At 36.2% G+C, this 138,666-nt stretch overlaps 18 protein-coding genes, 3 long non-coding RNA genes and 1 pseudogene across 36 annotated transcripts; 12 read left to right on the top strand and 10 right to left on the bottom strand.

Annotated features, from left to right (window-relative positions):
• Positions 1–357: 357 nt before the first annotated feature.
• LOC104750412 (ethylene receptor 1) lies at positions 358–4,163 on the bottom strand. The gene is made up of 7 exons (XM_010472204.3): positions 3,888–4,163; positions 2,568–3,514; positions 2,090–2,458; positions 1,743–1,997; positions 1,528–1,655; positions 1,236–1,433; positions 358–1,135 (listed from the first exon to the last, which is right to left on the bottom strand). The coding sequence occupies exons 2-7, from the start codon at positions 3,471–3,473 to the stop codon at positions 775–777; spliced, it is 2,217 nt and encodes a 738-aa protein (XP_010470506.1). The 5' UTR covers positions 3,474–3,514; positions 3,888–4,163; the 3' UTR covers positions 358–774.
• A 4,682-nt stretch (positions 4,164–8,845) lies between these two features.
• Positions 8,846–12,086, top strand: LOC104750411 (senescence-associated protein AAF, chloroplastic). Of its 4 annotated transcripts, none has more exons than XR_761613.3 (14): positions 8,846–9,104; positions 9,503–9,707; positions 9,783–9,929; positions 10,021–10,094; positions 10,175–10,251; positions 10,337–10,408; positions 10,523–10,591; positions 10,665–10,714; positions 10,807–10,918; positions 10,997–11,065; positions 11,149–11,252; positions 11,353–11,396; positions 11,570–11,645; positions 11,741–12,086. XR_761613.3 is itself a non-coding variant. In XM_087493446.1 (13 exons), exons 2-13 carry the CDS (start codon positions 9,514–9,516, stop codon positions 11,906–11,908), a joined length of 1,212 nt encoding a protein of 403 aa, XP_087349572.1. In that variant the 5' UTR covers positions 8,846–9,104; positions 9,503–9,513; the 3' UTR covers positions 11,909–12,086. The 4 variants fall into 4 exon arrangements, 2 of the variants coding, with proteins under 2 accessions (XP_087349572.1, XP_087349573.1); XR_015585413.1 differs by having other exon boundaries at positions 9,076–9,242; XM_087493446.1 differs by lacking the exon at positions 11,353–11,396.
• A 5,487-nt stretch (positions 12,087–17,573) lies between these two features.
• LOC104750410 (FBD-associated F-box protein At1g66310-like) lies at positions 17,574–19,603 on the top strand. Of its 2 annotated transcripts, XM_087490422.1 has the most exons (4): positions 17,615–17,920; positions 18,053–18,698; positions 18,804–18,944; positions 19,052–19,603. In XM_087490422.1, the coding sequence occupies exons 1-4, from the start codon at positions 17,625–17,627 to the stop codon at positions 19,322–19,324; spliced, it is 1,356 nt and encodes a 451-aa protein (XP_087346548.1). In that variant the 5' UTR covers positions 17,615–17,624; the 3' UTR covers positions 19,325–19,603. The 2 variants fall into 2 exon arrangements, with proteins under 2 accessions (XP_010470503.2, XP_087346548.1); XM_010472201.3 differs by having other exon boundaries at positions 17,574–18,698.
• A 22,523-nt stretch (positions 19,604–42,126) lies between these two features.
• On the top strand, positions 42,127–44,842 carry LOC104750409 (THO complex subunit 4C). Its single transcript, XM_010472200.3, has 7 exons — positions 42,127–42,366; positions 42,620–42,871; positions 43,629–43,778; positions 43,869–43,937; positions 44,026–44,216; positions 44,302–44,370; positions 44,457–44,842. The coding sequence occupies exons 2-7, from the start codon at positions 42,659–42,661 to the stop codon at positions 44,632–44,634; spliced, it is 870 nt and encodes a 289-aa protein (XP_010470502.2). The 5' UTR covers positions 42,127–42,366; positions 42,620–42,658; the 3' UTR covers positions 44,635–44,842.
• A 153-nt stretch (positions 44,843–44,995) lies between these two features.
• On the bottom strand, positions 44,996–48,137 carry LOC104750408 (glucan endo-1,3-beta-glucosidase 2). The gene is made up of 4 exons (XM_010472199.2): positions 47,425–48,137; positions 45,715–46,968; positions 45,592–45,613; positions 44,996–45,312 (listed from the first exon to the last, which is right to left on the bottom strand). The coding sequence occupies exons 1-4, from the start codon at positions 47,525–47,527 to the stop codon at positions 45,159–45,161; spliced, it is 1,533 nt and encodes a 510-aa protein (XP_010470501.2). The 5' UTR covers positions 47,528–48,137; the 3' UTR covers positions 44,996–45,158.
• A 2,293-nt stretch (positions 48,138–50,430) lies between these two features.
• Positions 50,431–51,382, bottom strand: LOC104750407 (uncharacterized). The gene has a single exon (XM_010472197.3). It carries the CDS (start codon positions 51,345–51,347, stop codon positions 50,481–50,483), a length of 867 nt encoding a protein of 288 aa, XP_010470499.2. The 5' UTR covers positions 51,348–51,382; the 3' UTR covers positions 50,431–50,480.
• A 1,991-nt stretch (positions 51,383–53,373) lies between these two features.
• On the bottom strand, positions 53,374–56,279 carry LOC104750406 (uncharacterized). Of its 2 annotated transcripts, XR_015585370.1 has the most exons (4): positions 55,905–56,266; positions 55,715–55,802; positions 55,026–55,567; positions 53,374–54,049 (listed from the first exon to the last, which is right to left on the bottom strand). It is a non-coding gene; the product is annotated as an uncharacterized LOC104750406 (long non-coding RNA). The 2 variants fall into 2 exon arrangements; XR_002035903.2 differs by lacking the exon at positions 53,374–54,049 and having other exon boundaries at positions 54,917–55,567; positions 55,905–56,279.
• Positions 56,280–60,565: 4,286 nt separating this feature from the next.
• On the top strand, positions 60,566–61,906 carry LOC104750405 (copper transport protein ATX1). The gene is made up of 3 exons (XM_010472196.3): positions 60,566–60,816; positions 61,277–61,352; positions 61,516–61,906. The coding sequence occupies exons 1-3, from the start codon at positions 60,808–60,810 to the stop codon at positions 61,659–61,661; spliced, it is 231 nt and encodes a 76-aa protein (XP_010470498.1). The 5' UTR covers positions 60,566–60,807; the 3' UTR covers positions 61,662–61,906.
• A 6,575-nt stretch (positions 61,907–68,481) lies between these two features.
• Positions 68,482–69,219, bottom strand: LOC104753604 (uncharacterized). The gene is made up of 2 exons (XM_010475833.2): positions 68,934–69,219; positions 68,482–68,708 (listed from the first exon to the last, which is right to left on the bottom strand). Exons 1-2 carry the CDS (start codon positions 69,217–69,219, stop codon positions 68,482–68,484), a joined length of 513 nt encoding a protein of 170 aa, XP_010474135.2.
• Positions 69,220–69,907: 688 nt separating this feature from the next.
• LOC109129598 (uncharacterized) lies at positions 69,908–73,970 on the bottom strand. 9 transcript variants are annotated; one of them, XM_087493442.1, is made up of 9 exons: positions 73,671–73,948; positions 73,115–73,233; positions 72,864–72,989; positions 72,711–72,782; positions 72,428–72,616; positions 72,162–72,341; positions 71,950–72,022; positions 71,801–71,864; positions 69,908–70,236 (listed from the first exon to the last, which is right to left on the bottom strand). In XM_087493442.1, exons 5-8 carry the CDS (start codon positions 72,444–72,446, stop codon positions 71,831–71,833), a joined length of 306 nt encoding a protein of 101 aa, XP_087349568.1. In that variant the 5' UTR covers positions 72,447–72,616; positions 72,711–72,782; positions 72,864–72,989; positions 73,115–73,233; positions 73,671–73,948; the 3' UTR covers positions 69,908–70,236; positions 71,801–71,830. The 9 variants fall into 9 exon arrangements, 7 of the variants coding, with proteins under 7 accessions (XP_087349568.1, XP_087349567.1, XP_019093587.2 ...); XR_015585412.1 differs by lacking the exon at positions 72,864–72,989 and having other exon boundaries at positions 72,531–72,616; positions 73,115–73,236; positions 73,671–73,970; XR_015585411.1 differs by lacking the exon at positions 72,864–72,989 and having other exon boundaries at positions 72,531–72,616; positions 73,671–73,970.
• Positions 73,971–76,743: 2,773 nt separating this feature from the next.
• Positions 76,744–78,187, top strand: LOC109129640 (uncharacterized). The gene is made up of 3 exons (XR_002035922.2): positions 76,744–76,889; positions 77,506–77,652; positions 78,002–78,187. It is a non-coding gene; the product is annotated as an uncharacterized LOC109129640 (long non-coding RNA).
• A 3,247-nt stretch (positions 78,188–81,434) lies between these two features.
• On the bottom strand, positions 81,435–82,816 carry LOC104750404 (transcription factor MYB20). The gene is made up of 2 exons (XM_010472195.3): positions 82,411–82,816; positions 81,435–82,327 (listed from the first exon to the last, which is right to left on the bottom strand). The coding sequence occupies exons 1-2, from the start codon at positions 82,671–82,673 to the stop codon at positions 81,718–81,720; spliced, it is 873 nt and encodes a 290-aa protein (XP_010470497.2). The 5' UTR covers positions 82,674–82,816; the 3' UTR covers positions 81,435–81,717.
• An 11,137-nt stretch (positions 82,817–93,953) lies between these two features.
• On the bottom strand, positions 93,954–96,968 carry LOC104753602 (subtilisin-like protease SBT3.17; annotated as a pseudogene).
• A 2,305-nt stretch (positions 96,969–99,273) lies between these two features.
• On the top strand, positions 99,274–102,696 carry LOC104750403 (subtilisin-like protease SBT3.16). The gene is made up of 8 exons (XM_010472193.2): positions 99,274–99,660; positions 99,766–99,857; positions 99,967–100,064; positions 100,167–100,984; positions 101,074–101,369; positions 101,457–101,571; positions 101,678–101,855; positions 101,950–102,696. Exons 1-8 carry the CDS (start codon positions 99,544–99,546, stop codon positions 102,516–102,518), a joined length of 2,283 nt encoding a protein of 760 aa, XP_010470495.2. The 5' UTR covers positions 99,274–99,543; the 3' UTR covers positions 102,519–102,696.
• Positions 102,697–111,056: 8,360 nt separating this feature from the next.
• Positions 111,057–113,614, top strand: LOC104750402 (glutamine synthetase cytosolic isozyme 1-2). 2 transcript variants are annotated; one of them, XM_010472191.3, is made up of 10 exons: positions 111,057–111,335; positions 111,500–111,539; positions 111,689–111,792; positions 111,887–111,935; positions 112,025–112,131; positions 112,211–112,427; positions 112,524–112,598; positions 112,693–112,784; positions 112,877–113,036; positions 113,132–113,614. In XM_010472191.3, the coding sequence occupies exons 1-10, from the start codon at positions 111,262–111,264 to the stop codon at positions 113,282–113,284; spliced, it is 1,071 nt and encodes a 356-aa protein (XP_010470493.2). In that variant the 5' UTR covers positions 111,057–111,261; the 3' UTR covers positions 113,285–113,614. The 2 variants fall into 2 exon arrangements, with proteins under 2 accessions (XP_010470493.2, XP_010470494.1); XM_010472192.3 differs by lacking the exon at positions 112,877–113,036 and having other exon boundaries at positions 111,079–111,335; positions 113,183–113,614.
• Positions 113,615–115,869: 2,255 nt separating this feature from the next.
• LOC104750401 (uncharacterized) lies at positions 115,870–117,086 on the top strand. Its single transcript, XM_010472190.3, has one exon. The coding sequence runs from the start codon at positions 116,071–116,073 to the stop codon at positions 116,881–116,883; it is 813 nt and encodes a 270-aa protein (XP_010470492.2). The 5' UTR covers positions 115,870–116,070; the 3' UTR covers positions 116,884–117,086.
• A 2,944-nt stretch (positions 117,087–120,030) lies between these two features.
• Positions 120,031–121,749, bottom strand: LOC104750400 (uncharacterized). 2 transcript variants are annotated; one of them, XR_015583722.1, is made up of 4 exons: positions 121,503–121,749; positions 121,230–121,402; positions 120,349–120,704; positions 120,031–120,285 (listed from the first exon to the last, which is right to left on the bottom strand). It is a non-coding gene; the product is annotated as an uncharacterized LOC104750400 (long non-coding RNA). The 2 variants fall into 2 exon arrangements; XR_015583723.1 differs by having other exon boundaries at positions 121,330–121,402.
• Positions 121,750–122,705: 956 nt separating this feature from the next.
• LOC147925542 (uncharacterized) lies at positions 122,706–124,985 on the top strand. The gene is made up of 5 exons (XM_087492665.1): positions 122,706–123,153; positions 123,244–123,530; positions 123,625–123,934; positions 124,081–124,577; positions 124,674–124,985. The coding sequence occupies exons 1-5, from the start codon at positions 122,706–122,708 to the stop codon at positions 124,983–124,985; spliced, it is 1,854 nt and encodes a 617-aa protein (XP_087348791.1).
• Positions 124,986–130,505: 5,520 nt separating this feature from the next.
• Positions 130,506–131,384, top strand: LOC104783413 (uncharacterized). The gene has a single exon (XM_087492664.1). It carries the CDS (start codon positions 130,506–130,508, stop codon positions 131,382–131,384), a length of 879 nt encoding a protein of 292 aa, XP_087348790.1.
• A 2-nt stretch (positions 131,385–131,386) lies between these two features.
• LOC147925541 (uncharacterized) lies at positions 131,387–132,232 on the top strand. The gene is made up of 2 exons (XM_087492663.1): positions 131,387–131,968; positions 132,074–132,232. The coding sequence occupies exons 1-2, from the start codon at positions 131,387–131,389 to the stop codon at positions 132,230–132,232; spliced, it is 741 nt and encodes a 246-aa protein (XP_087348789.1).
• Positions 132,233–132,328: 96 nt separating this feature from the next.
• LOC104709898 (uncharacterized) lies at positions 132,329–135,362 on the top strand. The gene is made up of 3 exons (XM_087492661.1): positions 132,329–133,159; positions 133,246–134,560; positions 134,608–135,362. The coding sequence occupies exons 1-3, from the start codon at positions 132,329–132,331 to the stop codon at positions 135,360–135,362; spliced, it is 2,901 nt and encodes a 966-aa protein (XP_087348787.1).
• A 721-nt stretch (positions 135,363–136,083) lies between these two features.
• Positions 136,084–138,435, bottom strand: LOC147925540 (uncharacterized). The gene is made up of 6 exons (XM_087492660.1): positions 138,210–138,435; positions 137,895–138,032; positions 137,107–137,781; positions 136,904–137,031; positions 136,627–136,827; positions 136,084–136,578 (listed from the first exon to the last, which is right to left on the bottom strand). Exons 1-6 carry the CDS (start codon positions 138,433–138,435, stop codon positions 136,084–136,086), a joined length of 1,863 nt encoding a protein of 620 aa, XP_087348786.1.
• Between the last annotated feature and the right edge of the window lie 231 nt (positions 138,436–138,666).

The raw sequence follows: 138,666 nt of genomic DNA, 5'->3' as shown, positions 1-138,666 counted from the left end.
CATAGCAAAAGTGTTATTTTTGAAAATGCTGCTTTGACGTTTATTTACACTTAACTTTTATTGCTATAAGAAAATTACTTCATTTAAATATATAATATATATCTGATTTAACCATACTCCATCTTTGAATTGTCGGTGGATTTGAGTCGCAACTTAACGATCGTTAACGGCAGTTACATATATACTTCAGCTGTTTTAGCATTTCGAGGAATCTTTTTCTTTTTCCTTTTTTTTTTCATTATAAATTGACGTTACAATTACATCGAAAATGTTTTTTTTTTTTTTTTTGGACAAATGGGTGTTTTCATTCAGTAGCGTAGACAGTAACATAGATAGGAGATAGGTTTGCATCGAAAATGTTAACATCAAATTTTATATCTTTAAAATATGCAAAGCTTGTCGCCATGATAGCACATCAATATCACACATGCACGCAACAAGCGTCCATGACTCAATCCGAATATTTTAATAAGAATGTAACTGATATATAAGGAGGATACAACAACATCAATCATATACTCATACATATGTAATATGGAATGGTATAATTTTACCATCAACGTCTAGTTCCTCTCTAACCGGAATCGCCAACGATACAGACCGGCCTAGAGTTTCTGTTTTAAGTTATTTCCTTTCTGGTTTTAGACATCATCCAAAACGATCCCACAGTCTCTGATATGTACACATTAAACCAGAGAACATCAGCTTCCGATGTTTTACGGGAGAAAAAGCCGGGAGCAGAATCACTCCTCTGGGTGGGGTGGGGCGATGCCTTTACATGCCCTCGTACAGAACCCGTCGTTCAAGAAGATCAGACAGAACGTCTCTCATGTTGTCGAGAGATACAGGTTTGAGTAACACACCGTCTAGACCAAAGCTCATGCACTTCTCCTTTGTGGATTTGTCGGTGTTACCAGTGAGTGCCACGAGCAGTGGCCGTTGGTGGCGTTGTTTTGTGAATTTCTCGTGTATACGGATGGCGATTTGGTAGTTTTCGACCCCGGGCATGCACACGTCCATGAAGACCACTTTGTGCTCCTGGGACACAACTCGGAGACACTCCTCGTTTGAACTCACCGTGGTCACTTCGCATCCAAGGTGTACAAGAAGTCCCTTCGTCACCATTCTACTTACCCTGCAACCAAAATAATCACTTCCAATAAGATTCAGGCTGTGTTCCTTCTACACGCCAATTTCTCCATGTACAGGGAGTAAGGTGAGAGGCTTATACTAACCCGTTCTCGTCCATGACAAGAACCTTAAGTCCACTGAAATTTGCATGCCGAGGAATGGCTGGAACCTTTGGTATGCCTGACTGTTTAGATTCGTTTGAACCCTCTGAAATCCCAAGTTTAACATCAAAGATAGCCGTGCATCCTTTTCCAAGACCATCGCTCTCAATCCAAATGTTACCCTCCATCAAATTCACAAACCTTGTCATATCAAACGCACATGAGCAAACTGTTAGCAATACCAAAAGAGAAGAAAAATTAGAAAGCATAGAAGTGTCTCTAAATAAGGCTCAACCTCTTGGAGATGGCGAGGCCAAGCCCACTACCTCCCGAACTTCTCGTCGCTAAAGATTGTGTTTGTGCAAATTTAGTAAATAGCTTAGGAATGTCTTGAGGATTTATTCCTGCTCCAGAGTCTTTTACCTATATTTGAATAATCGCCACGATTAAGACCTAAGAAATACGTTCAGGTATGGTTTAAGATACAAGCTGCTTGTGAAAGATACTAACCTTCACTCTCAAGTAGAAATGACTCCCAGTTGGCACGACAAAAAAGTCAGCAGCTCTAGTGTCTGACTTGGTGACAAGAGCGGCTACGGAGATACTACCTTGTTTGGAGAATTTCACAGCATTACCAACTATATTTAATATTATCTGCATTAGCCGTTTCTCATCCCCAACGACAAATTCTGGCAAATCAGGTGCAAGATTTAGTGTGATAGGTAATTTCTTAACAACTGCGATGGGCTTTATCAGACTGAGGATCTGCACCAAGATTCAAATGTAACAATTAAGTACACAAATAGTATAACTTCTGAAACATAGAGCTATTCAAACATTGACATATTAGTAGTTACCTCTCTAAATAAAGTATGAAGATTGAATGTCCCGAGTTCAAGTTGAAGGCTCCCATCTTCTAACCTTGAAAGATCCAAGACATCATTCATCAAAGTTGCCAAAAGGTTACTACTTTTAAGTATTGTTTCCACCATCAGCCTTTGTTCAGGGGTTAATTCCGTTTCTTGGAGTAAGGAAGAGAGTGCAATGATCGCGTGCATAGGAGTTCGCATCTCATGGTTCATAACTGCAAGGAAATCATTACGGGCACGGATTGCTGTTTCTGCTTCTCGTCTTGCTAGATCAAGAGCAACATTCTGCTCCATGAGAAGGTCCCTAGCTCGCATTGACTCTTCTAGGATCGCAGCATGTGAGAGAGCTACAGCCACCTGGAATAAGAGAAAAAAAGTTTAGAAAATAGTTAATACCAAACTTCAGACTGAACCAAACTATAAGAAACAAAAGAAAAAAACATGGGAAAGAGAAATTATGCTGAACCTGATCAGCAACAACTTCAACGAGTTCCAACTCATGGACATGCCATTGTCTTGCACTATCCGAAGGAAGCATCAAGACCATAAGAGCATATCTCTTTGTTGAAAGCTCAGGCCAGTTATTAATCTGAAAATTGGAAAGGTGGAGAAGTGGAACCCTCACAGCGACCACCTCCCCAAGCATATATTTCCCAGTGACAGGTCTCAACCTAGCCACAGGGGAATTAGGAGATATTTTAACAGCCCTACTAGTACCAAACACTTGGTTGATCACCGGTAATTGAATGGGAACCGTATACTCAACAGGATGTTGCTGACGAAGTGTATACGAAAGCTGTAGCTCTAACCCAGTCCTAGTAGGCATCCACAACGCACACTCCTCCAAAGCTAATGTCCTACCAAGCTCAACAAGTGTAGTCTTCAAAATAGTATGTCTATCTAACGTGCTTCTTATCTCATGAGTCAGCATTCTGACATGCCGTCCAGTTTCTTCCTGAGTTCGAATCAATCCCATTTCTCTATCAAGCTCAGCAGCTTTATTTTTCAAGAAGAGCTCCCTCGTCTTAACACTCAGCAGATCAGGAATAATATGAACAAGCATCAAAGCAGTAGCACAAGAGACAGCAGCGGTTAACCCTTTTGCGGTAGTCATCACAAGCGCTACGGTTCTCGAATGTGTAGTGAACGTCCATAAGTTTATAAGATGCGTCGCACCACAAAGAACGATAAAAGCACCAAACTGAACAAGCACCCATCTATAAGGGAAAACCGCAGATTTCTTCACAAAGTATATCAGCTCGAGAGGAATTGAGAAATATGCAATCGCAATGAAGAAATCTGAGATGTATTGATATTTCATTAACAATTCATCCGCCGGCCATTGCGGTTCAATACAATTGCAAACTTCCATTATGAAATGGTTCCTCTCTCAACAAACACACACACACACACCTGTGAAACAAACAACACATACAATCACTACATGCACCTAAGAAAAATCAAGAAATTAGGGTTTCTATATCACTGTGACCGACTTGATCACAACGATTACAAAAAAAAAAATTAGGTTCCAATTTCAGAATCGAAAACAGAATAATTCGAATCCAAATCTTTGAAATTAAAAATTAAATCAAAGGTCTCAGTTCCTAATACCGTTGCATTACATTAGAAAAAATACGAATTAGGTTTCTTAATCTCTTCGATTTGAGAGATCGAGAACAAAGAAAGAAAAAAAACTGTGAAAGTGAAGAACGTATGTGTATACAAGGAGAACTCAGGAAACAATTACGATTGGTGTGATAAGAGAATCGAAGAAGAAGCTTACTTGGGAAGAATTGAATCGGACAAGAGGAGGATTTGGGGGGGGGGGGGGGGGGGGGGAAGGGGAATTCGGACGCGGCGGAGAGCGACGGAGAAGGAGAGCGTTGAAGCTTTTTAATTTTTATCAAGTCAAAAATGGTTGGGTTTAACACTTCTTCTCTCTTTTACTTTTTTTTTTCTTTTTTTGACGTCATTTCTCCAACTATTTTATTATTTGTTTTTTTTTTTTGTAAAGATGAAATATATTGCTCGGGGTACGTTAATCTTTTCATTTAAATACGTTGTGACCAGAAGATATCGGGTGCTTTAACATTTTTTAAAAAATTAATATACTGATAAAAATTATTGTTATATATTTTTTTAAGTTATTTTATCCGAGAGAATATTTATTTTTAATTGTTCTGTAAATCTATAAGTCTTTTTGAATATTAATTATTTTAGAAGATTATAGTATTTTATATTTGACGTATATTATAGTTTTATATTGTTTATTTGTTGTATTTGCATCATTATTTTGTGAAATATGAAATAGTAATTTTAATATTATAATTGTCAACAAATAAAATTTATTAATTTATCATCTATATAAATTTAGTTTTACCAACCCGCCAATGTGGAAATTAAAACACACATTTTTTATAGATTGAGTAATATATCTTCGTTTTAAAAAATGTATTTTATGAAAATTCCAAACAATTTGTAAATAAAAGAAAATAAAGATGATAGGAGAATCATAATTTGAAATCTTAACAAAATCTTCAAAATTTAGTTATTAATTAACTAAGCTTAATTAAGTTTTTCTAAAGGCAACTGAATGTAATTTTTTACATATTTTAAGGTTAGTTTCATATTTGTACTTCCCAATTAATATAGTAGGATAATTAAAATTTCTTTAATTGTATAACGTAGATAGAGAGATTGAAATTAAAGATAGTAAGAAATTAGAGATGATGATTAGGGAAAAGAAATATTTTCATTTAGGCCATTGGGGGTTTAAGATTAGAATTTAAGGTTAATATTTTAGGTCATATGATTCAATTATATTATCATTTAGGCCTTATAATTGAATCATATGGCCTAAACACTCTAGAGAGCTTTCTCATTGTGTGCGACTTAGTTTCAGGGTTTGGTGTTTGTGTGATCAAGCTTCTTTGTTTGTTGGTGTGACGTGTGTGTGAAGATTGCTCCAGAGAGTTAGAGATCTGAAGTCTAGGCTCAGGAGGAGTTTAGCCCAAGATTAGGTTATCTTGGTAAAAATCTAGGCTTGATGTGAGTTTAGTTAATGGTAGAGATTTATCCTTAAGATTTCATGTTATAGAACAAAGCAGCAAATTAAGGGGGTTGTGCTTGATTTACGCGTTTACGAATATGTTGTATTTGCTTTCTTATTCTAGTCAAATCAAATATATTAGTATTGAGTTTCCATAATTGTCTCTTTTTCTCTCTGGCACAACCTCCGAGATCCGCTCTCCTGGCGGCGTCGAATCTGAGCGGCGTCGCTGGGCCTTGTTTTCGTCATCACCACGGTCTCCTCTTCCCCTGTAGTCTTTTAGTCTTTAGTTTCAGATCTATCGGCGGCATGACGAGACTCCGGATCTCGCCTCTGTCCTTGCGACAGCTTCATCCACCTTCTCCGACTCCGCATCTGGGTATCCCTCTCGGTGAATCCATCACATCGAGTTCCCACCCCCGTGTTCCTGCTCGAGAGACCAAACAGTGTTCCTCTAGGCCCGGTTCTCGTCTGCCCCACCACCCCATTAAGCCGTCATATTTAACACCTTACCGCTCCTTGGATCGAGATCCTCTCACCAAGTACTTTGCTTGGTTGCAGCTGGACGGAAGCTCTGTCTTGACGCCGGCACCGGTGAACCGTTTGACAAAGAAAACCGCCTCCTTGGAGACCTCTGCTTCTCTCTCGAGATCTCTTTGTCCCAGGTTATATCTCCACTCTTATTCTCAATCCCTGGAAGATAGTTTAGGTTGGATAAACTATAAGTCATCCCTGACATGGAAAAGCCTTAGACCCGCTAGCTTTAATCTCTTAGCAAACCCATATCGTGTACTATCCTTGTATCCTGCTTGGTCAAGACGAGTTACACTCGGTAGCAGATACCTAGATATCTCGTTTGTGTTTAAATCTTCCTTGCGTCAAGGCCATTTAAAGAGCTTATTTTGGAATCTTGCAATGTTGCTCGTTGAATTTGTTTATGACCTGCCAATCGGCTTATCCTTATTGGTTGTTCTCCCTGTTCCCCTAGCAAACTTGTTATCAATAGCTCCACTGCTTCAGTGTCAACTTATAACCAGGTCTAGTCTGATTTACACTCTTCCCCTATCTAGCCAATGGTTGTTTAGCTTAAGAAAACCACTAGTCCGAAGACTGCTAGTGAAACTTAACTTTCAATTGCTGCTAGTTTGGTCCAAGAGTTTCTTAAGAACCCTGGTACTTGAATCGACTAAGGATGACCTCCTAGAAGGAATTAGTTTGTTGAAGATTGGCATTATGATCCCAGCTCTATGGAGTGGGGGTTACCTTTGTTTCATCAACCTCTTCCTTTTCCCTTGCCTAATGATTATGAAATCCAACTGGTTTTGCATCAACTTTCTGAAGTCCCCTCAGCCAAGCCTGAAGATTAGCGGCATTATGACTCCTGCTCAAAGAGATAGTAGTTACCGCAACCTCCTCAAGCTACCCTTACCCAATCGCAGAATCACATCCACCTTTGTGGTGATCGTTTTGCAGATCAGCTCCAACCCGGCTCATCTCCTTGGCATAGCTCTTACGAGAGTTCTAGCTTTGGATGCTTCCTCGCCACTTAGTCTTTGTTTCAAGACGATGGCCACCTTCTCTTCCCTAGACCTGCTCTTGGAAGATGCATTGATATGCCTTGATCTCACAGGTTCCAGAATGCTATCAAGCCTTTGGTCCATAGCTCTCAAGCCATCAATATATATTGCCCCTATCTATCTTTATTGCTTTGATGTTTTAATTTCTGGGATGTCCCCTATGTTATCTCCTAAACTAGCCTATTGCCTTTGTATGTTACTCTTTCATTAATGAATGATAACATTTGTTTGACCAAAAAAAAAAAAAAAAAAAAAAAAAAAAATTCTAGTCAAATCAAAATTTGGACGTGGTCCCAATTTTCCGATTTTCCACTTATTACGCCATGATTTTTAACAACGTTAACGCAATCATAAACACCTTTACAATTACAATCTCATGGAGAAGTTTTATTTTTACCGTAGTTATAATCATAACGAATTCTTTCTCTTTAGATATCTTAACCTCATATTTAATCTACGTTTTCTCAACTTCAAACTTTTGTTATAACTAGAAATTTAGAAGAAAGAATAAAGAGCTAACAATGTTTTTGATAACGTTAACGTCGTTGAAAATCGTAACAATGAAATGTGGGAAATTGGAAAATCAGGATAGTTCATGTATTTTTAATCACCTATAAAATAGTTTGAGTATTTTTCTAGCAACGAAATAAATTCGTGTTTTTCTGTCAAATATTAAAGAAGTCATGTTTTTTTTTGGCATTTTTTGTTTTTTTATTTATTAATATGAATCAGAGTACACAATATTATCAATGCGATTACACATACAAAAGGTTTGTGTAACAAAAAAACGATAAAGCAAATTACGCTCCGCTTTCTTAATCAAAAACTTAATCGTCTTCGTCTTTTTCCGTTAATTTAGTGTGACTTTCTTGCTTCGTAATCATCTTCTTTTTACTGATGAAATACCAGTAATGCATTCGAAAATCATAAACAGTGATTTGTCTCTTACATTATAAAACCTTCCAATTGGTTGAAACTCATATGTAGATAGAGATGTCAATAAAGTGATTTTAGAGTGATTAGGACAATAAAGCCAAGTAAGTTTAGAATAACTCTAGATACAATTTATTTTTAAAATAAAAGAAATATTATCATTGAGGCAATTTATTGTCTATTTAGGTACAATTTATTTTTACTTTTTATCTACTTTTTTTCGATGTTGTGTACTGAAAATTTTGAATAAATGAGAGTATTTTATCATCAATCAAATAGTAGTATCTGTTTTTATTTTTAATGTTATGTACTCAAACAATAGCTGCAAATACATGAAACACTAATGAATATTTAATTGTTGGTCCTAAGGAAAGAACTAATTCAAGTTATTAAGCTATGATGAATCATCTAAGCTATACTTCAAAGAAGCTGGTTTTATTTTCATTGGATATTTAGTGACCAATCAATAATTAAATACAAGTAAGGTAAGACAATATGTTGAAGCATAAATGATAAAATAGGTAACAAGACATGATTTTAAAAATGATTCTAAATGTATTAATCATTAAAAACCACTTTTAGCCAAAATGAAATAGCAACAAATAGATGGTTGATCGAGCACTTGATGGATTGGTTTATCTTGGTCTTTTGATTACCACCATGGATGTTCAGGTTTCTTGATTCTTCCCATCGAATGGCCAGTTTCTTTATGGAAGTTGATTGGTCAATTACCATTAGAAATCTTGTGAAGTTTGTAGGTTTTAAAAAAATTATGGTGATGCATGCTAAGAGGTTTAAAAAAATGGATTTGGCTACATATATAACAAATATGTTTTTCAAATCCAAATACCTAACAATTTACTCAAAGTAGATGAAAACATTCAATGGCTCCACAATTATAAATACAAATGTAAAGATTTCATAAGAAAAGGGAAAAAAAACACAAAAAATAGCATAAACCAAAGATTTCCAAACATCTTTATTTGTAAAATAATTATTGAACATTAAAAGCAACTTTATTTTATATAAAAATGATCAGATTATTTAAAAAGCAACTAAACATTTTTAATATATTCTTAATAATATTTTATCATATTAATTTCATTTATTCATTACCTCTAACAGAAATTTCTTATAATTAGAAAAGATATAAAATTTTATTAAAAAAAACATCCAAAATTTATGCAACCGAAGTGTTGAACCAAATTGAGACTGATGATATTAAGGGAAGAGTGGTGCCCACTATTACAATGACCAGAGAATCGAAATAGAAAGGAAACGTACGGCATGGTTGGCTCACACTGGTCCACAAGTAACTCTTGTGGTTTACAATATTCACTTCCGTTCCCATAATTCTACTTGTTTGTCTCCTTCCTTCTCCTCTTAATATGCTTAATCCTTCTTTGGATATTACTCTTCTTCTTCATCTCTTCCCCACAAGGTTTGTCTCCTCTCTCTCTCTCTCTCTCTCTCTCTCTCTCTCTAACTAGACTCTGTGTTCATCACTGTTATATCTCTCCAATTCCCAATTTTTCCTAGATGGGTTTGTCTTAAAATTCAACAATTTGAGATTCAATTGGTAAATCTCTTCTTTGTAGAAAAATTATATCTTTATGTCATCCTAGAATCGAATTGATTCAAAGAACTGTTTCATCCCTCCAATTTTCCAGTTTTTTTCTTGATGGGTTTGTCTTAAAATTCAATAATTTGAGTTTGATTCAATTGTTACTTCTCTCCTCTGTGAGAAAAGTTGTATCTTTATGTCAAAGGTCCTTAGGATTTATATATTTGATGCCTTTATATGTGTATGTGAATCAATTTTGACTTTTTTTTATATAGGTTTGATCCCAATGGCTCTTAACGTGAGCAAAGTGGTACCAAACAGTCCAGGTTTAGGGAAGAGTGTTAATGCGTCAAGATCTCAAAGAGTTTTGTTGGCGTTTGTTCATCATCCTCTAGTTGCTAAAAAGGGTTTATTTGTTAGTCCTCGGAGATCTTCTACATTGTGCTTTGTTGGGAAATCACAAGACACGGAAACTACTAAGTAAGCCCTTTTTGGCTGTTTTTAGCTTTCATTTTGCAATGGTTGTGTTATTGATACTTATTGGTGATGTGTTAGTTCCCAAACTGTACAAAAAGAAGGTGAGAAGCAAGTGATGCCAAGGAGGAAAAGTAATAACTCAAGCCAAGTTTTAGTTGATTATGTGTCCAATGATGCTAAGTTTGTGAATGAGAGAGCTCGTAGTGACTTTGTTATTCTATCTCGGTATATTTTCTCTTATCCAAACGTTTTATATTTAGATATTACTTAAGGTCACTTATGTGTTGTTGAGATTTATGTTTTGATTCTTTTTCAGTGGCATTATGAGACTTGATGCTCGTGCGCGCCAGGATGTAGCGATTCTTGGGTCCGGGTTCCTTAAATTGGATGGTGAGATATGGTTCTCTTTCACACATACATATGATGTGTTTAACTGTATTTTAATCCTGTCTTGTTGGTTTATTATGCAGCTCGAGCAAGAGAAGATACAGAGAAGATAGATCGTAATGTCAAAAGAAAGGCTGAGCGTCTTCATCATATTGCTACTGTATGCTTATCCTCTCATTTATAGATGCATACTGTTCTTCAAGCTATGTTTTCTCTTACATTTCTTATTTGGTTTATGTCCATAGATATTTAAAAACATAGCTGAGTCTAAGTTGAAAAATGCTGCTGATAAGCATTGGAGTGATGGCGCCTTAGAGGTATAATCACTATGTGAGCAGATCTGAGTATTGACCTGATAACAGTAACTACTCAATGTACATATATTATTGGGTTTAAACTGGCAGTTTAGAGAATTACCCTGACTTTTCCAGGCTGATTTAAGGCGTGCAGATTACCGTGCTAAGCAACGGGCAATGGAGGATGCATTAATGGCTTTAGAGGTTAAAAACAAAGTCTTATATGTTTTGATTCATCTTCCCTTATTGACACTTAATGTGTCCTGTTTTGGTGCAGTTCATCAAGAACGTTCACGACATGATGGTGAACAAAATGGTTGACAGCTTGTAAGATAACGACCTTGACACTGTATGTTTTTTTTTTGGTGTGGTTTCTTGATGTCAAGATCTAACATTGGAGTTTTCTTTTAAATCTTAAGAGGGGTTACATCTGAAACTGGTACCACGGATCGTATATCACTTGAGAAGAATGGAAAAGCTCTAGAGTTTTTTCCAGGGGAAGTTTCATCTGATCGCATATCTGCTATTGAGGTCTGATCACACTTTTGAAAATGCTGTGTTCTTTAAGTGTTCTTCTCTCTGATGATTTCTTTTTTGATATTGAAACAGGAAGCTTACAAGAGTATGGCATCAGCACTCTCAGAAGCCGATGGAATTGACTACACTGACCCTGAAGAGGTCGGTCCAAAATTGTCATTCTTTTTCTTACTTCTGGTAATCAAACTTTTACATAAATGATCATAATATTTTGGTTTGAACAGCTCGAGTTGTTAGTCACAACTTTGATCGACCTTGATGCGATGGATGGTAAAAGTAGTGCATCTCTCTTGGCTGAATGCTCAATCTCTCCAGACGTCAATACAAGGTGAAAACCACTACTATGTTATCTGTTAACAAATCTCTTGTGTGAGTTCTTTGCTTTAGAAGAAACATAACATTCTTTTTACCTTCTTCTGGAAACATAGATAGTGTTACTGCTATGATGCTAAGTTCCTAACAATCTAATGCGGTACGGTTCTTCAACTACTGAATTGATACGGAAAAGGCAATACTGAATATATTAGCATTGGCCTAAATTTGATTACAAAAAGTTTTCCAATAGTACTATAGACATTATCTTCTGGTCTGTATATGTTTTGTATCAACTAATGTAATTCATACTTCGGACACATTTTGTTGTAGAAAAGCGTTGGCTAATGCCTTAGCAGCTGCACCATCCATGTGGACACTAGGAAATGCAGGCATGGGAGCATTACAGGTAAAAGATAAAATGCAAAATCTTGATGACTATTTTTGAAACTGGACTTTGAAGTTTAAACAATATTAAGTACCCATCGATGAACCTTTCTGTAGAGACTCGCTGAAGATAGTAACCCGGCGATTGCAGCAGCTGCTTCGAGAGCGATCATTGCACTGAAGAAGCAATGGGAAATAGAGGAAGGAGACTCACTTAGGTTTATGATGAACTTCGAGACACCAAATGATGACCACGATGGAGACAGTGACCATGATGACATCTGAAAATGATTTTATTCATGTAAACGAAGATGAAGTTTGTATAGATAATTTCAATGAAGGTAGTGTTACAGAGTCAAGACAATGTTACTAGGGAACTACGTTGGGGTCATGTAATTAAAAGAGGCCGATTTAGTATTTGTTGTTGGATATGGTCATATATATAACCCCTTTGTACTTTAAATTGTATGCAACTATAATGTGTTTTATTTTACCTTCCACATAATAATAACATGGGATAACACATAATAATAGTATGGGATAACAACGATTTGCTCCTTCATCGCTTTGTCACAAGCACTTTTAGGGGCTAAATGGTGATGGGAGGTAGAGGAATAGCATAAAACTTCTAAGTTGATTGGGGGAAACTACCTGGTATTGGGTTAAATGTTAAAGTATACTATATACTAAATGACTATGGATTCTCCTTCTTTCTTCTTTTTGTCAGAGGGGTAGCAAAATTATAAAGGTTTTGTCTTATTCTCCTTCTTTCTTCTTTTAATTAAAATCTCTCTTGTAATCTCCGCTCCGCAGTTGTGTGTTTTTTTAGAAAAAAATTAACGTGTCATTTTGTTTTCAACCACGCTACTTCCTCAAAATTACAATTGATAGCAAAAAGATCCCTCTCTTTAACATACTGCTTTCTTGTATTACATGTTTTTTTTATTAATACTAGGACTCAACCCCGCAATGTGGCAGGAAAAATATTTTAGAAAAAAGTAAACAAAATTTTAAATTTAAAAGTATACATTATAAAATCATTTTAATTTAATAGAATAGTTTGAATACATAAACATTAAATATAAACTGTTACTAAAACACAACCATCAAAATAAAAACTTATAACAAAAAATATTATGTAGTATAGACACAACTTTGCAAAAACCACTGTTTACAGTATAATAAATATACAAGATATTTTATAAAGAATTATGATAAAGAGCTACAATTAAAAATTATTATGACAAAGTGATCGTAACTAAGAATATTGAACTAATTGTTGTCATGAGTAAATATAATTTTCTATTAAATAATTATAATTAAAAATATATTTAATAGTGAGTGAAACTGTATCAACGAAATATTAAAATTAAAATACACAACTTTTAAAAACAAAATAAAATAAATGAAAATAGTTTTTAACGAAAGTTACGATAAATAGATGCAAATGTAAATTCTATATTAAATTTTATTAAATTCTAATTTGCAATAATCATTTCTAAAATTTGATTTAGATTATAGAATAACGTTGAATATTAGATATTAATATCCAAATTATTTATATTCAACATAAAACGGAAAATTTGTTTCAATGAACAGTTATTTGTTAGTTATTGCTGAAGAGACAAATATAAAAAAAAGTTCAAAAGACAAGACTATTTAAATAGATACACCTATTATAATGAAAAATTGTGATAAAAATATGAATAAAATGTAGTGAAAAGACAAAACTCTACAATGAACATATAAAACTGTTTCAATTTTTTTTTTCAAAAATAAAAATAAAAACAAAAATTTTACGAAAATGTACTACGAAAAATCGCAACTCTTGTTCTCCACTGGATTATATTTATACCTAATAACCCATATAAACTGCTTTTAATTAAAAGGCATCTTTATTACCATATTGAAAAGTCAAATTCAAAAACTCCACTATATAATCCATCTAACTCTTGGGAAAAAAAAACTCCATGTATTTTCATTATTTTTTTATATTTAAAATTAACTAAAAGTTGTAAATTAGATTTATCATTCCAAAAATCTTTTGTTAAATCAAAATTGGAGGAGTTTCTTTAAAATAATGAATGCTAGAGAATAATTTAGAAAGATGTAAAAACCGTTGAGATTGAAAGTTTATATTATTTTGTGTCATGACAAAAAAAATGAAAACAGTTCAAACAGACAGATATATATATATATATATATATATAGATTTTAAAAGATAGAATTATTCGAATAAACACAACTCTAAAATGAACAGTTACAACTTTACAAAAAAAAAACTGTTACAATGAACAATCGCAACTTTTTGTAAAACACACAATTTAATTTTTTTACAGATTTTTTCGGAAAATTATCCAAAAAGTACGATTGAAAAAAACACAACTTTTGGTGACATTTATTCGGATTGTTATGATATTCATCATTCCAAAAATCTTTTGTTAAATCAAAAATTAGATGAATTTCTTAACTTTTAAAAGAACGAATACTAGAAAGTAATTTAGAAAATTTTATAAACTGTTGAGATTGAAATTTTAGTTGATTTTGTGTCATGGCAAAAAAAAATGAATACAGTTCAAACAGACATATATATATATATATATTTCAAAAGATATGATTATTCCAATATCCAAAAAGTATGATTGAAAAAACACAACTGTTAGTCGCATTTTTCCGGATTGTTATTATATATAGATTATATGTAATCTCTTTCTGTCTTTCACAAACATAAGTTACAATGTTAAAAACACAATGTTTTTTCAAATAATACGTTGTTTCTTTCAACATAACATGATTTTTTTTGGTATTCAATCACATGTTTTTCAGAAATAACAATAAGCTATCTTTGTCTTTTGTTTGAGAGAATTTTTGAATTTTCATAGTCTTTGAAAAGTTATTTTCCAAAACATTATAACACATAGTTATTCTCTTAATTCGTTTTGGATCCATAGTCATTTAGTAATATTGCCCAATATGTTATTAGGCTAAAGTTCTAGATTTGGCTGAGTGTTTCTAGAACAAATGAATTAATTAATTAGATTCATAAATAATATTACAGTTAAAAAAAAAATTCATCGAAATAAATGATATAAACCACTATTATATACATGCCCCACCTTCAAGAAGACCACTAAATAAGCAATGGAATCCTCCACTCGAACATTGGTTAAAATGCAATTTTGATAGCGGATATATACAAGGAAGGACATATACAGGTTCAGGCTGGATAATTCGAGACAACAATAGTACTGTAATACGATCAGAATGTGCGAAACTACAACAATCACACTCCGCTCTCCAAAGCTGAAGCATTAGGATTTCTTAATGCACTACAAGTGGTTTGGGAACAAGGTTATAGATATGTGTGGTTTGAAGGAGACAATATAGAACTAACAAACATGATCAACAAGTGGCAAGATCATCAAAAGATGGGAACACTTCTATTTGACCTACGTCATTGGATGGCAAAGTTACCACATTCTTCGTTGGGACATGTTACTCGTGAAGAAAATACACCAGCCGGTAAGCTTTCTCATTTTGCTATATACAAAAATGATTCCATTATCACAAACTTTTGATGTAATACCTAGATGGTTAAGTGAATGCTTGTAAGATACATTTCAAATCAATAAAGTTAGATGTTAAAAAAAACAACTATTGTATTAAATAATATAGTTAGACATAAGATATAACATAATTTGGCGAAACAACTTGGAACTAGTAAAAGACTAAGGATGAATTTTGATGATATTTGAAGTTAATACATGTAGTACTTTTCAAACAAAATTAATAATTATGTAAAACATAAGCTATCAAAAATATTATTAAGTGTTTACATTTACTAAATATTTATTTTATATGTTAATTTACATATTTTTTTGCTAACAACTTGTAGTATTAAAATAAGACATTGATAGTTTTAACTATAATTTAGTTATACATTTTAGAGAGGATAATCATCCTTTCGGATAATTTTGTAAATAAAGAAAAAGCTACATCAAAATCAATCTAGCTTACACATATATTTTAATATAGTTCATCAATATAGGAGAAGATATTGTGTGTGTAATGATTTTATATATCCAAAAAAATATTGTAATCTATTTTGTAATAAAAAAATACATTCCAGATGTAATTTTTTTTTAATTTATAAATATTCACCCAATCCAGATATTCATTATTAGCTAATAGTAAATCCAACACTTATATATTTGTGTATCAATTGGTGTTGGGAGAATTGTTAATCTTAGCTAAATTCATCTGAATCTAGCAATATTTGTTTTTGTTGCTAAACGAATAGAAATATTTTATGCAAGTCTATGTAAGTTTCTATTTATTTTAATAAAAAGTGTATATTTCCAAAAATTACAATGTATAATAAATATCACACATATCATCCAAAATAAGTATTTAGATGACGCTCTTCCATCCTTGCTAAGGGTAACTATGGTTTGTCTTTTCCGAGGCAGTGATGATTACTAAAATTAATGGTTTAACTTGAAAAAGTAGCGATATAAGAAAAGGACATCATTCATTATTTTTAATTGAAAAATGTTTATTCTCAAAAGTTATTATTTGTAAAATGTATAATAAAGATCACATCTCACCAAAAATAAATATTTTGACGGCGCACGTGATTACGTTCTCACGTACATATGGTATGTCTTTTTCGAGGCACATATGATTAGAAAATAAAAAGTTAACTAAAATTAACGGTTTTACCTGAAAAGTCATGATAATATAATAAAAATACATAATCCATTTACTTTAATAGAAAATGTTTACTTCCAAAAGTTATTATTAAAAATTGTATAATAAAGATCACATCTCATCAAAAATAAAAATTTAGACGGAGCATGATGATTTTGTGCTACCGTACTTACGATTTATTTTCAAATTATTAGAAAAAACGTTAAAAAGTAACGGTTTAACAAGTCAACGTACGTACGTACCATTGATTTTTTTTTAAGTGTTGATTTCCAAAATAAATTGTAAAAAATGTATAATATATAGAATCACATCTCACTAAAAATAGATTTAGTTACTCTGACTTTTTGTTAATTTGCTAATGTATGTCATAATACTAAATTTCTATCAAATATTTTGAAATACATGAATTATTAAAGGATTCATATGAAGACCAATATAATGTCTCATGAAAAAATCAAAAGCCTATGTAATTACCATGTAACTTGGGTGCTTAAACAAGATGAGGACAATGAAATCCTTGGATTTTCCTAGCACTTAACAACATTTATGCAAGTTTCATGTACATTCTGCAATTCTGTTAAACTCTAAAAATCTGCTATTGCCACTTGTTATCTAAACCATTCCAACGTATTCAACTGATAAATGGATACGTTTGCTTAGATAAAAAATCAGATTAATTATAATGGAATATGAGTAGAGTGAAAAGATATTTGAGATATCAAAAGACAAAAGTTAAAACAACAATGTTTCTTGTGTTAAATAGGTCAGATAAAATTGGTCACATATGGATAATTCAAAAAAAAAAAAAACACACTATATGAGTTGGTAAGGACCATACCATACTCGTATTCTGATGTTCAAGTAACTACAAACTGTTGAATATATTGAAGAAATATTACCAAAAAAAGTTGAATTTTTATAGAAATATTAGTTTGAGAAATTTTAGATAATTTCGGTATGAAAACTTTTAAATAATTATGGTAATTTCATTGCTTAAGAATATAAAAAATTTTGTTCGGTTCGGTTTTAGAAGTACTATTTTTAAAATAAATTTATACTTTTACTGTATATGATTACAATTTCCCCAAGTTGTATTAAAAAATTAAAGCAATTACTATTAAAAAAAATTGTGTTTAGTTAATGTCATTTAAATCTCTTTGTCTAAATTATAATGTTGTAACTGCTAAGTTGACCCAAAATAATAATATATATACTCTGACATATTTAAAAAAGTGAAAACAGACGTTTTATTCTTCTCTGTCATCATTCTAGCAACGCCGTTAAAGTGGTAATGTTAGGTTTAGGTTTACTATTTATAGTTTCATTTCTGACCACACCTACTCACTACCGCTACTACACAACTTTGAAGCTTCTCATGGAGGAAGACGGAGTTCGTGCCAAAGTCTCTCGTGATGAAGACGGAGGGAAACGAGTTCGTGCCAAAGTCTCTGGTGGTAAAATTGCTGAAGTTGATGATTGGCTAAGAAATTTGCCAGAATCTTTGCTATGTCATCTTCTCTTGAATCTTCCGACAAAATATGTGGTCAAGACTAGTACCTTATCAAGCCATTGGAGACATCTCTGGAGGTATGTTCCTGGTCTGGACCTGGACTGTCGTGATTTCACGGAATACGATGAAGTTGCCGGTTTTATCGATAGCTTCCTGAGCTTTAACAATGGTGAGTCGTCCATACAAATGTTTAAGTTACGTTACCATAGTGAACTAGGTGGCGATGTGGACGAGGAGACTGATAACGCTAATCTCACCCGGTGGATCAACACTGTTGTTAGGCGAAAAGTTCAGCACCTTGCTTTGTCGTGGGGTGAAGTGCCGATACCTCCAACACTTTACAAGTCTGAGAGCTTGGTTTCTTTAAAGCTCTCTGATGCAGTCTTGCCAAACCCTGAGTTTGTGTCTTTACCCTCTGTTAAAGCTATACTTCTAGAGTCCGTTAAGTTTGCAAACGATTTGGCTTTCGAAAAGCTGATCTCAGGCTGTTTTGGTCTCGAAAGGTTAACTCTGTATAGAAGTCAGAATGACAATGTAAAAGTGTTGAGGGTGAGATCTATGTCTCTACTCAACTTCGATTACAACGGCTCAACTTACACGGGTCCTCATGAAGATCTAGTGGTTGCCATAGATGCTCCTATGCTTGAGGATCTTCAGCTCTCTGATCATTTGACTGAGAGTTTCATAATAGATAATATGAGCTCACTTAAAGAGGCGGATATTGATGTTCAGTTTAACTTCTGCTTTGGGAAGAAGTTCGATCCGATGGATATACCGAAGAGAAACATGATAAGGAATTTTCTTGTGGCGATTTCAAATGTCAAAAACATGATCCTCTCTCCAAGTACTCTTGAGGTAACATGTTGATTTCGTTCTTTTAATTTTTAATTTAAATTCTTATAACAAGTTTGTCTAAATTTTTTTTTTGTTTTTTTTCCCTGGTGCATGTGGTTGTTGTAGGTCATTTATGAGTACTCAAAATGTGAACTGCTGCCCTTGTTTTGTAACCTATCTTCCTTGAGTGTCTACTTCTACAACCACAGCTGGGAAATGTTGCCAGTCTTTCTTGAGAGATGCCCGAATCTCAAATCTCTTGTTGTGGTAAGGATTCTTTACTTAAAACTTAATCTCAAATCTCAAATGTTGCCCGTATATATATATATATATATATATATAATCATAATAACATCATTTGGTTGTAATATTAGGAATCTGCTACATTTCCAAAGGACAATACTCGTATTTTGACTAGACCTTGGCGTCTCCTATCATCTCTGGAGTATGCTGAGATAGAATCGCCATTGGAAGGGGAAGCGATGGAGATGGAATTACTGAGTTACTTACTTGAGAACTCACCAGTCCTCAGGAGACTCACTCTATATGTGGATAAAGATTCAAACAATGAATCTGTCATCCTCAGGGAACTCCTTAGGATTCCAAGGCTCTCTAGCTCATGCCAAGTGTATGTTCTCGATCCTTAGTAACGGACACACTGGCTCTCTAGCTCATGCCAAGTCGGTGTTCTCTATCCTCAGTAACGGACATCCTGGCTCTCTAGCTCATGCCAAGTCGATGTTCTCTATGTCAAGTCGATGTTCTCTAGCTCATGCCAAGTGGTTGTTTTTATGTACTTTATTATGTGAACTCTGTGTTTACTTCTTTATTGTTGTGACTTTGATGTGTTGTTGTTGATCGTACAAAGATCATATGCTTGTCTTAACTGTTACAATATTGCAAAAAATGGAATAAGGTTTGTGTAAGATAAGGATTTATAAAGTTCCTAGAAACACTTTAATTTACCAGTACTTCAGCTAGATAGTTAGATGAACTAAGTGACTACTATTCTAGACTCGAGGGTTGGAACTTTTAAGCTATACACGAATGGTGAATGACTAAACTTCTAGACTTTTTCCTTTTCAAAGATTACACATATTTATTGCCAACCCTACTCAGAACCTGTGTCGTGGAAGAGAAGAGGATTATATGGATCCAAGAGCAAGTGGCTGTCTAATTGGAAGAGTGGCTTGAGAGGATCAAGGCGATAAAGAGGGAGACAAACTACGTCACTGTTTTTCGACAAAAACAGAAAAGAAAAATCAAGATCGAATAACCTAGATATATATAAATCAAAATCTAGGTCATGTTGATGATGACTATCTGGTGTTTGTAGCTAGCGTCGTGGACTCTGTAAGCCGCTGTTGTTTACAGATCCATTGGCAACGAACAAAAACTCAAACTAAATCCCATACTCATGGGTGAGGCCAAGATTCATGTGGAGGTTGAGCTAAGCAAAAGTATTACAACAAGGATTAGAGCTAGTGATGACAATTAGCTTTTGACAATGATTACACGCTTATAGGGTCATATCTACGGAACTGAACAATTCATGAGATCTTTACATGTATGCGGCTGCTACAACATGTATAGGGTTTATTAGGTTTTTTTATTACATGTTTAGGTTTGATATTTCCAAGGGCCCAAAATGTTTTTTTTAATTCCATGTTTAGGTTTTTATTAAAGGCCCAATCCTTTTGTACATTTAATATCTAAACCTAGAGTTTTTTTTTTGAATGCTAATGTGGCAAGCTTACAATTTTTCTCTCACTTTAAAAAAAAAAATTATACGATCACAAGAACATATTTTCTTAATTAGTAAATAACGACGAAGCGGCGATGGTGAAAGCCTTTTTAGGGTTTTGGCCCCAACAATGAAATGGGTTGTTTTTGCGGTGGTTTACTGGTTAATCCTTGGTCGGAATGTCTTTTTTTTGGGTCTGTTCATCAGACTAATGGTGTTGATGATGGTTATCAATGGGGTTCTCTCGGTGTCGTTGGTTCTAGATATGGAGAAGATCAGAGTCTTGTTTCTATGGCCTCCGAGCATGGAAACGTTGGCTCGGGGTTGGGTTGAACCACGATGGAGGAATAAAGGATAGGTTCTGTGATTTTCTCAGGCCTTCTAATGTGGAGATTCAAAACTCAGAATCTGTTTGTGGGGATAAGGTTTTTGCGTTATTTTGTATCTCCGCTGAGTCGGAGTATCTCGTTTTCACAACTGTTTGGTGTGGCTCTGCATTGGATCTGGAGATCTCAGGATGCCATTGTAAGGGAAGGTTCACGGTGGCTGGGCATTGTTGATTGGAATCTCTTTGGGGTTTGAGTTTTTACAAATTTGGAGGTTTCGAGGCATTATCATTGTAGAACATGGGTGGATCTATTCATTTTCAGAGAATTTTGGTGATTGGTCTAGGTATCACGGTTCAATTTGTGGGATTTTCTTGGATGTGAATGGACGATTTAGAAAACATATTGGTGTTCTTTTTTATCTGTGTGCTTTACTATCTTCCTCTATTAATCGGAATAATTTTAAGAAGTGGGATGTGGTTGTTTTTAAGTGGGTATACTTCTAGTTACGGTTTCCCCAACTTGGTTTTAAACGTTTTTCGTCGAGGTTATTTCGGGACATTGGATACAAGGAAATGCTTTCTCCTACAGAGCAAGGAACAGCTGGAAGCTAACGTTAACTCGTCGTTTCATAGAGTGGAGAAGACGGGCTTTAGTGGCGAACAACCACTACAATCAACAGTTTATAAATGAATATTTTAAGTTAGAATTGTCAGGGTTTTGGTAATAAAGCCATTATAAAGAACCTTAGGGATCTCTGGAATAAATATAGACCAGATTTTTTATTTCTTATGGAAACAAAACAATTTTTTTCTTTTTTGGAAAAATTTCTAGGCCATTTTGGCTATAATAATTTAAAAAATGTGGATCGTGTTGGTTCTAGTGGTAGTTTGGTTTTATTTTACAATAAAGATGATTTTGATGTTTCAATTTTACAAGAGTCTAATCGGTTGCTTCATGTGGAAGCGGTTTATAAGGGTCGAACTATTCATTTAACTTTTGTATATGGTGATCCAGTTCCTCAAAAAAGGGACTTGGTTTGGGAAAGGCTGTTACGTATTAGTTCTACTCGATCAACTCCTTGGTTTATTATTGGGGATTTTAACGAATTAACGGGAAACCATGAGAAACGCAGAGGGAAGCTCCGACACGCCTCCTCGTTTCTCTCTTTCAATGGAATGATTCATGATTGTGGGTTCTTGGAATTTCCCTATTTGGGGAATTGCTTGTCTTGGCGAGATAAGGAACCTATTTGGTGTCGCCTGGATAGGGCTTTAGGTAATGCCGATTGGCATGACTTATTTCCGGATACGGTTACAGAATATTTGCCGATGATTGCCTCGGATCATACGCCACTAGTGGCTAGCTTAGGTGCGCAGAGGCCGAGGGGACGAAGGAGTTTCATGTTTGACCGTCGGTGGGTTGGCAAAGAGGGTTTAATGGATGCGATCTCGTCTGGTTGGATTGGAGAACAGGGTCAGGGCTCAACTGGGTTTGTGGACAAAATCGTTAATTGTAGACGAGCGATATCTCGGTGGCGGATACAGCAGGCTCCATACGGGAGGGATTTGATTGAGGATCTTAAGCGTAAATTGGAGGTGGCTCAGGCTGATGATGAGATGGGTCCGGAGGTCTTTTCGGATCTAAATGCCCGTTTGCGCGAGGCTTGTCTGGATGAAGAGATACATTGGTACCAGAAAAGTAGGAATCGTTGGTTGCAGGTGGGTGATAAAAATACCAAGTATTTTCAGGCACAAACTAAGCAGCGCCGGGCCCGGAATCGGATTGTGGGGCTTTTTAATACACAGGGTGTTTGGGCTACTGAGGATCACGATATTTGTGCTACATCAGTGTCGTATTTTGAGGAGTTGTTTGCTACGATTGCTCCCGATAATTTCGAGGATGTGTTAAGGGAGGTCAAAACTGTCATTACAGACACGAATAATTCACGGTTAACGGCCCCTGTCACTGAGGCGGAGGTTAAGACGGCGGTATTCATGATACACCCGGACAAAGCTCCTGGCCCAAATGGGATGATAGCTTTGTTTTTCCAGAAGGCATGGAAGGTTGTAAAGGCGGATCTAGTCTCTATGGTTAATCAGTTTTTTAACGAGGGAGTTTTTGATAAGGGTTTAAATCGGACACATATATGTCTCATCCCCAAGGTGGCGAAACCGAATCGAATGGCAGAGTTGCGTCCGATTAGTTTGTGTAATGTAGGATATAAGGTCATTTCAAAGGTTTTGTGTCAACGGCTTAAAAGGTTATTACCTGGTCTAATCTCAGAGACTCAATCAGCATTTGTTCCGGGTCGCTTGATCTCGGACAATATCCTGATCGCTCAGGAGATGTTTCATGGTTTGCGTACTAATAATTCGTGTAAAAGTAAGTTTATGGCCATAAAAACGGACATGAGTAAGGCGTATGATAGAGTGGAGTGGGGTTTTGTCGACGCTCTATTACAGAAGATGGGTTTTGTGGATAAATGGATTTCGTGTCTAATGTACTGTGTATCTTCGGTTGAATACAAAGTCCTTCTTAATGGTCAACCTAATGGATTGATAGTCCCGGAGAGGGGTTTAAGACAGGGTGATCCGCTTTCTCCTTACATTTTTATCTTATGTACGGAGGTGTTGGTTGCCAATATTCGGAAGGCGGAGGAAGAAAAGCGGATTACGGGTAGAAAGGTGGCAAATAAGTGCCCGCCAATCACACATCTGTTGTTTGCAGATGAAAGTCTTTTTTCTGTAAGGTTGATAGGGATCAATGTGGGGTTGTGTTGGATATTATAAAGCAATATGAGGCAGCCTCGGGACAGCAAATAAATTTTGAGAAATCTTCAATTCAGTTTGGTCATAAGGTCGACGAGTCAGCTAAGGCGGAGATGCAGGGGGTACTAGGGATAACTAATCAAGGTGGTATGGGGTCGTATTTAGGTCTCCCAGAGAGTTTGGGGGGTCTAAAACGCAGGTTTTCTCTTTTGTTAGGGATCGGTTGCAGAATAGGACCAGCAAAATTGTTGTCAAAAGGGGGGGAAGGAGGCGATGATTAAGTCGGTTGCGACTGCGGAACCGACCTTTGTGATGTCTTATTTTCGGTTACCAAAAACAATAACATCCAAAATTACGAGTGCCGTGGCGAACTTTTGGTGGAGTTCTAATGGTCATTCTGGAGGTATGCACTGGATAGCTTGGGAGAAACTTTGTTGTAGCAAGCAGTTGGGCGGCTTGGGTTTTAGGAATGTTGACGATTTTAACACGGCTTTGTTGGCTAAACAGTTATTGCGGTTGATGGAATATCCAGACTCACTCTTTGCTAGGCTTTTCAAAAGTAGGTATTACCGAAATTCAAATCCTATGGAACCATTACGTTCATATTCTCCTTCTTATGGGTGGAGAAGCATTGTCTCAGCTAGATCTATGGTAAACAAAGGGCTTATTAAAAGGGTTGGCTTTGGGGACTCCATTTCTATATGGCATGATCCCTGGATTCCAGCTCAATTCCCAAGACCAGCTTTAAGCAACGGTTCTTTTAAGGACCCAGATCTTCGATTGACTCATTTGATCAATCGAGAAATGAATACTTTGCGCAGGGATTTGCTCCTTGAGCATTTTGATCCCGTGGACGCATCTCTGATAGAGGCTCTTCCTTTAAGTAGTTGCTCGAAGGAAGATTACTTAGGTTGGCATTTTACTAAACATGGAAAATATACGGTTAAATCAGGATATGAGGTGGAGCGTTAAGAGATCCCGAAAACCTTTCAGGCTTATGGGGCTGGTCCAGAGATCACTCCTCTTCTTGCTAAGGTTTGGCAGGTTCCCTGTCCACCAAAATTACAGCACTTCATGTGGCAAGTTTTGACGGGCTGTATTTTGGTATCGGTTTATTTGCGACGACGAGGGGTGGATTGTGATGTAGACTGTGTACGATTAGGGGCATCTGCAGAGAGTATTAATCATGCCATTTTCCTGTGCTCGCCGGCTCGCCAGGTCTGGGCTTTAGCACATGTTCCAATGGGGCCGCAACTCTTCCCTACGAAGTCTATTTATACTAATGTGGATCATTTTTTGGGTTCTACTAATCCGGGTTCACAGGTTGCAACTTTCCCATGGATAATGTGGTATATCTGGAAAGCACAAGGGGAGACAGAGTCGGACGAGATTCCCTCCTCCCCTAGGGCTCTGCCTCTTCGGATTCGGGGATGTCTTGCTCCCCTTCCTTTGGTTTTTTCAGGACATCGATGTTTTGTGGATGGTTCATGGAAAGTAACTGATGCTTTTGCAGGTGCAGGTTGGTTTTGCATTTCTTCACAAGGGTCATCACCGATTTACGGCGCAACCAATTACCGGCGTAGTCTATCTCTGTTAAATGCAGAAGTTGAAGCTTTCATTTGGGCGATGCGATGCATGCATGATTGGACATGATTTTCGGGATGTGGTATTCTTAACAGACTGCTCAAATTTGGTGAAGATGGTGTCTTCGCCTCAGGATTGGCCAACCTTTGCAACATACCTAGACGATATCAGGATTGACAGGGTGGGGTTTTCTTCTTTTTCTTTGGTTCAGGTTTCTAGAAATGCTAATGTAAGAGCGGATTTTTTGGCACGCCGAGCGCGCTCTCTTCCGCATCCTCTGTTGTTTGTAAACAATTTATCCACAAATTGGCTCATTTGAGCTGATTTCTTTTTGTTGACAAAAAAAAATATATTTTCTTATTATCACCCTCTTTAATCCACTAAGAACACACAAAGATTATTGTAGTGGATGACAAGCATTGTGGGCAAGGTAACTCAAAGTTCAAAAAGAAAGCAATGAACATACTTACATAAATTAATATTTTTTGAATGTAACTGAATATGACAGATTTTTTTTGTAAGATTCTAAATGGTAACACACCAAAGATTTCTGCAAGATTCAAATTTATTCAACGATTCTACTAGATTCTGCAATTTTGGACTGAATTCAGTTAAATTAAATCATTTTTAATTCCAACGCCAACCGATATAAACAAGTATTTACAACGGTTTAACACTTAAAACTATATATGCCACTAGATAAGGCCCGCGTAAAAATTAACAAAATATAATTCGCAATAAAACTGAATCAACATATTTAGGATATATTTTTTTATGTTAGTATCTCATAAATACTAATTTTAACTCATTTCATAATCAATTTTAAATAAGTGAAAGTTATAAAATAAAAACATATATAAAGATATATAGACATTACCATCAAATTAGTGAAGATTCATTCCTATAAATTATAATATATTTCGTATTATCTTATGTTTTAACATATGCATTACAAAAATACATGTGTTCAAATTATAAAATCAAACATAAAAAATATGATTAATATTCTTGAATCAATTTTTTAAAAATGATACATATTAATATTTGAATTTTTTTTAATCTTTAATAAATTTCATCTTTAGACATTCAGTTAGTTATCACATTTAACTATCTATTTCATCGTAAAACCATAATTCATTTCTTCATGTATTAGAGTTAAAATGTTAATAAAAAAACTAATATGAGCATCATATGAGATAATATGTATACTGGTTAGTATTTTAAATTTAACAATAAATAATCAGTAAAAAAATCAGTTAACATCCACAAAAAATTTGGAAATTCAAAAATATCCTAAATATAATAAGTAATACTTTTGTCAGTTTTCATCAATTAACCAAAAATTCATTCATACAAACTCAGTTTTTCTATTTTTTTTTTCAGGTTTCTCATATTACTACATGAATTAAAATCTTTAAAATAAAACATGTAAAACTATACTAATACACATCATGTATTGATTTTTTTTTTTTAAATTCATTACTCTTTCAAGGTTTTGTGTGCTTACTTACAATAAAAATTTATATTACAACGATAAATACAATTTATATTCAACTAAAATTATGTTAAATAACTTATGTTATTCTTTTTAACTTTGTTATTCATTATTTATTGATTAATATACATGTTTAATTAATTTCATTTTTGTTAACACATGTTTTACTGAGAACACACGTATAATATAATTATAAAGTATATTGATTTTGTTAGTTTTCCTTTTTGATTTAGAAAAATAATTTTTTTATATAATATAAACATGGAAAATTCTGTAAATAAAATTAGACATGTGTCATGATCTAATCAATATATTTGACACGTGTCATTATTTTGTTAATGAGTAACTTTGACATTTTTCAAAATATAAACATATAAAATTCTGTAAATAAAATTAGACACGTGTCGACATCTAATCAAAATAATTGACATGTGTCACGATAATAAGTAATTTGTCATCAAAGTTTATATAATAAGATATTTGTTTTGGATAAAAGATTAGATAATAGCGGTCAGCGGATGTAGGAGTGGAGTAAAAAAGATATTGAGGAAATTAAAAGACAAAAGCTATATCAAAAATGATCTTTTTATATATAGGTCAGATAAAATTGGCAACATACACATATTTTGGAATTCGGATAAACAAAAACACAGTAAGAATTGGTAAGGACCATACTCATACCTGGATATTTGGATAACTATATATTATTTTAGATCATTCGTAGAAATATTACAAAATTTTTAATTTTTCATAGAGATATTAATTAATTTGAAAAGTATTAGATAATTTTGGAATTTTAAACCGCCTTTAGATCATTTATGTAATTTTATTACTTTAATAATGTATGTGGATAAAATAATTTCGTTTGGTTCAGTTTTAGAATATCTCTAAATAAAAAAAATATTAAAAATTATTGATAAAATAAGTTAATTGTTTATGATTTTATATGATAATAAGATTACATTTTTCCAAGTTATTTCAACAAAAAAAAAAGTAAATTAAATCCATAGTTCAGAATTATGAGATACTAGTGTTTAAGTCTTGTGCGTTTGCACAGGCTAAATTTAACTGAGATCAATAATAAAAATTTAAAATTAAATTGCAAATCAAAGACGTTAACATCCCGTAAGATAGTTTGAACTTAAAATATGAAAAATATTCTTTTGTTATGAATATAGAGTTTAGGGTAAAGCTTTGTTGTTCTTATTGATTGTTGTGTTAATAGAACTCGAGGTTTACATGCATATATATAGTACAATACAAAGGATAAACTAAACTGCCATAGGATTAGGGCGTTGCCGCAAAGGCTTCGGCCGATGGGCCGACGGGCCGATGGTACATGGGCCGACGGGCCGATGGTACATGGGCCGTAAGGCCAGGGACATAAGGACAGTATATGGGCCGGTCCGTACGTAGTCCACTAAGCGTTTTACAACACTCCCCCTTGGACGAGACGACCGTGCCTATGTTGGATGGGATCGATGCAATGTGCTTAGGGGATGCTGCCTCATTAAAACCTTACCAGGAAAACCCAATGGGACAAAACCTTGGTGAAGGAAAAAGAGTACAGCACACATTGCTCCCCCTGATCCAAACATCACTCTAAGTCCCTAAGCCTCTGCATTCCAATCTGATGCGCGAGCTTTCTGAACGTTGTAGTCGGTAGCGATTTGGTGAAGAGGTCGGCGGAGTTGTCACATGACTGTACTTGTACCACTTGAACTTCTCCGGCCTTTTGTAGTTCATGTGTGAAGAAGAATTTTGGCAGTATGTGCTTCGTCCGATCTCCCTTGATGTAACCTTCCTTGAGTTGTGCAATACAAGCCGTATTGTCCTCAAATATTACGGTTGCTTCCTTGCTGTCCTCCAATCTGCTATCGGTCCGAATGTGCTGTGTCATGGACCGCAACCAAACACACTCACGGCTGGGTTCATGTATAGCTAGAATCTCCGCGTGATTTGACGATGTGGCCACAAGAGTCTGTTCATGGAACGCCAAGAGACTGCCGTACCACCGTGCGTAAACACATAACCTGTTTGTGACTTACCATTGTGTGGATCGGATAGATAACCTGCATCAGCAAAACCAACTAAACCATCTTTGTTATGGTTAGTACAAAATAAACCAAAATCAACCGTCCCTTGCAGGTAACGTAGGACGTGTTTAACACCGTTCCAGTGCCTTATAGTAGGACAAGAACTATATCTTGCTAGGAGGTTCACGACAAAGCATATGTCTGGTCTAGTGTGGCTAGCCAAGAACATTAACGCTCCTATAGCACTGAGGTAAGACATTTCAGGTCCAAGAACTTCTTCATTGGCCTTCTTTGGACCAAATGGATCTTTATCCAAGTCTCAGCTTCTAACAACCATTGGGCTAGTCAATGGGTGAGCTTGGTCCATTTTAAACCTCTTGAGTACTTTTTCAGTATATGCCTTTTGATGCACAAGGATTCCATTATTACTGTACTCAAGTTGCAATCCCAAACAGAATCTTGTCTTGCCTAGGTCTTTCATCTCAAATTCCTTCTTGAGGTATTCTACTGTTTGGGCAATTTCCCCAGAGGTACCAAGGATGTTTAAATCATCCACATAAACTGCTATTATCACAAATCCTTTGTTTGCAAACTTCTTTATAAATATACATAGACTGATTGGGTCGTTCTTGTAGCCTTTCTTTGCCAAATAATCACTTAAGCGATTATACCACATTCGACCACTTTGTTTCAGTCCATAAAGCGATTTGTCTAGCCTTATGCAGTACTGTTCTCGAGAACCATTCTTTGCTTTAAGTTCAATACCCTCTGGTAATCTCATATAGATTTCATTATCCAGTGGACCGTATAAGTACGCAGTTACAACATCCATTAACCGCAAATCAAGTTTTTCTTTGATGGCCAAACTTATTAGGTACCGAAATGTTGTTGCATCCATCACAGGGGAGTATGTCTCCTCATAATCTATGCCAGGTCTTTGAGAGAATCCTTGTGCTACAAGCCGTGCTTTGTATCTCACGATTTTATTCTTCTCATTTCTTTTCCTTACAAAGACCCACTTATGTCCAACTGGTTTAATTTCAGGTGTTATCCTTAAGATCGGACCAAACACACTTCTCTTCTTTAAAGAGTTTAACTCCACATCAATAGCTTCTTTCCATTTAAGCCAATATTTGCTTTGAGTGCACTCTAATATGGATGTGGGTTCTAGATCCTAATTTATGTCAAGTGCTACCGTTTATGCAAATATATCATCGATGTCGACATCTTTACGGTTCCATTTAATTCCAGACATTATATAATTGATTGATATCTCATTATTATCAACACCTATAGGACCTTGAAGTTCAGCGTCCTGAACTCCACTGGGCTCCTTAGGATTTGCCGCGGCAATGTCTGCATTTTCTATAATTCCCTGAACCTCGGTCTGTTTTGCACCTTTAGACTTCCGAGGGTTCTTATCTTTGGAACCTAATGGTCTACCTCGTTTCAAACGGGCTTTAGACTCTGTAGCAACTTGATTATTGTGTTCCTTCTGAACATCAATACGTACTGGTGCATTGCAAGCTGGTATGTACGATTTTGTTACTCTATTTGGGTCAGCAAAGGAATCTGGCAATTGATTAGCTAGCTTTTGCAAATGTATAATCTTTTGAACCTCTGCATCACATGCTAGAGTTCGAGGATCTTGCCAATTTAAGGATGTTTGATTCCAAGTAATTTCTTTGACCAGCTTGCTAGTCTCACCACCCATTTCAAGGAATTCGGACTCAACGAATTGACAGTTCGCGTACCTGGCCTTAAATAAATCTCCTGTGGTTGGCTCAAGGTACTTTATGATGGTGGGAGACTCATATCAAACGTATATTCCCATCCTCCTTTGAGGTCCCATCTTAGTCCTCTGTGGTGGAGCAATCGGTACATAAACGGCACAACCGAATATCTTTAGATGGGACAAGTTTGGCTCATGACCCGTTAATAGTTGGGATGGCGAATATTTGTGTTCACTAGATGGCCTGATGCGTATGAGTTCTGCTGCATGCAATACTGCGTGTCCCCAAGACGACACAGGAAGCTTCGATCTCATTAACAATGGTCGAGCTATTAATTGTATTCGTTTAATGAAGGATTCAGCTAATCCGTTTTGTGTATGGACATGTGCCACGGGATGTTCCACACTCACCCCCATGGACATACAGAAATCATTAAACGCTTGGGATGTGAATTCACCAGCATTATCTAGACGTATAGTCTTAAGTGGAAAATCTGGAAAATGTGCTCTTAGCCTTATAATTTGAGCTAACATTCTAGCAAATGCTAGGTTTCTTGTGGATAACAAGCAAACGTGTGACCATCTGGTTGATGCATCTATCATCACCATAAAATATCGAAATGTCCCACAAAATGGGTGTATTGGTCCACATATATCACCTTGTATCCTTTCCAGAAAATTTAAAGTCTCTTTATGGACTTTGGCTGGTGAAGGCTGTATTATAAGTTTCCCTTGTGCGCATGCTACACACGTGAGATTTTTAGGGATAACTTTCCTTTCTATAAGGTTGTGCCCTTTCGAACTCTTAATTAGTTTACGCATCATGTTCGAACCCGGATGGCCTAGCCGGTCATGCCATAGAGTGAACTGTTCGTTGAATATTCTGTGCTTTGCCATGTTAGCTTCTATCATGTTAATTCTAGCATGATATAGACCAGTGGCTAGTGCAGGTATAGCTTCTAGGACCTTCTTTTGTCCATTTACATTTTCTGTAATGTATAGGAACTCTTTGGTTCCCTCACCCTTGGTTTCAACATGATAACCATTTTGTCTTATATCTTTGAAGCTCAATAAGTTTCTCTTAGAGCTGGGTGAGTACAGGGCATCACTTAGTTCAATGTGTGTGCCATTAGGCAACAAAATGTGAGCCTGGCCGTAGCCATCTATTAAATTCGCTATACCCGCAATTGTGCTAACATTGGCATTTTTCATGGTGAGGTTGATAAAATATCTTTTATTTTTTAATATGGTGTGGCTGGATCCACTGTCCACCACTAGCTCACTCATGTCCTCATCCATTTCTATATAAAACAACATTTCGTGTTGTAATGTAATAAGGCAATAAAATAAAATTCTTAAATTTAAACCAAATCAATCATCCAATACATAAAATAAATAAAGCATAGAATTAAACCAAAATAAAACCGAAAATTTATTCATCATCTTTGAAAAAATCAGAAGTTTCTAGTAGGTCATCATTCTCATGATCAAAGTCCCCTTCGTCATCGAGATGCACAAGATTAGCTTCTGGATTTTTCTTCAAGATTTCTTGGTATGCATCAATAAGGTGTTTGGGAGTCCTCCAGTTCTTTGCCCAGTGGTTTGACATACCACATCGGTGACAAACCGATTTTGCCTTGGTTTGAGGCTTAAACGGTCCGCGGCCCTTATTTCCACGTCCGCGGCCGGCTTGGCCCCCACGACCGCTACATCCTCTACCACCACGGCCGTGGCCGTAGTGTCTTTCTCTGTGGACGTAGTTGGTCTCTCTGGGCTCTCTAAGCTCGTTAGGCACTGCAGTACTATTCTGTCCCAAATCAACTTTGTGCGCTTCCGGTAATGGGGCTGTACCGGGAGGTCTCATGGCACTATTCATCAGCAACAGTTCGTTATTCTGCTCAGCTAGCAGTAAACACTCATTTAGTTCCCCATAGTCCGCAAACTTTGTTTGTCGGTACTGTTGCTGGAGGACGATGTTATTAGGACTAAAGGTAGACAACGTCTTATCCAATAGTTCCTTTTCCGTCACTACCGTACCGCACAGCCTAAGGACCGAGACAATCCTAAAAAGCTCGTAGTTATACTCATCCACGGTTTTGTAATCCTGGATCCTTAGGTGTTTCCAATCGTACTCGGCCTTTGGAAGGAGCACCGTCTTTTGGTGCCCGTAATGGCGTTTAAGCTGTGTCCAAAGGGCGAGAGGATCTTCTATGAATAGGTACTGGTTTTTGAGACTCTCAGCAATGTGGTGATGCATGTGCTGGATACACTTATTCTTTTGCTTGTCCGTGCATGTGGAATTCTCTTCAATGCATTCGAACAAGTCCTTTGACTTCAAGTTGATCTTGGTGTTCATTGCCCATAGCAAGTAGTTATCACCAGAAGCGTTCAGTATTGGATAGTCTAGGCTCTTAAGGCTGGCCATCTGCATAAACAGAAATAGACTTCCGAATGTTAGCATGCGATATTTAAGATCGAACCATGCACTTGTTTAATAGGACATGCGGTATTTGAGACCGTACCATGCCTTGGGCCATGCGGTATTTGAGACCGAAACATGCTTGCCACTTTATGGTTTTATGGTTTAAGTTAATGCATGCAAAGCAACAAAACAAATATGCTAATGCATGCAACAATTCTAGATAGGATTTCCTTTTTCTCTTAATATTTTCGATAACCACTAAATTAAATTTAGAAGTTTATCTTAACTTTATTTTAATTCCAATTTCATTGTTTTAGCTTTAGAAAATTAACATAACTTTTAATAACAAACAAATTTAATCCTAGAACATAAGATTAAATTATGCAGCCGAAAATATGCAATCCTAAACAAATTCGATTATGACCATGATGCATGAACAATCCAAATTAAATTCCTAGAACAGCTTAATTAAATTCTATCTTATGATTTAACAAAATAGTTTCTAGGTTCTTATGCAACATGACAAATCAAGCAATATCTAACAATCAAATCCGATTTTAAGTTGATAAAGTTATGGCGCAATTCTCAATCAATCTAACAGTCCTAACAACCGATTTTAAGTTTTAGGTTTTGAGGAAATTAAAGCTTTGTTAGATTGTGTACTTAGATGTTTTAGGTTTCATTAGTTTTAAGGTTCAAATTCGATTATAGGGTTTTAAGAGGGTTTCGAATTTTGTTTACCTTAACACCAATAGGTTTCTGACCGGTAATGATCTGGGAGCTAAAGACCTCAGATATCTCACGAACCTCGAACCACGAACAGCTTCCAAGAACCACGAACTGCTTCCCACGAACAAATCCTTGTACCGCATGTACTTGGACTCACCCCCGATCCGTGTACCACGAACCTCGATCAAGTTTGTATGTAACTTGATCACGAGCTAAGGATGCTCGTGAAACAACAGAAGAAACTTCGAGATAATAGAGGTAGATCTCGGAGGAGAAGAAGAAGAACAGTTTAGGGTTTTGGAAGAGAGGGATGAAATCGGCGGCTGCCTTAGGGTTTTAGGGTTTGGAGTCTATCGTGCTGATAACGTGTTATGAATATAGAGTTTAGGGTAAAGCTTTGTTGTTCTTATTGATTGTTGTGTTAATAGAACTCGAGGTTTACATGCATATATATAGTACAATACAAAGGATAAACTAAACCGCCATAGGATTAGGGCGTTGCCGCAAAGGCTTCGGCCGATGGGCCAACGGGCCGATGGTACATGGGCCGTAAGGCCAGGGACATAAGGACAGTATATTGGCCGGTCCGTACGTAGTCCACTAAGCGTTTTACAACATCTTTAGAATACTAACAAAATAAAAGTTAACAAAATGTAGAATTTCCAACAAACACAACTTCCTAATGCTGTCTCGTAACAGATTTCAGAAAGCATGAAATGAGTGCAAAGGCCATAAGGCATATGTATCGCAGAACTCGCAAATTCCACAATTTCTTCCAGCTAGTTTCTTTGAATTGTACTTACTCAATATCACCTTGTTGAAATAATCAAAACTTGTTGGTTACGTACTGCTGAAGTAGATCCGGATCATCCGGCTAGTGATCTAGTTGATTTCCCATCCTTTTGAAACCGGATTTCCCCCAGCACTTGTACTCACACATTCATGATCATTTAGGCCTTGGAGACTTTATATATAAACTAGTAAGCTTGTGTTCGTCCTAATGTTAGGAGAGATGGAGAGAAGAAATCATAGAGTTATATTCTAACGAAAAGTTGTATATTTGTAACAAGAAGTGAAAGCTTGGTTTCTTTAAAGTCTGAAAGCTTGGTTTCTTTAAGGCTCTCTAACGCAATCTTGCCAAATCTCGAGTTTGTGTCTTTACCGTCTGTCAAAGTTATCGCTCTAAGTTGATAAGAAAAGAACTCTCTTTTATTATCTGAATGAACTGTTTACAATGGATAACGGAAACGGCCTCTAGACGCAGCTAGATCATAACCAAATTCCCAAAGTTACATGTGACTTTGTTTTCACAACAAACAACATAGAGAAACCAATTCTATTCACAAAGTATAAATGCAAATGATGCTTCTCATCCGCACGTGTTCTTCTCTTCCTCTGCACGTGATGTTCTTTCTCTATGATTCTTCCTTATGTAGACCCTATGAAGCTTATCAATACGCCCCCCTTCGAAATGAAGCTTGTCCTCAAGCGCCAATGTTGGAAATTGTCTCTATAACTCGCTGACTACCTCCCAAATGTTTTTGTAAGTAGGCAAACCTTTCCAATGGACTAAAGCTTCTAACACTCCTCTGGAATTATAACGAGTCTCCAGCACTGTTTTTGGTTCGATGATCAATTCCTCTGCATCACTAAACAACTCTAGAAGCGGAATCACTTGATGATGATCGCCTAACACCTTCTTAAGTTTAGAGACATGGACTACCATATGTATTTTGGATCCTTCTGGTAACTTCAACCTATACGCAGCCTTACCAATTCTTTCCATCACTTCATATGGCCCATAATACTTAGCTGCCAACTTCTGAGATGCTCTTTTACAGACCGATTGTTGTCTATAGGGACGTAGTTTCAGAAACACCCAACTTCCCACCTCATATTCAATGTCTCGTCTGTGTTTGTCTATGTTGTTCTTCATTAGCTGTTGAGCATGGATCATATGATCCTTAATTCGTGCTAACATTTTGTCCCTGTCTCTCAACATATCACTTAACTCGACAACCTTAGTAGAGTGTTCCTCAAAACGCATTATGGCTGGAGGATCCCTTCCATACAAGACTTTAAAAGGACTTGTCTTCAATGAGGTTTGATACGATGAATTGTACCTTAATTCAGCCCAAGAAATATATTGATGCCAAGTCTTCGGATGAGAAGAAGCAAAACACCTGAGATAAGTCTCCAAACAACGATTCAATACTTTTGTCTGACCATCCGTTTATGGGTGAAACAATGTGCTATATTTCAGCTTGGTGCCGGATAATTTGAAACACTCCTTCCAAAACACAATAAGAAAGGTGCTCCCTCTGTCGGATAAAATCGAAACCGGAAATCCATGAAGTTTCACTACCTCCTTTATAAACAGTTTGGCAACATCTACAGCTGAGAATGGGTGCTTTAGGCTCAGAAAATGGTTGTACTTACTCAGTCTATCCACAATCACCAATATAACATTCTTCCTCTGTGATGTAGGCAACCCTTCAACAAAATCCATGGTGATATCCTACCAAACATGTTGTGGCACTAGCAGTAGTTGTAGTAAGCCTGCTGGGGATAGCGTGAAGTACTTATGTCTCTGGCAAACTTCACACTCAGAGACAAATTTATGTATCATCTTTAACATACCATCCCAATGAAAGGACTGTTGAATTCTTTTCCACGTTTTTAGAACACCAGAATGTCCTCCAAGTAGACCCGCATGACATTCCTCTAGAATCAACTGAATGGAGCTAGAGTTTTTTGGTATCACTAACCTGTGTTTGTACCATAATCTGCCATCCTTTACCATATATTTCCTTTTCTTATTCGGATCAGACATACAAGTCTGTATTTCCTTCTGAATCTGCTCATCTTTGTCAATTTCCTTAGAAATGTCTTGTAGTTGTAGCACAGTTGGAACCGTCATTGCCATCAATAAATGGGATGACAGGACTCCTTTAGGTTGTATCATTCTTGAAAGTCCGTCTGCTGTCGTATTCTCTACATCAGGCTTGTACACAATTTCAAAATTGTAGTTCGGCAATTTTATAAAGCCACTTCTGATAATCCATAGTCACCTCTCTTTGATCCAATAAGAACTTCAAACTTTTCTGATCTGTATGTACCACAAAGTGTCTCCCAAACAGATAATGTTTCCATTTTTGAATGCACATAACTATAGCCATTAGTTCTCTTTCATAAACTGGTTTCAACTGCTCCTTTGTACTTAAACCATGGCTAAAGTATGCAATTGACCTTTTGTTCTGCATCAATACTGCTCCCAATCCAAAATCTGATGCGTCTGCTTCTACCACAAATACTTCATCAAAATTTGGTAAGGATAATACCGGAGCTGTGGACATCGCTGTCTTCAAAGTGTCAAATGCCTTTTGTGCTTCTATACTCCACTTGAAACTATCCTTCTTTAATAAGTCGGTCAGGGGCCTTGCCAATATTCCATATCCTTTGATAAATCTTCTGTAGTACCCCGTAAGACCTAAGAAACCTCTCAACTCCTTGACAGACTTGGGTGTGATCCAATTTGTCATAGCTCTTGTTTTGATTGGATTGGTAGACACACCATCTCTGGAAATAATGTGACCCATATATTCAATCTGATTTTGGCCAAAAGAATACTTTTTCTTGTTTGCGAATAACTGATTCTCTCCCAAAACTTTCATCACTATACTCAAGTGTTCCTGATGTTCTTTCATATTTGGTGTTGTAGACCAAGATATCGTCAAAAAAACCCAGAATAAATCTGCGTAGAAATGGCCTGAAGATCTCATTCATAAGCGCTTGAAACGTTGCTGGAGCGTTTGTCAAGCCGAATGGCATTACTAAAAAATCATAATGACCATCATGGGTTCTGAAGGCTGTTTTTGCCACATCTTCTTCTCTCATTCATATCTGATGGCACCCTGCCCTTAAATCCAATTTAGAGAACACAGTCGAGCCATTCAATTCATATAATAGTTGACCTATCATGGGAATGGGGAATTTGTCCGGCACTGTGACTCTGTTCAATGCTCGATAGTCCACACAAAATCTCCAACTTTTGTACTTCTTCTTCACTAACAATACTAGACTTAAAAACAGGCTGTGACTTGGCCTGATGATTCCCGAATCCAGCATTTCCTTGACCATCGTCTCCATAATCTCTTTTTGTGTGTGTGGGTACCTATAAGGTCTCACACGGATGGTGTTATGATTTGGTAAGAGTGTGATTGAGTGCTCTCGACCTCGAATTGGTGGTAACCTAGAAGGGACATCAAATACTTTGTCAAACTTTGTCAAGACAGCGTGAATCCCTGGATCGAGATGACCACTCTCCATCTGAGTTAACTGTTGATTATACAATTCTACTTCCACATCTTTCTTCTGAATTGTATAACCAATAGACAATGACTTCAAGGACATTTTAGAGATGGGTAAGTCCGACTCACCCTTTAAAGATACCATCTTGCCATCATGAAGAAACGACATCTCATTCTTCTCCCACTTCACCTTACAATCCCCCAATGTTCTTAACCAATAAACTCCAAGGATGACATCAATCTGTCCAAGTTCAAGGACTATGAAATCAGTTGTGAATTCCAACATCTGAGCAGCGAAAGTCACCTTCTCACAAACTCCTAATCCGTTCACCATTATGCTTGTCCCCAGCTTGACATTTAAGTTTGGGTCTTCTCTACTTTTAAGCTTCAATTTCTTCACAGCGTCCGGAAAAATAAAATTGTGTGTTGCTCCACTATCCAACATGATACTATTCCATCTTTGCCCATTTATCCTCTCACTTTGGTGGTTGTAGGACCAGAAATTCCTCTGAATGACGAGAATGACAAAGCCATGCATTCACCCACAGGTTCCTCAATGATATCTGCTTCATTATTCTCATCTAACACTTCTACTTCATAGCCGTTGAACACTGTCATTATCCTTAGCTCTTTGTTAGGACACTTCTGATCCCTGGACCATGGACCATCACACTTAAAGCAAATCCCTTTTCTTCTTTTTTCATCTAATTCGGCATTAGTGTTGTGTTGTCTTGGTTTTTGCTCCACTCTACCCGTTGTTTTCTCATTGCCTTGTACAGCTTCAGTGACAAGAGTCTTCATCTTCCAATTATTAGAGTTGTAATGACCATTCCCTTTATAGTCAGAACTGTGAATCTCCTTATTCTCCTTGTTAGCAAGCATCAATTCTTTTTTAACAACGCTACGCATAATACTTGATTCCATGGCTCTCACTTCTGCCACCATCTCTGGTAAATTTTGTGGCTTCTGCATGTGAACTAGTTCTTGCATTTCCTGTGAGAGCCCATTGAGAAATATCCCTTCAAGTTTCTGTTCATCCAACCCAGTTACTTGAGATGAAAGGTCCTCAAAATGCTGTATATAATTGGCTATTGTCCCTGTTTGTTTGATGCAAAAGAGACTCTGGCTTGGATCTCGCATCTTCAAGTTGCCAAACCTCAACATCAGACTTGACTTAAACTGCACCCAACTCTCAAACTGTCTCGAGTAAACAACCCAATTGTACCAACTTAACGCTTCACCACTTAAGCTCACAGATACCAGCGCTAGTTTTTCTGCATCGTTATACCCTCCAAGGCGAAAGAATCTCTCAACACGAGCAACCCAACTATATACTCCAATACCATTAAAGACTGGCATCTCCACGTTCTTTATCAAATTTTCTCTAAGACCAGGCCTAATATTGCTACGGCAAGGTTCCGAGAGAGGAAAGCGTACATGATGACGATCCTCTAGCGAATGCGACTGTCCAGGCTGACTTGATTCGCCTACTTCACGGATTGATTCGATTCTGGGTAAGGAACTGAGAACCAGATCCAATTTTCTTCCTAGATCCTCTAATTTCTGAACGCGAAGCTTCATGTCGTTGCCCAAATTCTCAATCTTTGAACTCATCTGGGAACCTAATGATTGAATTCTTGAATCCATCTTAGTTTCAGAGTTTCGCAACTCTCTAAGCTGATCGTATATGTCTGCTAATGAAGCTTCTTGTTGCTCCGCCTCTGATAATTCCTGAACAAGTGATAATCCGATCACACCCACCATCTTCAATATTCTGTGATTGCTTCGATCTCGATCACGAACGCACCAATTGATAAGAAAAAAAACTCTCTTTTATTATCTGAATAAACTGTTTACAATGGATAACGGAAATGACCTCTAGACGCAGTTAGATCATAACCGAATTCCCAAAGTCACATAGGACTCTGTTTTCACAACAAACAACATAGAGAAACCAATTCTATTCACAAAGTATAACTGCAAATGATGCTTCTCATCCGCACGTGTTCTTCGCTTCCTCTGCACGTGCTGTTCTTTCTCTAGAAATTCTTCCTTATGTAGACCCTATGAAGCTTATCATAAGTTTGATGAAATACAACTTGAAGAAGAAGATGACGTGGTCATGGTTTCAGTTATATTAATTAGTGGGAATATGTTTTCTTGCCCACGTTTTCACGTTCTTAACTAGTTGGTTATTTCTTAGTGTATTTAAGCATTCTCTATTGTGTAATCGGACATGAAGAGAAAATTTTCGTAAGTTACTTGTGTTCTGTTCTAATTTTCATTGTTTTGATAAACACTTGATTATCCCATAATTGGGACTTATCAAAGTTCGGTTAAGTTTGCCAACGATGTGGCTTTTGAGAGGCTGATCTCCGGTTGCCTAGTTCTCGAAAGCTCAACTTTATACGGAAGTCACAATGACAATGTGATAAGGTCTGCCCTTATTTCGTAACCTATCTTCCTTGATTGTTGACTTCGACGATCACAATTAGAAATTATTGCCATTCTTTCTTGATAGCTGCCCGAATCTAAAATCTATTGTCGTGGTTAGGATCGTATACCTAAAAACTTTGCACTTTCTTTGGTATAATGCATATGGGGAAAGTATCATAGTTACTCAAAACTTGTTTATTTCACATGGTTGTAATATCATGAAGTTGCTACATTTCCAAAGGGATAAATACGTACGTACTCCTACGCCTCTGCTTTCAAATCTCAATCTACTATATTTGGAGGGAAAAAAATGCTCCTTTACACCACAACACATACTCCTCCTCTTATAATCAAATGGTAAAGTTCATTGACAAGTTTATTCACAAATCACAAAAGGATTACCTCTCTGGATTATACATCTCGACCATGTTTTTGCCACATGCTTCAGAGTTGGTTTGCCGTATCACTATTTTCGTGAAAGCATATACTTTGTTTTTCTATCTTTCCCGAGCACCAGTTCGTGTAGGCTTGCAAATTTTAAGCGTTATGCTTTGTGTAGTCTTTTTTGGTGGGTGTCACCACTAAAACACTGAACTGCTTACATATTTGCTAGATCAATCAATTACACAGTCAAACAAGAAAAAAATGCCTATCATTTTGTGGCAAATAGACCTTTCAAAGTTACTATTTCATTCTTTTCAATCATGAGATAATTTCAAACCATGCAAGTGTATGCATCTACGATGGTAAGAAACTATGTTGTGCCAAAAGAAGGAAGAGTGCGATAGCTTCCCAAACATAATTGTGAATCAAATAAAAAACCATATCATCTTTCTATAAATTCTCATGATTCTAAAAATATATAACATAAGCCTTCAATAAAAAGTAATATAAGCCTTTACACCTTTCAAGAGTTTTGCAACTGAAATAATGGAACACTACAAACCGGGGAAGAACAACACTCTACGCAACCATATCTATACCATGTAATCTAATTAAACAAGGTATAATATCACCAAAATATTTATAAAATCCAGATTTTATGTCATATGTGCAAATAGTGTAATAATCTTCACTTTTTGTCTTACCAATGAATTTATCAAAAGTGATTTAACTTAGAAAATAAACTAAATGCAGACTTTTGCAAACACTAATTATCCTCAAAATAAAAGGAAATAAAATGATGTGAAAAGGGATTTACCAGATTTTTTTAAAAAAAATGTAAAACATTTAGATACAGAATTTACAAAAAGGCCAACTCAATTTCAAGCGGTTTGAAACTCTAACTTGATTGTAACATGTCAATTAGAAAATATCATGATGATTTTGATATGTTTTATAAACTTTAGTACTCATTATAAAACTATTTATAACAAAATCTACGGGTGGACATTTAGGTTCGGATAAGATATCTTGGCTTTCCAGATTTAGAGGTATAGAATATGTTCAAGTATTTCTAGATTTTGAATTTGGGTCGGATTTAAGGTTCGGATTCGGATTATCCGAAAATTCCCAAAACTCAAAATTGTAATATCTAAATACATACAAACTAGTCAAAAATACCCAAACTATCTAAAAACTTCAAAATAATTTTTACACAAATTTACGAAAAAGTAGTTTAAGGATTTGCTAAATTTTGAAAAAAAATTAAAAAAAAAATTGTAAAACATCTAAAGACTGAAAAGGCTAACTCAATTTCAAACTGTTTGAAACTGCAAATTGATTGTAACATGTCAATTAGAAAATATAAGGACGGTTTTGATATGTTTCCCAAACCCTAGTCCTTATCGGGAAATTTCTCATAACAAAACGCGTAAACGCATTAGCTGGCATCATCTTCCTTTTTTCTTTCTTTCTGGTAATTGTCTAATTTAAGAAAAAGAAACAAAACGCCCCCTCTAACTCAAGTAAATATACAAAATTACCCCGCTGACTTAGAGCTATATAAAATACCTTCACCTCTCGTCTTCTCCCCTTGTAACCCGTAAAGAAAAATATCTCATAGCTCTTTCCCCCCTTCCTTCATCAAATTCTCATAACCAAAAAACCAAAACAATCCCCAGAAAGCTTCGATCTCACGATCTGTCTTCCTTCTCCTAATCTGGTAACGTTTCGATTCTTGATTCATCTGATTTTATCTGATTGATTTCAATTTTTTTGTTTTCCCGATTACGAATCTAGATCTAGGGCTTTGATCCATGTCAATGAACAACCGTTTTTTTGGTTTTACGAATCTGTTGCTTCGTATGTTTTGATTTCGAGTAGTGATTACGAATCCGATGATCTCACCTTCCTGGATTGATTTGCTTTTTATGGATCTTATAAGAATCTCATCGAGATCCTTGATTTGTGTACAGGTTTCGAAATAGACCTTTGAATTTTAATTCGGAGTGAAGATGTCGTCAGACGCATTGAACATGACGCTTGATGAAATTGTCAAGAGGAGTAAGAGTACAAGGTCTGCAGCTGCAAAGTCTGCAAAGTCTGGAGGAAAAGGGATTTCCCAACGTGGACGTGGACGTGGTGGACCTGTAGCAGGTGGTGGAAGAGGAGCTGGACCTGTTCGTAGAGGTCCTCTTGCTGTTAACGCTCGGCCGTCGATAAACAAGGCAAGCTCGAAATCTTGATTGGAAATCTGAGTTTCTGTGTGCCACCAAATACCGAAGCATGCTATAAACTTTTAAGATGGATGGTCTCTAAAATGATGCATAAACCCTTACTTCTGATGATTACAAGAATATCTTAGCGTCTTCTAGTTTATGGGGGACAGTTTCTCTTAGAAAAAGCCTTGTTCCTGCAATTAGTAGTTTTTATTGGTTAAAATTCTGGGGACTTCTCGACAGGCATATGCATAGATGTGGAGAAGTTTTTGGTTGATATAGTTTTACGGAGGAGCTCCTCCACTAAGCTAAGTTGTCCACATAGGGTTATCTGGTGTGCAACACAGGGGAAAAAGCCTTAGGGGGGAAGTTCAGAAAATTTCACTTAACAATAAATATGATCTATGATGGCTTTAAGTGGGGAGATTTTGCACTATGCATGAAGTTCACGATGGTTCATCTGGAATTTCTTCGGAGTGTGATGGCTGTCTCAGTTTTTGTTTTCATTGGTCCAAGGACTTCGTTTTTTGGCTTCAGAGACTGACTGATAACACCAGTGTGATTCATATGAAGTTAGTCAAATTTGCATGTTTCCCTTCGTTTCATTTCGATGGTTCTTCACTACTTCCTGGAGATCTTTGCTTTCACTGCTTTAGTACTTTCAGCCAAATGGGTGTTTTCTCCTCTTCTAAGCAATTTGTTGATTAATGTGGCTTCAAGATTCTACAGACCCTTTTAGCTGACTTTATCTGTTCTACTGGATTAGCTTGCCCGCAGGAAGAGGAACTTGCCATGGCAGAATCAGAATGATTTGTATGAAGAAAGCCTGAGAGCTGTTGGGGTACCTGTAGTGGAAGTTGGAACTACAGTTTATATTACCAACCTTGATCAGGGAGTGACGAATGAAGATATAAGGGTATAGCTTGACATCTATGTTCCAGTGCTTTTGTTGTTTTTGGTTCTGAGGAGATTCCTTAAATTAGTTTGTACTTCCTATGCAATCTAGGAACTATATGCTGAGATTGGAGAGCTGAAAAGATATGCAGTTCACTTTGACAGGAATGGGCGTCCAAATGTAAGTTTTGTTTTATTTTTGCTCTGGTTTTATTTGTTGTTTACTGCATTGCTGCGATTTTTGACATATGATGTTCTGTGTCATACAGGGCTCGGCTGAAGTTGTGTATATGAGAAGAAGTGATGCAATGTTAGCTATGAAGAAATACAACAATGTACTCTTGGATGGAAGGCCAATGAGACTCCAGATTCTGGGTGGAAGTACCGAGGCTGCTCCTGTTGCTACTCGGGTTAATGTAACTGGATTAAATGGAAGGATGAATAGGAGTGTCTTCATTGGGTATGTTCCCATCTATTGGTCTGTTTTTTTACAACAGAATAGTTTTGCGTTTGTGCTGAAGTGAATATATCACTGGTTCTTGCAGACAAGGAGTAAGAGGTGGGAGAGTAGGAAGAGGAAGAGGTTCAGGTCCTTCTATGAGACGCCCTGCAGCGTAAGTGTTAAAAGGAGCTTGCATTGATTAATATGGGCGGAACGTGCATCGGTTATCATCTTATTCATATTGTTTATGTGTGGCAGCCAACAAAACCAACAGGGAGGTGGTGGTCGAGGCGGGCTTCGTGGTAGAGGCCGAGGTGCTGGTGGTGGCAGAGGGAATAAAAGCGGCCGAGGTGGAAAGAAGCAGGTGGAGAAGTCGGCTGCAGACCTTGACAAAGATCTCGAAAGCTATCATGCTGAAGCTATGAACATCTCTTAAGCAAAGCAAGACTTCACATTTGTCATGTACCTATTGTTCTTTGGCTCCTACTAATACCTCAGATGTGCCAAAAGTCTTGTTTGGTGTGGTTTCGTTTAGGATGCTTTGCTTTTGTTTTTCTCTTTTCTTGCTTCACTTTTACAGTCCATTCCTCTGGTTATTGAAGTAAAAGAGATTTAGTTTGTAAATGAAAAAAGCTGTTACTTTAGTTATTTGCTTCAATCTTTTTGCTTGATTCCAATTGCTAAATTGTGCTTGAGCTGAATTAGGTTGGCATAATTTATTTTCCTCCGAATTCGTCATTTTGTTTTCTTTTGAAAATGTTCCAACAACACTTGCCTTATATCTTAAAAACCAACAATGCGGAAAAAATTAAAGACCATTAGAATGTTTTCTTGTGTTTTTGTTGTGGACAAAAATTCGAATCCAACACAAACAGCCTCAACTCTAACTCCAATCCCACCCTAAGAAAGTTAAAAGAACCCTTCCCCGGAACCAAAAAAAAAACAATCTTTATGTCCGAATCACAAGACATTAGCAACGTTCAAAACTATCAATGCGAAAATGCTCCACATACCCCGACTATAATACAAATCGTTCTGTATTCCAGAGCTCGTCGTCGAATTTGCCGATGGTGCTGTTATGTTCACTGACGTCCCGTTTCTACCGTTACCGAGACTGCAATCCAATAGTAAAACAACGATTAAAGATTGGTACCGTTCTCTTTAATCTTAAAAACCAAAAGCTAATCAAGTGGACACGAAAACAAGTTTAAACACTTGGTACTTCCATGAATATGAATGTGCAATTAGGATAAACCAATCTGAAACCAACTAGCTTTCCAGATAAGGATATAACTGATAAAATTCCAACCATAACCGAAAATAAACCGTATAATAATCGAGTAACCGAAACCAAGATTAAACACAAAGAGTTAAATGAATTAGGATGTTTTACCTTCCTGCAAACACACATGTACCTGCATTTGAAACAACCAAGCAAGTAAGATTAGTTTTTTTGCTTAGTAACTGTCTCTAAAAAAATGTAATGTAAAATTAAATGAAGCTTGTTGTTACTTACTTGGATCAGTGGTAGTGATACTAGCAACTCCATTGAAGTCACAAGCATCAGGATTATTCCCAGTCTGATGATAATAAGTATCAAACGCGTAGTTAGCATGAGCGATCACATTATCCGGTTCATAACAAGCCTCTCCTTGTTTAATAGGTGAGCAATCTATCTTTCCAGGGCCACAAGCCCAATCAAGAGCTGCTTGAAGCATCTTCGGATCAGCACCTTCTCTTGCAGTACAGTAAGTCTGGTTCGTTGTATCGTTAGCTAGAACTGACCCCGAGTTAGTCAACCTAAGTATGTATGCTGGTTCACCATTTGCATTAAACAAACCCCAGTTCTTTTCTGATAAAGATCCTGGTTTCGTATCTTCGTTGTATAGCTCGTAAATGTAAGTACTCACAGCGATCCCGGGGCGCTTAGGAGTTCCGGTTTTGTTGAGAACATGTCTTATGAGGTTGCTGTTGTAAGTGTTGGCGTTATCAAGTGTAGCATCAGGCTCATTGGTCTCTCCTTTCGAAGGCCAGCCTGACTCAGTTACCAAAACCGGAACGTTTGTGAAGTTCAAGAAAGCCATAGCGAAGTAGGTCGCGTCAACCATTGCATCAAAGGCGTTTGAGTAACGAACAAGTGTGTTGGCATCAACAGCTTCTTTGTTTGGAGGAATCGGTTTGAAGAGCGCATAGTCTAGAGGAATCACGCCGTTCGACTGCATATAGTCGTAGTAAGGATACACATTCATCATCAGGTACGAGTTTGTGGACTGCAAGAAGCTTAGTAACGGGACTATAACCGGATTCAAGGAACGGTTAAAGAAGGCTTGCGAAGGAGGGAAAGGGTCAAGGATCAATGAAGTGGATAAAGGAGTGGAAACTTTGATCAAACGGTCAAGATTTGCAGAGAGCAAAGCAGCGTGAACGTTCTTGATAGCACTGACAAGAACAGGTGCTGCGTTAGAGAGACTGGTCAAAACCTCCGAGCCAACAGAAATGGCGGTTATAGTCGTGGCAGGGTAATGAGCAATGACATTGCGTTTAACCCAATTAGCTGCTGTTGAGTTGGATTGGCCAATGCCAAGAAGCTGGTCATTAGGAACTGAGATGATAACTTTGATCTTAGTGTTTGCTAGAGCAATGAGCATCCCGGGGTCAGCGTCATAAAGTCGGATATGACGAATCTGTTGAGCTTTTAAAAGAGCAACAACTTGTGTTGGATGTGGCATATCAGAAAGATCAGTCCCTATGTTCACTCCAATATAAGCACCTACAAAAATTGATTTCAACAAAAAAGCCATTTAGCATCAACATAACAGTTCGTAATCTTATCCATGTCAGAGAATACAATACATATCAAATCCATTAGAGAGATACAACAAGATATGGATTCCTAGACCATTACTGAACAAAAACTGTTTTGTCTGGTCAACACAGTAGGCATTGAATTATTTAGGGGACATTAAAAACAAAGCCCACCTGCTGCCAAACACATACTGCCCATTTAATATCATAACCTACCACTTTCTCAAACAGCACTCAATGAATCAAACACATAGATAAAACCAAACAATACATACAAAAATTACTTTACATTAAGAGAGCATCCAGATTTAAAGCTAGAAGAACATAAAACACATGCAAAGATTAAAACTTTCAAATTTGGGACTAAAAGATTGAATCTGAAACTTCAAGGACCAAGATTGAAATAGATACAAGAACTCACCTTCATCAGCTGGAGTAGGAGAAGGAGAAGGGGAAGGAGCAGCTGAAGAAAGAACTAAAAGAGAAAGAGACAGAAGTAGAAGAAGATGGAGAAGAGAAGCCATGGAAAGAGAGAGACTTTTTTTTTTGGAGAATCTAAGATAACCCAAAGAGACAAGAAACAGAGGAAGGGGTAAAAAGAATGGGGTTTTGAGTCTAAAAATGTTAACTTTGTGAACCCACAAAGAAAGGAATGAGGGAAATTGCGTGGGATGATGTATAGAGAGAAAAAATAGGGTTAAAGCTTTCTGAGGAGAAAAAGGACATGAAGAGAGAAAAAAAAGTTAGAAAATTTTGTTGATTATATCGAAAGAGAGAGAGAGAGACAAGACAGAGGTAACGGTGGAATGAACGGTTCAGATTTGATCTTGAGATTTCAAATGGTCAAAAATGAAATCTAACGGGTCTTGTGTAATCTTTTGTAGCTTAAATGAGACTTACAGAGTCAGAGTCAGAGAGTGGTACTGTGGGAAAGAAAAAGCCTAGAACTTTGGGTCATTAGTTCTTTTTTTTTTTTTTCTTAATTAGTAGTATTAATATGTTTGGTGTTTAGTTTTGAGTATATAAATAGTGTGAAACATAGTACACGAGAAACTATGATATACTAGTACAATTACAATTAGGAAAAAACTTAATAGTTGTAGTTTTAAAGAGCACAACTTTTGGTGTAAGAACAAGTTGTGTGCATTGGACAGCAAAATAAGATTGGTAACTACGAAATAGCCGTTGCCACTCTTTTGTTTGCTTCCCTCTCTTTCTCTCACTCCTTATTAGCTTTTGGTACCTTTTTGTTCTTGCTTTTATGATTTGTTCTGAAATTATCTATTAATGAATTGTTTTGTTTCCTTTTCCTCTAGTTGTGAGTTGTGTCACCCCTATGGTATAGAGCTTTATAAACAAAACGATGTATGTGTTTGGGATGAAGCTAACTTGATTGTGTATGTAATTTTGTTAAATCTTTTGACGTTTATATGGTCTTGTTGAATTAATTTAGAACTTAGTCTCTACAAAAATTAAATACTAAATATGAGGTGTTGGATATTTTTCCCTTTGCTTTTATATTACACAAGAGTATTTTTTTTTTTCCTTCTCCCCTTTGGGATAATTTTCAGAAAAACAATTTAATATGGTTTGTTACTGTGTTAGGAATGTAAAATGATATTTTATTTTAGTATTTTCTCTTTACTAGAAAAATATTGTTCACTAAATTATCATGTTGTTAATATTTTTTAGTGTTGCATTTTACACTTGCAAATAACAAAATAACAAGTTCCTTTGACTTCAAATTTCTTATAATTGTATGTTGGTAACTTTTAATAAGAAACACACATCGGATACTTGGTAGATTGATTTTCTTTAGTAAATTAAAATGCACATAAGGTAAACTATCTTCACTGTCTTCTTTTGTTCGATAATAAAATTTAGATTGTCAATCAAATTAGTGCTTACATTAAAACTCTAGATCTTCATATATAAATATATACTAAAACTTAAAAGTCTAAACATATTGAAAATTACCACAAAAATAAGTTTATATCTTTCCAGTACATCATCATATAATACAATACCTAAGTATTCATTTTAATTCCTTACAAATTCTTTGATATTTTTTTCAATTGGAAAATAGTGGTCTTTTTCTTTTCAAACAACTTTAATAACTTAGGTTTTGCTCAGCTTTCGCTCAATCTACACAACCTCATCAATCAAGGTAGTCGAGAACGAAGCTCTCATTGATTTTGAATTAAAAAGAAGGATGTAAAAGTCAAGAAATGTGGACTTCGTTTGGGAGCCGCAAAACACATTGTTCTTGATTTGAACCTGAAATATTTAATGTTTGACATACCTAATGTTTCTTCTGATTATGTGATCTAATGTTTTTACTGATTATGTGCAGGTTTATCAGTTTTAGAGGTCAACACTTCTCATTGATATGAGAAAGACGCGAAAATTTTATCCGTATATACATAAGACAGATGGATGCTATGTTGTAAAAGTTATCTGTTAATTATGGCATACGACTACATAAAAACATATTCTATATTATAAAGCATATGATAGTTTATCTCTTCATTTTCCAATTTTGTCACAAAACATCCCACACACATAGAATTATTTTGTTATATTTCTACCATTTTTTATATTATTTTTGTTTATGACCCTTTTTCATGAGTTACAACTTACACAGAAGCGTCACTAAAGATCTTATTCACGCTTCCAAAGTGAATCGGTTGAAATCGTGATAGAATCGGGATTTCTAAAAAAACAGAACTTGGAAGCGCAAATAAAAAATGGAAGCGTCAAATATATGACCAATACATTTGTAATTGACTTGAATTAGTGTATGTAGGTATTTTAATTCTGAGTAGAGTCCATAGTTATATGTTAATGGCGTTTGAATCAGAAGCACTGTTTTAGTCAAAAACGAGGGATTGGAAGAAGAAACGAAGAAAAAGCAACTAAGATTTTTAAATTACACATGTAGCTTTTGTATTTCCATTAACTTCAGAACTTGTATTTTAAAATTTGTATATATAAAAGAAATAAATAAAGACCTTGCACTACTTCACTACCCATGAGTGAACATGGTAATATGCACAAACTAGACTAATTCATAAATAAATTAAGAAACTAACCATGAGTGAACATGGCATACCGGATAAAATTTCACTAAGACATTGTTTTCCTTCTCTTTTTTATTTCTCTCTCCTCATCTATCTCCATTGCATCCACAACCATCCTCCCATAAATTTTGTTTCCTCAATCTCTCTCTCTGTCTCCATAGATCTAGGTTGTCAAGTGTTCTCCTATGTTCCCTCTTTTAAGTTTGGGTTTTTATACATAAAAATCACACCTATTTAAATATATGATCCTTCATTAAAACGACAACTTTCATTAAGAGTATATGATTATACATAGTAGTAGTTCATACTATCTAAAATGATCAATGTCATATAATACAATGTGAAAGAACAATTTCTCTTTTTTTGGGGCTAAAATGTCCATTTAACCTTTAGTCGCCTATTTGAAATTCAATGAATCTTTAGCCTTGCTACCTCTTCCTTTCCTATAACCTTTTGAGTCTTCAAATTTCTCATTTTTTCTATTTTTAGAGCTCTTGAGTAATAGGATCTCATCATTGTACCCTTCTATGGATCCTTCTGACAGTCCAACGCTTATCTGGTCATGATCGATATCCTCCCTTTTATAAGGTTTTTCTGAATTTTCAGTTCGATCGAAACAATGATGATTGGATCCTTCTACGTACTCAATCCAATCAAGGTAATCTCTCTTTGTAGCAAAATCAGAAGGACATTCATTTGATTTTTCGGATTGATCTACATGATTGCTTGGTTTAACAATATTGTCTTCATGTTGTTGTTTCTGACCATTTTTGCTAGAACCTTCGAGCTGGTCCACACGATTACCAGCACTTTTCCTAGTGGATCCTTCAGTATGGTCTGTACGATCACGACCCCCAATCAAATCTTCAAGATGATCCATATGACCATTTTTAACTGAGCCTACTAGTGGATCCATATCAACACGATATATGTTTCTAATCGGGCCCTCATCAAGTTGTTCCTTGCGTTCACGACCTTCATTCCTAACCGAACATTCAGATATGTGGGATCGATCTTGACCATCCACATGAATATTCTTTTCATATTCCTTCTCATTTAACATCAGCTTACGATGCTTGCACTCCATAATCTTTGTAACTTTAGGTGTCTCCTTTGTTTCATTAATTTCTTCACTTTCCGGTCTATGAATTTCGCAGAAAAGCTCTCCACAATCTTCATCTGACTTCATGGATCCGTCTTGCCGGAGCCGGTGCTTATTGAGCTTCATATATTTCATCGACAGTTTTTTGGTTATTTTCTTCATTTTCAACTTTTCTTTTAATCTCAATAATTGAAACTTTTTTTCTCCCCAACACCTTATAGGGTAATAAAAAAAATAAAAAAATGAAAAAGTTGTTTGTAAAGATAATGAATACCCAAAAAAAAGTAATTCACTTTGTGTATTTGCTATAATTTATTAATAATTGTTAATAATAAAACACGGTTTTAACTTTTAAACAGCACACAAATTGACAACTATCATGTCAAGATTTAACAAGAATTTACGATAACAACAAAACTATGTCCTACGTAGTACGTACGTGCCAATTTTTACCAGAATTTCAAGATTTTTTGGCAACTACCAAAACTAGAAATGAAGATAAAATAATGCTACAAGTAATACATATTTTTTTTGAAAATTTAGTAATTAATTTCCCCTATTTTAAGAATGTAAACCTATCTGGCTATATATGCATAGTGTATAAATCCTTCTGCCACATGTATACAGTTTTCTCTGTAGCATGAGTAAATCTAGCACTATATGTATTAATCTGGTTACAAAATAATAATTTGTTACAACGTATATGAACCAAACTGCATCATGTATAAGGTTATAGTTTTTTACAAAAAATAAGTTCATATATTGTATGTATAAATTATTCTACAATACATGTATAATGCGCGACTACAGATATTTCACATAAAAACTCAACTATTTACATTTTTTGGAATAGACTAGCTATATTAATATTATTGATTGATCAAATGAAAAGGAGTCGATTCTAGAATGAAATATAAAAAATAAACGATAATTAAACCAAGAAATATTATCTATTACTATTAACTAAAACATGGTTTAAGAAATTATAAATATTTTGTTATTTGAGCATATATATTATTATTATATAACATATACTTTTTAAAAAAGTCAACCAGTAAAAAAAAGTGCATAATACAAATGATCATAACATACTAATTAGACATTAATTTTACATAGAAACTTTAGAAAATCAAATAAAATGAAATAAAAAAAATCTTATAAAGTATATAAATAAACTTAAACGGAAGGAGTATATATTTGCACGAAATGAATAAAGTTCCCAAATTACATCAATTAATATGTCTACAAATGCTATAAATACAATCAGTACAAAGTAAAAAATAAATTCAAATGTGACAAACAAATCTTGATAACTACCCGAATTCTTAATCATAATTCATAAATGCTCATAGTACAATAATTTCATACATTAGGAATAAAGACAGGTGAATAGTTCATTAATTAAGGACTTGAACCAAGAACTGACGTGAGTCATAGCTTTTCTCATTTAGTGTGAGAACGTGAGAAAAAAACAAAGGGGTTGGTGCAGGATTTAGCACCCATGACATATCGATCTAAATCAAAGGTAAACCGAGTAACTTTGCACATTAACTAAATCGGAGAATCCCTTTTGAGCCAGCTAAACGGACCTATAAGCAGAAGCCCGACGAAGTTATTCGAACGAACTCCGAGACTGTCCCCTAAGTCCGACTTGATCATCAAAAAATGAAATTTACCATATTTTCAATCCGAGATTTGAGGAAAATAGACTTATCTTGTAATCAATGCATTCATATAAATAGAGGGGTATCTTCTGCTTGTAAAGCATCCAGAAATTAATACAATAACCTTAGTTCTTCTTTGTTCTTGAGCAAAAACCTAGCTTGTTTTCCAAGAGATTTTCTATTCCCTTTGTTCTTAAGCTTAGATCTGATTTTTTTAGAGAGAGTTTTTATTAAATTTGTTTTCCCTTTCAAACAAATTTATTGTGTGAAACCTAGTTTCTACAAAAGAATTTTGCCACAAGGATGTGAGACAACCCTATGGAAGAGGATTAGGGAATGGACAGTCAAGATTGTTCGGTCGATGTGTTTTCCGGAACAACCGTTCCAACCTACCGGAATCCTCCTTTTAGGCCAGAAGTTTCGCCTTCTCAGCTATCATCAGGTCAGTTCTTATTAGTTTTGAGATATATATACATTAAGAGGCCTTGACCATGTTCAATATCGTGAAAATAAATTCAAAGCAATTAGCTAAACTGATTATAATTGATAATAGATCTCAAACCGACATTACAAAACATATTGATGGATCCTAAGATATCTTGGGATCCATCTATCGATAGATCCAAAGACATAAGGAGTCAAAACCAATCATAACTACTGAATATGCACGTAACTTTGTTTTGGTACAAATAAAACCAGAAATGAATCTAGTAGCTTCATTTTGTTGGTCATGATCAGGTGTCGATCCTCACTAAAAGCACATATTTGTCAAAATTTAAAATTTGTACCTTACATCTCTTTTTCTCTTCTCTTGTTTTGCAGAACATGTGAGGAATGAGTACTCCAAGTATTTACCTCTATCAAAAGCAATAAGCCATGGAAACCTGGAAGGTGTAAGGGGCTTCCTAGATAACAATCCAGAAGCTTTGACGTCATGGATGTCTAGACATCTTAGAGACACCATTGCTCAAAGCTTGTAGTTGTGGGCAACTAGACATAGTCAAGAAGCTACTATTATAACGACCTGACACTTGAACAAATTTTGATACCGATGGAAACGTAATCCCATTCTCCCCTCACGCCGCTCTTAGTCGCTGCTATGACCGGGAATTTGGCTATTAAGGAGGCTTAGTAAAAAAAATGCCCTTAACTACCTGTGATTCCAAGCCGATTAGGCCAAGTCCACTCGCTGCAACGTTGCTTTAAAAAAAAAAAGAGTTTATTTTAATCATATATATATTTATTAATTTTTTGATTTATGGTAACCATTAAAATTTGACATCTGGCCATTTGTTATGAGCAACGTTTCTTGAGCAAGCAATTCAAACAACGATTCTCTATTTTTTTTTTCTCACTTATTATTATATATATTTTTTAACGCAACACTTTTGATTAGCATCTTCTAGTAGAGATGCCTTTAGGGTGTGTTATACCGTTTTTAAAGAAGCTACTGTAGAATATAGGGAAATGACTCGTTTTCTTTATTATAGAACCCCTCTTTCTTTTTTACTATCAGATAAAATAATTCTATAAATTTTGGGAAGTTTGTGAAATTTCTACAAATTAATTTAAAATATTGTAATGTGTCTAATAATGATATTTTGGGAAGTTTATGAAATGTGTGATATGATTGTCCACAAAACTTATTTTAGTGCTGTTTTAGGATATTTATCAAAAATCAAGCACACATCTAAAATTCAAAACACATAAATCTATTAAGAAAATGATACCTTCATTTGTAAAATTAGCTTTTTATCTAAGTTATTATTTTGGAAAAGTGTAAAAAAATAAAAAGTATAAAGTTCATCCATAATTAAAACATAACTTTAGACCCATTTAAAAAAAACAAATTATTCACATAAAGAAACAAAAAATGTTAAAAATGTTATTTTCTAAATGCCTCTTTAATAGAGCTTTCCATTAGAGAAAAAAAGAGAAAAGTGTCAATTTCTCAAATTTGTTTTCAAAATGTTTACTTTTCAAATTATTTGTTGAAAATGTGTGTACTTTACCAATTATGTCATTTATTTATCTCTTCAAAATAAATGTTTTTTAATATTTTCACCATTAAAAGATTTGAAGTATTTTTCAAAAAATCAAAAATAGATTATTTATACATTTTAGATATGTTAATTATTTACAGTTACACTATTAAAATTAATATTAAATTGTTCACCTTTTTGAAAATAATTAACCAAACTTCACGTCACCCATTTATCTTTGGCTATGCCTGATCCGCCGTTTTCCAACGAAGCTATGTCTGATCCGCCGTTCTCCGACGAAGCTATCTCTGATCCGTCGTTCTCCAACGAAGCTATGTCTGATCCGTCGTTCTCGGACGAAGCTAACCCTGATTCGCCGGTGCGTTATTGTGATCCGCGGTTACCTGACGATAGTATATATGGACCAGACTTCGATTCATACATAAGTAGTTAAGTACGTAAGATCACAATAACCTAAATCTAAATATAATCTTTCATCTGTTATATGGTATTCATCATGATCTTATTTTAATATTTCCCAGTCTCGTAATTGTGTATCTGTTCTCCTTTCGCAGATGGTAAGACATGTGTCTTATGGAACGTCGAGGATTACCCAATCCCTTCTGGTTCCGATGATCCTGTTTCCATGGGGAAGAAAATCAAAGCAAAACTCGTGGAGGCGAAGTATCTTGGGGAAGTGTCAATCAAGGCTTACGTTGATACGTTGTCGGATGAACTGCAACAGAAGTTCGATGATGCTGGTATCTCAGTCAGTCTCATACCGCAAGGTGAATGAATATATATATATATATATATATATATATATATATATATAATTCCATTACTTTTTCAACGTTTATGTATTTATTATTTATTTTCTTACTTGCGTTACATTTTTTGGTAGCTAGGGTGTGCATTCGCGAAGTCTACTCCGCTGATAGTGGACGCTTTGGGGTGGGCATTGGATAATCCTGCACCAGCAAATATGATTGTACTCTCAAACAACTTGGCAGAATTAGGAACAATTATGCATTTTGAATGTATGTACAGGGTTGGTTACGGAATTGTTTTACCCGATACGAATTGGCTACCTCCTGACACGGATTGGCTACCTCCTCTAGAAAAGTCAACCTGGTTTTTGGAGGACATATTTGTTATATGAAGCGGTAGAGAGAGGATACTCTTACCGTGGGTTCTCCTAAACAATGTGAGAGAAAAAAAAAAAAAGAAAGAAAGAAAGAGGCCTCTAATTTCTAGGGAAATGATGAAGGATCTTTGGGAGCTCAAAAGTTTGTATTTGTTGATGAGTTGGAACGTTCTTGATTAGTCTTCCAACATGTGGCCTTTTATCTAGCAATATATGTTGAGACTGCTAATGATAATTATTCGGTTTCTCCCCATTCCATGTCCATATTGTCTAAAGCCCAAAAGAATGTTTTTCTATTCCTATTTCCCATCAACATATATATATATATATATATATATATATTTATACTCATGAGAAAAAAAAAATTGTTGAATAGGTTTACGAATCTGTTTCTGATGATATGCCTTTTGTTGAGAATGCTGATGTCTCTACGCATGGAATCAAAAGCCTAGTCGGAAATGGAATTGAAGCGAGTCGGAAATGGAATGGGGAACATAAACTCTTACTGAGGCAAAGAATTTAATTAAGAATATATTCAGCCTCAAGGCTTAAGTATTGGCTGCATAAAGCTCCTCAGCCACACAACTCACATATATATGCGTTTTTTTTCTTTCAGAAAAACTGAATAAGGTTAAGACACCAGACCAAATTATACTGATTAATATATAGCAAACTTGTACACATAGTAGGAAGAGGCATTCATATACAAAAAAGACTGTTTGATCTCGATCATAAAAGCAAGCATCCATTCAAGTAGAACAGGGTTGCGAAATGCTTTAATCCAAATTGAGCAAAGTATTTACTACCACAACACTGAAACCTTTATTCAACAAAGTTGCACGAACATCAGAGAACTTGGTGCCTTGTCCAAAGTTTTCGTTACTCGGGATTACCACCGGATTTCCTGTCTTGCGGTGAAAGGCGCTCAGTACAAACGTCCAAAGAAGAAAGCTGATTAACACAGTGTTAAATTTTGCATTTCTATCCCCTATAATCCAATAGGCATATTGATTATATATTTAATCATATATATATATATATATATATATAAGAGGTTTTTAAGTAAAAGAATTCATCTTTGCTATCTCGAGTTTCCTATAAACGTCAAAAAAAAAAGGAAACTTGTGGGATCTTTGAGCAATCCTCAAAAACCCATATCACAAGTGTAGGCATATCTGCGAGGTTTGACAAAGCGGAGAGCCAATAAATAATTACAAAAATAATCAGAGATCAGTAAAATTATTAATTAAATTTGTGATAGATCGATAAGAAAATCATACTCATGTTTGCACTGTTGGGCTCCGGGAAAATAATACCTGACATGTTTAATTTTTGCAACGAGGAGTTATCAAGAGAGACTTTCTGAATTTTAGGGTTACATGTAGGGATGTTAAAAAAGGGTTAAAGGTTAAATAAATCAAAAGTAAATTATATGAATAAAGAGATTTTTGGGCTAATACAAGGCTTTTATTAAAACATTTCGAGTTAAAAGCCCTATTACAGAATTTTAAAGTCATATACCCATGTTTGCACTGTTGGGCACGGGATGTTAAAATAAATAAAGCCCTGAACCAAATAAAGAGATTTTCAGGCTTTTTATAAAAACATTAAGAGTTCTTTTTTTTTTCTTCTTCTTCAACCAAATCCCTAACTCTTCTTCTTCAATTCTTCTATTTTGATCCCTTCTTGGGAAAAAAGTTAGATTTTTTTTATTTTTATTTTTTTTATTTCATATCCGGTCTCTTTCCTAGATTGTTCACCAATTGCTCGACGAAATTACTCAAATAGGTTGACTTTTTGTTCATAGTTCAATTGTCGTCGCCCCTGAATTTTTTTTGTGTGAGTATTAGCATATATTAGGTGGAACTACTTGCAATGGGTTGAACAAAATTGATTGAATAGCATTCAAACAAATTTCCTTTATAATTTGTTAAATTTTCTTGGTTGAAATGAATTGAATAATTTTTCCAACTTCTTCATCTCAAATTGTTAAACAAAAATTGGATGAATGCTCTCATTCAACCCTTTCATCCTTTTGCATGTAATAGAATATTAATCAAATCGATGCAAATCAATTTGATCACAGTTTCCTTTGTCTCCAGATTATATAGATATCAAATTACCGATCTTAGGATTTGAATATAATCAAATTAGTAATATGCCAATCAATAATGAATATTAGTGCAGATTTTTTGCCATATGTATTAACCATATGTATTAGGAGTAAGATTTTTTTCTTAAAGATTAATTTCCTTTTCTATGACTTTTTCCTATGTTAATTTAACTTTTTTATAGAGTAATTAAAATGCTGTTTTGGCCTAATTTAACATTTTTTTATATCTATATTAACATTTTTGAAGTACATTTTGGTTTATGCCCTTGAAATTTATTTTATTTAATTTGTTTTTTTGCAACATTAACCCCTACACACTTTCCTAAAATAACATTTCTATTTAATTAACCCCTACAGATTTTTCTAAAATAACATTTCTACTTAATTAACCTCTACAGATTTTCCTAAAATAACATTTCTACTTAACTCAATTAATGGAACTATATTAATCGATCAAATTTATTTATGTTTATTGTCATACACAGCATGACACTATCATTTAAGAGATCGAGAATAAATGCTCAAAACTTATTTTAATACATCTTTATGATAGTTGAATGTAAATCGAGGGACTTTGAGAAACAAAAGATTACATTCTCAATTATACTTATGACGAAGATAACGTTCATAAACACGATAATCCAAATTAAGAAAATCAAATTTTAGCAAATATATAACTTTGTAAGCAAGAAATACATTTATTTCAGTATATATCTCCTTTAGAAACTGAATATTGTTCTGCAATATTTTTAACAACTCAAATAGGCATACAAAAAAATCTCATGTTTATTTGTTGTTTATGATGAGGATTTTAGCCATACTTCCGTCTTTCTATTTTAGCTGTTTATATTATTTAATGTTAAATTCACTACTCCAATGTGAAATTCACTACTATAATGTTAAATTATTTTAATACTTCAAATAATTTAATATTTTAACTATAATTACAATACCCTCATCAAATCTTCTACTTATCAATATGTTAACTACACATGGAGATTTAATAGGAAAAGGAAACATGATATACTACACCTACACTCATAATTAGTGGCGTACTATATTACTAGCATATATTATAACTACTTCCAAAATTGTAATATTTTCAAGATATTGTATACTTGATCACCAAGATTATCTGTACATATTCACACAAAAAAACCCTACGATCTCTTTAAAGTTTAAACACTATAAATACGTTCAGTTTACAACAGCTAATATCACCGAATCCATTTCTCACTTTTTCATAACAAATACGCAAAAAAAATTCACTACTCCAATGTTATTATATATGTTATTATTTGCTACTTCTTATGTGATCCGTTACTTCTTATATTTTCTTTGTTTCATATGTTAGTATATATTTCTTTGTTTTCATCCTGTTATCCGTTACTATTAGTCTATTGCTTATTATGTGATCCAACTATCATTATGATAATATTCACTGATTATTATTGTTATTTGTTTAGGAGATGTTTGCACTGGAAAGACTTATGCTACTAAGTTTCCTGAGTGTCCCAGTTTTTATATTCCACCGGTACACCTCCTGCTGCATCTCCTGGTCAAAATTATCTTAATGTTGAACTTGGAAGTATTCCATTGGTTGATCAGAATGATCCAGAGGTTGTTGATGGAGCTTTGATTGATACAGCTCGTGTTCTACAAACTCTTTCTGGGGTAGTTCATCGTTTGACTCAGAATCATCCCATGTCAAAGATGCTATGATTAGTTTTTAACTTGTATACTCTTCAAGCAGGGGGAGAAGGATCAGTTTACGGGGGAGTATGTCTCAGTTTGCGGGGAGCATCAAGCTAGTATGTTGTTTTGATTGTTTTAAACGCTAAGAACTTCTTTTTGCATTTTGACTTTGGCTTTTTGGGATGTTTTTGTTGTGTTAAAATTTGAAGGATTGTCAATCAGAATTTTGATAAGTTTTGTGTGTGAAGGTTTAGTATTGCTAAAAATTATAGATCATGGATGTTTGAAGGAGCATAAAGTTAAAAAGGGGGAGATTGAAGATGCATATATTGACATAGATGATGTACTAAGACATAAGTAGTACAAGATGTGGATCAGCAGGTTCAAGTTCAAGAAGGAAATCTATTAAGGCGGTCAAGCGAAGACTCGAGAAGCAAGGAGAAGGTTCTAGAAGACTAAAGACTTTCTTGTAATAAAGATAAAAGGAAGTTTTGTGAAGATTGTTAATTTCCTAAATTATAAAAAAGAAATTAACAATTCCTAATTTGAACAGAATTGGAAATTAGCTTATTGTGTGGCTAAGTCCAATTAGTATAAATAGAGGAGGCTTGGTTTGAGAAAGATCAGCATTTCATAGATTGAGAGATCTTAACGTTTGAATCTTAAACTTCAAGAAATAATAGTTTGAAGATTCAAAACATGCTAGAAAGAATATGATTAGAAAATCGAGTTAAAAAGAAACCTTGTAAAAACTTAGTTTCTAACAAAATGAAAGAATTGTTTGTTTTCATGTGTGATCCTTTGTTCCAAAAGCTAAATCACACAGCTCTTGCCTTTTCACTACTGCGATGATATTTTTAAACTAGGTCTGATGATCTCTTTGTCCTTTAAAAATTATTTTATTATTTTAAATAATTAATTAATATTTAACAAATCATTGATACTAGTTTTAAAAAGCTCATTTTTATCTCTCTCTCTCTCTCTTACAATACAAGCCTTCACTGTGGTTGAATCGAAAGCTATGTCTCAGGTAATTTCAATCGCTCTTTCTTAGAAGAAATTCCGGTTACATGATCTCTGGGTTGTTATAAAGATTTTTCCTTTATCGTGATTCGATTAGGGTTTCAAATTTTACAATCGAGGGTCTGACCTTATTTGGATTCTTTCTCTGTTCGAACGATCTAGATATGATTTGTGAGTATTTTGCTGTAACAATGATCTGTGGTTGCATCAAATCTATTAAAATTACTAGACGTGAGAACTTGATTTGGTAAAATACTAGTGAGGAACACAGATATGATCATGAACATAGATCTGTGAATCTGAACAAAGGGGTTTGGTCGTGTCTTGTGTTCACTTTTATTAGCTGAATCTGATTCTTGAGTAGGCTAGAGCCGTTTTAAAGGTTCTTTTTTACGCCTTGTCTCGTTCGTTGATCTTAATGTTGCACACAAGTGTGTTTAATTTTTACTGTTTCTTTTCGAGTTAAGACCGTTGTGCTCAGAGTGGCTATGACATGCGAGGGATGTGTTGGAGCTGTGAAAAGAGTCCTTGGGAAAATGGAAGGTTAGTTTTTTCTTTTCTCTTTGGCTAATTGATGTTATGGTTTGTCTCATTTTCAAGCATTTTTGAGATTGTCAATCTCGCGTAATCTGCAATGTTTTCAGTCTTTTGCTTGGATTTCAAAAGCATGTACATCATCTCTTCACTTGGTTTTTCTTTGATACAGGTGTGGAGTCGTTTGATGTGGATATAAAGGAGCAGAAAGTGACGGTGAGAGGCAACGTGCAGCCGGACGCTGTTTTGCAGACGGTATCCAAAACCGGAAAGAAAACAGCTTTCTGGGAAACCGAGGGTGAAACTGCCAAGGCCTAAGGAGAGAAGCAGAGCATTTTCATGTGTCTCTGTTTTGTTTTAATAAAATCTATGTGGAGTCCTGTTGAGTGTTGATCTCTGGAGCTACCCCTTTTCTGTTTTAGTCATTGAGTTGTTGTCTTTTTTGTAACATTTGTTTTTATCAGACCTCCTATACATTACCTATCACTGGTCGCGGTTTTGTTTAGCAACAAACAAGTTTGAGACAATGTACCAAACGATGAAAATATTTGAGATTACCGTTAGTTGTTCTGTGTCAATGTTATCTTCAGTTTTGTCCAAACAAGCACAAGCAGCTATAGATGGGCTTAGTGTTGGTTTAACATAGAGAACATATCTGATAAAGCCTTGGCCGAAAACTAAAAGAGATGCAAAACTGTGTATTTTGATTCTTCTTTTTGGGATTATGCACCTATTGTCTCATGTTGTGGTGCTTGGTATAGATAGATAGAATAGCGTGGGCCGCTCTGTTTGAAGCATCATTTTTTAAGGTCCATTATGTAAAACCTTTTTCTTGAGCCATTAGCCATATGACATTTATTTATCAACTATGTATATATATATCTTATTATATAAAGTTGGGTTTTCAGAATTAGCCATTAATAAGATCATGACACGTATCAAGTATATTGATAAGATGTTGACATGTGTCAAAAATTATTATTTTTCAAAACAGTTAATTAAGATAATAACATTAAATCTATATAAAATTTATATGTTTATATCTAAAAAGAAATTTCATAAATCAAAAGGAAAATTAACAAAAGTAAAATATTTTTCATTGTATGCTAATTATATTGTAAGTGTTTTCTCAATTAGATTTTGACATGTATAAACAAAAAAATAATTTATTAAACATGTATATTATTATTAATCAATAAATAGAGAATAACAAATCTAAAAGATATAACATAAGTTATGTCAGAAGAATTATTATTTTTGAAACGTAATAGGACAGCTAATTAAGAACATAACATTATTATATCTACATAAATTTACATATTTATATTGAAAGCCTAAATTATTGATTTTTGCTGATATAATTTTGCCGATCTATTGTGGGTCTTTGATTCGTGCAGGTTTTTCAATGGAAGCTATCATATGCAGTGAAATGGAATCAAAGTATATAAAACCCGCTAAATTAATCGAGGATGGAGACACTGATGGAAGTTCCAAAAGTGATTCTACAGTTAGTAGCGTTATAAGTTTCGAAGATTAGTCGATGATTGATGTTTCTGATCAAAATCTACAGTATTCTCTTCTGGATAATGTCAATGATTCTGGTACTGAAACAAAAGCTACTTGATCGAGTAATTGAGAAGCGATTTTGAAATTTGGGAAGTTAGAACGGTAAACCGTTTTAAAATTGGTTTCAAACCGGATTTATGTGGTTTTTTTATCGGAGTTGATTCATAAACCGTTTAAACCCAGATATATAGAGAAATATATGAGGACTTTTGATTCGGGAAGAAATAAGTTGAGAACTTATATTAGAGAATATTTGAGACAAAGTCGTAGTTTTGGTACAATACGATACTTATGCGGAGTAAACAGGTCATCCATCCTTTAACGTGATTATGACATATGCCATGTCTTGGATTGTTTATAAATTTTTTATTTTGTATATCTGGATTATCTAAGACTTATCTATACCATCATGATTATAATATTCATTTTTTTTTACTATGTTATATGAACTTTCTTTCAATTTCTCAATACAAAATTTTTATTGGATTGGTAATAAAATCATTGTACTCGAGTAGATAATTTTCACCAGTTGTTCATTCAAAATATCTTTGGAGTTAAAAAATTCATGGTTAGAAAAATTATGTCACAAAACAATTTTAGTAATTATAAGAACTAAAATTATGCCAAAATGAAAGTAAAATAACATAAAATTTGTTTAAATTGTTAAAACATTTTATAGGTGGTGCTAAAGAGCATACTTTAACAGTAAAATAATTTTGGGTGTAAGAGCATATTTTTATCGGTAAAACTTACAGTAAAATTGAACGTGGTTATTAATTATATGTTGCTTTGATGAATTCTTTGCATGTAAAATATTTTGTAATAAGTTGTGAAATGTTCTTGAAATTTGACATTAATAATATTTGTAATGATGAGTATTTGACAAAAGTTTTGGTGGGATATAATTTAACTTTAGATTATTGTAATAATTATTATAATATATTTTAAATATAAAAATATAAATAAGTGTATGAAGGTAAATATAAATATAATTTTTTCCTCTAACTAAAATTATTTATATATTTACTTCAGGAAATAAAATTTCTTTTTATATTTTTTAAAAATTGTTTAGGGTTTAAGATTTATTTTCTTCAACAATTTTAAAATCCACACATCGTGCGGACCCTTATCTAATATATATATATATATATATATATTAAGAAAACTCTTCCATTGGTTGTCAAATCGAAGGAGTTTACAAAGAAACATCAACAATTCTTAATTTAGAAGCGTTAATCAGCCTATCATATAATTGTTTTAGATTATGAAAATAAGCTCAAAGCAAGCCAAACTTGTCATAAAGGTTGGAGAAAGAAGACTGACTACTCATCAGGAGACTTTGTAATAGTAACTAACTTCGAGCACTTTGTCTCAATACCATGATACCATTATATTGTTCGATTAAGAATAGTCAATGTCTTCTATTACAAATCTTCCATTCACGAGTATAAAGGTAACAAACTCCATATCTATGGAGACAGATGCAAGTATCATGCAACCTAGTTCTAATGTGGGGGTCTGGATTAGTATAACATTTTGACAAAATCCGAATCATTAAAGATGTTTTTTTTATAAAGCAAACTAAACTTATATTGTGTGTCATGAGATTGTGGATCCAATATATCCTGCCGCCGTGTTTAAATGATTAATTTTGTATTTTATTTTTACAAACTCGTTTAGTAATTGTTTGTTATTTATTTGGTGGTGATCATTTTACTATTTCACCTATCTCAATAAAAATTATTTATCAATTCAATTCTGAGGTTAACAATGACACATTTTCACATAAACTTTATTAATATATATGCTTAGTATATGGGACGATTAATACTATTATACATTCGTTTTCTCGACCCTCTCTCTTCTCTCCCCCGAATTCGCCCTAGCTATCGCCCAAAAGATCAAACTCCGTCTGTCTTCTCCGATAATCGGTGCTCCTCACCGTAGTTATGAGAGGGCCCGTTGTTCTGTTTTTTGTTTGTTTTTGCCTTCGTTTGTGTCGCCTCGTTAGATCTGGTGGATCGATGGTGTGGTTAGAAGCTCAGCGAATGATACGGTCATCACTGTGATGGTTGTTTGACGGTCTTTTGACCGTTTGTTTCATCCTCCTCCGGCGGTTTCAGGAGAACCCTCTTTTGCCTTTGTCAGATCCGGTGGTGTCTTGATCTCTTAGGTGTGGCTTCTCGGTTCTGTGGCCATGGGTTCTTGTTGTCTCCTGTTTGAGTAAGCTGACTTTCCCGTCCTTCACCTGCTCCGTTTAGCTAGGTCTAAGTGTTTAGTGTTGTAGATGTCGTTGAAGTTTGTCCCTTGATTGGGGAGTCTTGTGATTTGGTTAAAGTTTTGATCTTGGGTTTTGTCATTGCGGTAGGAGCGGTCTTTGTTGGGTTGTGTGTTTTCAAGTTGATGGTTTTAATTCTGGAGCTAGCAGCTCCACAGTACGACTCGAAGAATGATATATCTCTTGATCATTCCCTTTGTTTGCTTCCGTTCATGTGCTTCTCATTGTTTGAAGCTGCTTGGTTTGTTTGGTTGCGTTTGCGTTTTATCCGCCCAACCATTGTCTCGTCCATCACCCTTGGTCTACTGTTCAAGTCTTTGATTCCCTTTAGGTTGTTTCCCTTTCTAAGTTTAGGCTTCGGTGTGTTAGAAGTTATGCTATTCTTAGTTGTCCGAAATTGGCTCTTCTCTTGGTTGTTTGTTTCGTTGTGGCTGATAACTTCTTCGTTCCATCATCGTGCTCTTTTGAGTTCAGTTTTATCGATAGGTTAGGCTGCGCTCCTTGTCCTTGCTTTGCAGATCTGACTGCTTTTTGGTAAGGCTTCTTCACAGATGATTCTGGACGCTGTTTTTCGTCATCGTCGCATTCGGAAGCGTTTCGAGTCTTTGATTGCCGGGTTATGAAGTCTTTGGTTATGTTTCTAGAGATTGGTTCTCTTCTTAATAGGAGTTGGTTGTTCTTAGCTTGGGATTGGCCGTGGGCATCCTTGGTAGTTCTCATCCAAGTGGGTCGTGAAAAGAGTTATCTTGAATGCTAAGACTAGTGTATTGTGTAAGGGGTTTTGCCTTGTTGTCTATTTCTTTATTTTAAGGGTTCATCCTCTTTTTTGGGTTTATTTCTCTACTTTGTAATTTTTACTATAGTATCGTTTTATGTCTCCAGAAACTTCTGATCTATGTGTTTGCCAGTTTAATTTCCTTTTTATAGGTTTTAGATTCCGGGATATCCTTCTTTTCCGTCGGCGAAGTTATAATCCATCATGTATCCTTGTAAGTTTTTATAATATCAGTTGACAAAAAAAGTATATGCGACTATTATAAGATCAAACTTTTAATTTATATTATACCCAAAAAGGTGAAATGGTTACGTGAGTGTTCATCACTCAGCAGAGTATATGAAATGTACTGTACTTTGATACACAAATTTTATATGACATATTTATATTATGGTATATATATATATATTTTTCATTTATTTTGATCCTATATTATTCTTGTTTAAGATAATTTTAAATTCGTATTCAAGGAACTTGGTGAGAGGATATCATGTGTCACGATAAAAAGATATTGGATGGGCCATTATGGAAGACATTATCATCATTATCTGCCTGCCCCATCCAGTTATGTCTCTCCACCTATCTCCACTTCCTTAATATGTACAACTTAATTACCAACTTACGTACACAAACACACAATTACGATATTAGATTAGCCAATAACAATTCGACGTTAAACTATGGGTCCTGTATATTGATAGTGGATTAAGAGCTATGTGAAACAAACGGATCATACGTACCAATATATATGCCATTGACTATTTATATTAGCATATATATATATATATATATATATGTAACTTTACGTTAGTTGACTATAAATATATGTATGTTATAAGTACTATAGTAGCAAAGTTGGTTAATTCTTATATATATATATATATATTCATAGTTTATACATAAGCATATATATACTAGTTCTTTTGATCGTATATTTAATAATTTTAACTCCTGACCTTAAAGTTTGGTAACTGTATATCAAAACAATTGCAACCATCAATTTTAAGATTGACTAATTATCTTATTTATATATATATTAATATTTTTGAAGTACATTTTGTGTTATACCCTTTAAGTTTTGTTTATTTAAATTTTTATTTATAACATTAACCCCTAAAAAAATTCCATAAATAACATTGTAAAGAAACTCAAATACTAAACTTTCTTAAATCGACCAACATTTGTTACATTTATGGTCATAAAATCTTAACAATATCTATACATTCCAATTTTTCCAAAAACAGCTCTACCCATTAAAGTTTCAGGCTCCAATTGGTGACCAATATTTAAGAAAAGAATGAGGAAGAATGTCACGTCCTTTTTATTCTACAATTTTTTACCATTTGAAAGTAATATATTTTCCTCTACATTCCTCTACATTTTTTAAAAAATAAGGAACAATAGAACAAAACTGTTCCTCTCCAAAATTGATGAGGAACAAATGGAACAAAAAAAAAACAAATATAAAAATTCATTTTTTTTTATTTTAAAATAAATAAAAAATGTGTTTTATTTATAATATTTAATTTTGTAATAAAGGAATTTTCATATTTTCACATTGTATTGACAGAAATTTTTTTTTTGATATGAATTTTATGTTAAACTAATTTTGAGGCTCTATTAAACATGTATGAATAGTAAAATAAATTTATAAGACTCATATTTATATTGTAAATAAAAACGAAAAATATTTTAAGTTACTTTTAAAATTTTCTTGTAGGTTAAAATTAATTATTAGTATTTAATATGACATATTTTAAATTTAATTTACAAATTTTATTTTGAAATCAAATGTAAAATTTATTATATATACATTAAAAGTAATATTAGAATTATCATTGAAATTTTATTTATTTAATATTTAATATATTTTTAAAAACATTTTTATTATTTGGTTACCATTTATTATTTTGTTCGCAGATTTTCCTTTCATTCCTCAAAAACTGTTTATTCCACTCTCCATGTTCTTTTTATTATTTTTCTTTTTGTTCTTCTAATGGTTACCAATAGGAGCCTTAATCTCATAAAATCACCAAAACTATCTTTGGAGATCTTGTTTGTATAGACTTTCTATAGAAATTTTTGCTTTACATATTTTGATTATAAAATGTAGATTTAGTCATCTACATTACTTGATTTGAGGTACTTAGAGCATCATTACTCCAGCAACCCACTCAAGTTACTCAAAGATTAATTAATCATAAAATTAATACTAAAATAATTAAAGTAATCCACTTAAAACTTAACCAAAATCATCCCTCCACTAGAGTACTCCAATGAAGGTTGCTCATCATTTAAATATTTTTTTATTATTTGTTAATTAATTATCAAATTTTACTAATCTATCATAAATAAAAAAATTATTTATATTATTTATATTATTTATATTACAGTAAATAGAAAACAATAAAATGTTACAGAATTCGGAATATTAAACATATTTTACAAAATTCGGAATATTAAACATAAGATACAAAATTAAAAATATTAAACATATTTTACAAAATTTGGAATAAGATTTATTGTTGGGTTGAACCAAATTTTTGCCAGATTTGCTCAATCAAGTCTTTTTTCAAAAGATCATGCATTTGTGTATCTCGAACGTCATTTCGATTGCCCATCATGTTATTTAGATTTGTTGCCATATCTGTAGAAAACGATAAATCGACATGAGAAGTTCTGCTTCCTTCTCCGTGGTGGAACTCTAATGGATAGTAGAAATTGTAGTCATATCGTTCGTCTTCGACTATCATGTTATGCAATATGATACATGCTATCATTATTTTCCCTATTTTTCTTTTATCCCAAAAAAGTGCGGGATTCTTCACGATTGCAAATCGAGCTTGCAAGACTCCAAATGCACGCTCTACATCTTTCCGGCATGCTTCTTGATATTGAGCAAAGAGTTTTGCTTTTCGGCCACAAAGAAGTGTAATGGATTGGATAAAAGTTGCCCAATTGGGATATGTACCGTCAGTGAGGTAGTACGCCATATTGTATTGCCGTCCATTGACAACATATGTAACTCTCGGAGCTCGGTCCTCTAGGATATCATCAAACACCGATGAGCGCTCCAAAACATTGATATCATTTAACGTACCTGGTGGTCCGAAAAATGCGTGCCAAATCCATAAATCTTGGGATGCCACAGCCTCTAGTACGATTGTCGGTTTTCTAGATCCACGTGAATATTGTCCTTTCCATGGAGTTGGACAATTCTTCCACTCCCAATGCATACAATCTATGCTCCCTACCATTCTGGGGAAACCATGATGTTCTCCAATATTCAATAATCGTTGGAGGTCTTCCGCTGTAGGTCTTCTGAGATACTCGTCTCCAAAAAGATTTATAATTCCCTCTACAAATTTTTCAAGGCATTTGTGGGCGGTTGTTTCAGCTAGTCGTAAATATTCATCCAGTAGTCATCTCGTCTTTGTCTGAAGTATGGGACTCCATTCTCAATAGTATTAACAATACGAATGAACAATGGTTTGTTCATTCTAAAACGACAGCAGAGCATAGCGTGGGTGTATGTCGGATTATCACTAAAATAATCATTCCACAACTGGTTGTGGCCTTATTCGCGGTCTCTATTGATGTGCACTCTATGGAATATTGGAGCTGCTGGTACTTCTGGGTGAGTGTAGTGGTATTGAATCTCTTTACTATACTATCAACCTCCTCCTCCACCATTTCATCAACGTCTTGATCAGAACTCCAATTAGACATTTTTGACACTTTGAGATTGTTATGTGTCTTATGGACAGTTTGGTTTATAAACTAATGAAATTGTTTTTGAAGTAAGGGTAGAAGTAAACTTGTTTTTGTTTTGGTTTTGGAATCGGTAGTGTTTTGGTACTGTTTTTTTTTTGCTTTTGAATATTAAAGAAGAAGCAATGAAGAGAAAAGAAATGAAAGAAGAAACAATCGGAGAATGGAGAACAATGAAGTAGAAGTTATCTTCAATATATAGACCTAGAATTAGACACAAAACCAAACAAAAACAAAACCCATTCACGGGTTGAGATACAAGCATTCGACCAAATCAACACCCATTCACGGGTTGAAAAGTCTTACAAACCTTACAAAAGGTGGACTAAACACCACAACACAGATCCGAAAGAGAAGCAACATTCACGGGATTCTACTACTAAAAGCCATACTAAAAGACACTAACAGACAAGAACATTCACGGATTGCCTATTTTAGATATTGCACTCGCTACTTGTTTCCCTTCACGTGACATCGAAGTATCTTCATGTCTCCGCAAAAACCTGCAACAAAAGACAACAACAGTTAAACACAAAAGAGTTAAATATCACTTCACATCATATATCACACAACACAGCATCAATAATTAAAACACAACAAGGATCAAGAACAAGAGAGTTAAAACACAACACATCATCAATAATTAAACACAAAAGAGTTAAAACAAGACAAGTGAAGATAATATAACCTAGATGGTTGCCACCATTTGATCAACCAGTTTGTCCCTAAGTATAACTTCAGCGGGTGTTAGTTCACCCTTGTTAATCAGGCTGTCTAGCAATCTCATCTTGGCGTGTCTCTCCTTAGCTGCTTGTTCTTGATCTTTCATTGCTATGATCCGATCTAACTTTCCACCGAACCATCTTCAACATCAATACTCACTGAGGCCAGTTTCTTCCCTTTTTTCTTAGCAGCTTTAACCCCCGAAGGCCTCATTTCAGCTCCATCATTGGCTGGACTCGACGAGTATGTTCCGTCTGATTGTAGCTTCGTCCTCTTAGAACTACATTCCTCCATGATCCATTTCTGATCATGCTTCAGTTCCCTCCAGCAATGCTCTAGAATAAATGGTTTTTTGATGTCGTTCATGTAAATCTCATGCGCCAATTTGATCACATCGTCTTCTGATTCTCCACTCTTCTTTCTAGTACTAGCTTGTGTGTAACATCCAACAAACTTGTTAACTTGATGGTTTATCTTGCTCCACCTGGCCTAGCATTGACTAGCCCCTCGACCGTTTGAACCGGTCCCTCCACCATTTGATTTGTAGTAGGCAGCGACTCTAACCCAGAAGCTATTTAACCGCTGCTCGTTACTCACAACTGGATCCTTGCTTGTGTTTAACCAGGCGCTTATGAGGTTGATATCCTCATGTGCACTCCACCTCTTCCTACTTCCTCTGCCTCCATCTTCTTCATTGTCGTCCACTGTAACTTCAATACAGTCTTCAGATTCTGATTGGGTGCTAAGATTAATAGGTTGAGAAGAGAATGGAGAGCTAAATTGGATAGGCTGAGAAGAGAATGGAGATCTAAATTGGACAGGCTGAGAGGTCTGTGCAGAATTATCATAAACGTTTGAGTTTTTTTGAGAATTCAAAAGATCCATGAAATGAGGCGGTTGAAAACCAAAAGGGTTTGTAGAATCCATTGATTGTGTTGTAGAGAAAAGGGTAATGGTGTAGGTTAGTGTTTAACATAGAAGGTTTATATTGAGGTCAAGGTTTGTTTAAAGTTAAAGAGTGTTTATTAGTACAATAGATATACTTTTCAGTATATCTCTTTGAATAGACACTTGTTTTGCTTTTTTCAGAAAATATTTGGCTTCAAAAAAAGTATTCCAAAAGGTGGGTTTAAAGTCAAGACTAATTTCAATTTCAATCATTATGGGTTCAAATCAAATATCAATTTAAATAAATATTTTCAAATAAATCTTTTTCGTTCTGAGATTCAAATCAAATATCAATTTCTTTTGATTAAAAAAAACAAACAAAATTGATGGAAAAAACTAAAATGATATCACAAAAAAAAAAAAAAAAACAAGATACGGGACATGAAGGGAGCATACCTTCTCAAGTAAGAGAATCCACTCCCAATGTCAAGTTGATGATTGCACTCTCAAGTAAGAGAATCTAAAAAACAATCAATTGTACCACATACTCAACAAACGAAGCCACATCAAGACATGATTGAACTAAAACTGCATTTACGACTTACCTTCTCAGCATTTTCTTCTTCTTTGTTCCTGCTTTAGGTTCCATAGATTCAACATTCCTAACATGCCCTTCTCCTACAAAAGAAGTTTAGGTTATATAAAAAAACAATAATGGGAGTTGGCATATACCTTAACAGCTTCTATTAAGTAATAATCAATAATGTCATTTCTCATAATGGAATCAGCAACAAGAATGGAATAAAAAATATCATACCCTCCAAAGAGCGGAGCTTTTCAGCAAATCTTTCAAGTATCTGGATCTTCTTTTCACGAGTAACTTCAGATGTTCCGTTAACAAAGTTAATAGACACATCCAAATCACTCTGAGAGGTATACATATCCATCACAAAAGACCCATACGCCTCAAGGACATGGCTCTTCTCTTCTGAATCACCTAATGAACAAGATAAATAAATAAAAACCTCTGCTAACATTCGTTATCAGTCAAGCTAAATAAGATAAAAAGAAATCTTAGATTACCATAAATATCAACAGTCATATCATTAAGGCTTCTCACCAATTCCTTCCTAATATCGTAATAAGCAGAAACCGGTCAAAAAGAGCAGTATACATCATTTAATACCTTATCAAGGTCAACTAAGTTATAACTTCCAATCTTATATTTCGTTAACGCTATGGCCAAAGTGTTCTTCACCTTCCTTCGTATCGCTGACAATCCATAAACAAGAATGATTGAGAAACTCTGGAAATAAACACAAAAAATCTAAGAAAAAATTTCATCAAAGAGTAAAAAAGTATTAACCTTTACTTGAAACGTTTGTTTCGTCAGATACATTTCCTCGAAAGTCCATGATACCTCTCTGTCTAATAAAACCTGCAAATATAACATAGAAACCATTCACATCAAAACTAACGAAATCAAAAGAAATCATAGTCAAATAAGAATCCCCATAACCTAAATTACTAATCAAACTAAGATCTAAAGGTTCATTCTTTATAGCATTCGAGTCATTTTTGAGTCCATCTTCTCTATAGCATTCGAGTCATTTATAACATATATCAGCTAAAACTTTTGTATCTCCTGAAACAAAAAAACGAGAAGCATAACCATTAGAAAGTTCCATCAATCCCATTCAAAAAGTACTCATCTAAGAGATATTGAGAAAGCTGATATATGTTATCAAACAAATAAGAAACAACAAGTACCTTGCGACCAGCTAGCAGAACCATGAGGACGATGAAGGATGTTACGGGAACAAGCAAGTGGTCTAAGCTGATGCTTATGTTCTTCCATCTTCTCTATCAGTCTCCATTGCTCCAAAATACTTCTTCACACAACAAGGGTTTCATAAACTAAGCATCTTTGGCCACAAAATTCAAATTCTGATATAGTATAACTACGGATTGTACCACTGAAAACAAAAACTGGTTCTTTCAATCCTACAATACTCGTTTTCTGTGTATAAACAAAAAGAAACAACAATAGAAGACGAATCAGAACAGTTCCTACGAGTAAACTCTGATGAACAACAAAACATCACAACACCTAAATCAGCAAGAACATATCAAAGATTCCGAACATAAGATCTACAATACCAAGATTAGCCAAGAGAATCTATCTAAGAGTTAGCCGAAACCAGTAAACCCTCCAAACAAATCTCAAAACCAACATCAAACATTAAAAAATCTCACAATCATATCGAATTTAATCCTAAACCCTAACATTAACAACATGCAATAAGTAAGAGATGAGAAGACAAACCTTCTCTGTCCGATTCGTCTCCCAGTGGATCTCGCCGTCCGCTTTACGCCATCAGAAGACTAAGCCGTCGTCGTTGTTGCATAAGGAGGTTCATCGTCGTGAGAACAGAAGCGTCAAGTCTTCCGGTTTAAGTCGATCGAAGTGGGCATCTTCTTCCTCAACCAAAACCCTCCAGTTTTAGCCGGCAAAATCTGATGGTTCCCGGTGAATCCACTGATTTCCGGTTGTTCGTAGTTTGTGTCGCCGACTCTCTCGAGAGATAAGAGAGAGACAGTGTCGGGAAACAAAAGAAAAGAAAATAGGGAAATAAAAGAAAATTAGGTTTTATATTTATGATTCATCCAATCATATTTAGCCACATAATGTTTCTCTTGAGTTGCTCCAAATGCTTCCGAAAGAAACGATATTCAGCTTAATGGACTAAAATACAGATTTTTAATACAGTTTTGAGGCCCAATTGCAAGAGTATCACTGAGAGTAATTGCCAGTGGAAATGGTTTTAGGGATTGATTCCTTAGATTTCTCAAATTATAATAAATAAAACTAAATAATATTATCCTATGATGTTTCTATAAATTGAAGTACATTTGGTTTCCTTTAAGTTATACTTATTTACAAAGTTAATCTTTAAAAAATTGCATATACAAACAGAATCAATTAGATTCCTAAAATGTCTCTACAAATTTGGTTTATAATTTCCTAAAACAATTTATATATTAAGAAATTTATTACATTTAATAACATATGCCAAAAATATTTATACAATATTTTCTTCTTTTAAAAACTCTAATATTCAGTAATAACTATATTTTTTCATATGAACAATTAAAACTTTAATGGTTATTAATATGCTGATAAAAAATACAAAAAATAATTATTTCATGGGTTAAATCTAATAAATTAGAGTATTTATAATATAAATTAATATGCGGTATACTGCAAAATAACTTTTATGGATATAATTCTTTCACGGTTAAATCTAAATAACTTTAAACTTACGGATTAAATTTAAAAACACTAAAACTTTAAAAATATAATAATGTAAGAATAATTCTTTCACGGGTTAAATCTAAAAATCAGTAAAAATTTCTATTTTTATAACCATAAGAAATTCGATACGTTACAAACGTAATATTAGTATAAAATATGAATAAAACTAAATAATTGTCGCGTGTCTGCGGTATAGAACTGATCAAATTTTATAATTAACAATTAAAATACAATTATACAATCTTAAACACTAAACAAAAGAAACAAAATTAACAAACAAATACAATTTTTTAAAAGTTAATTTTTTTTGTTGTAAAAATATTGTCGTGCGGTGTACCGCGGGTTAAAATTTAGTATATATATATATATATATATATATACAAGTTACATATGTTACTTTTTCATCACTAATTTTAATTAGTGTATATTTTCTTATACCATATTATAATGTAATTAGTTCCAAAAGAATGCCATTATATATATATATATATAATGCTTGTGGGAATGAATGTGGTGTTAAAATGTGTGCATATCTCCAATGTATATTTCTATTTTTTTTCTCTAAAATAGAGTAACTCTAAAATAGAGCATGAGTTAGTGTAAAAAAATAAAGGTAAGAATAAATTTGTTCTATATATAGAGCAACATGGAGAAAATGTTGTTCTATATAGAGATTTGACTCTAAAATAGAATAGGGTTGGAAGTGCCCTTACCTCCCATATAATAGAAAGGAATTTTGTTTTCTTTTCAAAGTTTTATTGTACAAGTACATATATACTTTCAGTTCATCATGTTAATTCACTCGCATATATGTAACATATATACTTTCAGTTCATCACGTTAATTCACTGGCATATATGTAGTGGACAATATATATATATATATATATATACAGATCGAGCTTTAGTCTGGTACTATATATATCTCTGCATAGTAAATCGTGGGAACCGATCTTAACACTAACAACATGAACTCTTATCTTGTTTGGTATAGTTCGTTGAACTCGTATAGTAAAGCATGCACCGACCATGACAATATAAGAATACGCCGCTTTGTCCATATTTTTTTAAACTATGTTTGAATCCGCCGTATAATATTATTTCTTTTATTTTGTTAGATATATTATATTTATGAATGCTTTGCCTTTCGTGTCTAAGTCAAAGAGTAAAATAAAATGTTTTATATATTGTGTGTATTAAATGAAAATCAAATATTTTTTGTTTCTGTTAGGTTTTGATGCATGGTATATTTGACATATATCACACTTTCTTAAACTTATATATCATTCTGTCTATTATTTTTGTGTTTATTATGTCAAATGTATCAGTCTGCATCCATTTTAGCTTGTTTGATTTGTAATCTACATGGTCTTGCTACTACTCGCATAGGCTTGGCCGCTAAACCCGCGACCCGCATAGGCTTATCCACTAAAACCCGCAATCCGCATAGATTTCTATGTGACTGTAAAACCCCTTCTACTTGTTTAGGAAGAAAAAATATTAAAAAATTTTGTGTTCAATGTTATGTTCAATAACCCTTGTTAAGTCCAAGCGGACAGACCTCTAAAATATATTTAAAAATAATTGAAAGAAATCAAATTGTTTTTAAATATAAATTAATATTTTCCTATTTAAATTAATATATTTTGTATTTCGTAAGTAATTTAGTTTTTATACATCAAAACTCTTTATAGTATCACATATATTACATTAGTGTCTTTACAACATTAATATCTTATAAGTTTTTATAGAAAAAATGTTCCATTTGCAAATCTTTTGATATGAGATATGAGATATAATACTTACAACAAATTTTTTTTAAGAAAAACTCAAATTCTGATAATTAATGTACATACATTATAAATTATTTTTAGATATTTATACTATACATGAATCAAATATGTAATAATATTTTAGGATAACATTTATACTGCAACTTATTGTAACCTATGTACTCTAATTTGTTTTCTTAACAACACAAAATAACTCATTTACTATTTGGGCCTTTAATTCTACACCAAAGCCCATACAACTTTCCTTCCTCCACCTTACGACACAACAACTCCCTTCGTCGTCGTCGAGGTAGAGAGAGAGAAGAGAAGAACAACTCCCTTCTTCTTTTCTAATTCTTTCTTCCTGTAATTTCTCTTGTTTTCATACTTGATTCTATTGTGTAGGTTTAATCAAAGATGAGACTCCAACAAAAGCACCCAATTCTGGTTGATCCGAGGTTCGTATCTAACCAATTCACAACTTCGTTTTATAATTTATGTGGTTGTTGATCTTCAAATTTAACCCAGTTCGCAATTCAAATAACATATACCTTTCGAATTGAACATTACCCAAAAAATATTTGTAAATCTGATGACAATAATTTCCGATTATATACTGATAATCATGAAAAATCAAATTCAAAATTTGGGGTTTATACAATCTCAAAATCGAATATGAATTTTGTAAGTTTGTTTTCGTTGAAGTAAGCATCTCAAATAACTTAATTCAGGTTTTAATATGAATCAAAGAGACCTTATTTCAAAATCTATTTTTTTTAAAAAAAAAGATGGAATTTTATCCCAAATTGACAAAGGGAAAATGTTCAACTGATCTCCATTCTCCTGGAATGATCTTGTTTCCACACCGGTTCATCAAGTCATTTTTCATGGAAGCGTGGATCTTTGTACCCTGAAATAACATTAGATTTGTTTAGTTTTATAAAAATACAACTTGAATATGTATGTATACAAAATGGTGATAGTTTAAAAAAAATTATTTATACTCACTTCACTTGAACGTCAGCGAGTACCATGTTCAAGGTTTCACCAAATTTTGCTGTATACGTCTTCCAGGTATGAAGAATCCAAACTTGAACTTTCCATGAAGTTTTCTAAGGCTTAACATCTCAGATGAATGCCAAGGCTGCAGCCATTGGCAATACTTTTTGTATGTTTAGCTACTTTTAAAGGAGGAATGATAAGTGTTTGATGATTTTCAGAGTGAGTTTGATGATCATATTTATAGATGAATAGTAGCTTAGGGTTTAGGTAAAAAAGTTTGAATGTTAGTTTTTTGTGAAAGCAAAAAATTTTGGATACGCTTAACAGAAAAGGATACTTCGCCAATTTAGAATGAATGATGGTTGATTTACGGGAAATATTCAATATATGACGAAATATTTGACCGATGATTATGGAATTTTGGTTTATTAGATAGTTATAATTTTTTTAGAAATAGAATCGAGATTTTGTGGTGATTAAGTTTTGAAGATTTCTTTTTATTCGTATATTCCTTCAATTATGTGTGAAACAACTAATGGGCAAGGCTTTTTTGGTGGTTTTCGTACAGGCCAAAACGACATTCACGTGAAGCCCAACAACATACAAACCGGATTATACGTGAAAGGACGCGGATCCTTTCTCCAAACGGGTCGGGTAATGTCGATTCTTTATTTTTTACAAAATTACCCTTCCAATTTCAATAAACACTCTCCTTTACAGTTAATTGAATGGCAATCTGGAAAATTTTGAGCAATTTTCAAATTTGTACTTTTCTTTTACTTATATAGAGATTATTTTTCCATTGTGTTCTCTTCCTAGCCAATTATAATAAATACATTAAAACTAACAATTTTGGAGATATAGAACATTTTGACAAGAACCAAGTGCATGTGCATTGTTCATGGTTAATTGGCTCAATATAAGTTAAAAGATGTGTTACATTTAATTTAGAGAGGGGATGAAGATGATTTGCGTTCGTGAACCCGTCACAAATATTATCAAAAATCTGAAACTTCCTAACTATATTAAAAGGAGAAAAGAAAACTTTCAGACAAGATTGACGTTACTGTTTAGAGCTGGGTGGAAAGAAAAAAAGTGCCTTAGTGGTACTTATGGAATAATGTAGATTTCTATATAGATAGGTACATATTAGGGGCTATGGCACATTTTATGACATGTGTCCCTTTTTTGGAACCTTAGTTCAAGCTTTTGAATATATTAATTTATAGTTTCGCTAAAAATAATTATAATTATCATATTTATCAACATTTGGAGATAATGTGACACATCGGCTCACAATAATATACAGACAGAAATTTCAATATTAAAATAAACGCGTGCCAACAATTGATTGATGATAGCTAGAATATTCATGATGAGAATTTGTATATGTATATATATATACATATTTCAATTCTTTTTATTAAATAAAATTTATAAAAGTTATAATGGTCACGAATGGCAATGCAAAACATGATGAATGAATGTGTTTTTAGATGTGAGAGTTATTCGATTTAATAAAACAAGACTTTTGATTTGTAACAATTATAGTGATTTGAGAGTTGGTGATCCAATATTATTACTACTATATGAGACAGTCTTTAGTTCTAGCAAATGTAGACAAACAAAAGGAAGAAAAATTCTAACTAATCCAGAATACTTATTGCGAAGTCTTATGAAAAAATTTTGTGAGATACATCAAAACAATTATCAAACGTAGACAGTCATAATGATAGTATTCATCACAAGCCAATGTACCAATTGGGGTCTCCTTATACAACACACCACAATTTGTTGATGTTTTTTTATTGGTTATTTCTTAATTTTTTTGTTGATTTTTTTAGTCGTATTATACCCCTAAACATCAAAAGCTCTACATCTTAAGAATTACTATATCCTTTGTGTACAAAATTATGAAATCAAAAGAACTAAGAGAATGCACAAGAGTCTTCTCATTTCATGATTAACGTACGGCCGAGTTCTCTCATTCCACACAAAACACAGACTCCTAAGTAGCTTTTTCTACCAACCAATCACTTTTTTATTTTATTTTTTTTAAAATACCTTTTTCCAATTATAAGTGAACAATTGGATCACTTAAATTATTGCTGTTAATTCTGTCAACCAATTAGGTATCAACATTCTCAAAGCTCATTTTTAGTGATTTTTCTATCAGAGTAATCAAGTATCAAATGTCCACTAAAACTAAAAGGATCTACCAAATCACCTTCAAAACTAAAAAAGAAGTCATATCCACAATAATGCAAATCACTATAAACTATAACGTTATCAATTAGTTTTGACTGTTTTAGGATGACGCGGTTCCTATAGGACAAAGTGCTTGGTAGAAAAGGAAATACATAAATCACATCAAGTTTGACTCAATATAAAAAAGAAACAACACACACACACACCATATTCAACTCTCTAGTACTCTAAAATAATTACATTTATTAGGTCAGCATGACGCTAAGCCTGAGTAATACACCCACATCCACATGTACACATGCATGTGTGTTTCTGCCAACACATACATTCGATGTCGATAAAGGCTTCTACAGTCTTCTATCATTCCGCATTCATAATGAGTCATCCACTCATAATCCTTACGAACATTAGTTATGCGTCTACAAGTCTAGTACATTCTGAGAGATTCAGTGCAACTAAAGACTCATATAAGTTTTCTGAAGCGCTTATTAAAAGTCGTCTTGCAAGATTCTTAATCTCTCGATCGGTAAATGTCTTTGAAGATTTTGATGGCAGTACATAAGCTTGGTTGTCAAACTTAATCTATTTTCGACTTTTCTTAGAACGCCGTATACAAAAATGCCATCATTTTCATTTGAATAATAAGATGTGCATGCGTATAAATTTTTAAAGCATCGTTTATGAGTCAAAACGTAGGACCGAAACAAAAAGAGTAAAATACGTGTAAAGAAGATGGGAACATTTTCAAATGAAACGTATATGAATTGTGGTCTGAACGAAGTCACTTTTACTCGTACTCAACGGTTTTAGACAACCTATTTAGATTTTTCTAAGTGAAGACAAAGGCAAAGATGTCCATGAGCTACCTTATTATTTTTATTTTTCTGGTTTACAAATGCTTCAATAACCCTTCTTTAGTCGTATTCATTTTTAAATCTATATTCATTGTTCTGTTATTCTAATCATTTAAATAATGAAAGAGGCAACCATGCAAAAAGAAAATAGAATTTTACAAAATAGATTAGTAATCTATGGTGGACTTTTCAACTACTGTTCTACTATGAAATACCTAGAAATTTTTCTAAAAGATTAAATGTTTATATCTTTATTTAAACTAAAACATAATGTGATTTAATTGGTAGAATAAAAGATTCGTCGTTTAATTTGTTTCCCAAGTTTAATGCATTAGTAGTAGACTTTCCCAAACCAAAGCTCAAGGTTATTACACAATCATTGGTCAAAAAACATACTTCCTCTTTTATTATATATTATGTTTTAGAGGAGATCTTTTGTTTTATAATTTAAAATATTTTTAAGTTTCTATACAACTTTTATATTAATTTAATATTTTATATTATGTAATATTTTTTTATGATCGGTTAAATTTTTTAAAATAAACACTTCTTAATTTACATGTTTTTAGTTAAAACATCCTATATTTTGAAACGGAATGACCATCATATATCATATGTGGATATAGGTGGAAGTTTGTAAAAACTGAAAATTTTAATATACAATGATCAAAATACATATAAGATTATATAGAATTTATATACAAACCAAAAAATATTATACTTATGAAAAGTAAAAATATAATAAGTCCAAAAAACCAAACTTTGTTGGCACTGTAATCTTCAAGACCTTTACACCTCATCTCTCTCACCTAAATCTAATCATGTAAACCTAATATAATTTTTTCGACATCGCAAAATTTGCATGTTCATATCAACTGAAGAGGCCCTATTAAAAATGAGCAAACGAGTGCCACAAAGCTGAAAATAGTACTATTAATATTGCTGAAACTAAAAAGAGTGTATTATTAATATTTTTCAAGTGATAGTGAGCCTGAATACGTGGAAGTATGGAACCCAAAATACAAAGCAAAAAGAGAAAGTGACCCAACGAGACAATTCTCTCCAACTCTTTTGGTCGCTAAAAAATAAATATATTTTTATTTCTCTAAATTTCTCTCAACGTTCTTTCAAATTCCCCCCAAAAAATTAGAGTAAAGAAGGTATATTTAGGTTTTTCTGTCCCCCCATTTTTACAAAAGAGACCATTTACTTTTAAATGAATTCAAACCAACCCAAAAGTGGAAGAAAGCAGCAAATCCCAACTGCTAAAGTCATCAACATCCCACAGGCTCATCATACTGTTCTCTATAATGTTGTCCACACCATCATTATTATCATTATTATTACTATTACCATAATCGGACCACTCGAAATCCGGAAACTGCAAATCCTTCAAGAAACTCGAATCATTAGAAGAATTCGAAGGCGTGGACGTGGATGAAGACATTGTTGAGTTGCTGCAGATAAGCTCTAAAGACTCTGGATCAATAAGAGGAACATCTTCGACACTATACTCAAGATTCATCGCATTGAACTGATCATCATCCAAAGACTCTTCAAGTCTTGACGTGTTCTTGGTGTTGTTGCTTTCTTTGGTTAGACAATAACTAGTTGGTTCCTCAAGATTCTTCTCGGCTGTTTCTTGTAAAGGCATTTGAACTTTCTGCAGCTTCTTGACGGGTTCTTCGTCCTCTTGTTCGACGATAGAGAGTGGTTTATGCGTGAGAGGGTCGATCCCCATTTTTCTTAACTTCTTCTTGATGTGAGTGTTCCAATGGTTCTTGATTTCGTTGTCTGTTCTTCCCGGCAAATGAGAAGCTATCTTTGACCACCTTCACATACCAAATAAAAAAACGAAACCTCAGAAACATAGCATATATCGAAACTTGAAGCTCAAGTAAGAAAGTTTTTTAACCTGTTACCGAGTTGGGAATGGAGATCAATGACCATCTTCTCTTCGTAATCAGAGAGAAGACCTCTTTTAAGGTCTGGTCTGAGATAATTCGTCCAACGAAGTCTACAACTCTTACCACACCTAAGTAGACCAGCAAGCTTGGGAACAGCTCTCCAACAACATTGTCCATTGGTGAGGATGAAGTTCATGAGCTTCCTGTCTTCTTCTGCAGTCCATGGTCCTTTCTTCAACCCTACTTTATCACAGCATGGTTGTCTCCCCATTTCTCTCTCTCCCTCACTCTGTATACTGTTTCTACGACTCTTTAGGTTAATGAATAAAACGGAGTTAATTTTTCTATCTTTCTCAATCTCTTGTCGTTGTCCTGAGAGAGTTAATGTTATTGCAAGTTGAAGAGAGAGTTGGGTAAGCTTGGCAACCACCTATATATATGCATACATATATATATATATATATGTATATATATATATATGTATAAGGAGAGCAGATAGAATGTAATAAAGTTTTAGCACTAAGATTTTATAATTCAATCTTTTCAAATCTGGTTCACACACAGGTGGTCCATTTTCCCTTTTTTGTTTGGCATTTTGTTTTTATAATTATAATTAATGGATATGATAATAAAGCTTTATTTCTTTATTATTGTCTTGTTATCTTAAATTTTTAAAAGGAATTGTGTGTATGTATTATGTGATTCAATACCTTATATTATTTCATCAGTGAAACGACCTGACCCGTTTTTTTTTTAATAATAAATAATAATAATATAATAATAATCATAAATAACTATGACTAGTGGTTCCATATCCACTAGCCACCTAACCACAATCATAATCAACAGCTGCAATAACCAATATCATTAACCAATAATTCACCAATCATAATCCAATAACCAACATTAATTCCAAATCATAAACTAATGATCCAAACAGCATAAACCAGAGAACCAGCAATCCTAACAACATTTTAGGACTCAACTCTAGCAACCTAGCAACGCCAGACAACAATTAATCGAGTCCCTAGAACATCTTCCTCTTCATTGCCTTGATTTCACGATCACACTTTCCCTTTACCTGCACCACAAACACAAATTGAGATGCATGAGTATTTGATAAATACTCAGTGAGGAAATCCTCTCATCTACTGGGCTATACTCACAAGCAATAAGATCTCTCATGCCACAAACAACAACAATAAAACAAACCAGGAACATGAACAAGTGACCCGACACGATCCGGTTACTGTCAGAATGGTGTCGACCGATACCAAAAGGTGTCGACCGACACTGGACATCTGGTGTCAACCAACACCACTTGGGTGTCGACCGACACCTGCTCGACACCCCCGAAACCCTAACGGTGTCGACCGACACCTCCACATGGTGTCGACCGACGCTCGCTAAGTTCCCGAGCCGTCCTCGCGTTAGTGTCGACCGACACCACATTGGTGTCGACCGACACCATTGTCGAGCAGTGATTTCCTTCGAACAGAACCTCTGAATCTCGCCTCCAAACTTCTCCTCTTCGTCCCACACAATCCCAGGAACAAATCCAAGCCTCAGGAGCTACGAAAAACTCACAAACAACCAAAAACAAACAACCAAACAACACACAATATCACAGAAACAAAGATCTTAGCTTAGATAAGCCATGGTCATGCACTCACCTTAGCCAACAAAGAGATCTAAGCCCAAAGGACGAACCTACCACCACAAAAACCTTCCCACCACGTTCCTAGCCTTGGATCTTCACTCTCACAGCAAGATCTCTCCAAAAATGCCTTCAAATCTCACAAACTCTCACAAGAACTCTTAGAAACTGTTTTCTCCTCTTTTTCTCTCAAAAACAACAAACGGCGACCAAGACAAAAATAAAACACGACCTAGGTCGTTTTCCCACTTAAATATCTCAGTTCAATGGTTTTTCCTAAACCAAACTGGTCCAAATCGATAATTAAATCAATCTGGTCGAACCAGAAATAAGTGGTGTCGACCGACACCACATGAGTGTCGATCGACACCCACCCCCAAAACGCAGAGTTTTGGTTCGCGGGCGCTACAATTCTCCCCCACCAAAATAGATTCATCCTCGAATCTTGAATAACACTCAACCAAGGACTCAAGTGCTACCGACTCCACGGCCCGCACTCCTCCGACTGATATACGAAAAGTCACCTCTAGGTGATAGACTCACGCTCCAGGCGTTATTTGCTCTCGACTTTTAGACTTTCCTTGTCTCATAGGCCTAAACCTTGAGTTTTTATTGGCTCTTCATCAGACCTAAGTCTGCATGCCATAATGTTGGCTCCTCATCGGGCCTAAACCCGCATGCCATAATGTATAAGGAGAAATCCAATATTCGTCTCTCGGGTCGTCACCCTATAGCGCGCCTTTGGATCGTCATCTGAAGTTGATATACCAACCACACTCTCAAGCCACAAATTCTTGGAATATGGCGGTACTAGGAGAACCGAAGTCCCCCAAGAGTCGCGAGCAAACAATTCTGAACACGTCTGAGTCCTATTCCTAACCAGGTTCCCTTCCCATGGCTCGCGTAAGACAACACAATGTCCTACCAACCACATATCCCCTCACTGGAATACCCCATGACCACACAAGGATCATCTCACTGCCCCACGGGCCACCACGAAGGCCAAACAAATGTCCTAAACAGGACCGCCACAAAGGCCAAACAAATGTCCTAAACAAGACCGCCACAAAGGCCAAACAAATGTCCTAACAGGACCGCCACCAAGGCCAAACAAATGTCCTAAACAGGACCGCCACCAAGGCCACTCGTCCCGAAGGACTGTCACGAAGACCATCTGTCCCGAAGGACCGCCTCAACAGGCACTTTGGCTAAACAGCCCACCACGAAGGCCACACAATGGCTAAACAGCCCGCCACAAAGGCCACACAATGGCTAAACAGCCTGCCACAAAGGCCACACAATGGCTAAACAGCCCACCACGGAGGCCAAACAACGGCTAAACAGCCCGCCACGAAGGCCACACAACGGCTAATCAGCCCGTCACAAAGGCCACACAAGCCCTCTCCTAGGCTCTCCGCCACCAAAAATGGACAAATTCTAACTCACATAAAACTTTCCATTTTTTAGCACTTACCACATCTGGAAACTTTCCACTTATAGAAACTTCTAATTCAGGAAACTTCCCTCCAAAACACTGCTTTGCGAAAATTTTGTACACCAAACACCACCTCATTTTGTTACTGAGTCGCACAACCAACCACCCCAAGCGACTGAGTAACAAGAGAGATGGGCTGGAATACTCCATTTCCGCTCCATCCATGGACTACAGATGGGACCATGCTAAGCAAGCTCAAGTCGTGGCTTGATTCTCATACCACTTCTTAAACATTTCCTTCATCCTCGCCTCAGGCTCCCAAGTCTGCTCCTCAACAACATCACAGTCCCACAGGACTCTCATCAAAAGAATCTTCTTCTTCCGAAGTTCCTTGGTCCTCCTCTCGAGAACCCTCACTGGTCTTGCCTCCAAAGTCATGTTGGGCTGAAGATCCTCGGGGATCTTAGCAAACAACTGGTCATCCTCACGGAGACACTTCCGCAACCAAGACAAATGGAAAACCTTATAGAATGCTTGCATACCCTCAGGTAACTCCAATCTATATGCCACTGGTTCGACTCGCTCAATCACTCTGAACGGACCCATATACCTCGGACTCAATTTAGTCTCAGTCAATGACCTGTTCGGACCCCGTAAAATAGCCATGTTCAACTTGAGCACCCGAATCTTCTTCGAGGTCTCCTGAACAAAATCTGCCCCGTACATGCTCCTCTCCCCCACCTGAGTCCAGCATAATGATGTACGACACGACCTCCCATACAAAGCCTCATAAGGTGACATCCCGATATTCGCCTGGTAACTGTTGTTGTAAGCAAACTCAACCAAACTCAAATGATCAGCCCAATGACCACCCCAATCCAACACACACATCCTCAGCAAATCCTCCAACGTCTAGATCGTCCTCTCTGACGGTCCATCTGTCTGGGGATGATAAGCTGTACTCATATACGCTGGCACCCCATGCAACCTGACTATCTCCTTCACATACTTCTTAGCCAAGACTGCTGCTCCATCAGTCTTCTCAATGGTGAGAAAATGTCCTGACTTAGTCAACCGGTCCACAATGACCCAAATAGCATCAAACGTCCTGGACACTGGCAAACCAACCACGAAGTCCATAGTAATCATATCCCACTTCCACTCTAGAATGGGAAGACTCTTCAGCACACCACCTGGTACCTGATGCTCAGCCTTCACTAGCTGACATCACACCTCGCAACCCAACTAGCCACATCCTTCTTCATCCCGACCCAGTGATAGTACCTCTTGAGATCTTGGTACATCTTAGTCGCTCCTGGATGAATAGAGAACATGCTAGCATGAGCCTCTCTCAGAATTTCCTGCCTCAACTCCTCATCCTTGGGCACCCAGATCCGCCCATGCACCAGAATAGTGCCATTAGCCGAAACCTGATACTCCGAGTCAACATCCTTTGAGGCATTCACCAGCCCCAAATCCGACTCCTGAGCCAACCGCACTCTGCTCAAAAGATCTGCTCTATCAGCTGCAACCAAACCCAACGGCTCCTGAGAAACCGTACACAAGCTCAACGCACTGATCTCTCCTACCAGAGAATCCATATCCTGCTCTTGAGCTGAAGCTGCCCGCTTCAGACTCAAAGCATCTGTAACCAAGTTAGCCTTACTAGGATGATAGGCTATCTCCAGATCATAATCCGCCACGAGCTCCATCCACCGCCTCTGCCTCAAATTCAGCTCGGGCTGAGTGAATATATACTTTAGGCTCTTATGATCTGTAAACACATGTACCTTTGCACTATAAAGATAAGATCTCCAAATCTTCAGGGCAAAAACTACAGAACCAATCTCCAAGTCATGAGTAGGATAGTTGTCCTCATGCTTCCGCAACTACCGCGAAGCATAGGCAATCACCTTCCCATGCTGCATCAACACACATTCCAAACCAACTCTGGATGCATCTGTATAAACCACATAGGGTTCTCCCTGCTCAGGCAAAGCCAACACCAGAGCAGTAGTCAACATCTCCTTGAAGCTTGCAAAGCCCTCCTCACACTCCTGTGACCAGACAAAACTAACATCCTTCCCCGTCAACTTCGTCATAGGACGTGCTCTTCTCGCAAACCCCTGCACAAATATCCTGTAATACCTTGTCAACCCAAGAAAACTCCTGATCTTCGTGGCATTCTGCGGTCTAGGCCAATTCCTGATAGCCTGAATCTTCTCCGGATCTACAGAAACCCCATCTGCAGACATAATGTGACCCAAAAAAACCATCTCACGCTGCCAGAAACTACACTTGCTCAACTTAGCAAACAACTTCTGCTCCCGCAGCTTCTCCAGAACTGCCCTCAAATGCACTGCATGCTCTTCAGGACTCTTAGAATAAACCAGGATGTCATCGATGAAAATGATGACAGACACGTCCAGAAACTCCTGAAACACGCTGTTCATCAATCTCATAAACGCAGCTGGTGCGTTAGTCAACCCAAACGGCATCAGCATAAACTCATAATGCCCGTACCTCGTCCTGAAAGCAGTCTTCCTCACATCTGCCTCATCTATCGGGATCTGATGATAACCTGACGCCAGATCTATCTTGGAGAACCAAGTAGCATCTCTCAACTGATCCAACAACTCATAGATCCTCGGAAGAGGGTACTTATTCTTCACAGTGACCCGGTTGAGACCTCTGTAATCAATACACAAGCGGAAACTCCCATCTTTCTTCTTAATGAATAACACTGGCGCTCCCCACGGTGATACACTAGGACAGATGAATCCCTTGCTCAACAAATCCTCTAGCTGCTTCTTCAGCTATGCCATCTCTGCTGGAGCCATCCTGTAAGGAGCCTTGGGTAATGGTGTCGTCCCTAGTTCCAGTTCAATCGTAAAAGGATCAGACCTAGAAGGTGGTAATCCCTGCAACGACTGGAACATGTCCTCAAACTCCTCTACAACCTGAATACCGCTAACCATAGACTCTCCCACTGACTCTGGCATAGATATAGTAACCAAATAAGCCTTTGGCCCTTCTCGATCTTCTTCCCAGCCTGAATGGCCGAGATCACGAGACTCCCCGAAGTCGGTCTAATCCCCTGAAAAACCAACTTCCCTCCTGAACGCTCAAACTCCACTCTACCTTGATGACAATCCAGATGAACCATATGCCGATGCAACCAGTCCATCCCCAGGATAACGTCATACAGCTCCACTAGGCTGATAAACAAATCCGCCGGCCAAGACTCTCCCGTGATCTGAATATCGATACCCCTCGCTTTATCAATGACCCTCAGAAACTTGCCTCCAGCAACCCTGACAACTCTTGTACGCTCTCCAGGATCCCCCACGATACCCGCACTCTCTGTGCACTAGGGTAATGAAGCTATGAGTAGCTCCAGAATCAAACATAACGTGGGACTTAAACCCTCCCACCAACAAGGTCCCTACACAAACCTCATGTGTTGAGAACCTAACACTTTATCACATGACAACATAAAATCTGAACTTACTAAGAATTCACAAAGACAAAGTATCAGAGATTATACCTGTGATCGCTCCGGCGCTGGTTCCACCAGTCTCTACAGTCGTGTAAACCCGTGGTGCCTGCTCAATCCGTGCCACCTGCTTTCCTCCCGGCTGCACCTGCTGCAACGCCGCCACTGCTACCGGCTGCAACTTGGGAAAATAGGGCTTGATGTGCTCTGGCTCCCTGCAATAGTAGCACACACGATCTGTTGTCGATGGGGCACTCCTCTTGGGACAGCTAGCAATCTTGTGATCCTTGCTCCCACACCTGAAGCAACTTGCACCACTTGACGTCTGCCTAGCCTCCCACTTCCTCTTGGTTCCCTGTGCAGGCTTACCGCCCTTGCTAGAACCTCCCTGATGCTGAGCCCTATTAGGTTGGACTGCTGGGCTAGCCGCCACTGACTGTGCCCGGATATCCTCCTCAATCCCTGCTACAGTCTCAACCAGCTCTGCACGCGAAGCATAACTCCGCCCCCTACAGTGAACCCTCAAGTCATCACTTAGGGCCCTCAAGAACCTCCTGATCTGAGTCTCCTCAGACTCCAAATCTCGACCCCGTACCTCAGAAGTCGACTGAACTCCAAGTCAAGCTCCCGCACTGACTGAGTCCCCTGAGCTAGCTGAAGGAACTGCACCTTCAACCTATCCAGTGCCTCCCTAGGGAAATACTTGCGGTAGAACTCCAAGATGAAGTCAGCCCAAGACATCTCTGCACTCTCATGGCTGCAACAGAACTCCACTACAACAGAGCATCACTAGACAAATAGTGGACCCCAATGTCAACCCAAAACCCCTCAGGACACCTCAGAGTATGGAAGTTACGTTCCACACTCCTCATCCACGCATCCGCAGCGGTAGAATCTGTACCTCCCAAAAACCGCTCGGTACCAATACGGCCCATCTCTGTCAGCATGCTGATATAACGAGAATGGACTCCCACATCCGCAGCCACTGGCTGCCGCTCCTCCGCCACCACTGGTGGCACTACCTGAGCCTGAGCCGGTACCATAGGTGGCAACCGCTCTAACAACTGTGCCAGCAAACCCGCAAGGTCGACACCCGGGACTCTACTCACTGGGACACCTGCACCTAGGGTCCTAACATCACCGGCTACTGGAGCATCAACACCGCTCCCTCCGGCCACACTCACGGAATCCCCCTAGACACCATGCGACTCGCCGATACCCTCTGCTGTCACACTCTGGTCCGCAGTCTCACTAACCACTGGGACCCTGCCCCTACCACGACCACGTCCGCTTCCATGACCACGTCCGCGTCCACGACCACGACCAGCAACAACATCCTCTTTAACCATCTGCACTACCATGAGCAGAAAGCTAAGCACACAATAAACATAACACACATACAAAAACTCACCGTGGAATCACACTGTAGGCTCGAAGAAGATGCTCTAGGACTCCATGCCACACACAATTGACTAACTCACATAATCAATCAAGACATGCAATCCCAGACAACACAACATAAACCTAGTGAATCCGAACCTAGAACCGTAAGGGCTCTGATACCAAACTGAAACGACCTCACCCGTTTTATTTTTTTAATAATAAATAATAATAATATTATAATAATAATAAATAACTATGACTAGTGGTTCCATACCCAATAGCCACCTAACCACAATCACAATCAACAGCTGAAATAACCAATATCATTAACCAATAATTCACCAATCATAATCTAATAACCAACATTAATTCCAAATCATAAACTAATGATCCAAACAGCATAAACCAGAGAACCAGCAATCCTAACAACATTCTAGGACTCAACTCTAGCAACCTGGCAACGCCAGACAACAATCAATCGAGTCCCTAGAACATCTTCCTCTTCATTGCCTTGATTCCACGATCACACTTTGTCTTTACCTGCACCACAAACACAAATTGAGATGTATGAGTATTTGATAAATACTCAGTTAGGCAATCCTCCCATCTAATGGGCTATATACACAAGCAATAAGATCTCTCATGCCACAAACAATAACAATAAAACAAACCAGGAACATGAACAAGTGACCCGACACGATCCGGTTACTGTCAGAATGGTGTCTGATACCAAAAGGTGTCGACCGACACTGGACATCTGATGTCGACCAACACCACTTGGGTGTCGACCGACACCTGCTCGACACCCCCGAAACCCTAACGGTGTCGACCGACACCTCCACATAGTGTCGACCGACACCTCCACATGGTGTCGACCGACACCTCCACATGGTGTCGACCGACACTCGCTAAGTTCCCGAGCCGTCCTCGCGTTAGTGTCGACCGACACCACATTGGTGTCGACCGACACCACTGTCGAGCAGTGATTTCCTTTGAACATAAGCTCCGAATCTCGCCTCCAAACTTCTCCTCTCGTCCCACACAATCCCAAGAACGAATCCAAGCCTCATGAACTACGAAAAAACTCAAAAAAAACCAAAAACAAACAACCAAACAACACACAATATCACAGAAACAGAGATCTTAGCTTAGATAAGCCATGGTCATGCACTCACCTTAGCCAACAAAGAGATCTAAGCCCAAAGGACGAAGCTACCACCACAGAAACCTTCCCACCACATTCCTATCCTTGGATCTTCACTCTCACAGCAAGATCTCTCCAAAAATGCCTTCAAATCTCACAAACTCTCACAAGAACTCTTAGAAACTGTTTTCTCCTCTTTCTCTCTCAAAAACAACAAACAGCGACCAAGAAAAAAATAAACATGACCTAGGTCGTTTTCCTACTTAAATATCTTGGTTCAATAGTTTTTCCTAAACCAAACCGGTCCAAATCGATAATTAAATCAATCTGGTCGAACCAGAAATAAGTGGTGTCGACCGACACCACATGAGTGTCGATCGACACCCACCCCCAAAACGCAGAGTTTTGATTCGCGGGTGTTACAATCAGTTCCCTGTATAAGGTTTTTTAGTTAAAAACAAGAAGATTAAGAAAATATGATTTAATACATAACAAAAATTAATTCAACCAATGAAAACAAATATTGGTTATAAAGTATCAAATAAACATAAGTTTTGTCTAGAAAGTAAAAATAAAATAAAATAATCTGACATAGATAAAAACATTAATATTGTATGATTAGGAGTATAATAAAATGAATTGTATACACTAAAATATATTCTCTCTATTAGAATGATCTTTTAGGTGTTTTTTTCTGTTCCAGAAAAATTAATATTTTGTATAATAGTATTATGTATTACTTTCATTTATAATCAATAAGAGAGGAGAAAAATCAAATTAATACTCTTTCGGTCTCATATTGATGTTTTAGAGAATATTTCTTATCTCTAAAGATTGATTTTTTAGATTAAAAAACTAAAATGATATTTTTACTTTATATTTTATTCCAAATGACATAATATTTAGTGGATTATGTTTTCTTTTTCTACCATAAAATAATTATAAATTAGTTTAAAAATAATATGTGTGAAACTATTGAAACATCAATCTATGTGAGAAAGAGAGTGTATTATTAAACTAACAAAAATTAATAAAATGATTTAGTTACTTTTCTTTATTTTGTATAAAAAAACTAAAACATCAATTTATTAGTAACATCAACATTACAATTTTTTATGTCCCATAGTTTTCACTGTTATTTATTAGTATTCATAATTATTGATATATTTATGTCAAAGTGGTGCATTATGTAGTTATAAATAAAGTAAAGCTCATGGCTGGTACACGAACAAGACGACACGTGGAGAATGAGTAGAAGAGAGGAGTGGACGCGAAACGTTTTGGTCGGAAAGGGCCATCTCATCCGCTTTTTTGTATGTCTTTGCTTCCGTCTAAAGACCAACAAAAGAACAAAATTAAAAGCCAAAGATGGATAATGGGAACTATTTTAATTAATTCATCTATCAGGCGGAATATGGTTTTATAATCAAAATGATATTGTAAAATATGTTAACGAAAAGTGTCTCTTATTTTGAATTTAATTTTTTACTAATTGAAATATTAGATTTTAATTTTTGGAAATTCGATGTGAATCGAAAAAGAAAAAAAAACATATGTACCACAAAAACAGATACGAATACGATCGTAGTCACTTGGGAGTTGGGAGTTGGAAGTTTAGTTCATAAGACAAGCGGGGTAAACAAAATTTAGGATCACCATAATTTTTTAGTTTTTAAATGACATTTATTTCTTTATTTTATCGTAATAGTTATATTCAAGGGTTTAGATTTTTTTTTTTTTGTGCGGTAAAAGATGATTGTTTATAATGTACTTTTACATATCCCTAAAGCTAATATCATCAGGTTTTGGATAAGAAATATAAAATGACAAAGATAAAATTGAAAGTTTTTGGATTGAAGTTAAAGTTATTATTGGAACGGTCCCTAGTGACACCAATATGACGACGACTCAACGCTCAAGTTAATAGCTATACCAAGGCAATGGAAAACAACTTTTAAGTTCCAACTTTTGATCATATCGTAAGGTTTTGATCGTACCATTAGAAATAGTAAATGGTTTGGAGGCTGAACAGTTCAATTTTTCATAAGTCCTAATTATTTTTTTAACTAGTCCACTTGGATTAGGTTGGAGTGTGTAAAAGAAGCAATGTTATTAATGAAGAAAATAATGTATAGAGTATAGACTATATTCTACAATTAGTCAATAATACACATATTCATACATGATGGTGTCCGAAAATTTTAAGATTTTAATATGATTAATCGCATGTCTAAACCTATATTAAGTATGAAACTATATGGAACTAAAAGATCCGAGGCTTTAAATGTTTAGATATATGTGAAAACCACATTATCTGATTCATCCAACGAAGAATAGAATATATGAATTAACGAAAATAATAGCAGAATATATATGAATCATAACCCAAAAAAATAAAATAAAAATCCCTATATTAGTTACAAGTGAAAAAAATGATTAATCATAGCTCTTCAAGATCTTTGTTCGCACGGCAATAGGAATAGTGACGTTATGTACACCATCAGTCCAACACAAGCTCCCAAAATAATAATCACTGTTCACTCTATGACTCGTTTTCACTCTCACATTAAACGTACCCTTAGTAATGTTGGAAGCGAACACAAGAGTCTTCGGATTCACATCAAGCTCTATACCAAGTGGAGACTCAACCAGGGGTTTGTAAACCGAATCAGCCGGTCCAACAGTTGTCACGGTTCTAGTCAATGTGACCTCTCTAGTGAGACTTGGGATTATGATGGAAGGCATGTTGAAATCGAGCATAGATGGCAATGGATAAGGGCATTTGATAGGTTTACCAAGTAGTTTGGAGATGGATCCGTCATCGTATTCCGCAGAACAAAGGTAATGAACATAGTCATTGATGCCCATGTCGTAGATGAGGCCCGGGTTTGCTACTTTCTCCGGGTTGATCAAGCCACCTCCATAGTCGAACGGGTCAGCAAGTTTTCGCGTTGATCCCTCTGAAAATATTTGCTCTCCAGATGGATCAGTCCTCCATGCTTCATTTCAACAAAGAAAGTAATTAAATATGTTTAAAGTCTTGTTCAATCAGTAAAAGATAAATTTGATTAAAACCCCACCCGAATCAAAGCCGTACCAAATTGATCCATAATAGATTCCGTTTTTATTTGGTAACATTTTTCTAAGATAATTTAATTATATAAGTCGAATAAAACCCGGATGAACATATCTTATTTTTGGTATATAGTTTTTAGAGTAAGAACTACGAACCTGTTGTGACAAGAGCGGATCGGATGGCAGCTGGAGACCAGCCAGGGTGTATTTGTCTGAGTAATCCAACAATTCCGGACACAATAGGAGTCGCCATTGATGATCCCGACAATATTGTATACACACCACTTACAGCAGAAAGAACATTAACACCCGGTGCTGCTATATCTGGCTGCATTATCATACAATAGAGTCCCAAAATTTCATGAACACTTGAATCAACAACAAACGAAAAATAATTATATTCAGTTACTAAGCAAACCTTCAGAATTGCTGGTGTAACTGAATTAGGTCCTCTAGAAGAGAAATAAGCCACCCTAGATGCAAGAGGCTGGCCAATGAGTGTCTTGGAAGGGCTTATTTTTGCTTTAGGCGAACTACATAATGTTCTCATGTGTTAGAGAAAATAATAATAATAATAATGACAAGAAACCTACGTAATTAAAGAAACTTGGTTTAAGATTATTACTCTGAGGTCTGGATGTAGTATAAGATGTCAGTTGCATACTCGTAATCTACAACGGCGCAAGGAACATCCACACCATTGCAAACCGTAGGATTAATTACAGATTGTGCATAGATTATACCAGCACATCCAGCTTCGAGTATGTCATGTGCTTTTTTTGCCGCCGTAGCGGTTGCTGTAAATGCAAGTACGATGGACCCTTTAGTTACCCCTTCTTCGATATTGGTGTCCAACAATTCAATTGCGTTCTGAAGCTCAATAAATCCAACTTCAGGAAATGTGTTTAAACCTTCAGCCTGGAATAGTTAGAGATAATAAAAACAGAATCACATTCTGGCCAGAAAAGATGATAGACTAATTAGGTTTTTAAAACCGTCTTGACTAACCAGAACAGTTAGATTGTTTCCGAGAGTGATTGGTACAGGGAAAGAACGGTCGAAGGATGTTGCGGCGACGGTTATGATCCATGGAGCAACATTATCAATGGTTTGAGCGTCAGGTCCTTCGTTTCCAGCAGAAGCAACAACGGGAATGCCTTTCATCACGGCTTGGAATGAACCGAATGCAATGTCATCCATATCGACATCGAAACTCGCTGGGGGGTCATTACCGATTGAAACGGATATAACATCAACCCCGTCGCGTATGCTGTGATCGATTGCTTTGAGTAAATCAGCTGTAATACATCCAGCACGTCTCCAACACGTCTTGTACATAGCTATACGTGCATGAGGAGCCGCGCCTCTAGCGGTTCCTACAGCTAGTCCTTTGTAGCTTGCATTAGACACAAAAGAACCAGCAGCAGTTGCAGCAACATGTGTCCCATGGCCTTTAGCATCTCTTGGGGACCTAAACTCTCTTTCTGATTCGAAATCATATTCTGCCTCAGAATTTAAAAGACCTTCAGTGAAGAACTCGGCCCCTATAAGTTTTTTGTTGCAATGTTTTTTGGGGTCAAATCCATCTCCAGACATACATTTCCCTTTTCAACGCTTCGGGATCGGTCCTAAACCTGTGTCATTGAAAGAATGTGACTCTGGCCATATCCCTGAGTCTATTACTCCAATAATAACTTCACTTCCCAGCTTGGTATCATGTAGAAGACCTTTTGGAGAAGTAGGAGAAAGTCCTAGGTAATCATATGTCCTCGTTGTTTTTGGCCACATTACTCGACTTGGTACAACAGAAAGAACCTCGGGATGCACTGATACAAAACAAATGGTTTCATAATTTCTTCTTTTGAGTTTATATGGACAGAATACAAAAAAAAAAAAATTAAAGTACCTGAAAGGTTCTTTGCTTGAGAGGCGGTAAGTTTTGCTGCAAAGCCGGAAAAGCCATGCTTGTAATTGTAAACTATAGAATTCTTGGCAGCTTCTTTGCTATAAATATTAAACAAAAATTGAGTATACCCTCATAAATGTTCTCAATATTTCACTACATTGTAATATTCATACCTTCCAAGAAGTGGTTCAAGAATTTGGTAATGTGATTTAGTAACCAGCTCAGGGGTATCATGTTGCTTTGCTCCCAAGTGTACAATATGAATCTAGGATTATCGAAAAACAAAAGAAAAAGATACTTCATATGCCCCTTGTAGTATCATTACTCAAAAGATGAAAAATAAAATAAAATAATACCTTGCTCATCAAGCCATTGAGTTGTGCCGCGGAGATAAACACTCCGTTCAAGATTAACACGAGTCTGATGACTAGAGAACTTGTATGATCTGCAATCAGAAAAGATTTGCCCATTCTGGGTTTAGAGGGGGCCGGGTAGGTATAATAACAATCTTTCCCCTAAACAATTATTCTCTTATTGCATCACAAGTTGCTTGAACATGTCTTTGTTTTGTCGCATATATAAGAAACGTTAAACTACAGAAATAATCAACTGGATTCTAAAAATATACATAGCCATGTACCAAATACAGTTAAGAAATAAACAAATTGTTACCATTTAAAATATATCGAAATATCATATAGTTACTCTGATTTATTAAATGCTTAATTTGGGATATTTTTCTTCTTTTTTTTGGTATTCCGATCCACCTAAATTACCTAATTAGTTAGCCAGGGGATTAACAGCTAAGAGACAATGTTGAAGAATGACTATAACAAAAACAACTATTTAAGAACATTACCTCACAAAACACTCTTCCTCACCATCATCATCATCCATATTACTTATTTCTCCTTAATTCTGACTTGTTATGTGTTTCTTTAATTAGTCATCAGAGGATGTTTCTTGCTTCCTTTCCCCATCATCTTCAATGGAATGAATGATCTGGTTTGAGCAATGAGACTTCCTTAGATGCGGTGTTCTCCGGATTATATTTTTTACTCATATATAATGTTATCTATAAATAGATATAGAAAAAAAAAAAAAAAAAAAAAAAAAAAGCAACCTTCATAATGAAATTATAAAAGGGAAAGAAAACTTCATACTTTTTATAACAAGTAACCGTTTATAGTGCTCAAAGAAGACAAATAAACATTTTTTTAAACCTGTATAATATTTAGAGTATGTAACGATTTATATTTTCTTCATTGTAATCAGCTTCACTAAAGAAATGACCCAATTTCAGATGTTTGTCTTGTAACACCTCGATCATCACTTTTTACTGAGTTCTATGTCTTCACTCGGCATGTTAACCTATCTTTATCAAAGGCGTAGTACCTAAAGCCCAAGTCTAAAAAGCTAGAAAGATTTGTTTACGGATGCTACAAATGACGACTGATACTTTTGTGTGTTTTGTTTTCATTGGTACGGTAATGATCACAATTACCCCCACCCATCCTATAATTACTCTTGCTCGATCACACTAAATTTTAGATTTCTTTTATGATGATTACCAAAAAATTGTTTTACTAATATAAGTAACCAAATCAATTTTTTAAAACTTTTTCACATACCCAACTATATTTCTAAAAACTGGAACGTTTCTATATGTCTTCTAGAAATTTACCTAAAAAAGTTCCACATACCCAAAACTTTAAAACCAAACTATACACATGCAATACTACTTTGGTCACTACACATTACCTACATTAGCAGTGCCGTGCCCAGATTTACGGGGCTTAAGGCGAAATTGAAATTGAAAATTTTTCTTAAAAAAAAATGTAAATAAAATAAATGTAAAAATCATTTTAAAACATAGAAATTATTGAAAACAAAACAATAATCTTTAAAAACTAAGATATAGTCTTTTTCCTTGTATTTAAATAATGTTTTCACCAAATTCTCATAATCTAAGTTCTTACTTAGTTCTTTTCTTAACTATTTGATAGCAAACTGATTATGATTTCACAAACACAAAAAATATATGAAAGAATGGTGGGGGCTCGAGGCAAATGCCTTTTTTATTGCCCATAGGCACGGCTCTGTACATTAGCTATTGTAGTTTCTTTCCAAATGTAACTTGAAAATGTGATCTCTGGGATTTTCCCTTGATAGCTAATGTAGTTTCTTTCCAGTCGAACTAACAACACTTGGTCGAACAACACAAATTTCAGTTCAAAGTACGATTCAAGTTTTCGTTTTTCTTTTAGACAGAGTTATGATTCGACCAAAAATGTAAAATGTAATTTACAATAAACCTACGATTTTCACATTTTTAAAAAAAATGTGAATCGAACTAAACACTTAGCCTACTCTTTTTTTTTGTAACTTTTGGATATTTCCTTGACCACAAAACTTTCAAGACATATTTCAAACGTTAGATATTTCATATGACATATATAAAATATATATTTTACGCTTCTTCGAACCTTTAGACTTCGATTACACATATTACGAGTATGTTATGTGTTAGTCCTTTTCATGCAAATTTAAAAGTTGGACGGTAACATAATAAGATAATTATAATGACAAAAACAAGCCTAAATTATTAACGTTCCTGAACATTTATAAGTTATGACAAACATATAGTTCGGTAACGTACGTTTATAACTCCTAAGAGTGTACGTTTTATCAAATTAATTTTCCTTAAACCTCCTATTTACAAACCAAAATGTAAATAGTTTTACGTTTTTAACTCGTTTTAATTTCACACCGATAATACGTTTTCGTTCTAAACCACAAAATTAGCTTTGGTGGTATGCCCAACCTTCGTTGTAGTCTAAAAAAAACTCCCAACATTCTTAGACGAATGCTTCGATTTAAATACGAGATGACTTGATCAACACAATCATAAATGCTTATGGGATGCAATTAGAGAGGACATTGTTGAGGTGGTTCAAGAACAAATAAATAATTATAATCTTGGAAGATTCTTCTAGGAAAAGAATCTGCCTCAACAACAACAACCCCTTAAATCTTAGAGACAACATGGGGTTGTCTTCTCTGATTGTATCTAATAATGAGAAGCATTTTGTAGTTTTGTTCATAGGTTTAGTATTAATCTTCAAGATAGCCTTAATTACTGCTGCTAATGAGGATAACCAGGTATGTTATCAAATTTTTGCTCTTTTTATTCGGCAGCATTGCGAATAATTTTCGCTATTTTAGATTCTTGGCGATTTTAATTTTTTTGATGATGTTTATGTTTAGATTTACACTGTGCATTTGGGTAAGAGGCAACATGATGATCCTGATCTTGTAACTGAATCACATCATGATATTCTCGGACCTCTTCTTGGAAGGTAATGATGAATGAGCACTGGCATATATATATGCTTTCGGATCGATAGATGTTTTGTTGCGTGAAAAAATATTGGTTTATGAATTTATATGTTTTGACTGATAATGCAGCAAAGAAGCTTCTCGTGAGTCTATGATTTATAGTTACAGACATGGTTTCTCAGGCTTTGCAGCGAAACTCACATCATCTCAAGCAAGAGAACTTTCAGGTAAAAATTTGAAACGTTTATCTTTCTTGTTGAGCAAGAATTAGGTCAAACGTCGAAGTGAAACTAATCGAAACTGAACTTTCTGTTTTGGATTTTTGTAAGAGCATCCGGATGTTGTTCACGTAACGAGAAGTAAGAATATGAAACTGACAACAACAAGGGTTAATGATTACTTGGGACTCACTCCAACCGCTCCAACTGGTCTCTTACATGAGACTGATATGGGAAGTGGAGTAATTATAGGAATCGTGGACTCAGGAGTATGGCCAGACTCACCTTCATTTAATGACAACGGTCTTGGACCGATCCCTAGGCGTTGGAAGGGACGATGTGTTTCAGGAAAAGGGTTCAAAGCATCGAGCTGCAACAGAAAGTTGATTGGAGCTACTTACTACTCAAAGGGTCTCAAGAAAATGTACAATGGAAAGCTCAATATTACGGAGAAAGACGAGGTCATGTCCCCTCTAGACAAAGTCGGCCACGGAACCCATTGTGCAACGACAGCCGCAGGTTCTTTTGTCCAAGACGCCAACTACCTCGGCCTAGCCAAGGGAACCGCGAGAGGCACTGCCCCAAAGGCCCGTATAGCCTCTTACAAAGTGTGTTGGAACAACATAAAGTGTTTCACGCCAGATATTATAAAGGCCATGGATCACGCCATACGTGATGGTGTCGATGTACTATCTCTCTCGGTCGGAGATGAAATACCTCTTGCTTTTGAAGTTGATCGAGATGACTTTTCTATCGCTGCTTTTCATGCTGTTATGAAAGGAGTTCCGGTAGTAGCTGCAGGAGGTAACGATGGTCCTGATTCTCAAACAATCTCTAACATTGCTCCGTGGATCATAACTGTCGCAGCTACAACCATGGACAGAGAATTCTTCACGCCCATCACTCTTGGAAATAATATAACCTTACTGGTACGTTATTGGTTGCTTGCATCACAATCAACAAGAAAATGTGATCGTTCATTTAACTCTTTCTTTTGTGGGATATATTTCATTCTTAGGGTCAAGAAGGTGTATACACTGGAAAAGAAGTTGGATTCTCTGAGATCCTTTACTTCGATGACCTGACAAAGGAGGATTTTAAAGCTGGTATAGCTAAAGGAAAAAACTTGTTTTCCTTTATAAGAGGAACACTTGCAGAAAATTTTGGGGTTGTTATGCAAAAAGTAGGCGCTGTTGGCCTTATTATTGCGATAAAACCAACCGATAGTGTTGTAACCGAAAAGGCTGATATCCCTGTTGCCTATGTAGACTACGAACTTGGGATGGATATATTATTGTACATGCAAACAACCAAGTATACGCTTCTCCTCCTTCATATTTCTCTCTAAATTCCATTTTGACGTACTAAGCATTTTTCTTTTTTCTTGAATGAATCCCACAGAAAGCCTATAGCTAAGATCAGTCCAACCAAGACGTTCGTTGGCAAACCTTCAGCTACTAAGGTTGCAGGATTTTCGTCTAGGGGTCCCAATACAATATCTCCTGCTATTCTCAAGGTGAAGTATATATAAACTCCTTATTTACTTCTTGCTGTCTTACGTACACTCAACTAGTCTCTCACGTTACTGATGAATTTACGTTTTGGTTTTCTTTAAAGTACAGCCGGATATAGCAGCACCAGGTTCAGGTATACTCGCAGCCATGCCATCATGGTCAGGATACGAATTCCTGTCAGGAACATCTATGGCTACACCTATCGTGGCCGGAATCGTCGCACTTGTTAAACAAAACCACCCTGACTGGTCTCCTGCTGCAATCCGATCCGCTCTCGTTACAACTGGTAAAGATATACATATAATATTTATTCACACGCAAAAATATTTGTTTCTTTCTCCACAAGAAACACCCGCGAAATAACTATATAACCATTGCAGCATTGCAAACCGACCCATCGGGAGAGCCTATTTCAGCCGAGGGTTCACCACGCAAACTCGCTGACCCATTTGACTACGGAGGCGGTGTGGTGAACCCGGTGAAAGTAGCCGATCCGGGACTTGTCTATGACATGGGAGAAAATGAATATGTTCATTACTTGTGCTCAGCAGGATACAACAATACGTCCATCTCAAAACTACTTGGAAAAATATACACTTGCCCTTCCCCAAGCCCATCAATGCTTGATGTCAACTTGCCTTCCATCACAATCCCATATCTCAGTAAAGAGATCACCGTCACTAGAACCGTGACTAATGTTGGACCAGTTGGTTCAGTTTACAAAGCTGTGATCCAACAGCCTCAAGGTATTAACCTCCAGGTGAGTCCTGAGACACTTGAATTCAGCTCCAACACCACCAACAAGCTTACGTTCACGGTCAAAGTCTCTACTGCTCATAGAGCGAATACTGATTATCACTTTGGGAGCTTGAGTTGGATTGACAATGGAGGCCACAGTGTAAGAATACCTCTTTCTGTGAGAACAAGACTTTTGCATTACAAGATCTAACAAAATTATTAATGTTGTTATAGTACCAATGTGTATTATAATTTAGTTTTCTATCAGAGGCAATGTAAATGTGATAAGAAGCCCTTTTTTACACTTGTGTGTCAAATTGGCTCTTCCATTTCATGATGCATCTACATCTACAGAAATAAATGATAATATAAAGTTATAATTGGGCCTAGACTCAAGTACGTATCGTAAACTTGCTTTATAGCTTTTATGTTCAGTTCTATCTTGAGGAATTTTTTGTTTGCACATGGACCACTCGATCACTCAGGTTTTAGTTTTGGTGTTTTACCATTGTGGATTTGTTGGAAACTTTTTATCAGTGGCTCACCTCTAAATTAGTAAAATGCTTTGGCGAAATCCGGATATTTGATGCTAAATCTAGGATATAAATTACAATTGTAGAATGAGAAATGAAGAAAGAATATAGAATACTTGAAAATAAGATGTAACATGTGAGGGGAAAAAGATGAAATAACATCAACCGTCCAATGAGCCTATATACTAATAATAGGTAAGATTTCATTGTTTTATCTTTTTTCTCTGTCCACCAAAATCACATAAAATGACGCAATGCTAACTTGGTGCACACATACATATATTCGGATTTAAATTGGACTTTTAATCTTTATGGGATAAAAACAGGACGTAAAAGTAGATTCTGAATTGTTTTCTTGATCATTGAGTCGCAGAACCAATATAAACCAATGATACATATTAGTCAAAAAGTTGATAAAAAGCTAGTAAAATACATGGAAAACTATCTATCTAGCTATTATCGATACATATTAAATAGTTATACAAGAACTACAAATATTATATATAGAACAAAATATATAATGACTTTATTCTTATCTTTTATATGAACCGCGCATATATATTGAACACTTTCTAAAAGTTTCTACTATATATAAAACATACAATGTAACAATAAACGTTTTTTTATATAGATATTTGCGGATCTTATACAACTTTTCCGATCATATAAAGAAACTAAAAAAAAGGAAGAAAGAGTACTTCCAAAAGTGATTCGCATCGGATTCTACCAAAGCAAAACGACTGGTTGTGGTTCTATTATACCAAAACAATCGTATAATACTTAGTTACTTACTTATACATGTGACTTTTTATTTTAAGATAACTATTTTAGTTTTTATCCTAAGATATGTATCATATGCATAAAACAAGAACCATTTGTTTGTATACACCTTATTTCGTACCACTTCGTACACATTGTTGGATTATGGTAAATGCTTTCATTTAAAGTAATACGTTAGCTCTCGAAATTACTCTATTTATGGTTTTGAAAATGTTATTACAACCATCGGTTGTTGTGTTGTATGCGGAGATCCAACATGATTTGACTACTTCATATCTAGACTAGAGTTTAAATTATTTTTTTGGATTGATCTATTCAGAACTGAGTTTTAAACTTAAGCTCGATTTCGTTTTAATACGTTTTTTTAAAACTAAAACTGCACGCAATTCAAATAACTTTGTACGTAACAAGTTGCGTAATCATATGCTGTATATTATTGACGAGGATCAATATATAAATTTGTATTATTACTATTGTTACATATTTTTTTTTCTTAAACTAACAAAGACTTTGTCAAATAATGACACTGATACATTATGTAAGAATCTTATGAACAATTACATTGTGGAAGAAAATAGATATATGTATATTTGTCTTTATCATTTTTTTGTCAACTTCAATAAATTTGTCTTTAGGGCTTTTATACTGTGTTCTTTTTAAAAATTTAGATAAAATATCCAAAATATCAACAACGATTTGAACTCTTGTAGAAAATGCTATCATTTGGCCTGTTCTACTAGATTTAAAATTATTTTTAGAAACAATCTATAAATTTAATATAAAATTAACAAAACAATTATCCAAACTAAATTAAAATTATTGATCATCTTAGATATATATTTTTAATTGAATTTTATGGATTTTTATTGAATTATCGTAAATAAATTATGGGATGATATTTAAGACCGAGGAAACATATAGTTGTTATAAATTAATCACTCATTTTCTTTGATGTAGATGTTTGAGCAAAAAATTTGTTTTTCAAGTAATAGTAAAGTTATGGGATAATTCAAAATACAGTATTAAACATGTAGATGAATAAAGATAAACATGAATTCTACATACAAGAAAAAGGTTGAGTAACATCACTACACTTAAACCAATCGAACAACCATCAAACAAATTCATCCATCACACAATAAATGATAAGATTGGCCATTTTAGAAATGTTCTAGCACACCATGTGAGGCTATACGTTTATGTAGGGCTATTTTTAAATATATACTATATGATTTCGATATACTCTTATATGGTGGGGCTATTTCTTCATAAATTGGTACCATTTATCTATTAGCTTCCAAACAAAATATGACATTTACGGTCATGTCTCCGGTTTCTCTTCTCCGCATTTCTCACTTTTGCATTTAAGATTTTGTACGACGTCTAGTTTTCATAGCTTATAAATAAAAGTTATTAAAATTTGGCCAAAGAGAAAATATATGCTATTAGATTGCCTTAAACATGTATAGATGATGATATGTAGGTTGCGTGTGACACTAAACCGCTAACCTTATTTTCAGCTCTCATATCCTTGCTATATTAATGAATTTCTGAGTTTATAAGAATAAAGAATAAGTTTGAGTATGTGATTAAATATGTAGCTGTACCAGTGAACTTAAGGCCAAGTTTAAGACTTAACCTCTATGATTAATTAGAGTGACAATGGCTTAAGTCTTCTCCAAAAGGCAAAGTTGACTACAATTTGTCCCTTAATCTCCTGCTTGCGTATGTAAGAGGAGACCAATCATGGATATTTTAACTACACAACATAAATATATAGATCTATGAGATACTAATATAGTATTATAAATATTTTGTTATTTTGAAAAAAAAATATGTAAAACCATAACAAATGACTCGTGCATACATTGTCGGCTTTGAATTTATACACTTAACAACAACGACAATAAATTAATAGTTGTAGATTGCATTTATAAAATTGCAAATTTGCAGGCGTCATAGATGAGGGGGCTCGATCGCGAGAGGACATAAACTGTGAGGTCCTTGGAACCACTAGATTTATAGATTTGACTTTTAAAAATATTCGAAGTTAGTTGAGATTCAGATTCTAATTCAATTATCGAAGCAATTTATACTTTATATAATGTGCCGCAAAAAATGTACCAATTCAACAATGTTAATAGTCAGCTTAGGGACTTAACCACGTCACTGAACAAAAAAAAATCAGCAACTTTTATTTATACTTTTTGTTTAAGTGATTGATGGTATGTTCGTAAAGACGATGGATGAAAATATTCGGTACGTATTTTAATTTACCATTGTATTATTTTATAATGTATATAAATCAAACCCTAAAACTACAAAATATTAAACCACATATCGAGTAGAATTGGGTTGAGTTGGGTATGAGTAACTTATAGGCTCTGGTTGGTGATTTGGTCTTTGCTACAGATAACAAACTATACGTTCGCAACGATAGTAATATTTTGACAGATTAGTTTTACCCCCATGAATTAAAAGTATATATTGTTGTTTTTGTTATTATGTTTTTAGTTTTATTTATTGACCGTTTTTTATTATACCATTTTGTTTTATCAGTGTTTATAGAAAAATGGTTTTTACCGCTTCGAATTAGAAAAACATAATCTTTCGATTGCGCTGCTTAAATGAATATAACCGTTTTGTGTCATTATATTTCATAGCTATATAGCATTTTATAAAAATCTTATTCGCAGTTGAAAATGACCACATGCATCATTTTGCGTCGACATCTACATTGCATAAAGTGTCAACATCAATATTGCAAGTTGCAGATGCAATAATAAACTGAACTTTTTGAATTGTACAAGTAAGTTAAACCTCTTTTCATTGGTCCAGGCCATCAATGATTTTTGGAATTCATTTTTTTCATTTCTTTTTACCATTTCCACAAAGTTATACATCGAATATTTTGGGCGTGACTAGATAATTTTTTTGGACTTTCTAACAGGTTCCAAGCCTAGACCGTAGGTTTTGTCAATCAAGAGATCAGAACATTATATATGGTCCATTTTCAAACGACCTCTTTCAAACCATTTCTAGACTTTGCTGAAGAATCTTTACTAGATAATCTAACAGCGTTTGGTTATGACTGGATATTTAAATTTGTGCATTCAAATCATGTCAAAAGAAAAAACCAAAAAAAAAACATTTTAACTAATTTCAATGGTAAGATAGGAATAAAATAATAAATCAAAATGGTAGGAAACTTTACTCCACATTTTATAAGATGAATTTTTTGTAGTTCAAAATAAGGATATGAAAATTTTGCAGATAATAAATGTAAACAGTATATATGTTGTGAACAAGATCGTTGTCTATGTATAAATTAGATAGTGAAATAATTTTATCATACGCATATCAAACTTCAGTAAAGAGAACATCAATATTAAGGCCCTGTTCGGAGGGAGAGTTGCAGCGACAGCTGCTAGAATTTAAAATTTGCCTTTACTTTTTTCATCTCTTCTTTATTTCTCTTAAGTTTTCATTCGCTGCAACTTCAATTTACAGATTTCGGAATTGCTGAAAAAACCAGCAACACAACTTAAACTTTAATTTAAAAGCAGCGACAGTCGCTGGATTTTGAAAATCAAATTGACATGATCAAATCTGTAAACATCTTCACCGTAAAAATATAAATTATTGTTGGGTTCTTGCTAAATTTATAGTTATACCTCTTAGAATACTTAAAATTACAAAACTGACATATAAAAACAAAAAAAAAAACTCAGTCGTTGAAATGAATCGCGCGACTGTTAAAAGAAGAGGCCTAACTTATCATTAATGATGACATCTTACTACTAATATTTGTTTTTCTGTTTATATTCTATCAGCGTTGGAATTAGTTCAAAATGTACAAAAATCCACAAGTTATGTTCGGTCTAGATTTGTAAAAAGACATCTCGATCTAACAAACTCTAGTCCATAAAAGGTTACAGCGTTTCAATTTTTAACCAAAAAAAAGAAAAGAAAAAAAGAGAACATGGTAATGTGATGGTCTAAATTATACGTACGATCAGAAATCAAAGCATCTGCTTTTCTTTTCTTTTTTCTTCTTAAGTTTGATTTTTGTCTATTCTCTTCCTCGAAAGAAATCAGTAAAATTGAGTCACATGCATTTTGAATAAATTACGAATATCAATGTTCAAAAAGTGTCAATGGAAAAGGTTAGGAGAACACTTACATATGTATATTTTTCGAAAATGGAAGACAAAGATTAAACATGCGAACCAAAACATGATTATTTTAATTGTCAAAACATGCTGAACTAAACGTAAATATATTAATTAAGTGAATTAATTCTCTTTTAACGTGTTCGTGGGTGCAAATGTGCAATTATGGCTATCATGGATTAACATTTTGCGTAATTAAAATGGTCGTTGTGGTTACAAATCAATTTGATTGATGTCGTTTTGTTTTTTTTTGTCGACTTTTCCTGGATTTATCAATTGGATTTATCTTTTTTTAGACAACCTCCTGGATTTTTCTTTTTCAATACAAATATGATGTGTCAAATCAAAATTTTTAAAAATAAGTATAAAATTTATTATTAGCATTACATAGTTACGTTATGTATAATCCTGAATAAATCTTACCTCTGAGAAAACATACATATAATATAACATTTAGGAAATTTAAAATCAGGGCCGGTCCTAGGTATTTAGAAGCCTAAAACAATTTAAAACATGAGAATTTAATATTTTAAATAATTTTTAGTTGATATAATAAATTTAACTAAAATATTTCTTGTATTGTTTAGATATTTATTTAAAATACTATTCGATATACTTTTCAATTTTTTTTTACCTTTTTAGTTATTTCATAAAACAAATAACACTAAAATCATAGAATTGAGAAAAATGCTAGTTACATGCTTAAAAGAGAAGATGAAACTATAATTTATCATAAAAAATTAGCAAAAATAATTAAGTATTTAGAAAAAGAAAAAAAAACATGATAAGAAAAAAAATAAGGATTTAAGAGAAGAAAAAAAAGTTTGACAAAAACAAATACTGAGTGAAAAAAATAAAGATTTCAGAGGAGGAAAAGAAGCAAAAAAGAAAAAATAAAACTGTTTGTCCATCGCATACGTGGAGTCGGAGAGAGAAATATGTAATGAATCACATGTTATTATGTTGATTTTCTTTTTGTGGCCTAAAGCGGCTGCTTTGCTCGCTTTATGGATGGGCCGACACTGTTTAAAATCAACATAATTTTTAAAAAACAATCTATTTTCCGAAACATGGTTTTTAGTTTTGAATATTTTATTCATTTATTAAATATCTTTAAAATATGCTTAATGTACTGATATACATATTTTTAGAAAATTAAATATTGATGTTATTATTTGAATTTAGATATTGAGAGCATGTGGAGTGGAGAAAACCTCAACTAGTCTCTCAAATATATATTTTAATAAATTTTGCATAATTTTATTTTTATTTAAAAACTAAACTAAAAATAAAACATAGAACCAATAAAGTTAAAACATGTGTATAAATGAGACTCTCACACGTTTTCAAAATCTATCATTTGAGAAACTCACTTTATTCTCTCTTTCACTTTTCTATTATTATTATTATTATTTTTTACGATGAGACTCCACTGCAAATGCTCCGATAACAGTTGGGTCGGATAACTCATTTTTATCATTGCTATGAAACGTAGATACATGTTTATCCAAATATTTGGTTTTTAATTTTTTTATGTTGGATAAAAGTACTAAAAGCTTTTCTAATTCATAAATCTGGGATAACCCTAAATCCAAGAAATTTTCCCAGCTCTACACAAAATTTTGGAAGGTTTTGTCAGGTGAGCTAAACTTTTTACACAAATTCAAATTATCACATATTCACTATGTAAAAGTAAAACACAACTAATATTATCAATATATGCATATCTTCAACAAACAACAGCGAGCTCTGCTCAAAAAAAAATATCGAACCTCTTTTGTCCCTTCTCGAATTTTGTATTGTTTATTTATATATTAATTTGTGTAGATTCGAGACCAATAATAATAATAATAAAGTGTGTATAGTAGATGATTCATGATTGGGTAAGGCTCGCAGCTTAAGGCGCTTGTTAGCAAACAACTTTGAGGAAGCGGTTGTTTAGAGGATGGGTTGTGGGGACGAATGGTCCTAAGGCCGTACAATCGTCTTCCAACTTGTCTTTTAACCGGTTTAACCAGTTCGATTGGGACAACCTATGCATATGATGTTTTTGCCTTTCATCACAACGACGTTCTTTTCTTCATGTCTATCCATTTCTTTTTGAGTAATTTAGAGAACATGTTAAATAAACAATAAAATTACATTATTACTGTTTTCTAAATTTTCATCTCCAAATATGAGTCATTTATCTAATTTTTTGTTTTTCTAAATAACTAAAAGATTATGAACCAAAGTTTGTACATCCTTTCAGACCTCAGACCAAAATATGTTATATATTCTCGTTCCAAAAAAACACTCAAACCAAAGATATTTAGACTTTTTTCAAAAATCTTTAAAAGTTGAGCTATTTGTTTTTGGTCATCTATCTAATTTACTACTTTCTTACTTATTTTCCATTAACATAATTACTATTTTCTTTAACGTGTTTTAAAGAGTTTAGTGTATGAACAACACATGTATATGAATTTTTCTTTAAATGTTTTCTTGATCCTCTGGTATGCATTACATGTTCTGTTTCATCTATTTAGTTGTACGATCCGTCACTTTCGGATAATGGTAAATTTGTAAAAATGTCAATGGTAATAATACTAGAAGTACACACCAACCCATACGAACGAAAAATTCAACACCTACATAAATTATCTACCTACCGGAACTTTTTTAAATATAACCCAATAATAACAAGTCAACAATCAATTTAATGACTAAAGACTACTTTGAAACTTAAACAAATTATAAACTAATTTATAAATAATTTTGAAGACTTTAACAAAATCATGTAAAGTTAATAAACGAAAGCTTTTTAAGGATTGTTATAGAGTATTATATAATTTTGTTGATTAATTTTCTAAAATCTTGTAAAATAATCCAAATAATATTTGTATTTTTGTGATACTTTCATGACTTTATTTTATAGAAAGTGTGTAAAATCATGAACCAATAACATAATAATTGAATTCATTAACCATCCTACATTTTTTTGTTTTAATTGAATAACACAAACTTTTATCGATTTTATAAAAGTTTAAATCCAATAACCCAAATAATTCAAATTTGTTAAAATTTTAAATGATTTTTTACAAATCATAAACTAATAACATTAAATTTAACAGAGTTTAACAAAATATTATTCTACATAATATTTAAGCCTTTAAAATTCTATTAAAATCCGAAACTAATAATCGCAAAAGTATTTCAATTTTAATACATCGAGTTTTCCAATGGTAAAAAAAGTTATAAAAAAAAACAACTTTATTATATTTTAGTTTTTATATAATAAAATAATGTTTGCGAAAACAGAGTATCCTCACGTCACCCTCTATCTCTGAGTACCTTCGTTGCACTATAAGTACTACCACAACCACGAACTCCAAAAACATCATCTGATAAACCCAAAAAACACACACAATCTCAAGATTTGCTTATTACAAAAAGATTCAATCAACCTTCTCCTTCCCTTTTCACAGCCATGAGTCTTCTTGCAGATCTTGTTAACCTTGACCTCTCAGACAACACTGAGAAGATCATCGCTGAATACATATGGTTCGTCTTCTTCCCTCTGCTTTTGCCATTTGGGTTTCTTTGGATCTTTGTGTTCTTACTGATGAACAAGAGCATGAAGTCAAAGGATTAGAATCTTAAAGTCAATGTTTGTTATTCCCATTGGTCTAATTTGGTTTCTTGATGTTTTTTTTTTTTCCAAACAGGGTTGGTGGTTCTGGTATGGACATGAGAAGCAAAGCCAGGGTAATTTAATCTTTCTTTTACTTAATTTATTCGAATAATCGTAACTTTTTGGATATTTGAGCCAAAAGGATAAGACTTATGTGATGTTTTTTTTTCAGTTTGATTAGATTAGATTGAATTACTGAGTTACTGGTTTGTTTCCTGTGCAGACTCTCTCTGGACCTGTGACGGATCCATCGAAGCTTCCGAAATGGAACTATGATGGTTCAAGCACTGGTCAAGCTCCTGGTCAAGACAGTGAAGTCATCTTATAGTAAGAAGCCCTTTTCAAGATTTTCTTGAAACACCCTTTCTCCTTCTGTCTTTTCGATTTTTCTTAATTGATCGGTTTTGTTTGTGTTTCTTAGCCCTCAAGCAATTTTCAAAGATCCATTCCGTAGAGGAAACAACATTCTTGTGAGTTTAAAACTTTGGTTTTTTTTTTCTTGTATATGTTCTGTTTTTAGCAGTTAGATTAATCTTTTTTTTAAAACCGGTTTGATCAGGTTATGTGTGATGCTTACACTCCTGCGGGCGAGCCAATCCCTACTAACAAGAGACATGCTGCAGCTGAGATCTTTTCTAACCCTGATGTTGTAGCTGAAGTGCCATGGTTAGTCCAAACTCCTCTGTTTTGTTATATCTTTTTCGGTTTCTTCCGGTTTAGATTGCTGATTTTTCGAGTTAATTAGGTATGGAATCGAACAAGAATACACTTTGTTGCAGAAGGATGTGAACTGGCCTCTTGGATGGCCCATTGGTGGCTACCCTGGCCCTCAGGGACCATACTACTGCAGTATTGGAGCTGACAAGTCTTTTGGAAGAGACATTGTTGATGCTCACTACAAGGCTTGTTTGTATGCTGGAATTAACATCAGTGGGATCAATGGAGAAGTCATGCCGGGTCAGGTAATCATAACAACCAACAAAGTTTTAAAAAAATCACTTATGAACCAAAAAGTTTCAATCTTTTTGCTTAACCAAATCATTTTTTTGTTGAGACAGTGGGAGTTCCAAGTCGGCCCATCAGTTGGTATCTCAGCTGCTGATGAAGTGTGGATCGCTCGTTACATTTTGGAAGTATTATCTTTAAACCATTCACTTTCAAATTCTTGTTGATGTTTTTTAAGGAATGTAAACTTAAGACACAAGTTTTGGTGGTTTTTAAAAACAGAGGATCACTGAGATTGCTGGTGTGGTTGTATCTTTTGACCCGAAACCTATTCCTGGTGACTGGAACGGAGCTGGTGCTCACACCAATTACAGGTATAAAAGGGTCATGAATCTTTTAGCTTGTTAACCTTTACAATGTTTCTGAAGAAGTATAAAAATTGGTGAATGGTTTTTTTTTTTTCCAGTACTAAAACGATGAGGGAAGAAGGAGGATACGAGGTGATCAAGAAAGCGATTGAGAAGCTTGGACTGAGACACAAGGAGCACATTGCTGCTTACGGTGAAGGCAACGAGCGCCGTCTTACTGGACACCATGAAACTGCTGACATTAACACTTTCCTTTGGGTAAAAGATATTATAACATTGCTTGATTTGTTAAGAGTTGATGACATTATATATTTTTGTACTGATCCTTTTGTGTTTGGATATTGTGTTTAAAGGGTGTTGCGAACCGTGGAGCATCGATCCGAGTAGGACGTGATACCGAGAAGGAAGGGAAAGGATACTTTGAGGATAGAAGGCCATCTTCAAACATGGATCCTTACATTGTTACTTCCATGATTGCAGAGACCACACTCCTCTGGAACCCTTGAAGGCCAAGATCCAAAAGTCTTGAATTGGGTTTCTTGGAAGTTCCAAGTTTTTCTTTTCTACAGCTTATTTAAGCCATTGTACCGGTTGACACTGCCGGGGTTTGTGATTTGGGGCCTTTCTTTCTTTTTTTTTTTTTTCTAAAAAAACTTTTGGGTTTTGGGGTTCTGTGGTTAAGACTTATTAAGAGCAAGTCCCTTTGCTCTGTTTGTTTTGAACCTTTTAAGTATTTGTACTAATAATACGATCTGATAAGGCCTCTTCATGTTCCAATGCTAGAGACTAAAGATCTCAGTTAACAGTCCAATATATATAAGATACAATTTTCGTAAGGTTCCTATAAGCTAAATTAGCCTGGCTTTGGCTGGTCGATTGGCTAATGATATTTTATTTTTCATGTTACAATACCAATGCTGGTCCAGCCTGGTCCGTTTTGGTCTATGGCCCGCAAGATTGTTGCTAATCAAACCACAATGTTGTTGGATATCACTAGACCGAACAAAAAGCTACGACTATCTCCGCAATTTTATTTATTTTCCACCTTGATGATAAAGTGGATTTCAATGGGGGGGCAGGGCACTAATGAGACGAATACGATCAAGGGAATGAATAATGGGCTCAAGTGGACTATATATTAAGTTAAAGTCAAGCCTTTTTAGATCGAGTTGGTGTTATGTATAAACTGGCATGTAAGTCTGATCACATATTGTTCTTTCCATTTGAGTATTTCCCAAGAACACACTCTTAAAGTCTTTAAGTCATTGGCAGTAAATCCCTTTTGTCTCTTTTTTCTATAACAACGTACAACTGAATAAGCTTGGGTTCATAGCTCAGTGGTAGAGCAATTTACTGCAGATCAATAGGTCACCGGTTGGGCCCTATTTTTTTTCCTTTAGCAAAAAAAAAAAAAAAAACTCTCCAACTTTTTTGTTCACGTGGTTTCAAGTGATTATGATCCATCATGGGACGTAATTAATCTGTCTAAGGCCTCTGTTATCCTCAATGAGAAATTTCAACTTCTCGTCACATAGATCAGCTTTTTGTTACCCAAATCATTTTGTATCCCAAAATTAAACAACGCAGAGATGGACTAGAAAATTAAAGGCATCACCACCACTGCAGTGTGGGTATTATAGAAAGCGCATTTACTTTCCTCACCAACTTAGGGATGTGAATGTTGATGAATGAACAAACATCTTCATCCGCAGTAAACAAAACCTTTATCAAATATATTCATTTACCGAACATTCATTTTAGTAATCATTATGCACGTCAATTAACTTTCCTAAAATAAAATTCCATACTCAGTTTATCATTGGAGAATTTTCGGGCCACAACTTTCCTCTAACATAACGAGTTTCCTAAATTTAACGAGTTTTCCGAGCTTAAGCCTATTTGGCATTCAAACCCGTTTTAGCAAACTAGCAGTCACTCAATCTAATATAATTTTAACTGATGTTTAAGGTTTCCACACATAAATTATATACATGACTTTAACTTTGTGATTTAGGGTCTAAAATTCAACCAATTAGAAAACATGTTCTAAAATTTAGTTGGCCAAAAAAACCTACACTTAATTTTTGCATAAAAATTTGAAAATATATACCACTTAAAATGAAACAAAATTTTCCAACTTAAATATCACTTAAAATTGATACTGAGGGAGTAGTAAACATCAGACTTCATTAACAATAACTAAACGATATTTTCGAAACCTATTAGTTCCACAAACTAACAAAACCTATTCCGGTACGGGACCATCATGTATACATATGTTATTGAAATTTTATTTGCTTTAAAAAACTGTTGGACAGAAAGAATTCACACAATAACATTCAAATCATCCCCACAATAAAGCCAAGTTGACTTAAAAGGAAATAATCGAATCATTGCCTGAGGCCAAAAGCTTTATTTCTTCCACATCCCCTATATCTTAAAGCAGAAACATTCTCAAAGAAAAAGCTGATGTATGGCTAAGTTCATAAAATTTTGATAACTAAATTCAAGTTCAAAATTTCGCCTGATAATTGTATATTTTTACTGATGAACTTTCTGCGGACTTCTGAATTTTTTTTATCAAAATCATAAAATTTAATTGATAGTATTAAAATCATAAAATAATTTGCAATATTTACATAATTATCAAAAAAATATGCAATATGTATATATATATATATATATAGAACATAATTATCAAAATTTAATTTTTCTTAGAAAGATATTTTTATTCACGTTTTAAATAACTTTATTAATATTAATTATGTTTAAGTTTTAAATATAATTTCTGTCAACATTTGGGCTTTAAATATATCTTTTCATTGTTGTCCAAAAAAAAAAACTGAATCTTCTCTTTGCATTGTACTGTAATAGTAATTTTTTTTTTCATCTGTCACAACCAAACTTCTGATTTTTAATTCATTTGAAAAAAAAAACTATATAATTTCGTAGTCTATATAACAACGACTTGTATAGTCCCATATTTATTGAGATATTAATGCACGAAATAAGTATAACGTATAAGGGACCGCTGGCGATACATATGATATGCACTATCCAATTACAAATCCAACTAACACACAAATAAAAATAACATTTTCTCCATGGAATTATTTAGATTGCCGTATCAATTGGTGGACCATAAAAGCAAAGACCAACGCACCTACATTTTTCCATTTGTATCTACTAATTTCCTTTACACAAAATTTAATAGATTCATCATTTATGTCCTTAGCCTTTCCTCGCCACTATTAACGTCTATCCCACAAATTTCATTTATTCTATCTCCACTATGCTACCATTTAGCAACTACTACATTTCTTCACCATCTATGTCCGAGAGGAACATTAGCAACAACAATGGAAACAAGAGGAGGAAGAAGAAACGGCCGACATTGACGGTTTATGATGGAAGAGGAGGAGGAGAAGGAGATGATGATTTGGCGGTGGTGAAGGCGGCGGCGTGGGCTTGGTACTTACGGAAAGAAGGCAAACCGATCATGAGAGAGTTTGATCTAACTAGAGCAACAAGAACACCGCGACCTTCACGGTACAAGATCGAAGCCACGAAGAACATGATCCTCTCGGAGAATAAGGTTTTGGCTGAGAATAGGTTTTCTACTAAGTCTCCGCTTTGGTATACTAATTACTCATTCCGTGGGGATCAAGAAACGCAATACTCTCGTCTTCTTGACACTTACGAGATCAAGAACAAGTCCAAGAGGCTTAACATTGATGATTCTAGTTTCTCCGTGAGTTCAAGCAATGATTTGTGGCACAACGGCAATGATCATCATCACAATCATAATCGTAATGATGAATATGGTTGTGATGATCATGGTTTGTTGCAGAAGAGAAATGGTTATGATAATAACACTGCTACTAGAACAAAAAATGACAAGAGCTATAATGGTGGCTTCATGAGAAAAGTGGGCAAAAGAAGTTTGTGGAAGGGAATGATTGTGATGGGTCCAGGGTCGACGGTTTGTGGGAGAAGTGATGACGTGGCTTCGCAGGCCGGCAGGAGAACGGTTAAGGTTGCAGCGGCGGCGGAGGCTCTGGTCAGGTCGGCGGCAAATGGCAAGACTCAAAGTGGTCGTCGCTAACTTTAGTGGTTCTTGGGTTGTTGAACTTTAAAGACTTTTTCGAGGCTGGAAGGGACTTTTTCTTTTAAACATATATATATATTTTTTTTTGATTAATTGTACATTTTTAATTCCACTTTGTGATTTTCACGAGCTGTGTAATTTCGACCAGTTTTGAGTACATATGAAAAAAAATGGTAGAAATAAAAGATCGTTCTATATCAGTTGTGATTTGAACTTAAATTTTTTTCCTTTACATTATAAGAACAACTTCTAGATTTTAACTTTCTTAACAAAATATTATATATCCAGTCTCAGTACAATATATTAAAACTTGTTACTGAAGTCTAATATATAAAACATAATACATATATACTTAAGTTTTTTTTTTTGGTACACGAAAAAGGTGCATGAGAATGAAAAAAAATAAAAGGGTTTGTAACCCATTTAAGTTTTGGCTTTACAACTAGTAAAAATAAAGAGCCCAACACATTACTAAAGGTCAAGTTGAATCAACCAATTGCAGGCATATAGAGATCCAGCCCGATAGAATAGAAGGACTCTCTTCGTGTTGTGTAAAGCTTTGGTCTTCACTTTTGTTCCATATATGGTTAATTGATGAATACACTCTAAAATAAACAATTCTGATATTAGTATAGAGACAACAATGAATAAGCTATGAAACATGGTTGTGACTAGGACTCATCGCTCAAGTTGGATCAGAAAAATCTAGTTAAGAAACAATGATGAAATTGAAAAAGGAAGACTTCGGAGATCGATCAGCCTTATTATATATAAAAAAAAAACAAGTTAGATATATGATAACTAAAGAATGGTCATGAACTGAAACATAGTAGTTCTACTTCTAGGTTTCTCTTATTACTTGTTTTCCAAGATAAAACGAAAGCTGTGCTGTTTTATACAAAAAAAAAAAAAAAAAAAAAAAAATCAAACATAAAAACCACTCTTTTGCAAATTTTAACTCTAAAAATGCTACTAAAACGAAACCAAAAGAAATACAAAAAAATCAAAAGAAAAATGAATATATTCTGTGATAAATTTTATAAGGGCTTAATCCGCAGCAAAATAGTTAAGAAAAACTATCCTGATATATTTTCAGGTTGTATACGAAAATCTCTCTCTTGTGATGATGCTTTTGACGCTAAAGGGGGTCATGTTTGAAGATGCACTCGTTAGAACAGATCGCTGTGTGGAACAGAGAGCTGTGATGGAATGCATCAGACAACAGACTTATGAGTTTAGACAAAGAAACAGAGCTGACGTGTCAAAGCAAGATTGGACAAGGTGATGCATTATAGGAGTATGATGATCCGGTCTTGAGGATAGAGCCGAACTAAGCCAGAAAGATATGGAGAATATTCGTCTTGATGTTTAATGAATGAAGGGCCTTAGGGAGCAAGCTATTGCCTAAAGAAGAATACTCGAAGATATTCTTGTTAGGATCTTGAGAGGGTTAATATAAATAGTCTAGGGTTAGCCGCAGAAAATTTTTGAGCACTTTAGAATTATTATGGTGAGATTGTAAAACTTCAAGACTAATTAAGAAGCTACGAATGTGAGTGTTGGGTAATTCTCTTATATCTACACAAGGGTGTGTTTAGATTCGATCTTGTATTCAATAACATTTGATTAATAAGATTGAGTAGAAAACCGTTTGCTTGGCGCCTTTCCAAGCATATAATCCTGCTAGTTTCTATACCTTATCAATGTTGTTAGCATAGGTGATAGGTTTCCCATTTTCGAATTGAGAGAATGAAAGAGAGGCCATTGTAAGAACATGTGGAGGGACTGATCTGACTTGATTCGGCCGAGGCATCAAACGCTTGGAATGGTAGTAAACACTGTTTTTATTGGTTAAATAAATTTTACACATTTACAAAAAGTACTTCTTTGATTGGGATGAAACTTTGCAGAGAGCTTAGATATTTAAAGATTTTGAATATTGTCAGTGAGAATCTTCGTTATATATATTCAAACGAAGCGGAAAAAATGCCAATTTTTGAAAGAGTTCTAGGTTTGTTGTGACCTCAATTGTTGAAAAATGCCACTAGTCACTAACGTCTGTACTATTTATTTTTCGAGCCTTTTTCTATATTTTGACGACTACCAACTACACTTTTTGTCTACCACATGATTCTTAATGTTGGTAAGAGCATGTCCATTCTCATCTTAGTGTCTTAAACTTTTAATAAAATAAAAAATAATATTAATCTAAGTTTTGATCCTCAATCTATTTTTTTTTATTTTTTCTCCTCCCATTAGTCATCGTTAAACATGAGTGTTTTGTATAAACTTTATTAAAATTGTGTTTTAAATGTTGATATAATGTTATAAGGATAATATTAGTAGATAGCATAAATATCGAGTAAAATAAAGAAAATACCACAACAACATTTTTTTATAGAAAAATACCATAGGGCCCACATTTTTATAGTAAAAAGACACAATCACTCTTTTTTGTTTTAGTGTTAGATAGAAAGAGTGAAAGATTTGGTGTGACTTTTTAAAATAGCATGTAATATTTATATTTCACATGTTATATTGAACTAAATAGCATTTAATTGTACACCCAAACAGACAAATAATCTCGTTTTAATTGTAAAATCTAAACCCTAACCATCTCATATGTGAACCCAAACCGACATATAATATGTGAACCCAAACCGACATATAATTTCGTTTTAATTGTAAAATCTAAATCCTAACCATCTCATTTGTGAACCCAAACCAACATATAAATTCGTTCTAATTGTAAAATCTAAACCCTAACCATCTCATTGTGAACCCAAACCGACATAGAAATTCGTTCTAATTGTAAAATCTAAACCCTAACCATCTTATTTGTGAACCCAAACCGACATATAATTTCGTTCTAATTGTAAAATCTAAACCCTAAACATTTCATTTGTGAACCCAAACCGACATATAATTTCGTTCTAAAAAAATGACATGATATTTAAACAAATAACATGTAATATATGTAATGGGTATAAGAGTAATTGTATATGAAGAGAAAGAACACACTGTCACATCAATGGTAGTTACTTAATTCTTTTTGATTTTTGTGGTATCTAGTGCATATTCCGATGTTATAAATGTTGGTATATAATATATACAATATTAGGAAAATAAAACTAGAAATTGTAGTTATAGTATAATACATTTTATTAAAAAACAAATATACTACATTATGAAAACTTTAAAACATATATTACAATTATATTAAAAAAAAACTACAAACTGGATACAATAAAAAAAAAAAAAAAAAAAAAAAAAAAAAAAAACATAGAATGATAGAAACATATAAAAACATTATCTAAGAAGGCTAGATGAACTGGTAGCAATAGTCCTCCAAATGTTGCAGCAAGGACTCCAAGTACTAATACAGCTTTTGCATCCCATCTGTATTCTTTCAGATGATCAAACCAAAGCCATTGTTTTGAGAAGAAAGGATGATCTTTTTACCTGAACAGAGATTCTGGAGATAGCATATGGTAGTGTTTCCTTTGAGTCAAAAACTTGAACGTTGGTGATACAATTCTCTGTCATAAGCGGTCTAGGAACCTGAAAGTTTAGCGGCACTATTATTGGCAAGAATCAAGACAAGTCTTTAAAAACGTTAATAATGGCAAGTAGTAGGGTCCCTGAAACTGCAGATTGTTGAGCAATCTGAGAGGAATCTTATTCAAAGATGTTAATCATGGCTTTATCTTTTACAGATTTTGAATATCTTCATGTTTTAACTGTAGTAACACTTTTTCGTGATGAATGAATGAATGGAGAGGATAACGAGACCGCTTAACCTAACCATAATTGTAAACCTGAAAAAGAAGAGTAAGAATAACAAAACCCATAACTCATCAAGAGATATCAATTTCATTGAATGAAACAGAGATATAAAGAGACAGATAGCAATAAGAACAGAGACAATAAGAGAAGAGATAGCACATCCCTCACCTGAAATAATAAGGAACAGATAACAATAAGACATAGACAAAATAGAACCCAAGAGAAGAGATATCACAAAATCAAAGAGCAAATATAACAGAAATTCGTTATAAAAAATGGCACAACCTATTAAACACTACGTGTTTCTTGTATTTGACTAAATATGCAAGGATCGAGTTCACCAAAGTGTTTCTATCACAGACAAAGTAGCCAACATTACTAAATAATTGGAAGCAAACTAGCCATTTCATATACTACTGTTAGAGACAAGAACTTCATATATTCTGATCAATGGTCAATGACAGTCATGGAGCAATGTTAATACCTTTCTACGGCCTTAACAAGCACAAGCAGAAAGGGAAATCAAACACAATGTAGAAAGGAAAAAAGTCACTAACCTTGCCCGCTTTGGAGAAGAACTCATAAACATACGAGCCATCTAGCAGTGTCCATAATTTCCCACTTCCCTCATATAAAACCCAATGCTCAAGAACATACCTGGAAAAAAAATATGGTTCATTGATCTCTCTCACGATCTGCTTCAGGCTCATCTTTGTTTTCCTTGTGTCTCCTGCAATCGTGAAATCAAACTTAAACCGTTCGTAATCGACTAAAGCCCATCAGAAGAGAGAGCTTCTCAACAGTTCCTACACACAATCAAACAAACAAACCTGCTTCCTCTTTCCACTACTGCTCCTTCTCTCCGAGATGTGCTACCGAAATCAATCGAATGTTGCCCAGAATCGAAGAGATCATTTTTAACTGGAAATCGATGGGTTGTGAATCAACTGATGAAAAATCGATTCTTCTCCCTATCTCTTCTCTCGTTTGTTTCGAAACAGATAGAGAAAGAAATGCAAAAAAAAAACAAAAAAAAAACAAACACCAGCAATAGAATCATGACACGTAGCGGGTCTCTCAGTGTCTTATTTTTAGTTCGCAGAGACACAGTTCTCTGCAATTAAACGATTTAAACTTTATTTTTGTTACTTTTTATTATTAAAGAAATGAAACAGATCTCATCGGTATAGCCAATGGGAATGCTCTAAGCACATTAAAATGAAAATAGAACCCACCCTGGTCGGTTCAAAGTTTTAGCGTTATACATTTTCCACTTCAATTTACAGTGAAGCAATCAGTATGGTGTTTTATTTACGTTTTAATCAGTATGATGGTTCATTGCATCAATGAGTCAAACCAGATTATTTGCTTTTATTACAATCTTCATATTAAACTATTATTCAATCATGCTTTTAATACTATTATGGACACCACATAACACCAAAAAAAAATCTGTAATTTTTGTTTTTTTGTATATCTGCCGCAAATTTCGTACTGCTCTCTCGTGCTATCAAAATGTTACCGTTAATTTAATTTTTGGTAATCCATTAGAAGGACTAGTAAATGCCAATTAAACAATAAGAACAATTAGGAGAACGAGTAAATGCTAATTAAACAATAAGAACCATTTCAATGAGCTATAGACCACATGACGGCGCTCCCTCAAAACGATTTTAGGGTTTCGAAGGCGACTGAACAAGATGCGACCATGTTTGAGGCTGGAGAGCGAGATCGACCACCGGGGGACCCTCCGGATGGGTCGAGGTCATGGGTGGACAAAGTGAAAGGTGGTTGCGGAGATGGGATTCCATCCCCGGAGGACTTGCTGGATGATGAGTTTGTTATGGAGAGAGTTTCACTGGTGTTTCCGCAAGCTGAAGATGGGGAACCAGTCATAACCATTGATGATGAGGTTTTGAAGGCCATGAATGTTTTGTGGAAAAAGGTGTATTATTGTGAGGGCGTTGGGGCGTAACGTGTCTGTCGCAGTTCTAAACAGAAAACTGCGAGAGTTGTGGAAGCCGGTGGGTGCGATGACGGTCATGGATCTGCCTCAACAGTTCTTCATGATTCATTTTGCTATGGAGGATAAGTATATGGCGGCGCTCACCGGAGGACCATGGAAGGCTTTCGGCAGTTGCCTTCTTGTGCAAGATTGGTCCCCTGCTTTTGATCCCTTACGTGACGAGATTGTGACAACACCAGTTTGGGTACGTCTCGCACATTTACCGGTGATCTTTTATCATAGGAGAATCTTGTGGGCAATTGCTGAGGGTGTGGGTAAACCGCTTAAGATGGATTTAACAACCCTGAGTTTTGAGAGAACTCGTTTTGCTAGGGTTTGTGTGGAGGTTAATCTGAAGAAACCGCTTAAAGGTACAGTGGTGGTGAATGGGGAACGATATTTTGTATCCTATGAGGGACTTACGAATATCTGTTCTGGCTGTGGAATTATGGACATTTGGTGCATGGGTGTCCGAAGTTAGCTCAGGAGAGCAGTATGGTAGTTAATAACTCGAGTATAGACCTAGTCTTGAGTTCACGAAACTCATCATATGGAGGTGTCGTCAGTGGATGGTTTCACGTTGATAAAATCAGGAGGGAGAAAACCGCATGCTCCAGCGAATAGGGTGGTGTTTGCGGCAGGGGGTTCTGGAGAAGGTTCGAGATCGGGAATGAGACATCGTGAACCTATTCGGGGAACACAATCCGGGAATATTCCCCTAGCTAACAGTTTTGGAAGGTTAGAAGAAAATTTGGCATCTCATGATTTAAGGAAAGAAGGAGTTAATAGTGAAGAGAATAAAGAAAATGAGTATACCTTGAATCAATTAGGGCAGAGAGGCGTAATGGGCAAGGTAAAGGAGTGATGCTTGCTAAAAAAGTGAGAAGAATAGAGGGTTTTTTCGGGAGGGCTCACGGGATAAGAATGGTGGGCCTTCGAAAGCCCAGGAGTTGAATGGACAAAGGCCCAAGCCCATTAGAGGGAATCAGCCTGCAAGGGGATTAATTTTTGGTCCAGGTAAGGCAGATTTGGGTTTGTCCACGAATGGGAAGAGGCTTAGAGTGGAAGCTGAGAACCTTGGTCGATCAGGAGGTTTCTTTGTTGCCGGAGGTGAGAAAGTCGGCGGGGGACCCTTTGTGTTGGAGGAAGGGCTTGATGGCGACGGAGGAAAATTGGGAGCCGCTAGGACTGTTGAAGTTGATGCTCTGGTGGAGGTTCCAGAGGGACGTGTGGAACCGGTTGCTTCGGAGACGGGGTGTCAGTAATATTTCTCCCTGGTTGTTCCTTTTGTTTGGAGATTTACGATGATGAATTTTATTTTATGGAATTTCCGGGGGCGAATAAACCCAGTTTTTGGAGATCGATCCGATATATTTTGAAGAAGTGGAATACATATATTTTAGCAATTTTCGATACTCACGCGGGGGAGGATCGAGCAGCTCAGATCTGTAGAGGTTTGGGGTTCGAGAACTCCTTTAGGGTGGATGCGACTAACCAGAGTGGTGGGTTATGGTTGCTCTGGCGGTCAGGTATTGGCGAAGTGGAGGTAGTGCAATCCTCGAATCAATTTATTTTTGCAAAAATTGTAAATGGAGAGGAGGTGTTGAATTTGATCGTCGTGTATGCAGCACCAACGGTTAGTCGCAGAAGTGGGCTGTGGGGTGTATTGCGGGAGTTGATAAGTGGTGTAGTGGGACCTCTTGTCGTTGGTGGGGATGTTAACACAATTGTGAGGCTAGATGAGAGGTCTGGTGGCAATGGTCGTTTATCTCCGGATTCTTTAGCATTTGGGAATTGGATTAATGAGTCCTCCTTGATAGATATGGGGTTTAAGGGTAATGCTTTCACTTGGCGACGAGGGAGAGACAAGAGAAATTTAGTGGCAAAAAGACTGGACAGAGTTTTGTGTTATGCGCAAGCACGGCTGCGATGACAGGATGCTATTGTTACACATCTCCCTCTACTCTCGTCTGATCATGCCCCGGTTTATGTCCAGCTCTCTCCTGAGATGAATCGGGATCTGATTCAACGCCCATTCCGGTTTGAAGCTGCTTGGATGAAGCATGAAGGCTTTAAAGAGTTGTTGAGTGTGTCATGGAGGAGGGATTTAAGCACTCCGGAGGCACTTCAACAATTGCAAATAATATTGCGTAGATGGAATAAGGAAGTGTTTGGGGAAGTAATGCAGCGTAAAGAGAGACTTTCGAAGGAGATAGAGGTTGTTCAGAGTCTTTTGGACTCAGCTTCGTCTGATGCGTTGCTGGGGAGGGAAGAAGCTCTGATCAAAGAACTGGACTTGCTTTTGTAACAGGAAGAAATGATCTGGTTCCAAAAATCACGAGAGAAGTGGTTCACTTGTGGTGACAGGAATACAAAGTTTTTCCATGCTTCAACAATTATCCGGCGAAGAAGAAATCGTATTGAGTTGCTACAAGATGATGAGGGTAGATGGGTGGCGGATGTTCAGGAGTTGGAGACTCTGGCTCTGTCATACTACAAACGGTTATATTCCTTACAGGATGTGGATGCGGTTGTTGATCATGAAGGTTTTGTATCACTATCCGTTGCTGATCATGAAGGTTTGAATAAGCCCTTTTCAGCAATGGAGATTGAGAAAGCTGTTCGTGGGATGGGGAGATTTAAGGCGCCTGGTCCGGATGGTTACCAACCGGTTTTTTATCAGCAAGGTTGGGATATTGTTGGAGAGTCGGTGGTCAGTTTTGTTTTGGACTTCTTCCGAACAGGTGATTTTCCTCAGGATACAAACGATGCTTTGGTGGTTCTAATACCTAAAGTAGCAAAGCCGGAAAAGATTACACAATTCAGGCCTATTAGTCTATGCAACGTGTTTTTCAAGACCATTACCAAGACTCTGGTAGGATGGCTAAAGCAGGTGATAACAAGGTTGATTGGTCCTGCATAAGCGAGTTTTATACCTGGTAGGCTCAGTACCGACAATATTATAGTGGTTCAGGAAGTTGTGCATTCAATGAAACGAAAGAAGGGTCGTAAGGGCTGGATGTTGCTTAAACTTGATCTTGAGAAGGCATATGATAGGATAAGGTGGGATTTTTTGGAGGACACACTTATTGCAGCAGGTTTTGCTGATACGTGGATAAAATGGATTAGGAGATGTGTCACAGGTCTCTTGATGCACTTGTTATGGAATGGTGAAAAGACAGAGCCTTTTCAACCGCAAAGGGGGCTTAGACAGGGGGATCCTCTATCCCCATACTTGTTTGTTTTCTGTATGGAGCGATTGTATCAACAAATTGATAGGGTTGTTATCAGTAAGGATTGGAAACCGATTAAGCTCTCAAGGAGTGGTCCGAGTTTATCTCACATTTGTTTTGCCGACGATCTCATTTTGTTTGCGGAAGCGTCAGTGGCTCAAATTTGAGTGATTCGGAGAATTTTGGAGAAGTTTTGTGTTACTTCAGGTCAGAAAGTAAGTTTTGAAAAATCTAAGATTTATTTTTCTAACAATGTCTCACGGGAGCTAGAGACACTAATCAGCAGTGAGCGTGGCATTGGATGTACTAAGCAACTGGGCAAATATTTGGGGATGTCAGTTTTACACAAACGTTTAAATAAAGAAACCTTTGGAGATGTTTTGGAAAGAGTTTATTCCCGGTTGGCGGGGTGGAAGAGTCAAGTTCTCAGTTTTGCGGGCCGGTTAACGCTTACAAAGGTGATGTTGTCCTCTATTCATGTTCACTCAATGAGCACGATCATACTTCCCCAGTCGGTTCTTGCTTGTTTGGATAAGCTGTCTCGTTCTTTTCTATGGGGGAGCACGACTAAAAAACGGAAGCTACACTTGCTGTCATGGAAAAAGGTGTGTTTGCCCAATGCGGAAGGAGGTCTTGGAATTCGTATGGCAAAAGATATGAACAGAGCACTTATCGCCAAGGTGGGATGGCGTCTGTTACATGACAAGGAAGGGTTATGGGCACATGTCATTCGTTGCAAATATAAGGTGACTGATGATCAAAACTGGAGCTGGCTTTCAGTGAGGAGTAGTTGGTCCTCCACATGGCGGAGTGTGTGTATGGGCCTAAGAGATGTGATTATCCATGGAATCCGTTGGGTTATTGGAGATGGTTGCTTGATCAAGTTCTGGACTGATAAATGGCTAACAGACAGACCGCTACTCGAGGGCGTGATTGGGATGTTAGCTGTTCACTATGAGGATTTGCGGGTGAGTGATCTGTGGCAGCATGGGTCAGGTTGGAAGTATGAACTGATATCTCCTTATATCACGGAATTGGTGAGAATGGAGCTAGCAGCTTTTGTGGTGGACAATGTTACAGGGGCCAAAGATCGTGTGTCCTGGAGTGGTATAATGGATGGTAAATTCTCAGTTAAATCTGCTTATTCTATGTTGACTAGGGATGCCTCTCCTAAGCCAGATATGGGAGTGTTCTACAAACGGGTTTGGGGGATTCGGGTGCTTGAGAGGGTGCGTACTTTCTTATGGTTGGTCACTAATTAGGTTCTCATGACGAATGTAGAACGACAGAGGAGACACCTATGTGATTCGTCTGTTTGCCAGGTTTTTAAGGGAGGTTTTGAGATGATCATACATATACTCAGGGATTATCCTGCTATATCCGAAGTATGAGATAGAATACTTCCGCATCGAAGAAGACAGTTGTTCTTTACGGGATCTTTACTGGAATGGGTATATGCTAACTTGTCGGATGAGGTGATAGTGGATGACGTTCCATGGTGTACGCTGTTTGCTATGGTGGTGTGGTGGAGCTGGAAGTGGAGATGTGGCAATGTCTTTGGAGAGGTGGGTAAGTGTCGAGACTGAGTCAGATTTTTAAAAGACTTGGCGAGGGATGTAACTGTGGCAAATGATTGTAGTAAGGGTCTGCATCCTTCACGAGTTAGAGTCGAGGCGTTTATTGGTTGGACCAAAAAAATAGTTAGTGCCATTGATTCTTAAAAAAAAAACATTTTTATACTTGTAAACTACTTTTTCACTCCAGTAACAAAATTCTAACTCACGACTTTTAATAAGGAAAATGTCTAATATATATATTAGAAAAATCAAGGTTTGTTGTGGCCTCGCTACTCGCTAGTGTATGAAGATTGCTGTTCCTTTTCAGCCCTTTTCCATCTTTTAACTGAGTACCAACTACACTTTATGTCTGCCGTAGAATTCTTTGACGATCGTAATTCGTAAGCACATAAAAATGAAACTTGAACCCATCTTGGTCGGTCCAGAGTTGAAATAATGTTATTTTATTTTTTTGATTTTTATTTTTAAATTACTAAAAAGTTTCGGGCCCGTCTCTCTCATTGGCGACCAAAGTCTAGAGAGTCAGAAAAGAATAAAATTTATTATAAATATATGTATTTATTCGTTATATTATAATAGGATTGGGACTCCAAAATTATCCATTGGATATTTTTTTCTTTCTAGCTAGATAACAACATTCTCTTCTTTTTACTTAGATTTTGTATGCGGTTGGAGGGTTTTGTTGTTGATGAATTATTAACACAAAAGTTTTGCTTGTGCAGGGAAGCATACTCATGCATAAAGGAGTTTGTGAGAATTATGCTCTTCGAAAATTTTGGAACCTTGTAAATCTCTCTCTCTCCCTACATATATATACTTCCAAACTCTTTCGCTTGAAATATTTCCAATAGAGGGTATAATTGCAATAATATTATTTTTTATATATTAATAGAAAATCACTTTTTTTTTATATATGTTTGTGTCGCTGCCAAAAAGCTACATGCACCTTTTAGTAAAATACCCTTAAATTTTTTACTTAATGACATTAACATGCCAATATATGTATAAAACAATTAACTTAATAATAATTAGATATATCATCATTTCTCAGACAAATTTAAATATCACATATTCAAACTAATTAAATAATTACATACTATTTTACGGCAAATTTTCACTAAAATTTACTTACAAATATATAAGTCAAAGTAATAATTAAATAATTACATACTATTTTAAGGCAAATTTTCACTAAAATTTACTTACAAATATATAAGTCAAAGTTATATTGATTTCTAAAAATCAATATAAGTAAAATATTCTAAAAAGACTATAAAAACATATCAAGTAATATAAAGTTAATAAAAATAAAGAACATATAACTTATTAACAAAATCATATAAAAAAAATCTTATGTTAGTATTATTACCATAATAATTTAAATAACAAGCTTTCAGTAATTATTATAATTGATTTTAAAAAGAAATATATTACCATTGAATTATCTCCAACTCATTAAAAGAAACTTAATTCCCAATAAATATATATTTATATATATTCATAAATAAATATAAAAATAACAACAAATTAGGGGATATCATGATGTGTGATTATTTATATATATCTAAATATGTAAACTAATTAATCTCAATATTGATAACCGAATAGGAATATATGTTCTAATTGTACATTCATCTATGTGCTATTAAAAAAAGGAATCAGACAATAGCCCTTATCATTATAAACAAATTTAGACAATAGCTCAAAGAAAAATCATAATATATTAAAATGAATAATTATTAGATTATGCAAAATTGTTATAGTTACTCGATTAACCATATATATATATATTTGATTTTTAAAGCACACAAAAATATATATTGCCATAAATTGTACTCCCTCTGTTTCAAAATATAAGATGTTTTGGAGAAATTTTTTTGTTTCATAATATAAGATTGTTGTACCCACGATCTGTCATCTCGGGCAATAGGCAAAGGGCCTAGGCCGGGCACGTCTAATGGGCCAGTAGCGTATTACTGATCGGCCCATCAGGCCCGGAGAAAGGAAGAGAGCACGAAGATGCTTCGCGTTGGTCAGCTCGAAGCTCGGGCTTGGTCAAAGATTCCCGCATTCAAGACGATTAATTAGGATACGCAAATTGTGTCCTATTAATTATGCATTAATTAGGTAATAAATTGGTCGGTATAAATATGAAAGGGGGGAGTCTTTTGTAAAAGGGTGGAAAAACATTTTTCAAAAAGAAGCAATATGATACATTCTCTCAAAAATCTCTCGAATTCAGTTCGGAACTTCTAAACGGTGATAAGCTCCTCCACATTCAAACCACTTCGGAAGGAGAGAATCGATTTCAGTTCTCACATTTGGCGCTAGAAGGAGGGGAAGTTATCGCCTGACTCTCATTAGTTCCGACTTTATATACAAATCCACTACACACAACCACCGCTATGGCAACCGACTCTCCCGGTCAGGCATCCCTGGAGGTGATCCAGAAGCTCTTGCAGGACTTGTCTGAGAAGTCCGATCGTCAGCAAGCCGCCTCCGCCGCTCTTACCGAACGTTTTGACAGCTTGGAGGGTCAGGTCTCCACCCGTTTGGAGGAAGTCACGACGTCCGTAGCTGACCTCTCAGCCTCCCACCGCGCGTACGCCGATCGGGTTGATCTCCTGTCCTCCGACCAAAACCCACGTCGACGTGCTTTGGATTTTTCCGGTGTTACTCCACCTTCCACCTCGCAGGTGGCAGCAACAAATGTCACTCCGGGAGATTCATTCCCACCTCAAGTCAACACGCAAACAGCGCCATCGCTGGTTGGCGATGGCCACACTCCGGTTCAGCCCGGTGTCGCCAGATCTTCCGCATGCAGAGCGAAATCTGGGACATGCGGTCTGTGATGCACAGTGCAACCACTTCAGCTCCGGATATCTTTCGAGTGATCGAGGAGTCGAGGCGAACTCCTTTTTCCGATCATATAGCCCGAGTCCGCATCAAAGATACTGGCAAAATTAAGTTCTCGAGCTACAAAGGAAAAGGGATCCGACCAATCATCTCAAGACTTTCATGTGGACAGCTAGCCGGGTGGACCTCGAGCCTCACGAAGCTGACGTTGGGTACTGCAAGCTGTTCGCAGAAACGTTTTGTGGACCGGTACTACTTTGGTTCGCGTCTTTAGCAGCCGGCTCCATAACAAATTTCACTGAGCTGTCAACCTCGTTCGTCAAGCAGTATTCTAGCTTAATCGAAACCGCGGTGACAGATGCTCAACTTTGGAACTTAAGCCAAAAGGGTGGAGAGTCTCTCCGGTCTTACATAACAAAGTTCAAGGAAATCCAGGTCAAGATTCCAGGACTCTCGGACTCCACAGCCCTGGCCACGCTTAAAAACGGCCTCTGGCACGAATCTCGCTTCCGCGAAGAGTTGTCCGTGAATCGGTTCCCAATCATTCTGGACGCGTTACACCGGGCATCGAACTGGATAGTCGCAGAGGAAGACAAAATCGCTGCTGCGCAAAAACAAAACGCTCCGACTACAGGAAAACCACGGTTCAAAGCGCCCGCCAAAAAAACTCCGCCTACGCCTGCGAAGTCCGGGCCAAGCACGTTCGCAGTCACTCAATCTCCTAAAAAGAATTCTCCTAAGAATTCACCGTCCAAACCTCCATTTTCACCGCGCTCCAAGAGTGGTGTACTCCCAAGTAACAAGTGGGTCCGAGATGAGGACACGTATTGCGAGCTCCACAAAACCAACAGTCATTCCACTCGTGACTGCAAGAAGCTGATGCACCTCCTCGCAGAAAAGTATGTGGCGGGAGAAATGCCAAATGTAACAATCGAGGAGTTGGAGCAGAAAGCGACTCCCGGGGTGGACGAAGATGCTCCACCTTCAAAGAAACCGAAGCAGTCTGATGGCAATGAAACCCCAAGAAAAGAATCGACGTGATAATGGGGGGATCGCGCCTCTTTCGGAACTCCATCACCGCGATCAAAGACCATCAGCGGAAGCTCGCCAGCCCCCAGCCGAAGCGCGATAAGGTCGCGGCAAGCGATCTACCTGAGGTTTCTTTCTCCGAGAAGGAAACTGAGGAGCTGGACACTCCGCACGATGACGAAATCGTCATTTCACTTGACGTGGCGAACCACGAGGTCTGCCGAATCCTAATTGACACAGGGAGTTCGGTAGACTTGATTTTCCTCGAGACGCTCGCTAGAATGGGGATCGGGAAAGAACACATCGTAGGACCGCCCTCACCTTTGGTCTCGTTCACTAGCGAGACGTCAATGTCCTTGGGCACGATCACACTACTGGTGTCCACTCAAGGAGTGGTTAAAATGGTGGAGTTCACGGTTTTCGACCGACCTACGGCCTATAACGTTATTTTGGGAACTCCCTGGCTTTACCAGATGAAGGCAGTAGCCTCGACGTACCATCAGTGCGTCAAATTTCCGACCCCGCAAGGAGTCCAGGAGATTCTGGAAAGCCAAAGGACGGCAAGGAGCTGCTATCTCGCAAGTCACAAGCTCCTGGTTCAATAGCAACCACAGCTCGAGGTCCCGAAGAATCCTGTTCGGACGCAGCTAAAAGGTGACCTCACTGAGTCCATTTTTATCAATGATAAGTTTTCGTATCAGGAAATCAAGATCGGAGGGGGATTGGATAGCGAGCTCCGCGCCAGTCTGATAACCTTCCTAAAAGAAAATATGGCCACCTTCGCGTGGTTCGTAGACGAGATGCCCGGTATCAGTTCAGAAGTTATCTCCCACGAGCTGAATGTGGACCCGACGTTCTGACCTGTAAAGCAGAAGCGAAGGAAGTTGGGTCCTGAGCGAGCTGAAATCGTCAACAAAGAGGTGGAACGCCTACTGAAGGCGGGACAAATACGCGAAATGAAGTATCCTGAATGGCTCGCAAACACGGTGATAGTCAAAAAGAAGAATGGAAAATCACGAGTTTGCGTTGATTTCACCGACCTGAACAAGGCATGCCCCAAGGATAGCTTTCCACTTCCGCATATCGACAGGCTAGTCGAGTCCATTTCGGGTCACGAACTGATGTCTTTCATGGATGCCTTCTCCGGCTACAACCAAATCCTTATGAACCCGGATGACCAGGAGAAGACTGCATTCATTATGGACCGCGGGATTTATTGTTACAAGGTGATGCCTTTTGGGTTAAAGAATGCGGGAGCAACTTACCAGAGGCTGGTAAACCGTATGTTCGAAAACCAGCTCGGAAAGACCATGGAAGTCTACATCGATGACATGCTGGTAAAATCAGTGGAAGCTAGCTCGCATCTCGCGGATCTGAAAGTTTGCTTTGACATCCTGAATCAGTTCGAGATGAAGCTTAACCTCACGAAATGCACTTTTGCAGTCCCATCAGGGGAGTTTTTGGGGTATATCGTCACAGAAAGAGGAATCGAAGCGAATCCAAGGCAGATTAATGCTTTCTTGTCTATAAGTTCTCCTAGGACTTTACGCGAAGTGCAACGCCTTAATGGACGGATCGCAGCCCTCAACCGCTTCATCTCTCGATCTACGGACAAATGCCTCCCGTTCTACCAGCTGTTGCGAAAAGGGGGAAAAAACTTCTTATGGGATGCGAAGTGCGAAGAGGCGTTCGCTCAGCTCAAAGCCTATCTGTCTGAACCGCCGGTCTTGGCTAAGCCCGAGTTCGGTGAGCCACTCTTTCTTTACGTAGCTGTCTCGGACAGTGCAGTCAGCGGAGTCTTGGTTCGGGAGGAAAAAGGGGAGCAGCGACCAATTTACTATGTCAGTAAGTCATTTACTGGGGCGGAGTCCAGGTACCCTATGATGGAGAAATTGGCCCTAGCAGTTGTCACTTCGACAAGCTGCGACCTTACTTCCAATCCCATACAATCATAATCCTGACGACGCAACCACTTCGGACGGTATTACATAGTCCGAGTCAGTTTGGGAGACTAGCTAAATGGTCTGTCGAGTTGAGTGAATACGACATCGAGTTCCAGACTCGAACCTGTGCTAAGGTGCAAGTGTTGGCCTCTTCAATTAGCGACAATGTTGAAGTCCCATGGACGTTGTATGTTGACGGCGCTTCTTCCAGATCGGGAGCAGGAATTGGGGTCCGCCTCACTTCTCCTACTGGCGAAGTAATCGAGCAGTCATTTCGCTTGGCTTTCAGCGCGTCAAACAATGAAGCTGAGTATGAATCCTTCCTTGCTGGTTTACGCCTCGCAGTAGGGATTGGTGTCCGACGACTCCGAGCTTTTTGCGATTCGCAGCTGGTCACCAACCAGTTTTTGGGGGAGTACGAAACAAAGGATGGTCGTATGGAGGCTTATTTGTCCACAGCTCGAGAGTTAGTCGCTAAATTCGAAGATTTTGAAATCACTAAGATCCCGCACAGTGAAAACTCCGCTGCAGACGCTTTAGCATCTCTGGCATCCTCTTCGGATCCTGCGATGACTAGGATTATCCCCGTCGAAGTCATCCAGTTTCCAAGCATCCGTCTAGAGAGCTCGAATGTCGTCACCCGGGCAATGAAAAAAAAGTTGGCTGCTAAGGTGGCAGCTCGCGAGGCGGCTGCGGACTCTTTGCCATCGGAGGATCCAGCCCCCGCTATGCCTACTCCGATGGAAGTTCACCCACCTCTGGCCGAGCTAGACGCGAGTCAAACTCTGGAATCGTCGAGCTCATCAGTTGACAATCAAGTTGTTATCCCACATACTACTTTGGGCAGTGCGAATTCTAACAGCTGGGGGGCAGGCGATTGGCGGAGCCCGATCTGGGCTTACTTGCAAAAAGGAGAACTCCCAGCTAACAAATGGGCGGCCAGGAAACTCAAGATTGTCAGTGCACGGTATTGCGTCTACAACGGAATACTCTTACGCCGAAGTGTAGCTGGTCCTTATCTAACATGTGTTGCCGGTAAAGAGTCCGCGATGCTAATGCGAGCTGTTCATGATGGTCCCAATGGGAATCACTCCGGAGGTCGGACTCTGGCTTTCAAAATCAAAAGGCAAGGCTACTTCTGGCCCACTATGGTCACGGACTGCGAAAATTATTCTCGAGCTTGTGAGAAGTGCCAAAAGCACGCCCCGTCATTGGTCCATTGCATCGGGGACCAGGAGGAGTTCAGTACGTGCTCGCTCTTACCGATTATTTCTCCAAATGGGTGGAGGCAGCGGCCTACGTTAAGGTAACAAGTGAAGAAGTGGAGCAGTTCGTGCTGAAAAGTATAATTTATCGGTACGGTGTTCCTCGCGAAATCGTCACAGACAATGGTCTACAGTTCATCTCCTCGAAGTTCGAAGAGTTTTGCACAAAGTGGAAGATTCGACTCAATAAGTCAACTCCTCGTTACCCGCAAGGTAATAGGCAAGCCGAGGCGATGCATAAGGTCATTCTTGCTAACTTGAAGAAACGGCTCGATTCTCGCAAAGGGCGCTGGCAAGACGAACTGCAAGGCGTTCTTTGGGCAATTCGAATAACACCTCGCCGGGCCACTAATGAAACACCTTTCTCCCTGGTTTACGGAGTTGATGCCGTAGTCCCAGCTGACATAGAGGTCCCTGGAGTCCGTACCTCACTGAACCCATTCCGAGCTGAGGAAAATGAGGAATTCCTACAGGATACTCTCGATACAATCAATGAGCGTCGGGACCAGGCCTTAGTTCGGATCCAGAATTACCAGAACGCAGTAGCTCGGTACTATAACTCCAAAATCCGAGGCAGGCCCTTGGCAGTTGGCGACCTAGTCCTCCGAAAAGTCCACGAGAACACCGAAAAGCTCAATGCAGGGAAGCTAGGAATTAACTGGGAAGGACCGTACAGAATTACTCGCGAGGTGCGAAATGGGGTGTATCAACTCGAGGATTCAGAGGGAAAACCAGTCCCGAGGTCCTGGAATTCCTTACACCTTAAACTCTTTTACAGTTAATCTTTTGTATCGAACTACGTTTAGCTTGATCCCGATAAGGGTACGTAGGCAGCCCACTTCGGGTCCAGCTATCCATATTAATAAAATCTAAAGTTTTCTTAAACTTTTTTTATTAATAATGGTTCAAAAAAAAAAAAAAAAAAAAAAAACCGAAGTCAGACTTCGCATATATTATTTAAGGCCGAGGTTCAACTTCGCAAGTCTAAACCGAAGTTCTTACTTCGTATTCAGCTTTACTTTAAGTCGGAGCTTGGTTTTGCGAAACTCTAACCTAAACCGAAGTTCTCACTTCGTACTCAGCTTTACTTATTAAAGTCGAAGCTTAGTTTCGCAAAATTCTAATCTAATCGAGGTGTTCACTTCGTACTCAGCCTTACTAAAGTTGGGGTGTCATTTTTGCGAACTCTTAAACCGAAGTTTTTACTTCGTGTTCATTTATGCTCGTATCATCTTTTCAAACAAAGATTGCGGATATGAAGTTCGCATTTATCATGACAAAAACAAAAAATTTTTGAAGACGGAGTGGTCACCGCGACCAAAACACTCCAAAGCAAGTCTAAAAATAAATACGACAAACAGGGGGGCAACCCGTGCCAAAACAACCCCGATATAGAAATTATTGAGTATGGGGAGCGGGGTCCGATGCCGCTTCATAAAGGGCCAGTCCCATCTCTTCAAGCTCCTCTTCCGACTTGGTGTTCGCCAGAAAGTCGTCCATCCCCTAATTCGACATTTGCCCGAGATTAGTGCCGAACTCGTCGATTGTAATGCTCGAAGGGTGTTCGCTGCACAAAAGATCGGGCATATCCGCCAAAAGGTCTGAAAATCCAGAGAGGTCGAGGTCACGGAGAGTTACCTTCGAAACCTTTTCGTCGGCCTCCTCCTCGTCAGCTTTCAGGAGCCCGAGCTCGGCTTCCATGTCTTGGATCTCTCCCCTCGAGATCTCCTCGATCAGCATACGGTTAGCCCTGATCTCAGCGGCTCGGATCTTGGTTGGGGCCAGCTTCTCCCTCTCTTCGAAAGTGACTTTCACCTCCTCGACTAACGGACGGAGAGTTCGCCTCATTGCTTGCCTTTCTTCTCTCCGCACCCTCTCAATCTCGCAGCTATTGCCAGCTTCGAGTAGCTGGTTGCGGAGCTCGATCTCGTGCAACCTATTCTTTGCCGCCTTCGCATCCTCCGCGGCCTCGTAGTAGAGGTCCCCCGCCTTCTTTAGCTTGTCTCGGAGGTCTTCGTTGGCAATTCCGAGGTCGAGCACCTATACCTCGGCTTTCTTCATCCGAGACCGGATCTGTTCGGCTCTCTCCACGGTAGAAGCGTTTTCGGCTTCTAGTCTAGCATACTCCTTCACTTGGGCTTCCAGGTCAGCAATCTTTTCCCGGAGAAGGCTCACCTCGGAATATGAAGGAGAGGCAAATAACTGATCTTCATAAGACGCCACCGAGGAGTTGAACTCGATCATTAGCTGGGAAAGCGTGGTTCGTTAAAAACGGCGAAGGAGGTAAGGGAAAACCAAAACTGAGGAAGTATGTGTCACTAACCTCGCCAATCTTGTCTGCAAAACGGAAGAAGTTTGCGCGGTTGAGCTCGGACATGTCCGCAAACGCCGGAACCCGAACTCCTGGCCGAGTATAGCTCCTCATCAGGTCAGCTGGGGATGCAGGGGGAGCTAAAATGTATGAGCAATGTTATTTTACTTGGTCCCCGAGACCCAACAAAAAAAAAAACCTCGAGTTATCATTACCTCGGGGGGAGGGACGACGTTCCTTTGAAGGCAGCTTGCCAGAGGAATCCCCGGATTCCTTTGTAGAAGGGACTTCCCTAGACCTCCTCTCCGAGGAAGGACCCCTATCTTTCGAACTGGACTTACTTCGCTCGTCTCCTGACGAACCAGTCCGAGCTCGGCTCTTCTCACGAAAAGACAAGGAAATCTCAGGTTCCTTCCTCTTTTTGGACGAACCCGCCCGCTGGGAGCTGACCTCGACGGAGGGAGTTATAACCTCTCGCGGCTCGTCACTGGAGTCCGCTACGACAATTACGGTAGGCCCGGGCGAACTGCGCAGGGGCCCGGAAGCCCCCGTAAGAGGCTCGGAAGGGCTAGCAGGGGGTGCCGAAGTCCCGTCTACCTCAGTGGTAGAGGGACCAGACTTCTTAAGGAGGCAAGCTTTGCCCTCGGTAAGCGCTGCCGCCATGTTCAACTTCGCCTCCTTCTCAGCGAGTCGGCAGGCCCTTTCCTCTCTATAATTCATCTCCGAAGTGCTTATGGGGTCGGAGCAAACGACAGAACGTCCCCTAAGCCGCGCTGAGGATTCTCTAATCCTTTCACACGAGAATGAGTCCCAAGCGATCTGACCCTGGCTGCAGAACCGCGAGAAAAACTCTGCGAAAGTAGGGCAAAGCAACCCGCGCTCGAAGTGATCTGAGACAGGAACGACAAGGAGTAAGTAACAGAAAGAAAAGTAATATATTAAGGACACCTAACTAAGAGCACCGTTCTACCAATTTTCGAAGTCCACTTCGATATGTGTGAACTTGCGAGGTGGCCAAAAGTGAGCTCGTTGACCGGGAAGAAAAAGTAAGACTTCCGCCACTTCTCATCCTTCTCAGGAAGGTCGTCGAAGACCTTCAGTCCGGAAAGCGGACTTACGTAGAGCGTGCCCTTGGTGCGACCTGTCTTCACCGTATACACTTGAAGAAAGCCGGCCAGGGATAGTTTGTAGTCAAACTCTTCCCCCAGAGTTTGAAGACACATGACGGTTCACACGAAGTTCGGGCACATCTGGGGGAGAGCGAAGCCCAGTTCGAACATCATCTTTACGATGAGTTCGGGGAGGGGAAACGACAAACCGCACGCGGAGAAGAATATCTCAAACGCGCAGCAATACCCTGGGGGAGGACTCTCCGGGGACTCGTGAGCCTCCGGGAATTTAATCTCGATCTCCGGCGGAATCCCAGTGGACCCTCTAATCTCGGCTATATTCTCCGCCGAGAGAATTGATGGCTGGTGAGGGCCGTAAACGCCCGGGATCAAAGGTTTCACGGCTTTACCCGATGAAGATTTCGGAGGAGACATATCTTCCGAGTAATATGTGTGAGAAGAGGAGGGAGGATGAAGAGCTTTCCGGCGAAAGAAAAGAAACTAACAGGAGAAGAGAGAAATCGCAGAGCAAAAAGAAGAGAAAAACTGAGAATTAAAAGTGGAAGGGAGAAGTTGGATGAGGTTACCTTTATACACGGAGCCGGGAGCAATTATTGCCTGGGGGAGTGAAAGGTCTCGCACCGCTTTCTCTCTCTCTCTTATAGC

The sequence above is a fragment of the Camelina sativa genome, chromosome 16 (assembly GCF_030686135.1).
Source record: "Camelina sativa cultivar CO46 ecotype springtype chromosome 16, ASM3068613v1".
Taxonomy (NCBI): domain Eukaryota; kingdom Viridiplantae; phylum Streptophyta; class Magnoliopsida; order Brassicales; family Brassicaceae; genus Camelina; species Camelina sativa.
This window is presented reverse-complemented; position numbering and strand designations above follow the sequence as displayed.

What these genes read in the sequence shown, in the direction of transcription:
- LOC104750412 (XM_010472204.3), bottom strand. Translation starts at nt 3,473, where the DNA reads ATGGAAGTTTGCAATTGTATTGAACCGCAATGGCCGGCGGATGAATTG. An exon ending in TTCATACTTTATTTAGAGAG is followed by an intron (nt 1,998 to 2,089) that starts GTAACTACTAAT and finishes ATCTTGGTGCAG; the next exon opens with ATCCTCAGTCTGATAAAGCC. An exon ending in GGCCTCGCCATCTCCAAGAG is followed by an intron (nt 1,434 to 1,527) that starts GTTGAGCCTTAT and finishes TGATATGACAAG; the next exon opens with GTTTGTGAATTTGATGGAGG.
- LOC104750411 (XM_087493446.1), top strand. Translation starts at nt 9,514, where the DNA reads ATGGCTCTTAACGTGAGCAAAGTGGTACCAAACAGTCCAGGTTTAGGG. An exon ending in GACTTTGTTATTCTATCTCG is followed by an intron (nt 9,930 to 10,020) that starts GTATATTTTCTC and finishes ATTCTTTTTCAG; the next exon opens with TGGCATTATGAGACTTGATG. An exon ending in ATGCATTAATGGCTTTAGAG is followed by an intron (nt 10,592 to 10,664) that starts GTTAAAAACAAA and finishes GTTTTGGTGCAG; the next exon opens with TTCATCAAGAACGTTCACGA.
- LOC104750410 (XM_010472201.3), top strand. Translation starts at nt 17,625, where the DNA reads ATGTTAGGTTTAGGTTTACTATTTATAGTTTCATTTCTGACCACACCT. An exon ending in TCTCTCCAAGTACTCTTGAG is followed by an intron (nt 18,699 to 18,803) that starts GTAACATGTTGA and finishes TGGTTGTTGTAG; the next exon opens with GTCATTTATGAGTACTCAAA. An exon ending in ATCTCAAATCTCTTGTTGTG is followed by an intron (nt 18,945 to 19,051) that starts GTAAGGATTCTT and finishes TTGTAATATTAG; the next exon opens with GAATCTGCTACATTTCCAAA.
- LOC104750409 (XM_010472200.3), top strand. Translation starts at nt 42,659, where the DNA reads ATGTCGTCAGACGCATTGAACATGACGCTTGATGAAATTGTCAAGAGG. An exon ending in CTCGGCCGTCGATAAACAAG is followed by an intron (nt 42,872 to 43,628) that starts GCAAGCTCGAAA and finishes CTACTGGATTAG; the next exon opens with CTTGCCCGCAGGAAGAGGAA. An exon ending in TCTATGAGACGCCCTGCAGC is followed by an intron (nt 44,371 to 44,456) that starts GTAAGTGTTAAA and finishes TATGTGTGGCAG; the next exon opens with CCAACAAAACCAACAGGGAG.
- LOC104750408 (XM_010472199.2), bottom strand. Translation starts at nt 47,527, where the DNA reads ATGGCTTCTCTTCTCCATCTTCTTCTACTTCTGTCTCTTTCTCTTTTA. An exon ending in TCCTACTCCAGCTGATGAAG is followed by an intron (nt 46,969 to 47,424) that starts GTGAGTTCTTGT and finishes CAATTTTTGTAG; the next exon opens with GTGCTTATATTGGAGTGAAC. An exon ending in TATCACTACCACTGATCCAA is followed by an intron (nt 45,614 to 45,714) that starts GTAAGTAACAAC and finishes TTTCAAATGCAG; the next exon opens with GTACATGTGTGTTTGCAGGA.
- LOC104750407 (XM_010472197.3), bottom strand. Translation starts at nt 51,347, where the DNA reads ATGAAGAAAATAACCAAAAAACTGTCGATGAAATATATGAAGCTCAAT.
- LOC104750405 (XM_010472196.3), top strand. An exon ending in AGTCCTTGGGAAAATGGAAG is followed by an intron (nt 61,353 to 61,515) that starts GTTAGTTTTTTC and finishes TCTTTGATACAG; the next exon opens with GTGTGGAGTCGTTTGATGTG.
- LOC104753604 (XM_010475833.2), bottom strand. Translation starts at nt 69,219, where the DNA reads ATGGTAGGGAGCATAGATTGTATGCATTGGGAGTGGAAGAATTGTCCA. An exon ending in GGCGTACTACCTCACTGACG is followed by an intron (nt 68,709 to 68,933) that starts GTACATATCCCA and finishes ATAACATGATAG; the next exon opens with TCGAAGACGAACGATATGAC.
- LOC109129598 (XM_087493441.1), bottom strand. An exon ending in AAAGCTCCGCTCTTTGGAGG is followed by an intron (nt 72,023 to 72,161) that starts GTATGATATTTT and finishes CTTCTTTTGTAG; the next exon opens with GAGAAGGGCATGTTAGGAAT. An exon ending in AAGAAGAAAATGCTGAGAAG is followed by an intron (nt 71,865 to 71,949) that starts GTAAGTCGTAAA and finishes ATTGTTTTTTAG; the next exon opens with ATTCTCTTACTTGAGAGTGC.
- LOC104750404 (XM_010472195.3), bottom strand. Translation starts at nt 82,673, where the DNA reads ATGGGGAGACAACCATGCTGTGATAAAGTAGGGTTGAAGAAAGGACCA. An exon ending in CATTCCCAACTCGGTAACAG is followed by an intron (nt 82,328 to 82,410) that starts GTTAAAAAACTT and finishes TGGTATGTGAAG; the next exon opens with GTGGTCAAAGATAGCTTCTC.
- LOC104750403 (XM_010472193.2), top strand. Translation starts at nt 99,544, where the DNA reads ATGGGGTTGTCTTCTCTGATTGTATCTAATAATGAGAAGCATTTTGTA. An exon ending in TCAAGCAAGAGAACTTTCAG is followed by an intron (nt 100,065 to 100,166) that starts GTAAAAATTTGA and finishes GATTTTTGTAAG; the next exon opens with AGCATCCGGATGTTGTTCAC. An exon ending in TTGTACATGCAAACAACCAA is followed by an intron (nt 101,370 to 101,456) that starts GTATACGCTTCT and finishes TGAATCCCACAG; the next exon opens with AAAGCCTATAGCTAAGATCA.
- LOC104750402 (XM_010472191.3), top strand. Translation starts at nt 111,262, where the DNA reads ATGAGTCTTCTTGCAGATCTTGTTAACCTTGACCTCTCAGACAACACT. An exon ending in ACATGAGAAGCAAAGCCAGG is followed by an intron (nt 111,540 to 111,688) that starts GTAATTTAATCT and finishes TTTCCTGTGCAG; the next exon opens with ACTCTCTCTGGACCTGTGAC. An exon ending in GGTGCTCACACCAATTACAG is followed by an intron (nt 112,785 to 112,876) that starts GTATAAAAGGGT and finishes TTTTTTTTCCAG; the next exon opens with TACTAAAACGATGAGGGAAG.
- LOC104750401 (XM_010472190.3), top strand. Translation starts at nt 116,071, where the DNA reads ATGCTACCATTTAGCAACTACTACATTTCTTCACCATCTATGTCCGAG.
- LOC147925542 (XM_087492665.1), top strand. Translation starts at nt 122,706, where the DNA reads ATGACGGTCATGGATCTGCCTCAACAGTTCTTCATGATTCATTTTGCT. An exon ending in TTGGTGCATGGGTGTCCGAA is followed by an intron (nt 123,154 to 123,243) that starts GTTAGCTCAGGA and finishes AGGTGTCGTCAG; the next exon opens with TGGATGGTTTCACGTTGATA. An exon ending in AGAGAGGCGTAATGGGCAAG is followed by an intron (nt 123,531 to 123,624) that starts GTAAAGGAGTGA and finishes TCGAAAGCCCAG; the next exon opens with GAGTTGAATGGACAAAGGCC.
- LOC104783413 (XM_087492664.1), top strand. Translation starts at nt 130,506, where the DNA reads ATGTGGACAGCTAGCCGGGTGGACCTCGAGCCTCACGAAGCTGACGTT.
- LOC147925541 (XM_087492663.1), top strand. Translation starts at nt 131,387, where the DNA reads ATGGGGGGATCGCGCCTCTTTCGGAACTCCATCACCGCGATCAAAGAC. An exon ending in TCGCAAGTCACAAGCTCCTG is followed by an intron (nt 131,969 to 132,073) that starts GTTCAATAGCAA and finishes TTTTCGTATCAG; the next exon opens with GAAATCAAGATCGGAGGGGG.
- LOC104709898 (XM_087492661.1), top strand. Translation starts at nt 132,329, where the DNA reads ATGAAGTATCCTGAATGGCTCGCAAACACGGTGATAGTCAAAAAGAAG. An exon ending in TAGCTGTCTCGGACAGTGCA is followed by an intron (nt 133,160 to 133,245) that starts GTCAGCGGAGTC and finishes GGCGGAGTCCAG; the next exon opens with GTACCCTATGATGGAGAAAT. An exon ending in CGGGGACCAGGAGGAGTTCA is followed by an intron (nt 134,561 to 134,607) that starts GTACGTGCTCGC and finishes GGGTGGAGGCAG; the next exon opens with CGGCCTACGTTAAGGTAACA.
- LOC147925540 (XM_087492660.1), bottom strand. Translation starts at nt 138,435, where the DNA reads ATGTCTCCTCCGAAATCTTCATCGGGTAAAGCCGTGAAACCTTTGATC. An exon ending in TTGCAGACAAGATTGGCGAG is followed by an intron (nt 136,828 to 136,903) that starts GTTAGTGACACA and finishes ACGCTTTCCCAG; the next exon opens with CTAATGATCGAGTTCAACTC. An exon ending in CTCGGATGAAGAAAGCCGAG is followed by an intron (nt 136,579 to 136,626) that starts GTATAGGTGCTC and finishes CTCCGAGACAAG; the next exon opens with CTAAAGAAGGCGGGGGACCT.